Source organism: Molothrus ater, chromosome 1 (assembly GCF_012460135.2).
Source record: "Molothrus ater isolate BHLD 08-10-18 breed brown headed cowbird chromosome 1, BPBGC_Mater_1.1, whole genome shotgun sequence".
Classification (NCBI taxonomy): domain Eukaryota; kingdom Metazoa; phylum Chordata; class Aves; order Passeriformes; family Icteridae; genus Molothrus; species Molothrus ater.
The window spans coordinates 84,080,783-84,224,961 of NC_050478.2; the positions used below are offsets into that span (position 1 = coordinate 84,080,783).

The following is a 144,179-nucleotide window of genomic DNA, read 5'->3' on the forward strand; positions in this document are numbered from 1 at the left end:
AAAGCAAGGAGATTTTTTTCATTAAAAATGTGATTTTGTTGAAAACTTTTGCCACCTTTCAGAGACAATGGTGTCAACGGAAAGAACTGCTTTGACAATACACCATACTTTGTACTCAATATAAAACATTTTGTTTCACCGCTTCATTAATTTTACACTAGTTTGAACTCCACAGGACATGCAACTGTGGAGTTACAAATAGGGTGCAAATAGAGCAATGAGAATGGGTAAATTAGGTTCTTAATCTTCACATTGTGAACACCTACTTTTTTTTTTTTTTGAGAGAAGGCTTACAATTAAACCATTGTCCTGTCTTAAGAAGGTATTACAAAGTACCTGGCAGCTCAGAAAGTTCAAATCCACTCCACTTTTATTAGAAGACCCTTAGGGTACTAAGTATACTTTCTAAAGAATCATTTAAAGCTTACTAACTACATGTCATATTTGTATTAAAAACTGTCAAAGCCCACTTTAGTCATATTTCATATTATCTGTAGGAATGCTTTGCTTTCTTATTCTCCATTTTGCCTACCTGGAAAGGATTCAAGATTAACATGATTATTTGCTTGAGGGTAAAACAATAATTTTTCATCATTTAAATTAGAGTTATGTATTGCAAGTCACTCATTTAAATAACATTAATGTCTTAAAGCACAGTACATGTGAGGTCAGAATAGTTCTGGGTGTGTGCACCATTACATTACAACTCATAAAGCCTATGTTTGTAGCTCAGGATTATTAAAAATACATGTCTTATGGGTCGTTCTCATGAAGAATTTCCTTTAGCACAAAGAAGTTTTTGCTAAATACAAACCTAGAGAAGATATTTTAATTAGAACTCACTGACTATTCCTAGTACGAGTGCAAAAAGGAGACTTGTAGAACGAGATGTATCTTCAGCAAACAGTGTTTGAGTCTTTTGTTACAGAAATAGAACACACACCTCGATTTCCACAGCATGTCTTCAGCATCAAGATAAAATTACTCATATTAAGCATCAGGATGAAAGCATAAGTAAAGAATATGAATCAGTGCATTTGGTATTAGTTTTTGGTATTCCTTTTAAGCCCCTTATAGATGCAACAGATCTTCCTGTTTCTTTTGTCTTGACAGCTTGACTGATAGCCAAGATATAGAAAGAATCTTGCACTTCAACTTGGCTAGGCCACGCCCAGTACTAGTTTTGTTCCAAAGGAACAAAATAGATGCAATAAAAGGAAAATAGAGCAAATAGGCAATACAAAACTTTATATCTAGAGTAACAGGAAGAAAAGCTTAAAGAGTTCTTAGAAACTTTTCATTAAAACCTTAAACAATATGGAAAGTAAGACACCCTGTCCCAAGAACACACTCTTTTGCAACACCAAATCAAAGCAAACCATGGCTAAAAATAAGGAGAATCTTTTGGAAAAGAACGACAGATAATCTTTCTGAGGCTGATATATAGATTTATATAACACACGATTCAGTTCTGGAGCATACATCTCACCAATGAGTATGAACCACAGCCAAAAATAATCAATAGAAATTAAAGAGAATGTGCGAGTTTGAAAAGAAAAGAAGCCAAAATCTCAGTCAAAAAAAAGGGTTTTTTTTCCAGCAGAGGAGGAAGGAAGGCAACAGAAGAATCAGGGTAGCAGAGGCAACAGGAGGTTCAGAAGTATGAAGGTCATAGGAAGAGGCAAGGTCTGTCAGACACGCTTGGAGTATGAAGGGAATGATGCACAACAGTAAACTGTCAGGGGAAAGAGTAAAAGGATAAAATTGTAAGTATTGTGTAGGTCAGCTGGCAGAATGGCTAGCATGCTCAGCAACACTAAAGAATCAGATGCCCAAAGGAGGTGTTGGTGCATGGGCACATGTGTTAAAATTTGGAATTCCACAGTTGCACTAACTGCCTGGGTTCACGTATAAGCTAACTCAATCTTAAGAACAAAATACTTACTGATACACTGTATGTCTGTGAATTCTGCTCTACTTGGTCTGAATTTTAATTTTCCAGAAGGAGCAAGATAGATTATATTGGAGACTCAACTTCATTGTTTAGCCTCAGATTGCCTGAATGAGTGAGAGTAGTGATGGCGATAAAAACCTCCTAAACCACATCTGCAGGCATACTTGCTTTAAAGACCACCTCTGAGAAAGAAAAGGCTGGGTCACTTGACACATGCCTTATGAAGCAGTGTACCATGACAAGCCAGCAAAACTCCCTGCACAGCAGCCCTCAGTTCTCAGTTGATATAGAGCCACATGTAAAAGAGTGAAGTTTACTCTGTGTTTCTACCTATTTTTTGCTTCAAGCTAACAAAAATGAACTCTTAGAATCTAGCCTTATGAAAGACTGATATGTCTAAAGTGACTGAAGAAATACGACTGAACTGTTTGTGAAACTGTCATTGCCTTTGTCAGCCAGATTGTATTACCTTTTCATATATCAGTGATATAATGAAAAAAATTAAAAATTACATCTATAGACAAGGCTCTTGGTTTTATTCATCAACCACTAGTACACGTCATCTACAGAAAATAAAAGAGTGTGCCCATTCCTTCACCCCTTAAAGACCTTCTAATTAAGGGATGTTTGACTATTTTGATCTACAGTTAAAAACAATGACAGGTTCAAATCATTATTTAATTTCTTCAAAGAAATAGCACTTTCTGAAATTTACAAATAAATCAGTTGTCAAGTCCTCACCCAGTGTGAGCCCTGAGTTCACTAGTACTTCATCCAGTGCCAGAGTGAAAAACTTAATCTCAGCATCTCACTCTACAGGAAGGCAGAGTATATTGTATATTCTTTCCCATAGAGCATTTAATTTCTTACTGCATATCTTAATGATAGTTCATAACTAGCCAAATAAAGGGCTAATGTGGAGTTTCACAGGAATACTGAATTTATTCTAAAGTGCTGGCTGACATTTCAAGGCAGCAGGTTTCAGTTCTTGTCTAGGTGCAGCAGTCTTTCACTACAAGCATTCTTTACCTCAGGTAAGTAGCACAGAGCTTACCACCAACTCACACATTTGGAACTTCACAAGCAATGTGACATAACCAAACACCATGCAACAATCTCCATCTCTGCATTCCCAAAGTACAGTCAATCTTAGAATCAGGCCGTGAATAATCTGATTAGTATGGTAAGGAAGGAGAAAGGATCACATAAACACATCAGTTTAAATGTGCACACAACATGCAGCTAAGATTCTGCCACACCAAATGTTAGAGAAAAGGTCATGGAACCAGGATAAAAAGATTTAAAAGACAAACTGTGAGGATCTTCTGCACCCTTGTTTGTGGAAGAGATTCTAAAATGTATTAAATGGTATTTAATAAAGAAAAGCTCGAGTATCCTAATAAAGGCCATACTCATTAATTACTTACACTCCACATTAAATTTGGAAAACTCAATGAACACTGATAGCTGTGTCTTGGGAGGGAGGGAGGGAGGACAGTCCTTCACAGACAGTGGCAGATCATAAGAAGTGAGAATTTAAACTCCACATGATCACAGAATTTAACTTCTAAATGGGAATTTTTTCTCATGGAACACATACTGCTGTTGACAGTCACCCACCCACAACTGTTACCAGAGAAAGTGGTTTTGAGAGTGATTTCAGAAAAAAACATGTCTTCTAACAACACCTGGTATCAGCTGCTTATCCTCCTCCCCACCTCATCATTCTATGAGAAAACACATTTACTGAGGTTAGAGTTAGGAAGATTGAAAATTTTGTTCTTTGAATCTACCACCCAAATCTTATTTGCACTGCTTGAGGCATTCTCAGGCAATAAAACACATTGTTGCAAAATGTGTTCTTACAGGGCTCAATCACTCCAGTATCTAAGCACCTTTCAGAATGGCATTAGGCAATGTAATTAGCATCTGTCCTACCTATGCTGCTGTCTCTCATGGGTACATCTATACACACTTCTCTTGTGTAAATCTACACACTTATCTTTATCTAGGTAGGACAAGCATAATTACAGAGCTAAAACTTGTCCCTCTCCAACACTGATGCTTTAAGTCTAAAATAAGTACCCACTAAGCTCTTGCTCTCAGTAAATTGAGGACAATAAAAATTCATGTTATGTTTCTATGTACAAGCTTAATCAAATCCTTTTGGCTGAGATACTGTGTTTGTTTAGGAGCAAATGATGACACTGATTACATCAGTGCTGCATTGATTAAAGGGTATTTGATCAGCAAGGTAGATCAGGAAAGTATTGCAAAATAACAGTGATAGAAACTCAAATGAAGCAGAAATATTAATGCAAAGAAGGCCACAATGGATTTTTAATAAAGAAAACATCACAGGAAAGCTGATACTATCTAGAACAAAAAGAAGATTTTAAGTATGATTTCTGTGCATAAGCTGGTTAAGATGTCTTAGGGTTATTCCTCAATAAGATTCAGGTTTTCTGTTAGTATGATCTCCTTAATTTCCATCATTAGCTCCAACAAAACTTAACAATTTGTATTTTTGATTTGAGAAATAGTGCTTTAGATTTAGCTGGTAATCAACAGCAAACACACCCACATTAATGTATCAGAGTAACTGCTACTTGCAGAGTACTTTTGGTAAACATAAGGTCCTGGAAAGAGACCTTTTGTCAAATTAGTAGCTAATGGAGACATTTCTCTATGCCATGGTTAGGAGACACCCTCCTAGTCTTCAAAGGAAATGCATCCATGAGATGTCATAATGTGCAGAGCTTTGCTGCTTTTACCGGCTCTACATGGGTGTGCAGGGCAAGCCCACAGGGAACATAATACATGATCAAAGACTTGGATTGTGTACAAAGATTTAAAGGCAGTCAATGGATAAGCACGAAAAGCAGCATGAAAACATGCTTTTCACAAGTACACAGGCATGTGAAAATATTGTACTTCTTTGTCTGATAACTGTTACGCCCCAAGGTGAAGAGCACACAAAGAACTACCCAGAGATGCCAAGAAAGATGTACCCATTAGGACAGGAAGGCCTTTACAATATACAGAGCCTGTAAATGGTTTAATTTTCTTAAGGAAGACACTGTAGTTTTCAACCTAGACTGATAGACCCATCGAGTCTCAAAGGAACTCATCTCTGGGGCGACAAAAAAATTGTTAGTACAGGAAAACAAACTTGGAGAATTGATAAAAGACAAATTTTTTTTTTTTTTCAGTTGAACAAAGCAAAAAATCTTGATGGTTATTTTAAAATGCTTCTGTACAATGACCAGGTATCACATGCAAAACTCTCTCCAAGCAAGTGTTTTTCTCACTTTATATTAGTTAGTTACACTGCATTGGGCATTTTGAAAGATAGCAGGCTGGAAAAAGGGGGAAAAACAGACACGGATGTCTAAAGAGCAGAGAGGAAAGTCTGGAAAAGCTACCCCTGAGAGTAATCATCAAAAGAATGGAAATGCAAATACATATATTTTCAAACATACGTTTAGGTACCAGCTCTGTTGGTGCTGTAACATCTGCTTCTCTGTAACACACTGTTGGATCCACAATGTCAGTGCCAGGAGGAGGGTAAGGTGGGGGTGGGGGGATCACTAACTGGGGGGGACCACGAGTGGTGCCCCTAGGAGGCTTTTGTGGCACCTGCCGTCCAACACCTACAGGGGGATCAATTGACTTGTTACTTCATTGCAAGATAATGATCACTCTGTTCATTGTTGTTTTTTAAAAACACATTGATTTTTCCCTTACCCACATCCAAAGGCTCTCTGGGTATAGTTCTGCTCTTATTTACATCCAAATAATTAAGGGAGAAGGAAAAGGTGTGTCTTAAACCAACAGCAGTGGGACCAGAATTGAGCCCAGCACATAGACATACATTACAACTACCAGTTAAAATCACTGGCTTTGGCAGGCATAAGGATGAAGAAAAATAGTTAAGCAAACTAAAAAAAAATTGAAACAAGCTGTGTAAGAAAATGTGAAAAATGTGTTTTATTTTATCTTCTGAAGTGTCAAACTGCCTGAATTTGTTGACCTCTCAGATACTTTATGTGACTATTTTCCTGACTCTGAGAGAAACAGGAAGATGCCTTGGGTCAATATTTTGAAGTAGGTATCTTACAGACTTTTCTGCTCTTCTTTTTGAGTCAGTTTTCATTATTTTCACATTTTAGAAGCAGATGATTAAACTGTATTTTGCAAAATAGTGTTTGAAGCTATCAAAGGAAATGCCCATAACTTTTTCTGGGGGATTATTTCAACACTATGTGCAATAACTAAAGAAATACATGTGTCTTTGCACTGTACTCTGCGAACCACTTTCAATGCAAAAAAGCTGCTGCCAGTTTGTAGTGTACAGAACTTGAGCTACTGTTATTTGGAAAGTCCTTAGAGGTTGAAAGTGCACTGAGGAACCACGACTACCTGCTTGTTCTGCTTTCATACCCTGCCTGAAGCATGTGCTGTGGTCATTGCTGAAGATGGATGCTTGCAGAGACAGATGTTTGGTCTGATCCCTTCCTACACTCTCTGGCTTGTGCTTTGGGGCTGCTGAGAAGGGAAGCAGAACCAAGGCAAAGAAAAAAGATTAAACCATTATGATTTTTTTACTTAGCAGTCACTAGCTTCCAGAAGAGTATCTTCCAGAGACACAATTTAATGCTGGCAAATGTGCAAGCCCTTTTTTACTGCTTTTGAGGAAATTTGGCGCAATTCTTTGGTGTCATAATAACATAGTATTGAACACTATGGGGAATTTGCCAGTTTGAGAATATTTTTTGATAGGATCTTTTGCTTTGATTCACGTGGCTAACTTGAGAGGTACACAGGTATCTTTAATACTTTTGTTCCATCATGTGGCTCACTATTTCTTGCAGCACGTTTTTTCCCCTCACAAGAGTCTTGCTTTTTTCACAGCTTTTCTCTCATGCTTTCAGTGCCATCTGTGCTTTCTCATTGTTTTCCTGCAAGGGCCCTGAAGAGAGGCTGTTTTACCAACCCTCTCTGGCTCTAACATTTTTTCTTGTTAATGAACACATTCATTCAAGAAAGTAGCAGAAAACAAAAAGCACTGAAGACAGGGCTACTGTGGGATGAGTTCTTTGTTAGTGTAAAATAATAAGGCTCCATTAAAGCAAACGATACTACAGAATCCTACATGAGCAGAGCACTCCAACAAGCACTTATGTACACAGTACTGAACAGACTAGAAGTAGCTCTGCTCTGCTATATCTCATCTGCAACATTTGAGCACCAATACAAAAGAAATAGAACACTTATAAAAAGTTAAAGCAACAAATATCATCAAAAAGTGACCAGTAGTAGGGCAAAGTGTGAGAAGTGCTAGTGTGACCTCTGTAGTGATTAAAAGTAAGCCAATTTGCTGAAAACTCCTGTGTTATATGGTCCAGCAATAACACTGCCCTTAGAAAGTTTAAATAAGAGATGTCAATGGAGTTGAATATGTCACATGAGAATGGACTCCTGCTGCTACATAAATGCTGAGGCATTAAATGTGAAGCATTTACTGAAAATAAATGTTGGAACAAAGCCAAGAGGTTTCTTACTAAACTGTGAGGCATTTGTAATGTAAGCAATTATGTATGACAGAATGTCATATCTGTATGTCTTAGGCATTTTATGAAACATGAGGTCAAAGGCATGAACTGAAGTGCACTGAGTGCATTACGGCACTTGAAGAATGATTCTCTTAATGCACTGAAAAATGAGTTCCAATATGTGGGGTCATTATCTCATAACTTGACCCATTATAAAATCACTTTACTTGCTAGAAGCATAATCCTGGTGTCCTCACTCAAGCAAAGCTCTGACCAATCTGAACAAGCTACCAGGCAGATAACAACAGAGGTTTGGGAGAATGTTTTTCAGTTTTCCTGTGTGAGTAAATGTGGTGCCACATGCAGCTGAAGCTACAGTTTCTTTTGTTGATTCTAGGTACGTATGGCATTCCTTTGAGAGCTTCAGTTCTTTTCTTCTATGGATTAGCTAAAGAATCATCAGATATTGATTTATAATAAAAGTGAGAATGAAATTAAAAAAAACCCTTTACTTTATATGGGCAGTTGATGTCAGACTGTTGGAGGACTACATGAAAATCTAATGTCTTCAGGGTTTAGAAATGTGAGGAAACACTGAACCAAGCTGACTGCACTTTGGTCCTAGCAGAACTTTATGGCTTCAGATTCATTCCATTTTGCCTGGCCTATCTCCATTTATTAGCATTTCCATTTACTATTTCTGTATTTCCATTTACTAGCAAACCAATCATGACCTTCAAGGCACAGAATAGGCCCAGGGCTAGTGCTTTTGGATATAAAGTTTGTGCCAAATATTCAAATCATCTGATGAGTGTTATCTACATTTTACTACCCTGTGATACACTGAATGGTGCCATTGAAAAAAAGAAGAGGCAATATAAAACCACTTATTTCCAGACTTTCATTCTGCAGAGAAATGTAGTTTTGCCCCAAGTTACAAAAGTTTTCAAACTCACAGCATAACAGAATTAAGGCAACTTCAAACAGTGAGCATTGAAAACACATGAATAGGGTTATTCAGGAGAAAAGAACACTTCTCACCCATTGTGCTCTTCCTCTTGTCTTCCCTGTCTTCTGTCCTGTTTGGTATGGCAGGAGTGGGTGGAGCAGATGCAGCTGGTGGAAGAGGGGCACGCCTCTTCTTTTTCCTTAAATCATTCAAGGATGCTCCTTGTGATATCTAACAAAGTTGAAAAATAAGCACAGTAAAGGATATATTTTGTTGATGTTGAAAATTTTCAGTAACTAAAAAAAAAAGTGTTTGCCATATGACCTAATTTTTCAGCACAGTATATTTATAATGAGCAATTATAGTGACAACCAGAGATTAAAGAATTACAGAATTATTGCACTCAGAAAAGGAAAGAGACGAGAACTGCTGATGAGTGTCACAGCAGAAACACCGCTCTGGTAGGTTTTGGAAAAAGTGAACTAGGGAGCCCAACACTCAGCAGAGCAAAGTATGTGTGTTGTTACGCTTGAGCCATAACAAGATCTTTTTCCATTGGTTTCCTCAAACCTTACATTATGGTTAAATACTCCAATTGGCATGTATAGTGAATAAAGTCTTTCTCATTTCTTTTATTTCCATCTGAAATTCTTGTTAAATGATTTTTGAGAGAAGAATCTGAATTGCATGTTTGCTTGCATGATGATATGAGATCAGACTGTACTCTATTCATGCCTACTGGACTTCACAGACCTGCTTTTGAAGATCTGTAACACCTTGGCTTCCAATAATTGCAACATGCTGGTTGCTATGCCAAGACTTCATTACTGTGTATGCTCCTTTTAAAAATACGAAAAGGGTTATTACAAATGACTTGGGTTCATTGGGCTGCATAATATTTTCTGTAGCTTGCTGGAACTTAGCTCTACTTCCTTTTTCTGGAAAAATAATAATAATAAAACCATGTAGGGAAATCTGTGGAATTTTTATATTTGAAAGGTACTGACAACACCAGTTAGTACCAGGCTTTGATGAGGTAGAGAGTAATGGTGGCTGCCCACATATAACATGCTGCTACTATTCCACCAAAGAAGTCTTCAGTTCTTTGATTTAACTGCTGTCTATCCCGATACTTCTGTACCTAATATACAAAACTGCAGTGGTTTTCTACTATTTCAAAGGCCTAACTAATAAAAATAAGAACAATCATATTCATGATATTTCCTCTAATCCAGAGGATTTATGGACCCTTAAAATACAATTGTTGTGGGAGATTTCATTAAACAATTAGTAGCTTCACACTACTTAAATCTACCACCAGACTTCAGAGGAAAGGCACTCATTTACAGGTTTCCTTCCTACGTTGAGCAAAAACATCTGAGAATGAATGAATTTTACAAAGATTAGGATATGAAAAGAGTGTCCATCACTTAGCCTTTCTTTTTAAAAGACCAGGAGGGTCTTAAATTTTAAAAAAAGAACCCTTTTGTTCCTACCTTTGAGTATTATGCTTTAACCACCATGCCACATGACAATTGGATACTCTCCACCCCTTGGGGAACCTGCATCCTACATGGGAGAAACTTGGTAGTAACTTACATTGGACATGAAGCACAGCAACCAGGAAGAGCTGCAGCTTCACACTGAACAAGGGTCAGAAAGGAAGGTGTCCTGGCCCTAATTCCTACTATGATGGATTATGTCACCATTTTATATTAAATTTCCACCAGATACAGTACATGACTAAAGCCAGTGAGGCAAATCTAGACAAAGTTAGGCATGGTAAATGAGCAATAATGTTAGGAGTAACTAGCAACTTTGTGGACTTAAATTTTGGTCACCAAATTTAATAGAATTTAAAAAACATTGGACTTATACCCAGAAAAGAGCACCACACCAAGTTGTTGAAATAGATACAGCAAAATTTCAGAGCTCCACTGAAAAACTTCTGCCCAATGTTATAGTGTTGCTCCATATTAAGATGGGACATTCACCTGATAAAGGAACTGCTTGTATTGATTAGGAGCTAACCACAATTGACTGAAGTTGAAACAGAATGCTCAATATTGAGCTGAACACGGGAAACTCCAGTCAGTGAAATAGACTCATCAGGCTTTTTGAGGGGAATAACACCAAGGACAGCCACCTAATGCTGCATTCTTCTCCATTGAAGAAATTAGCAAAGACACACTTTGAAAAAAAAAAAATCCCATTCTTTGCCCCTGCATTTAAAAAAGCTAACAGCATGTAGGCACTTAATACTGTATCTTGGTTCTGCAGGATACACTCCCTTACAGGAAAAAAAGAGAAAGAAAATTACTAAAGTGGTGATTTTGATTACTACAAAGACTGCAAAATTCAGTAACTATGGAGAAATCGAATCATCTGGGAGACAGGCACCATCTGAACTTTCCCAAAACTTCAAAACTTCACAAGTACAAGCTTGACTTTTGCAGCTGTTTAGCAGCATTTTGCAGCTTCCACCTTCACTCCTCCCTCTCCAGACAGAAAAGTCATTTTATTTTAGGACAAAAACTGGTTGGAAATGATAAAGCTAGGAAATCTTGACAATCAAGGCAGAAAGTAAGGAAATGTGTCTTCCCACTTAAAATGTTAGAGATCACTAATCACCCTTCTCCAAGTACCGGAGGAGTGAAGGATGTTAGCTTGGTATATTCAAATCCCACAAAGACACATAATTGCTTTCCTATGAAGAAAGGATCCTTGTTAGAAGTCTGATTATCCTTTTCAGCTCAATGTATTCTTACTTAGTCACATCTTCTGAGGAACATTAGATACATGTATGGATGATCATGCTGCTGCAGTTAAAGAATAGGCTAGGAAAGCGCTAGTGCATGACTGCAATAATGAAAGTTTGGTGAAATACACACACAAAGATGCTTTTATTATACTGTCAGCTAAGTGCAGTATTCTTCACAAACACCATAAAGAAGATGAAAAGCTTGTTTAAAGCCAGTCATGCTACAAAGTATATAAGAAGTATCTAGTTCATGACCAGGTCACAAAAATTGTAAAAAGTATCTTTTCTTTAATCCCAATTTCGGTAAACCTATGAGGCAAAACATAAATGGAAGAAACACAAAGAACATTCTGTTTCTTTCTTCCAATTGTATCTACAAAACCAATAGAACTCGAAAATAATTTGTTATGGCTGGCTGCTTCTTTTATAAAGAAATCAAGCCTTAGCAACATTATTTGCAGTAATTTCCCATTGAAACTTTGTAAGAGGAGCCCCTCTCTGAGCCTAACAGAATATTTCCTAGTCTTAGCACTTGTGTTTCGCCTATATTTATCAACAAGAAATTATTAGATCAGCCCCTGTCACAAAAAAACATAATTTGAAAAGATGTTAATTAAATTCTGACTATAATTAATACCATGAACTGAGCTAGAATAAAAGAGGTCAAAAGGACCCAAATCTGAAAAATAGCCCAGTTTCTCTTCCCCTATTGACAAGATAACATAGAATAATTAAAATAAAACAAAACCAAAACAAAACAAAATCATCACATTCAGGGCTCACATGCTCTTTGAAAAATACTTCCAACATTGCGCACAAAATATCTGAGTAACATGCTGAATGTGTTTTCCTACTGTGAAAGCTCAACATACTTAACAAAATTTGAGGGCTCTAGATAAGACTTGAGAATATATTTAGAGCAAAACAACAACATCGTGGGGAGGTTAATTGTCAAAATTGTGTAGAAAAGAATCCTACAAGGCCAATACTTGAAATTTTCAATCAGTAGCATTTCAGTCACCCCACTTGCAAACAATCTGTGGACACTGTAAGAGTGCATGTGTAAACTGAATTAAAGATTCTTTATGTGTAACAGCCCAGTACTTTCTTTGGGTCAGGTTGCAATGAATATGAAATAATGAAACTTATTAAAGGAGGGCCCAAGGTAACAAAAGTCACCACTATTGAAAATTCATCTTAGCATTCAAAGACAAGGAGGTTCTCAGATAGAATTCCAGTGTGAGCTCCACTCCTTTGCCTTGCCTGTCCTCTATTTACAGGCCAGACACTGGTTTTGTATTTGTCAGCCCTTCCCTTTTAAACTTTCTAACAGAAATGTTGATTTATAAAAGTACTAAGTCATCTGGTCAATGCCAACTTTCTGTAATCCACAGACACAACTAGGCCCAAATTCACTGAAGGTTTATGGCTCCTAAAACCGAGCCTCCTTCTGTAAGCCAGAAAGTGCACCATTAATTTGCATAGTTTGTGTTTCAAAATCCAAGCCAGTCTTTCCAGTATTTTTTATAAACATTGCAAGAAACATTTGTCTTATGGCAACAGATTTTTCCTTTTACTATCACTCCTATCATTTTGCCATAGAAAGGGAAAATTCTTGAAAACCTAAGCATTGTCCAGTCTCGATATTTAATAAAATTCTCCTTAAAGCAATTTTCTTCCTGATCAAAAAAACATAGCTACAGATTATGCAGAGGTATCAGCAGTAGAATCATGTCAGGAATAAGGATTGCTTTTAAGGGACGTTAGATTATTGTTGAGCAAATAAGTAATTCTATAGCATGAGATATAAACTGTGTAAAGAAAGTCCCTGTTACTCTCTTGCCTCTTTCTCCTTTGTATGCAATGTTACACATCAGGACCTTTTATCGTTTTAATGAGGAATTGGCTAATTTGTATACAAATTGTCTGAATCATGGAAACAGTGAATGACTGCAGAAGTTATTTTTAGAAGTAAAGAAAAAGAACTGGAAAAAGGACACATGGATTCAATCATCAGCATACTCTCATTACAAAGTGGTTCCATCATCCACACTGACCAGACACACACGCTGATTTAAGTGAGCCAGATTCTGATACACCTGCTGGCCATGGTATTGTGTGGGGTCAGAGTGCCTATTGAATTTCAAAAATGTTTAAATGCAACCCAAAGAGAACAAAAAAAACCCCAGAGCTAAGCTGTAAATGAACAAACGACAGTATCATCCCAAATCGTGTGGGACCATCTCAAACCTCTTTCCCTGCAAAAAAATTTAGGAAATCTTCAAATAGTTAAGAGCCATTTTACAAGAATTCTAAAAGAAAAAAATAGATGCATGTTTCATTAATTGGCTTTAAACTCTTTATATAACTGCACTAATCCTTTATAATATTCTATGAAAGACAAGTGGTAGATTGGTATGTAAGATTTTGGGTTTAGATTGAAAGACATATTACTATGACATAACTTTAAGGAGTTGAGAAGAAAATATTTTGATCCAAGAAGAGTTGCTCTAGGAAAATGAGACAGATAAATCTTTCAGCGGCAGAATGGAGACATAAATCTGTCCACTAAACTTGATGATATAAAAGCTCTCCTCCACAGCTGATTCTGCATTTTCACAGGGCAACAGATGCTTCAACATGCCTAGAACTAGAAACCACAAGAAGTCCCAATTGAACATTAATGTGTCTTATACAACATTTACTCATGTGCCTAATATTCCTTGGACAGGTCATACATCATTAGGCTTTTCATTGGAATACACTGACAAAGGAAAATTCAGTGAGCTCTCAAAACTGGGCAACTGAGCTAATGAGGCTGACCACTTTAAGCTTCATTGAATAAAATAGTCTATTCAGCACTGAACTTCTGTACCTTCTTTCCTTGTTGGGTAGCATCCTGTTTCATTTGATTAAAAGCTGAATGTTTAATCTGTAAGTACACAAGTGCACTAAAACACAAGTGTATTAGAAACTGCACTCAAAGGCAGCAGCTTGATGTCTCCCCAGAAGCATGCCCTTACTGTGCAGAATGCATTTGTGTGCGTTATTTAAAATACTTACTAGGATACCATGCAATACAAAACACATTACCAAAACAACAGACAAAGAGATAATAAAAAATCTAGCACACAGAAACACTTTTAAAGAGGGTATCATTTGGAAAACTTGCAATTTGGTAAAATGCATAGGAGTAACTACATTTCAGGAATTAGCAAAGAGTTTCTCTGCATTGGTCATTTTACTTACATTCATGTTGATGTGTTGGATCTCAAAGCCTGGCAATAGAATGAATAAAAATAGGCTTAGCTTTAAGTAAGCCATATGAGTTAGTATGCTGGGATAGCAGGACTGATAATTGGACCAACCAGACCTGACAGCTTGAGTAACTCTGGACACATCACTCTCCTGGGGAGCAGATTTAGATGGGAGACTCCCAAGCTACTGCCAACTTAAGTCCACAAGAACAGCAAGCAACTCAAGGAACAGGATAACCATATTTCAGTCCTGACAACACCACTTGCTATTAGGGGGCTTCCTCCTGACTTTGAAACTCTGCACTGTGCTTCCTTGTGCTGTGCAGGTGTCTGTCTCACCTGATGGCTGCATCCCAGCTGTGCTCCTGTACCAGCAGCTGTACTCCCTGCCTCAGCCTCTGAGCTGCTTTGCTGCTGGAAGGGCTCAGGCACTTTGGGAAATCTGTCTTAGAACTAGAGTGCAAACTGTATCTGCCTACTGAAAAGAACCCTCTCATTAATATTTTAATCAATATCACTCTATTTTCATCACGTATCACGCTATTTTGCATAATTTTGCCCATAATGCCTAATTTCAGATTATTTTTTAAAATTATATAACTTTGGTGTTAAACAGAATTTTATAACAGAATTTAATATTGATTATCACAAATCAAGCTCTGACTGCAAAAACACCTCAGCCTGACTAACAGATAAAAGCTTACTACTGGATTTTATAGAAATTTCGATGTTCTTGTGCTATTTTATTCACAAAATGAAGAAGACAAAAGGCAAGTATGTCCTTGAATACTTGGCTGATTGGTGACAGAAAGCTAAATCAGTTAACACAAGAAAGCCAGTACAAGGTGAAGGGGCAAGCTCATTTTTCCATCTGTTTTTATAGAACACACCCTTTGTGAAATGTCACTGTCAAGGACAGTTAAAAATTAATGCCATTCTAATCTTTAAACCCTTTAACTTGTTCAGTTAAATGTGTCAGACAGGAAACTATCCATAAACAAATCTGAGATGTTGAATTACTAAGATAGCTGTGATTTCCTTCTTTGTAAAATCTCATTTCTAGCTGCAGCATTATTTCCACTCAGGGAAATCACTCTACAACACCAAATATTTTCACATGCATTGAAACATGTAGACTACACAAGTCTGCGGATGTTTGCTTTGGCAAAGAATTGAACTTCCTCTGTTTCTCAGAATACAATGTAATTTTCCTCATTTATGTCTTCATTTAGGGGGGAAAAAAACCAACAAGAACCCCTCAAACACTTAAAAATCACATTTTAAAACCACCACAAACCAATGTTCATTTCTCCTCTACAGAAGTTTACAAAAAGGCAAAATTGACCTCCAGATTTTAATCTCATATTTGCGCATATCTTTTTAGTTAGAACCATACAATTAACATCTTAAACTCTTAATAATGTTCATTTGTTTTGTTAATTGTCAATTTCCTTGTGTAGAGATAGCCAAATTAAATTTCTAGTGCTTAGCACTAAGTCCTAGGCAATCACCTTGGCAGTCTTCTCAATTTAGAGAAAACAATATCTGATTATTTCCAGTGTTCTAACCCCTTCTATCAGCCTTCTCCTTCTGCAGGCACATAGAAAACCTGGGAAACATGGTTTAGGCAGCAAGTTCAGTGATAGTTTCTGATTCCTTTCCCATTCGATAGGTCCATGGAATGGCTTGGGTTAGAAGGGACCCTTAGCAATCATCTTGTTTGTGCCATGCCTTCCCACTGCCCCCTTCAAATTCCCACTCAAGGCAAGCTCTCTTCAGCACTTATGAACACCAGCCAAAAGCCCCTGAATTTCCACAACCTAAAGGCAGGAAGGGGGGGAAGAACAAAGTGGTACCCCAGTGTCAATTAGATCTATTACTAGGACTGTAGCATAACATGGTTCTACATCAAGTTATTGACCACAAATGTCAAATTTTATTATCCAAAATTACAAATAGATTCTGCTATGAAGACTTGTTTGAGGAACCCATCATGGCACACTGATTGTTAGCCACACCTGGAAGTGTCAGCAACATAGAGCTGAGCAGGGCTCAGGGGTTGTCTACTGGGTGTCGGTGTCAGGAGGCGAGAAATCATATTCTCATTAAGGCAGGCATACTGCAAAAAAAAAAAAAAGAGATGCCTATTTCTCCAAGTGACCTATGACAACTTTAAAGAGGATGGTGCCAGACTCTTTTCAGTGGTGCCCTGCAACAGGATGAGGAGCAATGGCCACAAACTGAAACACACAAAGTTGCACCTTAACATGAGGAAGAACTTCTTTACCTTGAGAATGGCAGAGCACTAGAACTCCTTGTCCAGGGAGGTTGTGGAGCCTCCCTGTCTGGGACAAAACCCCTCTGGATGTGTTCCTGTGTAACCTGCTCTAGGGGATCCTGCCTTGGCAGACGGGTTGACTGGATGATCTCAAGCTGTCCCGTCCATCCCTAAGAATTCCATGATTCTGTGAAAAATAGCTTGAAATAGCAGAGAACTTTTTTTTTTTTTAATTATTATACCCGTGACGTTTTCCCTTATTTTCTTATTTGGCTAAACAATGACTATACTATTAAGCCATAGAATTAGACCTGATTAACACAGCACATACTTTGTTAATTTTTCAATTTTTACCTTTTTAATTTAGGATCTGTGTAAGGTGGAGTTAGAAACAAAGTTTGAAAAGTGATGCAAACCCAGTTTCTAAATTAAGCACAGTGCTAGGGTCATTTTTCATCGCTCATTGAATGCCAGCTCTTCAGAAGTCTTGCTGCTCAAAATGATCTTTGTCTATTAACTTCCCCTAAATACCATGCCCAACAAAGCCTCATAATTACTTGACACATACTTTCTTCTTTAATGAGAGTCAAAGCTTACGATGACATCAGCCTGTTCTATTTGTCTGAGACTTGCAAGCCAGATGAAGTTTACTTACTGAGCATTGCAATCCTGCCAAAATTCAGGGCTGCATAGAACAGTATGTTCCGGCCCCAATGTCTTGCCAGTTTTCAATGAAGTGCTTGACAGAGACCACATGTGGAGGTCAATCGATGCTATCATGATCTCACCAGATGGTAAGTTGTGGTATCATTCCCAAGGCAGGTAGTATAGTCTGTTCAGAAACAGTTGGCAACTGAACCATGAACTCACAGCCAGAAGCAACTGGATTATTGCAAAAGATCAAGAATGCTATTGATGCTGGATAAAAGACTATTCCAGGAATTCTTCTTGCACATAATTCAAGGATTCAACTCTCAAGACATATGTTTTCTTGAAAAAAAAAATGGAAGTACTCCTGCCAAACAAATCTTGCATTTTTGCATGATTATTATGTTAAATTGTAATGTAAAGACACTGTAAGCTTACTTTGCTTGTGTTCTTGCATATATATTAAACATCACCAGGTAACTCCAACTTTGATGTCAATTCAGAGGTAACAGCTACACAGGTTAGAGTGTAAGACTGAAATACTTTTCACAAAACAACAGGAAAGTAGACCATGGAGGAACCTTACAAATTTTTATAATTACATTCTCCAATCCCTCTAAAATAACAGTCATCCAAGTCAAATTGTGAAGCACTCACCACTTCACAAAGTCCAGCCTTCAGTTAAAGCAGGTAAGCAATTTAAATCACCACTGAACTGACATTACTTCTATTTCCTGGACAAAGTTGCAAAAAACCTGTTTCTGAAACTGCAAAAAAACCCCACACAGTGGATTTCTCTTACAATGTAAAAATATATAATTTTAAATTCTTCTGGTGCAAAACCTGCTAATTGACTGTGAACATTATCTGAGTAAAGATTTTCTCAAAGGGTTGCTGCAAAATGAGTCTTATCTCCAACTGCACTTCTGAGAGGCTGTACCTTCTCACTAACGCAAAAACCTCTACTGAAATTCTGAGCTAGTTCCTAGTTCATACTGGCCAAGCTTCAGGAAAAAATATAATCAATTGTAGTTAATTGCTTCTTGACTGAGAAAGCTTAGACTCCTTTTAAATAGTTCATCACACTGTGACACCTTACTCTATTTAAAATTACAGGAAAAAAGAGTTGAAAGAAAAGGAGGGACAAAAAAGCAGCTGGAAAATAAGTTGCTGCCTAAAAAAAAGGGTTGCCATTTTATTAAAATGCTTTCTGCCACTCTCTTTTTTTAATGAGACACATGGTGTTAGTAAATAAATGTGCAGCAACACGAAGTTGAGCGTTAGGACCAATAAAGAGGATGGGTAGCAATTTGGACTGAAACAAGAGAATTTCTTTAGAGGTTTACAGAAGAAAATTCTGTAATACATTATTAAAATACAGCATACCTTTAACAGATACTCTTTGGAGATATTGAGAAAGTAGTCACTACACTGCATGTATCATTTAAGCTGTAGTTTTTAATAACTACATTAAAAGAATTAATGTGTTTAAGTGCGCATACACCAGAATTAATTTTTGGAGCTGTTTCTATCATAAAAAGAAGTACAAATTACTCCCTTTCTCTAGCAGCTTTTTTTAGCCTTCCTAAATTTCATGCTTTACATGACAGCAAGATAAGCCTTCAGCCATCATTGCACTTTACTCCTTTCTTTTAATTTGGGCCTGCATCATTTATCCAAACTAAAGTGCAGCTGTTAGCTAAATTAAGCATCCAAACTGCACAGCAAACATTATCTGATGTGCTGTCAGCTGGCTTCATCTTTGCTATCTGATTGTTGTTTTGTAAAACATGGACAAGTCTGGATATTTCTCATTCAGATAACTGAATGTCATGTTTAAAGTTCTTTAAAAAATGAACAAAACACCTTCAAATTGGAAATGAATTGTTGAGGTTTAATTTCTTAGTCATTTACCATGGTATAGGGCATTTTAAAGACCACAGCTTTTTTTACTACTCACTCTTGTTTCTACTAATTGGTTCTGTACACCTTGATAATGGTCTCTATAATAGGATAGCACTAACCAGGTTCAGCTCCAGTGGAAATATGAAATACATAAAGCCTTTCAGGTTTATGATTGTTTACAGAGACAATTGTTTCTATAAAACTTAATGTGCGTCATCACAAAATTTTATGTCTGTGAAGGGCAACAGTTTGAACAGGGCTTTTTTTGACAAGGCCATTAAGTGAAAGTCATTAAGAAAAGCTCCACCCTTATACACTCTTAAAAAAAGTGGATAGATGGAGGGAACACCAAAAGTGGATAGATGGAGAGAACACCCAAGATATTGACTTTCTATCTCCTGAAGGGTAGAAATATCATCATTTTCTAAGTAAAACAATAGCCCTGTCACTGCACAAGACAGAAGTGTCTCAACAGTTTCTTCCTCAGAGGATCTGCAACCTAGAGAGTGTATCTGACATGCACCTGGATCAGATACTGATTTGAAATGCAAAGGGATCACATCTTTCATGCTGCTTTTTATTTTGTCAATAAAAGGCACACATCTTGTAGAGTCCACTGGACATCACCCATACAGCTCCCAGTCACCTGTAATATGAGCTGTATAAGCCCATTTCAGAATATTGAGGAGCAGCCCAAGGGGCCTGCAAGTATGACCCTCAGAGTCCTGTGGGGCTCTGATCCTACAGTCACACTACGAAGTCATAAAATACATACCAGGCAAGTTGCTTTAGGGTTCATGGTGCAAAATTCTTATTGGTCCTATGATTTACTGGCAAAACTTCCAGCCCCATTCTGCAAATGCAGCTTTGTACTTAGGAACACAAAGACTGATGACTGGGAATAGCAATCAGAGGCAGCTGTTTCTGTTTTTAATGAGAAACATGTTTTTCTGGTCATCAAATTACCACTGATAAGAAGACCTAGTGAAGTCATCGTGTATGCTGCCAGTGACTTTTCTGGAGTGATATCAGATTATATGAGACAATCATTTGGGTATGGCTCTCTTCAGTATTCTCCAAAAATAGCTGCCTGTGTTAGATCAAGGGTTCTGCTCAGGCTTCTTTGTTAGACTGTGGCAGGTACCTACAGGAGCCAAAGAAGAGGAAAGGTATGTTTAATACTACCTTCTCCCAAATACTTTGTGGCCACCAACCAACTTCCTTTTATGGACTTCCTGATGTGATTTATCTTTCAAAATTCATAATAGATTTGTCATTCTTGCAGCATTTGTCCAGTCTCCTCTTAAGCCCATGTAAACTTTTAGTGTCCATAACAACCTTGGTGGACCAAGTCAATGAAGACCCATGTGCTTTGACTTTGGGAGTTTGCCTGTTTCCTATTAGCTCCAAATGCTCTTATAACAGCTGGCTGAAAAGTCAAATCTTTGTCCATAGTCTTCAGTGACTTTTTCAAGATGAAGAATCATGGTTTACTTAAGTTGCACCATTGACCCTGTACTAAACTACTCCACACCTTTGATCACCCTTGATGTTTTTCCATGAGTCTCATCCTATTCTGTAATATCCTTCTGAAGCAAGGAGAACACTGTTGTAGTATTTAAGATGGCATAAAAAAAGCTCACAATGTAGAGGTGTAATAAAACAATCTTTGTTACCCATTTTTCCTCTCCTAAATGCTAATCCTAATTTGATTTCCTTTTTTGATTGCTATTGAGCTTGTAGATGACTTTTTTAAAATAAAAATCCTAATCTGATCCTAAGATCTTCCTAATCAGTTACTGCCAGCAGAGAGATCAGTATCTTACAAGGTTTTAGGAAAAACTAAGAGTGGTATTTTCTCATGTATACCACTTCACCCTTCCCCACACTGAATTTAACTACTTCCATCTGCAAGTGCTCCCAGTGCACAGTCTCATAAGGTCTTCTAACTGTTGCTCTTCGTACTCAGTTTGGTCCTTGCTATCCAGATAACTCAAGTAGAAGCAACAAAATTTCTCACTGTTTCTGTTTCAGGTCATTTCTTAATATGATTGACATGGATGGTCAAATACTCCAAGGCTTCTGCAACATTTCACCACTAGATGAGCAGATCATTTAGTCCTAACCTGCAATCTCTCTCATATTTTCTTTTGTATCTGTTATTTAAGAGTTAGATGATCTTATTTATTGTGGAACTGAGACTTGGTTTCCTTATGAAATTCTTGATGAGGGAACCTGGAAGCTTTGTGGAAACCCAGACAGACTGTATCAACCAGATCACACCCATCTGCTTGCTGAATGCATCAAGAGCACTCTAAGGGAAAAAGCCCTGTAAAGCAGGGTTTCTCTTTTACTAAAGCTACATTTACCCTGTTCACTATCTTTATAAAGATGACAACTGGTTAAATTCTCTATTATATTTCCAGTAATTTTGCCAGTACATAAACCAACTAAGGAGGTTTGGTTTGTTTGGTTTTTTTTTTTTTTTTTTTAATTTCTCTTACTTTCCAAACAGCAACTATATCTTTCACCTATTTTTTCTGAACTTCTTCATGCCAGAATGTGGCATTGGCAGCATTTAGCAGTATTATTCAGTAATTTTTTTTTCTCTATTTCTTTGCTTTTCATAGTGGAGACTTACTACAGACACAGTTATTTTATACAATCTTTCCTACTGCAGATAGCAGTATGGTCTCTAGTGCATCATCTTGAGAATATTTCACACACCTGCTGCTCAGACAAAGGAACTACAATGTACTCCTCAGACAAAGAACTGAAGTGCACTCCTTATCTCTGTAATTGGACAAGCTTGATGGTCATTATCTGTCTGTGCCAGACCACTTAACCTGTGAAAAATGTCAAGCCAAGTTTAACTGTTTTACCATCCCAGACTAACAGGCTAAAGACTCTGGCCAAAGTGTACGACAAATTATTTCGATATGGCTCTATGAACAGAGGCAAAAGACCCCATGATACCCATAAACTCTCAACATCTACAGGAATGCATAAATGAAGTAAATTAGCTTCTAACTAAAATTCCAGGCAGAATGACTGGAAGAAAAGCACAAAAAAACCATAGATACTAAAAGCCTAATGGAAAATTTTTACCATGCAGTATTTACAGCCTTGTACATCCAAAATAAGCAACTGCTACGTGAATTTGGTGTGAAACACAGAAACAAATAAAAAAAAATATTATCTCCATTCTTAATTTGTTTATCAATAATTATTTGTTAATCTGTATTAACAGAGACACATAGCTACTCTTTGACCTTATCAAAACATTGCCCCATGTCAATCACATAAGAAGTCCTCAGCCTCTTAATTTGGCATCATACAGCAGTAAAAAGTGCACTCCAGCACCCAATATCCAAACTCTAATACAAAAAACTAGCTTCCTTCTTTAAGGCTTACATAACTTGGGTATTTGAACAGTGTTCCAGAGAAAGAGCATCTTTATTAAAGATTCAATATCTCTGCCTCATCAGAAAAATGCTGTTGAGAGATATCACATACTGCCTGAGAATTCTAACAAGTCTGCCACAAAGACTGGAGAAGATCACAGCTAACACTCATGACATCCTCAGTTAATGAACAAAGGCAAAGACACTTCTAAAAATAACATGCAGTATTCACATTTCAGGCCTCTGTGCACAAAAAGAAAATTTAAATCAGAACAATTGAAAAGGCATATAAACTCAGTCATTAGTTAACTTTAAATCAACATTTTAAACAAATTAAAAAGTCAGTCAAGTGTTCTTCCTCCTTGTTCTGAATAAATCCTGCTTTCATGTTCTCAGGGAACTTATAAAAACCTGAGAAGTGACCTAGAAGATACAATAGGTTGTAGAAATAAAAGACACATTTTGAAAAACAGCTTTTTCCTACAGCAAAATCTGATTCATTGCATCCTTCCTCAGAATGTGAAAAAATGTATCTGTTATTCTCAAAGGAGACTTCTGGATGCTCCACAGAAAAAAAAAAACCCACAAAGCAAAATGAAAATACATTCACAGAACACTTAAGGGAGAAAGGAAATGTGTCATAAGAAAAAGGTTGAGAAGACCTCACCCAGAAGACCTTTGAGTCAAGAGAAACCTCCCTTCCTCTCTAAAAGATGATAAAAAAAGCATGCATTCATATCTTGTTGACTTCTAGTAGACATTTCTGGTTTAGGTGTAACCTATGAAAGGGAGATAAGTAATCTGAAGCCATCCACCCTTTTGTTGGATTCTGGGCTTCTTATTAAAACAGAATACATCTGTCACATGTCCCCCACAAACTGCCCATTATCTTTTACAGAAGAAGTGAAATAAAGTATGAGGCAGAAGAGAAGAAAATACCTATAGCATAAACGTATCCTGCTGCAGTAAGTACAAAACCAAACCCCTCCAAGTATGACTGCAATACTTTCTATTAAAAATAGGGTCTACTAACCAGGTAAATCTAAACTAATTTGAAACTGTTCCTCTTGGGACACAGAACTCTGATCAGAGTGAAATTTAGACAATAATAAATTGCAGCAGATGCACAAAAGAAGAAGTAGATGAAAAGAAGCTGGTATGAGTACTGTGCTTCTATAGGTGATGTTAATTTAGACAGCTGGCTACAATAAATCTCAGTTCTGTAAGAAGCCATGGTAGGTGTTGTCATTCAGCTGTGACTTTTCTGTCCCTCAACTTCCCACAACTGCAGTGACTGTTGTTATCATGCTTCTCTTAAAAAATGTCAAATCTCATAGTTCAAGAAAATTTATGAGGAAAAAAGCTGCCATCCAGACAAACACAGGTTCTTCCTAAAGACTTGGCTGTTTCTCAGAGGGAAAGCCAACTGCAGGAGTATTATTATTTCAAATATCAGATTTATTAGAAATACCCAGGGACAAGGCAGATTCAAGACTCACAGGACACACAGAGAGCTCTACTGGTGGCATCCATACTGATACAGATGTACATGGCAAGAACTTACTCTACACTGTTCTACAGGATGCTTTGTGCTCATGGCTTTAAGGCTCAATTTGCAGCCACAGGGGAATATGTCATTTGGAAAACCTGAGGAGAACAACAGTGACAGTGTGATTTCATATCAATCAAGATTATCCCTGCAGCCAGCTAACCACAAATCTGTGGAATTAAGATTATACAGAAGCAAGGTGGATGAGTGGTTATCACTTTGTGCAAAAATGCATGAAAGATGACTGTGCAAAAAAACCCTGCTGTGCTGGGGGGAACATTACTGGAAGTAATTCTTGCTTTGCTCAGATTTTTGTATTAACAACCTCAATTTAAATTCCTTTGGTGACAGAAGGTGGCACATTGGAAAATAATATGATATTAAAATCACAGTGGCCAGATACTGAGTTGCTGAGCAACCAGACGTAGCTTCTGACATCTTAAAAGTTCAGAAAACATCAAGCTCCAGAATCAGCTTCCTAATTATGGACAGCTGAACTAACCATTTCTAAAAATCTTGGCCACCATTTAAAAATACATCTTAATTCTAAGGAAGATTATGAGTCACAGTTCCAAGAAGCTTCCAAGTCCATACCTGTAGCATACACACATACAAAAGGGGAATTAAAGAACTGAAAATTCAGGGACTGATTCTAAAAATTTGCACGAGTCTACAGTTTAATAACACTGAAAAAATTTAGTATGTTAATTATGATCCCAATATTAAATTATTCATACATTTCCTTTACTGCCTCTCCTTTATTTTTACTGATTGAAGATTATTCTGTGATTCTTGCTGGCAGAATTAATTCCAGGTATGTTCTCACTATATGCTGTGCTCATCTGCAGTGTCATTTCAAGTGTTTCAGGGGTGCCTGTAGATAGGTAAAAATTCAATGGCTTCCAGAAAGGACATTTCACTGGAGTATATTTTTCCTCCTTGCTAATATGCTCGACCACATAGGGAGGACCTAAGTTTTCAATCCCTGGTGTATTCTATTTATCTTGGTTTAAATATTAAAGGACAGTAAATATTACTGTAACATGAATTCTGCTGTGAGAAAAGCAACCCTACCAAAAGCACGAAAATGCTGCTAAATAGATAGGATGCCTAAGCCAGAGTCCTGCCACCTCTCCAACACTCCTGTCCATGACTGCCAGCAGAATCATCACTCTTTCAAGTGCAATATGCACTGGCAGCATACTTTGCAGGAGGCTGCTATGTCCAGCATAGAGGGAGACAGAGATGAGCACCCTATTTGGTGGTCAGTATAAGAGATCATCAATGAAGATGGCAGAAACATAGCAATTACTGAAAATATCTTCTACATAAGCAAGACATTTGGCAAATTTTTGTCTTGGGTATCTTATTTTCTCCAGGAAAGATATGAAAATCTCATTTACATTTTTTCCACATTATAATAATTATCTTAAAGCCAAACTTTTCATTTAGGCATAGAATTGGTTTATTTTAACTATGGACAATGGGAAAGAAAACTGTCAGAAATTATGAGAGTGGCTGTAGCTCTCTTTTGTCTCTCTTGCCTTTTTGTTCAAGTGAGTAAGACTCTTCAATGAGTCAGTTATAATTGGTGAGAAAATATCAGCCTTGATCAAACACTGGGTGCAAGCATTCTGCTCTAAAATATGGTCTTGACCAGTAATTCAAAGTCAACAACCATCCTCAGCAATCCAACATTGAGATCTAAATGGAGAAGAGAGGAATGTAAAAAGTAGGGCAAAAAACCCACAGTATACTATACATTAGTTTGTCAATAGCTACATACAGAAAACAACACAAATAAATAAATAAATCTGAAATAAATATATCTGAAAAATTTGTTGATTTTTAATACAACCTTCTAAAAGTGCAGCTTAAGAAAGGAGAGGACCTCCTTGCTTCATAAGCATCAAACCTCCTGGATTTTGTCCAGGAATTGTTATATACCCTAGCATTTTGAAGATTATTTTTTCAAGTGACTTCTCATTATTCTAAATAGCATCATTTGGAATATGTTTAAGAAAAACAGGGGTGAAGTCTCCAGGGAAGAAATCTGTAGACTCCTTTCTTTGACCCTGCAAACTCATTTGCGAACTACTTAGTGCATGTTCAGCACACTCTGAACAGACATTAATATTTTCTAGGGTAGATTTAAAATGGTTGCAGAGGGAACCCTACCTTTAAATAGATATGGAAAACTAATGTTGTTTCACTAAAAAGTAAATAAATTTACTGCAGGGGCCTTATCCACAAGGAGATAAATTACCCTAAGCCCTACAGGAACAAAAGCTGTAAGACAGTAAAATTATATTGCAATAAGTCCCCTATGCAGAAAAATGAGTGCAGAAAATCTAAATGTACATCATAAACTAAAACACCCCAGTCTTCATACATATGGAAATTTTTGTTTGGGACCACTAGGCAGGGAGATGACATATATGTAACCCTAAAGAATAATTTATACCTGGAACATAACAATGGCTTAAAAATAACAGGCTTATTGGTTTGGAAAGTTAAAGGTGTTCATAACAGCTACAGTACTTTATTTCCTATACAATTTTATGGAACCAGACAGATAAAAAAGAAAAAACCTTCTGAAAGTTCAGAATATCACCTTTTTCATTTTCTATTAGTGTGCTAGCTTCACTGGAAACAAACATGTTCCCCTTTTGCAGGATCTTCCTGTTAGTAACAGTTGCACATAAATAAAGTTTTCTAAACAAACATCTTATCTTTTTATGGAAGGAAGTCCATTAATAAGGAATTGACGTCCTTCCTTGAAAAAAAAGATCATTGCTAATTCTTTCCCATAAACTAAAGAAATAAACTTACACCCTGAGATTTTTTACTCTATTTTCACAGAAAACTGGCTTGTCTGCACGTAGATAAAATGGAACTATTTGGGTTTTCTTATAAACAATATCTCCGTTGCTACTTTGCCCCATAATACTGAATAATGAATTTCTTCCCTCAGTTTTTGATTGCTTTATGGAACTTGTGCCTTATTTCCATTCTACTCCATTCCTGTTAAAAGTATATGGCAGCCTTTGAGCAACTTTCAGCCTGGGAGCTTCAGAAAAACACCATAACTTTCTAACATTTTGACCTAGGCCATTATTTCCAGAAAGATATCCTTTACTTAACAAATGCAGCCAAATACACTCTAGCACCTTTACTGTGGTCTTCACTGACTTTGTCAGCTACAAAGGACATTTCTTTTGCCCAAAATGAACTCTGTTATGGAAAATCCTCTGACACAACCTTCATCTTCTTCCCTTCTTCACCATAACTTTTCCTTCAGACTAAGAGAATTTGAAGTTGATACTGTACTGTATACTACTTGCAAAATATAAACCACAGACTTTTCTACCCATGGCTTCAGAAAACCAGCATTTTAACCTATTTAACCTAATGCTGAAAATAGAAATGTTAGTATGTTTAAGGAGAGTTGAGATTTACAGTGTAATTGTACATCCCAATTTAGAATCTCAATGCCATACTGCAAGGAGTTCAGCCAAAGAGAATGGCAGAATAATGTAGTCTGTGATTATCCTGTGAGTATAAACTCAGGAGTCAGAATGCCACAATAAAAATTTTTGCATGAAAAAATGTATTTACCTTAAACACATTAACTCTGGGGGACAAAAGGAACCTCATAAAAATATTTACATAGGAATTTCAAAAGGAAATTTTAAGAAAAAAATTGCACAAGTTAATAGAAAAATGCTATTATTTCTCTTGCATAAATGCTTATTTCTCTTCAGCTGTATCTATAAATAAGTGCTATTTCAAGGCATCTATCCCAATTTTGAAAGATGAAACACTACTATGTTCCAGCAATCACACTTAGATAACCTAAGAATGGGAAAATAAAAAACCACAATCCTTTACCAAGAGTGTGCATCAACTTTTCTTACGGAATGCTTCACTTGAGAAGGTGTTTAACATATGTCTTAATGTAGATAAATAAGAGAGTGACAGGGAGTGAGACTGAGCACCAGGCTCCTCTCCTCTTCTTCTGTAGTGAACTCAAAGATTCCTTTCTGACTCCATTTTGTACTAGAACAGTTTGCTTTCCAAAGATCAGTCTGCTGTAGAGGTGACAAGTCCTGAGCAGGTAAGAGCCAGTCCACATTACACAGCTTTGGTGATATTGGTTCCTTGCATTCTTTGGCCTCCCTATATAACTTTACATGCTGATTTCTACAGTTTATCTTTAGACTACAGTTCTATTGCTGGTGGAACCAGAAGACTTTGCAAGTTTAGTAACACACACCTGAGTGTCACTATAAAAGCAAGAGCAATTTCTTCTTCTGTTAGCTCTATTCTTTTCAAAGACTTAGGTTCTCAGAAAGGTTTCCCCCCATTTCTGTTTAATTCTCAATAATGTACTGCGGAACAATGACCTTTTATAAAAACAAAACCAGAGCATTGCTTTAAAAGGTCACATAGTCACTCAGAAAACAGAGTAGATATTCTGGTATCCCATGGCAGAACTGGAAACAGGGATACAGGTGATAGCTTGAAAAGTATCCGGACAAAACAGTATGCTGAAGGTTTTTGTCACTTGTTAGAACTTTCACCTGTTCTCCAGGACTGCCCTGGATTCAGTAAGGATACCTTATAAAATTTACAGCTTTTCTGCCTTACTTTTTCTTTACCCTCCTTCTCTTAGCATATTGCTTCATAAACCTTTTCTGATTTAGAATGGTTCTTGACAGGGCAGAAAGCTTGGGGCAGTCTCAAGAGAGCTCAGTAAATGTGTACAAAACACTAAGACCTTTGATAATTTTATCTTGTAAGATGGGAGTTTTGGTCAGCTGTAGCTAACAGCTGACCGAAATACCTGTGAATGGCTTTAGGACTGCTGAATGGATGGATGGTACCCAGCACAGCAAAGAAAGGAGCCCATCCAGCAGTGTCACTGTTACCTGTGCTGCTGTCCTCTCTTGTCCCTTCACCTCCACGTTCGGCAATACCGGCGTTGCAACTGGTGGAGGAGGTGCTCTGCGCTTTTTCACTTCTGGGTTTGCTGTCATTCCAGAGATGTTACCAAGGGACAGTGATGAACCCAGGCTACTGGAACGAGAATTCACCGAAGGGGAATTTGGTGCTGTGGAAAAACCCTGTAAATGGATTAACATCTTGTATTAAACTCACTCTTTAAAAACAAAGGGAAAGAAAGAAGAAAAACAAGACACATCTGGTTACCGTTTAAACAATGATATGAATAATCATGTATGTTCCTCTGCCAAACCTGCTGAATTGCAAACTCTAACTTTTGGAAACTTCCAAAGGTCGACTGGAACAAAGCTTACAGGCAGTATTAATAAGACAGGAGGCATGATAAGCACCTACTGTGGTTTAACAGTAGTATTGATGGGAACACTGCTGCTGCTTGCTATTTAAAATTTAAAGTTCACATCAAGACTCGTAATTACAGTTATCCAAATGCATTTGCAGTTGCATTTAAATTACAAGTGTTACACATTTCTGGAAGCAAGATTTACTCTTAAATGAGAACACTGTATTAATAAAATGCTGTCAGTGTCTCAGGCTTGTCTATTTTGTTCTCAATCTCCCTGATACACCTGAGTCTTCTCCGCAGATTTACATAAGAGAAATTCTGCTGCCATTAAACTATTTCCAATTTATATGCACAATCACGCATAATCACTTACAACTTACTGAAAACAACCATTTAACTTGGTGAAAAGAAGTCCTACTGACAGACACCACTCTGGATTCTAACAGGCCCAGATGAGAGGAGAAACAGAAAATTCAGAATTTCCTTACTGTTAAAAATTACTTTAGTTCTCATTGAAAACTTAACAAAATCATTGGAAAAAGTTTAATGCATTTCAGAATCTTAATACATTTGTATATTAATATGCAAACAGAAACATATGCAGTCACATAGTAGCAAATCTACAAATACGAAAGATTAGAACTAGGATTCCTTGAAAATGTGCATTTTAACTTTAGTCTTTACTCTTAAATTCGATACCTATTTTTTACTCTGCTAATAAAAATCTTGCAAAAAGATTTTTTTTTCCCCTCAAAATCTGAGTCACCTTCTCCTTTTTTTAATTAAGAGAACCTTCTATATTAAACTGAAGATTTTACTTTTTAATTAAGTTATTTGACTGTAACTTCTTCCCAGAAATATCTTCTGTGGAATCACCACTGATACCACCTCACCATGACCTGGAGCTGAATAGCTCTTCTGGAAACATAGGCTGATGAGCATGGTTGATAATGCTGTTCTTATCACAACAAAACATGCTACCACAATTTCAAAACTCTCCAATCAAGGACATATAGCTCTCTGGTGGAATTTTGTCCAAAACCACAGAATACATACTGGCAGGAAACTTAAAGGCCACCCCAAATGCCATTACTTTCAAAAAAAGAAAGATAATTTCTTTCCACAAGTGCCAAGTGCAAGCTTTGGTAAAAAATGGAAAACACAGGCCAGCAAGATGAAAACCACAATTCATTTAGTTTTAGGACCATTGAGGAAGCACTGATAAAGCATAAAGAGCTAAAAAAAAAGAGCAGTGCAAAAATATGTATAATACAGGCTCCTTTACTTCCTGGGAAAGTTCCATGCTCCATAGATTGCTGTGAAAGCAACTGAGATGCAAACAGATTTGTGCCTTGTCCTGCATTTACTGTGTGTGTGATGTGAATTACTGACCTAGATGCTTTTGTTAACTTTTATGTTGCACACTACACAGCACACTTCATCTTGGAATAATGTATTTAGCACAAGTGGAGTATGCTACCAGTCTTCTCTGACTGAAAGCAGTGTTTGCTGCATCTTTTTCATCACTAATTTCTCTGAATTGAGTGGCATCAATAGTATCTTTACCCTTCTAGGAAAGGAAGAAAAAAAGGTTGAAGTAGAAGGTATTGTTTAAAAGATTAAGTATAAAATTATAGAGAAGTAGTCTTGGCCCTGTATCTTGGGCAGTGGAAAAAATAATGATCACATCTGTAGGCTAAAAGTTTTAAATCATTATCAGTGCATACTGTACAAGGTCCTATCAAATAAAGTTTATTTACTCCTACAGAAACAACGGGTTCATGAAGGGAAATAGAGTCTCCTCTTTTCGCACATTTACAAAACAACTGAACAAAACAATTTCAAAGTGGGTTCTGCAGGTATGCTTTGACTCTATTAATCCTTTAACCTTCTAGATAAAAGGGTGGAGAAATTTTAGACAAAGATGTATGAAAATAATAAAAAAACCCCAAGACTTCCCTCTTAGCACTAAAAATACAGAGTGCTAGTAAGACGATAGGCTGTAACCAGTTTAAAATGAATATTCAATCTTATTTCAAGATCTTGCGGCAGTAGAGCTATCAAAATCCTTTTCCAAGTTACAGGTCATTGGGAAGGAACACAGTGATGAACAACTAAACAAGTTAAAGCTGCTTTGTCCTGTTTTTAAGCTTGGATTTCCTAACAGAAGATACAAGGGGAAAAAAAGGTAATACTTCCATGAAACTATAAGTACTTTTTAATAAAAAGACTTGAATGATAGAAAAAAACCCCAACTTTGCAAGTTTATCTATTTTTTCTTTTCCAAGTCCAACCTTTATATCAAGCCTATTATTCCATTACTGAGCATTTCAAGAATGCTCATGTAAATAGCCTTGCCCTAAAACAAAAACTTGCCACAGCTTCCAGAGGAAGGGAATGAGGACAGTTTTGAACTAGTTTGGAAAGCCCTCTCATGCAGCAACAAGAGCTTTGCCTAACTGGAGTCAGACCTTCAAATTCTCCCATGTGTGTAGTCATTTTCATTAGCTTTAAGAGAAAAAACAAAACCCCGGACACAAAACACTGACACAAGCGATTATGGTATGACTTGTCCTTTGTTGTAAAACTAATACCAATAGACAACACCTAACCCAGCTTTTATATTTTACCTTGGGTTAGATGCAATGTAGTTCATTTCCAAATCACAGGATTTTGGAGGTTTGTTTTTCAGGCAGTTTAGCAAGGCAAAGGCAACTATTAAGAGCATACAACATTAATCAAGCAAAATTGCAGGGACATGATATCTACATGCCAAATACTCTAACCATCTCTCATTTCTTGTTTTTCTAATTTGTTATCAAAGAAACAATTGAATTTCTGAAATGACAGCAGTGTAAGTGAGGAAAGTCAAGCTCAGGAATTGAAGCCAATGTTGCTGGCTAAAAAAAAGTTAGCCCCATTTCATTTGACAAACAGTTTAGCACGAATACTCTGCTTAGATTCCAAATCAGATTCCAAATCAGTACACAGAATCCATGTGCTTCACAAGGGGGAAAAAAAAAGAAAAAAGGAAAAAAGAAAAAATAAATTAATAAGAGAAAAGTCATGGAAACCAATTATATAAAGAGCTTTCAAAACTGTCTCAACTTGCAAAATCACAGTCTAAGACACTAGTGTCAGAGCACTTTGTTACCAGTTCAAACAGCAATTAATTAATGTGAACTAGAAAGAAAAAGAAGCAGTTTGATTTGGGGTTGTTTTTTCCCCCGAATTAAAGCAAACCCAGTACAAAACCAGACAGACCAGCATAGGTCAGCAGTCAGGTTAGACACTAGCTGAGCATAGGTTTGGAATATGTACTGAAGCACAACCATGGATTAGAGCCCATTTCAATTCCATGAAGATATCAGAAGGAGGCAAGAAACAACTGCTGTACCAACCTATGGTGCCATCACGAGTCATCACCATTTCATGTTAAACTTGCCAGCTAGGTTTTTCCCCCTCTTATTAAACTTCTGAAAGCCAAGGAACATCCTGTTCTTTCCTAATGTACCAGGTGTTTTCTTGGGGGTTCAGCAATTTAATGTTAAGATTTATTTCCTACTAGTTCTTCTATTTGAAATTTAGCTATCAAAGACATTTTTGCAGGGCAAATAAGGACTGCTAAAAACACAGAATTATGAAGGCTAAGAGTACTCTGGTGAGGTATGCATACCACTCTCATTTTCAGAAGACACCAAGCAGTCAGCTTTCTACAAGACTCCTAAAGTCCCATACCTGCTGAACTCAACACAAGATATATTAAGAGCCTAAAGCTGAGGCCAGTCTCTGTTCCAAGGTCATCAACCCAGAATGCAATCGTAAATTATCTTTTTCAAACTACCTCCTTTTCAAGATAAACAGAAGTTCTGGTATCTTATGGATACTTGGAAAATTTTGAAGTCATATATAAATAAAGGTAAGTGTAATCTATTAAAAATATAGCTGTACTGCTGTGAGAATTCAGCTTTACAAAAGCAGATGTGTATAAAAATGGAAATCAGCTTATGATTGTTTTTAAAGTATGTTCCTTATATATAACTTTCTTACCTCAAGCCCTGTTATTAGCATTTCCTTGACTTTCTGATGACACTAAGTGGCATTTAAAGGTCAGCAAGGAAGAGGCTGCAGATCGCCTGTGAGAGTGATTTGACTTCCTGTTCCCTGTCCACACCGGTCAATAAAAATTTTTAAAAATGTCAAGTTCTTTTCTTGCAAGGTTGCTACAGACAAGCCTTTCTTCCGCAGCTCTTTGCCAAAACTCACATATTTGAGCTCCCAGTGTTGTTGTGCAACTTCCTTCTCAGAATTTTTTAAATCAGAAGTAATCAACTGAGCTGTTTTAATGCACTCAAAGTACCAGCTGTATTAGCAAAAAGTAAGGGTTTTATTTTTTCCAAAATAGAGACAAAAAATAAAAGTATCATAAAGAATATAGTTTTTTTTTTTTGCAAGTATATTATGGGTAGATATGAAAGGTAAGATTTACAGCAGGCAAACAAATTCATCTATTCAGTGACAGCAAGAATATTTATGCCTGTTAGATAGTTAAACTCCATTAATGCAAACCTTTATTGATTAGCTGAATGATACCACAACTGATTACAACTGGCCATTTAAAGTGCCAGACAGACCTACCGCAGAAAGTGAACTAGAAGCTGCTTTCCATTACATGACACTGATATTACACTAAATTTGCACTAAAATTAACAACACAGAAACTGAATTAATCCAAGATCCTGCTTCAAAACTAAAGCATTATACTACAGTCATGACATTGCTGGGAGACACAGTTTAAAAAACCCAACAAAACAAAACAAAAAAAAATATGACTACTCAGGTTTTCCTTTCTAACCAGCCACACTGAATATAGTTTGTTTTTTTGTATTCCCTGAAGCACTTGTGCTAACAGTCTGCAGTCAGAAGGAAAAAAAAGTTAATTTTTTCCTGTTCTGAACTGAAAAAAAAAACAAAACCATTTTTATGCAATTTACTTTAGGCAGCTTTATTATCTTGCTGCATTTTGCTATTGGTAGGAAATTATCTGGTCACACACCACAACAATAAAAGAGAAGCAACTATTTCATCCCACAACAGTTTTTTTACACATGCTGCACTGTGTTGATTTTATATGCCTGGCAATCAAGTTCTTACTGTAAAAGTTTTGAGTAATACTTTGAAGTCTGTACAGCCAGTGCTACCTTACACTTGTATGAGTCTATCAGAGCATCTAGACAGCAGTTCCAGATCTTGTGGTCAGGGCCCATTTGGTAGACCAGTACTTACACAACCAGAACCAGAGATGTCTGAGAACATTCTGTCTCCTGTGCCCCTGCCAGCTCTCCCCTCAGTGTGGCTGACCACATTCCTCTAGTTTTAATACAGAGTTTTTAGATCAGAAATCCTAGCAGTGCCAGGTGCAAGGCAGCCACCTCCCATACAAAATCATCCATTTTGTCTTTCAGTGCTAAAGTGACCAATCTACCTATATGTCACTGTGGAGGTTACTACAATTCTCCTATGACCCAGGTCCACACCATCTGCAATTATGCTGTTTTTCTTCTTGCCTTGACCATTATTATTTTCCTTGTACCATAACCATAACTTCCCTTCCTAGAAGCTTATCTGATTACTTCTTGTCTTCACCTAGGTTAGCTCATGTGATGGAATGTGTCTCCACAACTAAGAGTACAACTTTCATTTCCAGCTCCCACTGATTTATGTTCACTTTGACACTCCTGTGGTGTCCAACTTCTTATCCAGTAGAAAAGCTGAAAAAACAAACACCCAAGGAAAGGAACTAGAAAAATGGAAGCCTCTGGGAAAAAAGTTTTCAAAACACAACAAGGGACTTAGATTCACTGTGAATTTCTCAGTAGGGAACAAGTATGGGTATTAACTCTGGCCCCTTCCACTACACTGAGGACAACAATGGTGCACAACTGAGAGAGTTTCCAAGAACCTTCTTTAGTTTTTGTTATACTTCTTGTGCCTTGTATATATAAAAGAAGTGAAGCAATATTCAAAACTCGGTTTCCATTTGAAAATCACATGGATACTGAATGAATATGGCAAAACCCACAGGTAAGTTGATTGGTTTTTTTTAATGAGCTGTCAAATACTATATTTTGAAGTTAAGGAATATAAACATTTTACTCAAATCATTAGGAGATCAGAAAACATGGATTAGGAATACATGAATTCCAGCTAAATGTAAACATGTCTGTAAACTCTTGCAAATATAAAGAAGCAGATGCAGTATCACCCACTACTATCACCTCCCTCAGTATTCTGCCAGTTTGAGATCACAAATTTAATCTGAGTACTCTAAAACTAAAGTATGTACCATGGCACATATAAAGCAGTGGAATACAAGTCTAGGAATTCAACAATCTGTATTAATCAAGCAACTCAGAGGTTGTCAGGTCAGTTATATTTTTTCAAGATTTTATGACAGATCAGTGCTTTGAGAATTCCTCAATACTTTGAGAATCAAAGCTTTTAAATCACTTCTGTGATTTAAAATTCAATGTATTTTCTCCAAATAAATTGTCCTGTTTCCTGTTTTACTTTTCAGATTTTCTCAAGTCAGAATACCCTTCATGCTTAATAAAACCTATGTCTATTACTGCTACCCCAATTCATTCATGTCAATCTGAAGAAGTCAACCAGTATCAAGAGAAATGGACACAATAATTTTTTTCCACTGCAGCAATAGATGCAAAAAAGGGAAGACAAGCTAACTTGATTTACATTTTTGCCTTTGTATCATCTCTTCTGTAAGTGACAGTGTGTTTCAAACAAATTCATTTCTTAAAAAAAAGCAGCATCCCAACAATTAGCAAAAAATAATCTTTCCTTGACAGAAGAGGGTAGCCACATCTCCACAATTCAGAAGATGGGAGCAGGCAGAATGCTGCCTGATACTAGTGGGAAGATCCAATTGTATAAATGGATGTCTGGAAGGCACACACACATAAATCCTTTGTGTTCTCTCCTATTGGTCTGGACACTGAACTCATTGCTGTAACCACCAAGCTCATATCCTGTGCACCTTGTGAATCACAGCTCAGGAACTTGTTAGAAAGACGAGAAACACAATTTCTTTGATTCAGAGCTGTTACCATTGACAAGTCACTCTCAACTCTATGTAGTGAATACACACTTGCTATAAATCTTTGTAATGTATAATTAATTTAATTTCTATTACTGTGTGCTCTGTGAAGGAACAAAAAATTATTTTGCTAAAATCTGAAGATATTTAGACACAAATGAAAGAAACTTAGACTGCTAAACAATCTTTTCTGAACAAATGCGATCAGCAAAGCAAGGAACAGTATGTCCAAAACAGCAAACCTCAGCTGAACAACACACAAACTGACATGTTTTACACTTAATATTCCACTACTCCCCAGATTCTCAATTTGCAAAAATGCAGCTAAAGATGATGAGACACCAAACTAATGAGATATACTTCAACATTGGTATAAATCCAATGACATCCACAAAACAGGCTTCAGCACATGTGTGTCAGGTCCCTTAAAATGTCATTCTATAGGGCCATACATGTTCAGAGAAAACATGAACATATATGCACAAGCTTCCAAAATGTGCCAACCTCCTTTATGCCCTTATGGTGCTCTGCAGCTGAGACCATCAGGCTGAGTGACAGCACACAAAGCATCTGGGTTCTTTTTTAACTTTCTAGATGCCAGATGTATTTAAAAAAACCCTTAAAACGCAAATACTTTTGCTTTTGTTTTGTGAATGTAAACCCTAGTGAGGAAAAGCCATCATTAACATGGCACGGAAAACATCTTGGGATCAAATGTTCCTTTGCTCCTTGGCAATTTAAAGGAAATATTGCTACCCATCACTCAGGTAGGAGGTAGGGAGTGCAGGCAGCAGGCACAATCTGAAGTGAATTCCAAAATCAAGATGAACTGCAGGTGACAGTCTGATTCATCTTGACTTTCAGAAGTGTGTGGACAACTTTGTGTCTCATTTGATGGAATGTTCTCTTTTTTCTTTTCCCTCTTTCCTTTAATATAATTTTGGGAAAGTACCAGAATCAATTGGCATCTAAAATGCACCCTCTTGGGCTGATTTACATCTTTCTGGCTAGACTGGTAAAAACTTATTTTCCAGAAGTCCAACACTTTTTGTAACAATGGACTCTCAAAATTTGTCAGCCTATAAAAAAATCATCGTATTTGAAAATAGATTTTTCATAACTGCCAAAAATACCAGTATGTAAAGCCACTATGGGAAGAAATAATAATTTCAAATGAGTCCCAGAAAGGAATATCCAATAAAAGATAGAGAGTCTGTAAATTCAGCTACTCTTTTCTTTCAATAGCTTTTATTTTTTTTGATAGCTACGTGCTTGTAATGAGAGATGTGCAGGGAAATATAAAAGAATTGGTGAATAAGAAAAGGAAATAAGAAAAAATGTGGAAAACATTACAAGTCTCTTTTTGGCTATTTGTCCAAGTGGAATAAAAGCAGACATGAAAGAAGTAGAAAAGAATACATGAAGTGAGGATGGGAATTAAAACAGTAATTGTGGCAAAAAATGAAATGAACATGTTCATGAGATTTGACAAGAAACTAAGTCCTTGAGGAAATCCAGACATGAAAGTCTGGAAAAGGAGAGGAACACTGCAAAAAGCAGAAGAGTTCAGTGAATGTGATAATAAAAGTACTGCCTTGCATCCTGGGGAAGGAACAATGAACTAAGGAGGCTGTGTAGGACAGAAATCATGTTTTGTAAGAAAACTCCACGACTGTCCATGTACTGGCCCAGAAAGATGGTGATGTTCACGTTCGCTTGTCACGAAGGCAGTGGGAGAAAAGTCAAACAAAACTCAGACCAGAACAGATTTAGCACTGAAGGAGAAGGGGATTGATATAGAGAGATTTGTGAATGTGTGCTAAATATTTCTGTGGTAGGGATTTGATACATAGTAAAACATGGAAATGCAGCCGAATGGAAGAAAATAACGAAAGAAACATTTTGAAACCTACTAACAAAAGTCCAAAAGCCAATGAGAGACACAAATAGAAAAACACATTTTAAAGAAACCTGAAGAAAGAACTACAGAGGAAAATCCGCATGGACTCCAAAATTCAGTTCAATCCCAGTACAGAAAGAAGATAGGAAAATATTAAGCTGGAAGCAAAACAAGCAAGAACATTAGAAAAGAGGCTATTTAAACTTTGCCTTGGAAGGGCATTAGCAGATAGAGTGAGAGCACTCTTGGAAGACTGAGGATGGAAAAATCCACATTTTTGCAAGCTTGAAAAAGTTGGTTTCTCCTTTCACTTATACTTTTGCACTACATGAAAATAGATTAGCTGAATCCAATAGTGTTGAACAACCAAGCCAAAAATCAAAATCTGTCTTTACTAATGGTCTGGCAACACACTTCAGGAAACAGGGAGTTCAAAAGGTCAAAGACTGACAACAGAAAAAAAAAAAAATTTCCACTGGTGTTAAGCATTCATCAATCATAAATAACAAAAAAGTGAATCAAAAGTCTTGAGCAAAATTAATTCATCATTGCAATATGAATTGATTTTCTCTAGAATTACTAATTCTTTTAAATCAATCAGCCAATGTTTTTAGTTCATGGAAGAGAGGAGTTGCTAAATCTGCAATATATGTCCTCCTGAATTCAAAATACTTAAAAACTATTGCAGAAGAAGTTCTTCTCTGCAAATTCTTTTAACATATAGAAAGTATTAAACCACTAGACTTGATAATCTTCAATATATTTTCATTGTAGATATGCCAATTTATGCTGGAGGAGAAAATGGAAACTTTACATAAAACATAATATTTAAAAATATCTGCTTTAATGTCTGCATAGTCAATTTTAATGGTAGCCAGAATTATGAATGGAATAGTTCCTGGCATGAGGTTTCTGGGTGTGGATTTCTTTGGTTTTGGAGAAATAATTTCTGTGTTTTACTGAAAGTATGTTTATTCCATTCGAATTAGAAAGTGTTTTCTCCACATTTTAATGAAAGTGTTGTCGGAAGAAAGAAACATGAATGATCAATCCTCAAATCTTTCAGTGTCTGCTGAAATTCTGACAACACATGACTATTGGCCTCTGAAAAATCTCTACTTATTATAGCTGTGGATGAGTGAAGAAAATCTACTGAGATTCAAAGGCAAATTTTCATCACAATCTGCAGAACTTCTCTGAAGTCAAAGCTCTGATCTATTCAAGGTCAGGGATCTGGCTTCCAGCTCCAGTCCTTATAATCCAACTCTGACACAAATGCTTTACTAACTTAGAATGCATTCCTGCAACAACTTTTCCCTTTGAAGCATGTGGTGACTGTAGCTGGTTAGCTAGAGGGAGACAATCATCCAAATGTCAAAGCAAATTTTCAAAAAGGAAACTTTACACTTGTAATGATAAAACACTGCCAAAGATATTACTGAAAAGCAATATAACCTCTGAAGACTTTAAAACCTAAATTAGAAGAACAAATAAGCTTTTGAACTCTAAAATTAGTGCAAATCTTAAAGCAAATCCTAATTACAGAGTCACTAAGAAGATTCTAGCAACAATGAATCAGAAGTCTGCAGCCAGGAACTTTATAGTTTCAATTAGCTCTTTCAGAAGTCTGGATGTGCAGGTGTGCATGTACATAATCTTGGTGCACACATACATGGATCTACATGCAAACACAGGGATGCATGCACACACAGCTTATCACTTTGGTTAGCTCTTCCTGATATCTGCATGTGTGTTTGCGCCTCAATGCACATACCTTCTACACACTGAGTACAACATGCTGATCCTGAAGCCCAAAGGGCTGGCCTAAGCAAGCTCCCTAGCTCTCTGCATCTTTCATGCTTTTCAGGAGTTTCATGACAACTTCTGACTGCAAACTACAGCACTGGAGCAGACCAATCCTTTAACAAGATATGACAGCTTTCTGCAGAAGACAAAATCAAAAGACAAACTCACATGCTTACAGCTTGATCGTTAGGAACTGATGCCAACAAACCACTTTGAATTATAATAGTTGAATATTTAGTCCCAGATCAGCATCAGTGGTCAGAAGTGAAGAGAAGGAGTCAGGAGGACATCATGCTAGAGTACAGGGGTGGGGAGAAGGTTTAAAGACAACACCCTTCTGGTGGACAATGGATAGAGCACATCCAGGTGTGGTACACAGCCACCTTCTGTTTCATAACACCTACAGATTGATACCTGCAGAAATTAAGTTTGTCTCATCAAAGGAGGTGATTGATTTGGATAGAAAAATACATATGCTTCTACTTTGAAGAAGTCAAGTGAATTAATTTCAGGATTTGAATCTTCCAGGACCATGAAATTCAAATCCAAGCTTCCTCTCCATCTCGAAGGATGCTCCAAAGACTATCCTCTTCAGAGAAAAATCAGTACCCTGATCATGCCAGCAAAAATCATGCAAGTTCATTAATTGGGTTCAGAGGAACAGGCTAAGAATAAAGAAGATGACCCTCCCTTTGAATTTTTTTAAGTAAAGCTTGAACACTATTTTAATACCCTTGGCCTTTAAGTCTTTTCCTACTGTGAGCATTTTTTGCTATTCTTTCAACTCTAACTTTGTCTAAACCACTCCATCTTCTAAATAAATGTGAAGTGATATTATAGGATAATATGGGATAATGCCACAAAGGGAATGGAAGTACAGATGTGCTGGAGACCAGGCTACTTCACCCTTTCCCCACTTTTTTGTTTACATATATATAAATTCATAATTTTACCTTCCTTTGCAGTATACTGTAGCCTGCAAGGTTTCTCCGAGTCAAAAAAAAAAAAAGCGATATATCCTTAGGAAACCAGAGCTTGACTTGTTAATGTTTATTATTCCCAAGAAAGTAATTTTTCTACTGTGTATAGCCTTGTTTCTTTGTGAATTTAGTGTGAAGTACTAAAAAATCACATCTCTCCAATCTATTTTCAGACTGGTGTACTCCAGTTCACTGGAGGGAACCCCCCACTGCTCAGTTTTGGCATAAACTTTTCAAGAACAGCCCCAAATTTAACTGACACAGAAGTTAAAAACCTATGGAAATAGATACAACATATACTGACACTTGGAGTTCAGCTGGCACAACTACAGCCTAAATAGGGCAACCAGTGCTGGGAATTCTGCTCACTTGTGGGTACACACTGCTTCAGATAACAAAGAAAAACCTGCTTTTGCAACAAATTATTGGTTGGTGAAAGCCACTCCCTTCCTTTGCCACTGTTTGCAATTCATCTTCTACAAGACTTAACATGTTTACTTTGGGGTTTTCTCCTTCCCCAGTGAGAAAAAGCTCTATAAATTAAGCAACTTCAAGGGGTTTATCTGTGCTGGCTGTCCATCAAAAAGGAATGAAGGTCTTACAGTTTAGAGATTACAGTGAAAGTGTCAGAAGACTTTTGAGAACCTGAAGTAGGACAAGAAGGAACGATTCTAAAATGGACTAGTGTAGGTAATGGCTAGCAACTCTTAAAGGACCTAGTCCAAAGCCAGTTAAAACCAGAAGGAATTTTTCTATTGGCTCTAGTGAGTTCTGCATTGAGTCTCCAAAGGTCAATCTAACTGTATGATGCCAACAGAAAGTAATAGTCTAAATTATGATGCCACTATCATTTCTCCAGAAAATCTTTTTCTTCAGTATACTTTCAAGCTCAATGAAAATCATAACAATGTCAGGTAAGAAAGCATAGCTCTGATTTTTTAAACATAAAATTTGGCTCCAGATAGCCATACTTCAATCTCTTCTGTTAAAGAAATGAAGAAAGTAAAGGACCTTCAACAAAACACATATGAACTGGATCCCAACAAATAGCAAGGAGTTTTTTTAAAAGCATGATCAAAACAGATTAAAAACCAAAATCCATAGAGAACCCAATGCATGATCATATACCCTACACTGATATATAATTAGTTCTCTAACTAATTAGCATGGGTTTAAAAAACCAAAACACATATTAAACAACATATGAACATGTCTAAGAAGCTAAAAGACCTCTACTTTCACCCTTAGCACGATTCTTTCTTTGATGTAATTTTCAGCCACAGGAAATTAAAAGTAGAACAATACATTAAGTTCACAATCAAAACAAAAACTTTAAGAAGTCCCAAAGTATTGCCTTTCCATAGACAGAGGATGAAGTGTTTTTTTTTCTTCCTAACTCAAAGAAGTTGCACAGGATATATTTTCCCAGCTCCCTTTCCCCCCCGCTTTTGGGGTGAGGGGGGAAGAAGGTGTCAGAACTTTGGATAGACAAGTTACTTTTAATTAAATACTAGTTAATAACTTGGTCTGACTTGTACAACTGCCAGTATTTTTAGTCGATATTGTCTTTCTGACCTGTAGCCCTTAAACTAGAACAAGGACCTTGTTTAACATTTGTTAAATGTAGACAGCACCACTATCCACTACTATCCCCCTCCCACTGCTGGTGCACTAATCTCCCATGCCAGCTGCTCAAATGTTTACATCTGAAGGGCTTTCTCTGTTTGTGCAGAAACAGCCTCTGCACAATATCTCTCATCTGTACATTTGCCAGAATCAAGCAAGAAAAGCCTCCCTGCTGGAATTCTTGATTAATAAATAGTCTTAAATGTTTCTTCTTCCCTCCCCCCTTCTGTCAAATCCATTGCCATTAGGTTTTTACAAGGCAAACCTCCACAGTGCACTTTACTGGCCTGACTCTTGTCCTGTGCAAACAACTGTAAATCAGAACAAGCTCCATTTAGAGTCAATGAAATCACACCATCTCTGTACTGAAACTGGGAGAGACTCAAGTCAAAATGATACCTGATCATTTGCTGGGATGGAAAGAAGAAAATGTTGCCATCAGAGAAGGGGGGTGTGGGGAATTTCACACTAACAACACAAATCTACTGCCAACCTCTCCATCTCACTATGTCAGTGTACTTCAGAGACCACCTACACAATTTATAAACTACACACTAGTCACACCTGGCTCACAGCAGGTCACCAAGATTCTGAACCAGCAAAACAACACCTCAGCAGATGCTTGGGATGCACTGAAAAAGTCAGTGGGGTGAATGCCTACAGCTAATTTCCTATTTAAGACTTCTGTAGGGCTATGTCTTGCTACCTGCCTTGATCTTCTTTCTCTTCTGCCCTTCCAGCTGACCACCTACAAAATCAGAAATATTTTCCTTTTTGCCCAAGTTTTTAAATCTGCTTAAAAGTGCAATGACATTGAAAAAATGATTCAAGAAAGTTGAACTGACTACTTCATAATGTTGAAAAGCCTTTAAAAAGATTGATCACTATTTGCCACACTCTCTCTGCTTCAGTTCTCATCCCAATATGTTTCTTAGAATTAAAATGAAGTATTATATTCTTGAAACATAGTAAGGGAAAAAGCAATGGCTGAAATTATTTGTAGTCCTTTCTGCTAAGCTCCAAGGGGAGGAACAGTATTGCAACTGCATGTAAAAGACTTACAAAACCTAATTCAACAGTTGTCTATTTAAAAAAAGGAAGAAAAGAAGAAAGCATACAAAACAGGCTACAGGTGTTAGATGATCTCTTTTTGTAGTGATGAACAACTACGAAGCACACACTGAGAAGCACATTCAGTGCTACACAGTCTTTGCTTCATACAGATAACTCTTTGACTTAAAGGAAGACCTGTAAGAGCCACTAAGTCTTATGTAGGTCTGACTTTGCATGAGAGAACTAAGCCATAAAGTTGACTTAGGAAAACTTCCCCATCAAAGTAAAATGCATTGTGTCCTGTCAGCAAGTGTTTTGCAAATCCTCCCTTACCTGCCATAAGAAGTTATTGAGACATATGGTTTCACACGCTACCAAGCAGCTCAGTTTTGCCAACTAACAATAATGCACAGAACAAATATGTGTGGAAATCATGAGATCATCTAATTAAAAGAAATGTTATTGTATGCCACTACTTTTAATGAAATCGAGTCTTCGCTGTCCACAGAAGAGGCTGGAAAGAAACCAAATCCTATTAGCGCTCATGCCTCAGAAATTATTTGCAAAAGAAAAGAAATTATACCTTAACTGGTGCTGAAAATTTTTGCTGTATCTAAAATCTACATATGCTAATAGGATATTTTAGACTAATATAATGAATCCACGGTTACATGGGATTCAGATTATGCCACTACAAAACAGGTTTTACTGCCTAAAAAAATTTCCATTGTATATTAGAAATATGGAATCAATGACAGACTATTAGCCATTTCTGATTTCATCTAGTAAAGGGCACTGGCATAAACACACATTAATCCTTTCACTACAGCAGTTACCACTGGAAAGCCTGACAAGAAATTCCAATTGTGAAAAGCCTGATCCTGGTATAAACTTTTGTTTAAAGGTGGTATTTTCCAGACCACTGCATGCTCGCCACTAAGAACAATATGCTGAATGTGTTATGACCAAATGTGAATTACAAGGCTATTACAGACTATTAAGGGGTTCTGGTAATATTAATTACCAAGAAAGCAAAGCCTGAGTGGTTGAAATGTCACTAGAAAAATTTCAAGTGGAATTTTAAGTTTGTCTTTGGGTATTTTTTAATGTGCTTTTATTAATGCAAATTAAAAGCCATTGGTCTTATTAGCTGCTGCTTTATTCTACTTTTTTTTTTCAGTGAGTTAACTTCAGAACTTTTCAGTGAAATCAGTAACAAAAGATGAATCAGACATAAAAGGATTTGGGTGGTTAAGGGTGTGTCACCAGGTCTTAATTAAACATCCCAGAGAGATATCTGAGCCAACTTACGCCAGACTGGCTGGGTACATCACCGTGCAGAGAATGATGCCATACAGCCCAGGTCTGAAATTGCCACACACAAGCCTAACTTAGTGTGTTAGATTATGCCTCCCTAAATCACAATGGTTTGTGCTTTCCCATCAAAAAGCCTGACACATATCCCTCTGATGTGCTTGCTTCCATTTTGGTGCCTGAATTCTGCTTCTGGGCATGTTGAGCATATAAACTGTGGAGAAGCCATACTTCTAACTGACTGCCTAAATTCCAACAGGATCCATAAAATGTACAAATCTCCTTCTTTGTCAGCCAAGGGGCCTGATCCAATAGATAAGTTTAAAGCACAACTAAGCAAATGGGCTTCACAAAAATGGAACTGCCTGAAAAGGTAGCTATGGTATTTACCTCTTGTCCTGTCTAAACCCCTGCCACAAGTTCAATGATTCAGTAAGAGTATGGTAAATCCAGGTCCAAAACCATTGTTTAGGTGAGAAATTACAAACTCTCCCCTCTTGTGAGGAGAGCAAAACTATTCTCTGTTGAAGGACATGAACATGAGTTTAGCTAAAAAGAGACTGAGATTAGGGTATTCATCTGGGCAGGAAGCCATTTGGCTCCTCCAGTTCTAGCTTTAGTGACTACTTACTTGCTGGATGTAACATCTGCTCAGCATAAAACACAGAAAAACATCGCTGGCACTGGAAGCCAGAGCTGCCACCGCACTTAAGTTAGTTCATTACTGGTCTGAATAGTTAAGCTTGCTCTTGCTCTCTGAGTCACTGAATATTTGGGTATTTTTACAAAAGGATGCTTCCCACATCAAGAATACCTCACAGCTTTGTTCCAGGCAGTCTACAGCCCAGTAAGTATTTTGGTTTTCTTTTTTGCAAAGGAGGAAATAATTCCCTGATGTTGATATCTTTAAAGGCAAAAAAGAGAACTTAGGTCACTCACATTTTGGATAACAGTGGTAGGTGGTAATGCTTTAGAGTAAAAGCTTTAAATACCTGAATCTAACAGCTGATTTGAGATTTGAATCTTGGGCAGAGGCAGGTAACAGACATAGACGGGCAGAGTTTAACAAGCAACTCCTCCTTTGAAGATTTTAGTGGATTCAAAACTTGGGAAATCTGACTCTCAGCTGCTGAGATTCAGAGTCCAGACATCCACACTGTCAGGTATTTAAAACAGGCACTGCCAGGCATAGTCATTGCCAATTCCTTTTGTAGATATAACACTACTCAAGTTCTTTCGATTTGACTTAATCCATTTCTCTGTGTTCATATCAGAATGTTTCTTGACAATATTTCCTTCAAAATCTCCAGCTAATACCACTGCAGGACCTGAAGATTATGACCTATCTTTTCAAAAGCAGCAACATGAATACCAAGAGTTGTGATGATTTAACTCTGAACCATGCATTTTGAAATAAACACACAGGTTCTGGTAACTACTGACTACCTAATAATATTTTAATTAAAAAATAAAAAAACCTTCATGGTCACAAAAAGGAGCTTAAATCCAACTTCTACAAACTTAAGACTCAGAAGTCAAATGGAGGGAAGTCCACCCTTAATGATTTCTTTTCAAATCTCATTATCTTAAGCCACTTTTGTGTGGTGAGGACAAGAGCTGACAAGTGATTTTTGAATGCATGAAGTTGGCAAGTACAGCTAAGCAGCACAGACAGAACAGGGGTCAGCTGACATGTCTCTTCACCAGATACTGTTTTTAATAGCTTGTAACTTCACCATGCTTTAACCATGGATGCTGAGACTTTCCATTCCAGGTGTCTGCCTCGGGCTATTTTTTTTCAATTTTTTTTAGCCAGAGTAGTTTGGCTGGTTCTGAGATTACTTTTTTTACACAAACTCCAAGGACCTTTTCTTTGAAGAGGTCTAGTAACACCACATTGTGGAGGAAAAACTTGAAGTCTGGTGGTGGCAGGCAGCCACTGTTTCAAGGTCTTGCCTTCTGCTATCACATACTGTAAGGAAAATCTAAAGATACTATAATATGCAAAACCATCTATGATTCACAGGAGTGAAGACAGTTAATATCCTGTAAGTGCACACCACAAAAGGAGGTGGGTACATCTGTATCTCTCCAGCAGCCATAGCCTGGCTGAAAGGTACCTTCATGGTCTGCCAAATCTATAACTCTGCTCTGAGACAGAATAAAGTACATGTAGCTCATCCTCTAGCCATTTTTTGACGTTTTGTAGATTAAGGGATGATAAGGATTTCAAATAATTTTAATAGCATGCTCTCCAGTGAAATTTCCATGCAGTCAAATTTTTCTCCCTCTTGTATTCAAGTTAAATTTCTATTGCTATATATAAAGCAGATTGCTTCCTGTCCCTCAGTAGATAAGGAGAACTCAAGTTGGTCATTGGCATCTTTACTATTGAAATTCTCTCAATGCCAGCTTAAGCCTTGGGCAAACCTTTTTTCTTACCAAGGCAAGTTAACAGTAATGAGTTTTTCTTTTTTTTTCCCCACAGTGTATCACAGGCTAACAAAATAAAACTAACTCTACTGTGATGGTTAACCTTATGCTGAGATATACAGTATTTATTAGATCTCTTTTTCTTCTAATCATGTCAACAGCTGCACAAATGAAAATATTTATAACTGTATCTTCCCTAGCGTCATCCTCTGGCATCTACCTACCAGCTTACAGGCACCCTTTAACAAAAGACTGGGGCTAACAGCCCTGATTGCTGCAGCATTTAGACAACTTTCCATACTCAATTTGTTGAGTTTCATATTTTGCAAACAAAATTACACTAGGAAACATTGCTTCAAGGGCAGATCACAACCTACATCTTGGACAGAGCATAGACAGCTTTAACTCTACAAAATGCAACATAACTATCCCAGGATTTGTCGCTGCTAATAAGAAATAAACTCACTCTAAGTGTTGTCAGGAGACCAAGCAGGGAGAACATGAAACCAGGAATTTAAAGCAAAGGTGATTGCCAAACACAAGGAAATATTACAAGTGGATGGCTGTTAACTTCCACCTAGATGACATGGCCAGTACTCTCTTTCCTATTGCCTTGAACAGTACCTGCCTGTGTGACATGAAATCCTTGACAGGAAAGGATATTACCTGATCACCTGGGACCTGACATGGTTGAAGAGAAATAACATTCACCTAACTGTATCTGATTCTTCTTTTCACCCATTCTAAACTGACAAAGCGTACCATGAATGGTGCAACTCCTGCCATCAAAGAGGGCACAGAAGTCACAGCTAGAGTACAAGGCTCTGAAAAGGTAAATCATAAATATTTTTAAAGCCCTTATGTGGAAAAGAGTTGCTGCTACCACTTAAAGAAGTGATTGGCAGGATTACTAATGCACCAAAATTCTTGATGATTTTCTTCTGAAGAACAGAACAGAACTTTTCTTCTGGAGAACAATCTTGCAATTATTCAGGTACATTTGTTTTATGAAATAAAAACAAACCAAAAATCCCCCACACATAGCCTCAAAATATCTGATAACTGGTATTTTAAATTACATGTTTCCTTTTTCCTCTTGTAGTTTTGCATATGAACATATATAACCATAGCATGACAGACTCATCAAGCAGAGAACTACTGGACTATTTGCTTCATTTAATTAATTGATTCTATAATGGGTAAAACTTACATGCTGAAATACACTGAAAACTAGTTATTTTTAAAATGGTGCTGATGAAGTGCTCATGAAGATCCTCCGACATTGCACTGCTGCAGCCCTGTTTGAACTAGAGAAACCCTGTGTGATAAGACTTTGTGCTGAAGTTTCAAAACCTCAGATAAGTGTTCCTGGCTGTACTTCTAAATATTTGTTCCCAAGCTGATATATTACATAAACAAAGTCCACATCAGAGCTACACATCGTTCAGCACTTGGGACGTGTTTTTTTCACTCTTGATTTATGAAAACACGAAGGCCCCAAAAATAAAACCGTCTAATTTTAGTACCGTGTTCCAATACCGTGTTTTATCTTGATCAACTGTTTATATGAGGACAGCGACACCAAGCGGCAGAGAGAACTCAAGTTCCTTTTATTTTCCCCCACTGTTCAGAACTTGAGCTCTGACAGTCTGCCTTGGGCACAGGAAAAGCTGCATACACTTGACTGTGCTGCAACTTCCAACTGCTTTACCTGAATGTTGTGTATTTCAATAGCATTTTTTTTGTGAAAAGTTAGCCTGGATATAAAACTGATCTGCTTAGCACAAAACTGATTTGTTTTTCTTCCCAGATCAAGGGAAAGGATTTCTGCTTCATTTACAATACACGGTTGGGTTTTGTGTCCTTTACTGATGTGTGGTGTAATGAAGTGCTGCACTTTGAGGATTTTCATGGAGAAAATTTTGTACATTTCTTTACTCCCTCTCTAAGATAGCAAATACTTTTCACCTTTACTTTTGCTGATACTGTGAAAAAGTGTCCCTTCACCTCAAGCATAAATGTTGACTTTGCCATCTTGACTTTGAAAATTTGCTTCTTCATCAACAACTCAAAGTATTTTTAGAGTCATTAGTAATTCAAATAATAATTAGATAAATATGCCACTGAGAATGGTTTGGTGATTAAAAAAGGAATATAACTTGTGTTTGAATAAACACCTAAGCATCTATTATTTCTTATACTTTTATTCCATTTCTTCATATTGCCCAGTTTAAACAAAGAAAAAAACCAACTCCAAATCAATCAACTCCAGAAAAGAATAATCAAATTTTCTTTCCTACAATTCAGTATGCATCCCCACCACATAATAGTGAGAAAAGGATTTAAACTGGGCATATGAAAGTTCATGCCTTTACCTTGGTAGTACTTCACAAGTTAGCTATTTCTCTATAGGCAAGAAAAATTTGCTTGATCCAGTCAATGTAATTCCTGGTACTGTACCAAAAGCAATGGCAAGATATTTTTCTTTCAGAAATAAAAGTGAAACTGCCTTTGGTTCCCACACAGCAAAACCAAAATACTTTCAAGATGACCCAAAACAGTACTAGAGAGCAGACCTGAGGTAACCACAAAAGAGGAATCCTCTACTGGATGACATTTTGCCAACAATCCTATCTCAGAAATTAAACTTTTATATAATGATCTCTAAATACATATTTCACATATATGTCCATATAAGATACCACTTAGTTGGAATTGGGATACTTAGTTCCACTGAAGCAAATGAGGTATCTTTTGAACAAGCAGAATAACAAATTACTCAGAATGATTGAGGGTATCAAATCTAGTCCACAAGGAACTGCTAAGCTAAAGTTTTAAAATTATGAAGTGTTTTTGCTGGTATTTCCATTTGAATTTATCTTAATAAGAATTATCTATGGCAACTACCTGTATCAAGTTTGCAACATTTTTTAATTTTTCTCCTAAGGAATCACAATTGTTGAACTTTTTCTTGAAGCCTATCTAGCCTCTTGAAAACATGGACTTTCTGTGCTGCTGAGTGAATCTGTTAGACTTATTTAAGACACCTTCTACAAGCTTGAACAGAATACTGCCAAATTCAATACAATAAGGTCAACACATTTCTTCATGTGCTCATGTATTAGCAGGATTGGTGCTCATACAAATACAGGTGTCAAACCAGAAGTGAAAGACAAACACTGAACAAGGGCTACATTGTTCTTTAAGATTAATTCCTCTTATGAAGAAAGTGGGAAAAATTTAAATCCCTGACATGCTCATTTAACTGAATGAAAAGAAAACCTTTTTGCCTCTTCAAGAGCCCTTTCCTCCTTATAAACCGGCACCCTTAGAAGACATTTACATGTTCAAAATGGTTTTGAAATCTTTCTTCATCAATGTCAGAGGAGGAAAAAAAAAGATTACAATTTTCTCTGTAAAAGTTCCAAGAAAAATAAGGTGATGTCTCTCTTCTGGGGAAAGCACCACACATCTTTACCATCATATTCTTACTTGTAATTCCTACTCTTTCTCCTCGCTCTTTTCTAGTAGTTGGGTATCAAGGTATTGAGATTAATTCATAATGGCAGTGAATACAAACCACAAAATTATTTTATTTTGGCAGAGTTTGTGATGCTTTTTCTATGCTTTTAATTAGTCTATTTCAATTACACATGATCACCCTCTTCTAGGACTTTCCTTTAGTAACAAAGGCCTATTAATCTATTCATCTTTATAGTGTTGCCCAAATTTTTAGTATCACAAGCAGCTTTTCCATCTCAGTAATCTTTTCTCATGAAGTCTTCAGATTTGCAGTTTGGTGTTTTTACACTCATAGCAAATCAATTTTCTATCTATTCCTCCTTTTGTACTCCTCTCATATTATTCTTGATTTGGGATTTGTTCTCTTATTCCTTCATTTTTTCCACAATTCCCTGTCATCCTCTGTGGCTAGTGAGTTCTTTATTTTGCAGATCCACACTCCTTTTAGAAAGACCTGTGTATGAAAGGGGGATTCAAAGCTGAACCTCACATTTCAAACTTCTATCACATTATCACTCTTCTCTAGGTTTTGAAAATATGATAACAAAAAGTCAAGTAATTTAAAAAAGTAATAAAAAGATGTGCCATTTATTATAATTACTATACCACCAAAACCATCTGAGAAAATATTTAGGATTCACACTTCCTAATCTGATACCTTCCTATTTGGATCCTCATAAATTGGTATGCTGCCTCTCACTTAATGTTTCTAAATGTGGTTCACAGGGTTTTAGTACCCCAAACCCTACTGACATATTTAACAAAAATCCTATTTGTTTTTTTCCAGTGTTTGCTCTTCACCGCTAAGCTCCTTATGAAACAAATATAATGCTGCCATGCTGTGCAAGTCAGATACAGGGATGAAAAGGAAAGGTGGGGTTTTATAAGAAAATCCCTTTTAAATAGCATTGGCAAGGCAAAAATTATCTTGCATCACACAGGACTGTCACTGATGTCACAACACCCATGTTCTTCTTTCTCACAACTGCTTGGAATTTAATACTGAATGAAGCTTTATTCATAGTGAAGCTAGCAAGTTTTATTTGAAGACAATGCATTACAGTTTAACTTCATTAAGATATGCAAACTGTGCACTCATGTAATGAAGCCTGCTAAAACTTCAGCTATTTCTACTTCTACTTGGCTAAGCATCAGGAACAGCAGTGGTTTCTGGTTAATTCAAACTGTAGGAGCTAATAAGGACACAATAGCATCTACAAGCGGTGTTAGTACTTACATCCAAGCTTCCTTCACTTGCAGATGCAGAACTAAAACCATCCTCCTCACCATAATCTCTGTTTGTCCTCAAGTATTCTTCTGTCTGCAATACAAACAAGTGTCCTACACAGCAGTAGCAAAGGAAACAAAACTGCAAAAACATGCCAGAGCAAAACACCAAACCCCATCACTGAAGCAAGACAAACTGTCTCAGTAGTGCTGGACCTGATTGCTGAGAAACTCTGAAGTAGTCTGCAGAATTCCCTGATGTAGGCAAGGAGCTAAGAAAGCCATTGGGAAAAATATTTAAGAATACAAAGACAAAATTCTTAGGCAATTATAAAAATAGGGAGTAACTAATTCTGGTAATATCAGGGACCAGACCGCTAATCTCTGCTACACCCACAGACACAATGGAACAAGCAGGGAGCTCCTTCCTTGTCAATTCCGTATGAAGGAACTGTTTCTGTGTGCTAGCATGCACTTTACTTAAGCCTAGATCCCATGATTATCTGCATAGCACCTCTGCTCTACTGATTGTTTAGCAATGCCAATTTTATCTGGATTTAGCCTCAGGCAAACGACTACATTTAACATAGAAAAGAAATGGAGTTCATGCCACCTATATGTTTTTTATGCCAGCTGCAGGAGAAAGAGGGTAACTGATCCAGCATAAAATTAGAATGGAAGAGAACAAGATGATACCTGATCTGGCATTAAGCCTGCCAGTACAAAGTTAACCAAAGAAATACTTTTAACAAATTTGTACCAGCCATGAGAGTAGGAATTGGCTTTCATTCTATGTCACAGTGTTTTCAATATAATGGAAAGGTTTTTTTAGTAAAGTTAGGTCTGGTGTATTGTCATACCACAATTACTGCTCTCAGTGAGCCAGTTGAGAAAGAAAGCATGTGCATGGGCATGGAAATCTGAGCATAGGCCTGTAGTGTGCAGTGACATCTGATCCAGGACAGTTTGCAACACAGGCTAACACTCTTCTTCCCTTGCAAAAGAAATCGCCTTCCCCTTACAAATGCCTGCAAGTCTGCAGTCCTACTGCTGTGCAGAACTTTGAACAATTCTTCCTGTTAAATAGTTCTAATATGCATGACTACATACACACACACACACATCACCACTGCAAATCATAATGCAAACAAACAAAAAATACACAGAACCAACTTAAGCCTTGTGGGAGAGTAATGTAAAAAACCCATAAAGAGCAGAGTTTAGGTACCCTGGGCTTTTGATTCTAGGTCCCTGAAATCACAAGGCATCCCATCATAGTCCCTTCATAAACCTACCAAAACTTTCATTAAAAGAGCTTTATTAGTTTGTCCTCATCCTGCTAAGTCTGTTCAGCAGTTTCCCTGCTGTTTTGGTTAGAAAGCTTTCAGAATAGAAAGTCAGATATATAATGTCGAATTAACACCTGATTGCTCCTGTGTGCTGTGTTATTCTTCAGTTTTCAGTAATTCTTCCATCTATCACGTTTTATATTCCCAGAGGTTTGTGAAGGCAACAGTGACTTTTTCTTGCTCAACTAAACAAAATTACTGACTTAGTTTATTTTCCTACAGAGTAACTGTCATTTGAAAGTAAGTGTCCAATAAAGAAATGACCAAGAAAAATCAATTAACTTGTCAGAACTACCAGCAAGAAAGCCTTAGAATTTTTTCTCAGATTTAGAAGCTGTTTCTCATACTTATTTGTGCAGCTCCTACTTTTTGCCAGGTCAAATAGAATTTTGAATTTAATTCACCCACAATGTCCTTAGCACTTTTTCAAATTTACTATTTTGAAAAACTCAAGAGTATCACCTCCTTTGCTTTCATAAGCAAGAGAAAGAGAACAGAAAAAAAGAGAGGAGCTTACAATCTTTGAACACATTTCCAACTCAGTTGTGAGAAATCCATTGCAGTAACCATTGAATTAGGATGCTTCATAGCAACTTTGCTAAGATTATGAGCATTAATACTTTAGAAGTTAAAACTGATCTGCTTCAGGAGTTAGAACTGCCAGGACACAGATTTCACACCCAAGTTCAGTAAAATGGAATGAGAGGACAAAGTACAATGCAGAAACTGCATTCTGTAATGTGTTTGTTTCTTCCAGAGGAATTGCAGGCCCACAGCGTGCTCTAGAGGCTCAGGTTGAGATCCTTTGTTTACTTGATTCTTCTGAGCAGATACAGTATTATCACTCCCGTTATAATTTTTCCCTTCTATACAGGAAGTATTTTCTTACAGTGGAAAAACACTTTGAAAGTGACTGACTTCTTATCTCATAAAATAGTTCTCATGTGTCCCTTATAAGATATTAAGAATAATTTAGTATCTATGACAGAAATAAGTAATTCAAAATGTCCATAAAGGGTTCTATTCCCTAGCAAAAGCACCACAAATTCAATCATGAATAAAAAGGCAGACAATTGTGAGAGATTTTGAAAAGCCTTCACAGTTTTGCAAATGTGAGAGATTTTGAAAAACCTTCAAAATTTTGCAAATGTGACTGAGATGACTGGATAAGTAAAACACCGGTCCATTAACAAGCAAATGTTTCTTTTTGCCAGTTAATCAGATACACATTTTGTAATTCCACTCCAAAAGCCTTGGAGGGTTTAAACTAGAGAAAAGAAAGCTCCATTTTTCCTCTGACATCCTAGAGCATTAAACACTTTATGTCCAAAATCATTTAACATCAATATTTTTAGTAAAGAATGCAAAAAAGTATGAAGTTAAAGCCCACTATTTTTTCTATGTTGTCAGAAAGTTCTTCTGTATTTAATTCCTGTGGTACATGAAATATTCTTCAAAAATGCATCTCAATGGAATCATTTAATACAAAATTTCTTTCCTAAATTTTTCAGTTCAAGAATATAAAGTTTAAAATGGCTAATATGTACCGCAACAGACACTGATCCTTCAGTTCAGTATTGGGAGTTATTTCTTCTATACCTGATTCATCATCTTTAAAGACTTGGAGAAGGCAATGGAGTGACTGCACAGAGCTTCCAAGAGGTCTGAATGCTTTAAAAGAGATCATCACCCATGCACAGAAGAAGACATAGGACACATCTACTTGGTAATTAAATTGTTCTGTATTACATCAGTCCTTTCATAAATGCATTTTTTAATGTGAGTACTACTAATAAACAGACACAGGTTGCTTGAAACTAGTGCCCTTCTTTAACACCTACTGAACTCACAACATTGAAAAGAAATAAAGAAGAAAGTAAATGGTCAACACGCTTGACTCCTTCAATAGGCAGGTGATATCTCCATCAGGCTGCACTGATCACATATAGTTTATACTCCTGTTAACACATTACTCTCTGGAAGGAAAAGGAAAGCAGGCCAAACAAATGCCACCACCTACAGACATAACAGATCTGGAAAGAAAGTGAGCAGTACACTGCTGGACACTTACCTGGCTGCTTCTTTGATCAGCATTAAACAATCCCAAAAGTCTTGTCTTTTCTTTCTCTATTGCATCACTGCTTACTGAAGCCTTTCGATTTGGTTCTGAAAAAATTTTAATGGAATACTTGTTATTTTTTTGAAATAAAGATTCACAAGATGAGTACTTTAAAATGTCCTGGGTTAATGCTGGATTTTTATGAGTTGAAGATGTTATGGACTGGATTATCTAAGTAAAAGCCAGGTCATGCACTTTGTCATCAAACTTTCATGTGTTCTGAGTATATTCCAAAATCTAATGGAATAATTTAATATAGTGCATTAAGTTTTCAATCATAATCCAGTAACCCTTATTAAAAGGCAAAACGTGAGCAAATTGCTTATGACTTCAGAAATGCTTGTTAGATGTATCACTTAAATCTCATACAGTACCATAATACTAAAAAAACCCCAAACACCTAAAAAAAGATATACTGGTGAGTGTCTTTAAAAATTCATAGGTCTGACTTAATACTTTGAACTTAAACAAGAGATTCTAAATGTGTAATTTGGATAAAACTCTTCCCCCTGTTTCCAAAGAGAAGGAAGAAGACCCTCCTCTTGGAAACAGGGCACTCTGTAGAATTTGGATTAGCTGGTTGTGGTCGTCTTTCTTATCTTGGTGCTTTTACTTTAGGTGGGAAAAGAGGGGATTTTATAGGTATTTCAGGCTGTGAGAACTCATATATGTCTTCCTTGAACCTGCTTAAGAAATTGTATGAGTTCTCATGCCATTTAGTATCCCTACAATCTCCCCCTTCAGTTTCTCATCCACAAAGCTGGATGAGCAAAATGACACACTCATGCATTGCAGGAAACAACATTGCCCATTTAATACACAGATAATGAAGCCCTCTCACTTTTTTAAATTGACCCTGCATAATGTTATAAATCTTTCCTCCTGATTCCAAGCACATCAGATTATCCACTAGTACTTAAAAAGTTTAGTTCACAGGGAAAAAAAAAAAACACTTTCTCTTGTAAATATTTGCTTGATAACAATTAAAACTCAAATTCAAAATTACTTGTTGACACAAAATAAAGTTTTACTTCACTGAAAAAGCCTCATCCCAAAACCCTTGTAAACTTATTTGCATAAAATATGAAGTGATTTTCACACAGATCACTTTTGCATATAAACAATCCCATGTGTCAGAAGGTGTTAAACATAAACCATGAACACAAAGGACAAAAAGGAGAAACTATCCTTAAGAAAGGCTACAACTGCACTGCAAAGAATACAGTAATGAATTAATGATTTTCTTAAATAATAAGCACTAGCTATGCTGGTTTCTTGCTTGGGGCTGGGCTGTGTCTAGATATGGATTATGATTCATTTATTTGCGTAGTCTTCAACTATAAACAATGCTGTGGAAAGGCTAACGTAGCAGCTGATCACCAACACTGTCATTGAGCACTGTGTAATCCAAATAAATTAGGACTTAAGTAATGCATATAATATCAAAATAATTAGACTTTATTAATCTGTATAACTTTTTCTTAAATAAATACAGCAGATATTTCATCTAGCATTGATCTCCATGTGAGAGGAAGCCACAGCAAGTAATGACAGATGATTAGGGGGAATAGTGCTGCCATTAGTGAAGCCAAGAGGCCGTGAGCTAAGATTTGCTTGATGGCTGCCACCTACTGGAGGTGGACTTTCTTCATAAAAATTTAAACAAGTTATCCAGTTTTACTGTGCTTGTGTTGTGTCTACTAGCAATGAAGTAAAGCTTATTAGAAATCATCCATACCTTTCTTGAGGATAATTAATTTATGCAATGTATAAATTAAATGTATAAAATGTATAAAACAGACAATGTATAAAACAGACTCAGTAGGGAAAAGGACATGCTAAATACACACATTTTCTACTTGACTGGAAGCAGAAGTACCAATATAATGTAATTCAAGCCCAACTACTGTAACAACTCAGAAGTCAGTATCTATTCAGTTACAAAATGCCTATGTATACATTTGATAATTAAGTGCTTTGCTGCACGGAAATTGAAATCAGTGGAAGATCTCACAGACATCAAAATTTTCTGCCTTTGCTACTAAATAAATTTTGAACCCAACAGACTGCGGAAATGTTAGTAAATTTACCTAATCATGATTGAGATAAACTGAACAGGCTTGAAATCTACAGAGATACACCACAAAACAGTTAAATAGCAAAATTTGCTACTTGCTGGTGTTCTAATGGCTATTGCTGAAGAGACAGTACACACAGAATGTGTTTGTTCTTAGCAGAAGCACAAGACATGTAAGCAACACTTTGGAAAGACAAAACAAATAAGAATAGCTTGTTTCTCTATGGCACTTCACATTTTTAAGGATCTACCTACAAAACCCACATTAAACATAGAGTGAAGTGAAAGAGTTAAACACAGAGTGAAGCTTCCCCCTCAGCAGCATTGTACAGTACCTCTATAGTTCAGAGAAGGCTCAGACTGAGTTTTTGATGGAGGAACTGGAAAAATCAGGCAATGAAAGGATAAGAGAAAACACATTAAAGTTCTAATATACCCCTGTAAAGCACAATATTCATTAATTAGTCCTAGCACCCTTTTTCCTAAGCATTACAGAAAAAATGTTGGCTGACAACACACATGCAGAGTTGCTACTGAAGCAGTTTCGCTGCATTTGTATTAATTCCTAATTCAGTCATGAAGCTGCTTCAACTGCTAAGTAGAATTAAGTAAGCAGGTGGCAGCAGAGCTTCTCTTTTAATAATCCTTCAGCTCTTGGTGTTTTCTGTTTCAGGAAAGGGAAGACCAAGTAAGAATCTGCTCTTACAAACACAGCCTATGGCTTTCAGCACCTGTGATATCTTACTTGTTAGTGAGAATATGTTTTAAAAACCTATTTTCTGTTAAGTAAACAGGCTAGATACCCACTCAATGCACAAGTCACAGACCAACTGCTACTGAAACCAATAGGTTTATTCCTCTTGGATATTACAAATAAGAACATTGAAGAAGAAAATTGCTGAAACAAAGGAAAAATTCTTGCAAATTTTATGTGCATTTACTATTTTTGTCAGACACCGTGGTGGTAAGAGGAAAGCACAAAAGATTGACTTATACTCAGGATCAGGGGGATTTTATCAAAATGAAAGGAAAGGAATACCAAAAGGTTAGAAAGGAATAGAATAGAAAAAAAGAAAAGCTGATGTAGAGAGCAGCACATTATGATGTGTAGATCTTTGTGGGTTCTTTCAACTCAATATATTCAGTGATAATTTGCTGGTATAATCCCAGCCTTGTAGTAAAGTCCTGGTTTTGACTGTACAACCAAATTTGAGAACCAACACTGTACCAGCATACATACCACCACTTTCATTTGAAAGGAAAGACTTTACTGAAGGCTTATGATAATTACTCTCTACATTGTCCCTGAAGTGTGTTGAATGAATCCTGTTGAAAATGCCCCACGTTCAATATGTTGCTCTAAAATGGTTAGCTTAATTACAGTAAACATGTCTTGAAAAAACAAACAGGCAATTGAGTTATGATATGTTGTCAGCCTCTTTTTGGAACATCCCAGCAATTCAAAATAAAAAAAGATATTTAGTTTACTTAGAAGTCTAAACTCACTGAAATTTGACTCGCACAGAGGTAGAACTGTCACTTCTCAAAGAGTTGGAAAGAAGAGAATGTCAACATAAATAAATAATTTTATAAATAAAAAATAAGCCTACAGCTCAGTACCTACAAGAATGACGTTATCTAAACAATAAATAAGGATATTTACCATGCTGGAAGTGGTAGCGATTGAGAAAAACTGCAGGAGACAATTTTAATGAATATCACAATCTGACCTCAAAGGAAGTAGCGCTTGTCAATGTGTATTTTAAAAGCAGGTATATTTTAAAGCACATCACGGAATTATGTTATTTGAATGCATAATCAGGCTGATAAAACTCAACTCCAAAAAGCTGCTATTACAATTTTGTCTATGAGAACAGAAAGTGAGAAGAGGTAAATATAAGAACAAAATTTTAAACACAAATACCTCTTAGCTCCTCTTCACTAAACCGTCAATAACTGTGCTCTTTGCAGGAACTGTCTCTGATCCTGTCCAGTCTGTTTCTCATAAGCCCTGGTCTGTTGCCTCTGCCTCTCAGCTTTCACAGCTGCCATGACTATGGCATGTCTCTTCTTTCCTTCTCTCCAGCCCACAGCACAGGCAGGTGACAGACTCTGCCTGGATGAAGCCCCTTGTATTATGCGCACCTCTACGAACAGCAGCTCTGGGACACAGCAAAGCTCCTCCTTTTGCCCTGCCCTAGGCCAACCTGCACCCTGCCAGAGTCCAGCCCAGCCTGGCACAAGGCCCAAGAGCATCCAAGGACAGCTGGGCACATTGCTGACCTGGCTGCTGCTCTGGGCACAGCTCACTGAACAAACCCATGCTGCTCTCCAGACTGAGATCTCACTCTGCTGTTTCAGCTGGACCCCAAAAGAATGGCAGCACAAATGCTTTTAATTGCCCATAATATTGTTGTCACATCATATAACCCTGCAGAGACTGCTTTGAGTCTTGGCTCACCTTTTTTTCTGTCCCAGGCATACAGCTCCTTTATTCCTAGCTCCTCCAAGGACTTGGTAAGCTCCAGCTCTTCCCCAGTTATGCCATCCCGCAGAAGAACAATGTGCTCTTGGCTGACTTCACACTTCTCACAAATAGCCGGGATGATGCTGTGGAGAGGCACCTCTGGACTAACTCGAACCACAGCCTTCTGTGTCTTCAGGTAGTTCACTACCAGCCTCACAGATTTCTGCAGAAACAAACACAAACTCTCAGTCCCCCTTCTCTGGCAGATAGGCCATCTCACAATGAGAAAAGCACTGGGGATTTCCATGTTGCCTTGACTATTCCTAGGCAAACTTACCCCACCTTGCAAAAAATAATATTTGAAAGAATAACACCTCAGACCTCGCTTCCCACTAAGAAGTCATCCACAAGAACACATGCAGAAGGAAAAGGAATCAGAGGCAGATGTAATGTAAAAGTTTACAAGTCCCACTTTGAAAGGTGGGAGAGTATAATTAGATATAGTTATTAGAACAATAAAAAAAATTTCAGCAAACATTTGGAAAATAGCTACTCCTTAATCTTCACTTTATCTTGAAATACATTTATTAATGATGAGCCTTCTCCCATATCTTCAATGAAGCTGTTGCACAGAATATCACCAAAACACTATCTCCACACAACCCCACTCCCATTTCAGCCATTACTGCAATTTTGAATTGCCCTAATCTTCAGATTTCCATCTATCCAACCACATGCAACATACCATTTTGTCTAAATGTCTAGACTAGCCTCTACTAATCTACATGCAAAACATTATTAGTTAAGCTAGTAAAGCAGGTTATAATCAATCCCAAGTCTTTCCCATCTGGTTCAAAGATGGAAAGATTGGAAGAACTGAAATCATAGGAATGGAATGATGTTCCACAGCATCATTTTAGCCCTCCAGAGTACTGACCTCAGGGACCCTTGGCAGAGGTCTCTTTGCCTTCTCTTCAGGAATCTTCTCTTTCAGAAGTACTGTCTGTACATCCAGTGCTCCTATCAAAGTGTTTGGCTTGTAACTCAGAACTTGTTGAGTTCCCGAAGACTTTAGTTCAAGACTATGTTGAGATGGATTTAAGCGATACTGGCTGCATAAATCAACCAATACATCCATCACAGCTTTACTACAAGGAAGAAGAATTCACTGTTAGCATGAGAAAAAAAAACATAGCCAGAAAATTTACCTCAGTTTTAAGATGGGGGATAAAAGACAACACCAGCTGTGGATGTGCCTCAACTTACCATCTTTGGGAGAGAACAGTCTAGTGCTTTGAAATGTTAAACAGATCAGATAAAATGATAGGAATTAAATATATTCACACTTCAGTGTCTGTTTATGAGCTCACAACTAACTGTTCAGTATCAAGCAGACAGCAGAGCCAATCATAGCACTTACAAACATCAGCCAAGTGCAGACAAAGTGCATCTTATTTACTTCCAGACCACAGACGACAGAATATTCTGAGTTAGAAGTGATTCTTAAGGATCCAACAAGTCCAACTCTTAAGTGAATGGTCCATATGGGAATTGAACCCACAATCTTGGTGTTATTAAGCACCATGCTCTAACTGAGGGTCATAATGTACTAAATCCATACATTAAATGCTCCAGTTCAAATTCCGTTCATTAATGTGAAGACAAGATATGAGTAGATGATGAACTCACAGTCTGGTAAACTCCACCTAGATCTGAACAATCACATAACCCAAAATGGAGTACTTAAATTTGGAACAAATGGTAGATAGGGTTTATTTTTCTACATGACTTCCCCACATCCATTAGACACCAGCTATATTTTCCAGTACAAGAGATCCTGTCCATATTTATTTTGGTGACAATATTAAACCTGTACAAAACCATCTAGTTTTGAGTGTCCCCATTATCAGCAAGTTTACTGCAGTATGATTCTTAAAACATGAAGTTTTAAGAGAGTCAGCAACTGTCCCTCTCATTTCGTGCCTCTCCACAGAAGTACTCTATTCTGTATCAAGAACTCAGTATTCACTGGAGCTTGATACTGCCTAATGCAGCAGATTTGAACTGTGCTCCCCCACACTCCAGAAATTCTCCTCTGTAACAGTAAGGAAGGGTTCTTTCATTTTCATAGCCTTCCCCTCAAAAACTCTGTACAGAATCAGAGAAAATAGGCTTATTAAAACTGGTCATTTTTCTCAAAAGTTTTGGTTTCACAAACCAGTCTGTCACCAATAAAAGAATGTAAGCTAAAAAAAATTTACCAGCTGTAGCTGGAACCTGCCACATACAGTGGGATATCTGTCTTGTAGCAGAAGAGAAAAAAAAATGCACAGACAGCAAATTTGCCAAAATAACTGGCACTCCTTTTAATGTTTAAACTGGAAAAACTGTATACAGATTCAAAATTCAAGCAAATTCAAAGAAAATAAAATCTTCCACAGGTTGTTAGCTAGCACCGTTACATCTGTAGCTCAAGAATTACCCTTTAAACTGCAAGCTGTTGGCATCTGGGAAACTACTCCGTGGAGGGCCAACAATCTTCTTTCTATAGGTATGTTGCTGTCCAGCAACTGCTCAAGAAGTTGGTGAAGAATGTTGGAGGGCTAATGGCAAAGACAACAAAAATGGAAAACTAGAGCAATTCCTTATTACCTGGTAGGTGACAGCTCCTCTCATGCAAGAGAAGAGGAAGGACCTCCATTACAGTAACCTTTTCCAAGTTTAACTGAGTTACACAGTGTGACCTGGGAAAGTGGCAAGCGTGGGAAATTTGAAATAACATGATCTCACTGAAAAGGGAAGAACTCAGAATATGATAACTGAAGATCACATAAGGAAAACAGATGCCATTAATATGTATATGATGCTTCAGAACAGAGTGCACTGTGGCAACTGCTAACATACAGAGCACAAATACAAATGTGTAGCATCCAAATCAAAACTGTATCAGCTCATTTCATAATGACTTATTCTGACACAATCTACAAGTTGAAAACATCTGTGTTTCACAAGTATGTTTAATTCATATGCTCCACACCACAAACCAACAGACATTTACAGCTACTCAGTACAAACTACAGAAGAATCCCACCTACACCAGTATTTACATGAATACTCATTAAACTGTGCAGTGCACACTTTTTTAAAGTGCTTATCAGGCCTCCTGATACAGATCTCAACTTGTCTGTTTACAGACATATTTTTTTAAACTAAAATTTGCATGTGTTTGCTTTCCCTCAGCATTCTTACTATTGTTTCAGAGAAAATGAAATAACCTGGCAGAATCATAGTACACAGTGTCCTATGTGCTTGAAATTTATATTTGAAGTGGAACAGTACTATATTTCTGCAGTACATAATACTGTGATAATTCATTCAGATTTGGATAGTTATCTTGCCTCTTGAAAAAGTATTTGTAAAGAGAAGATAGTTCATCAAAATAACAATTTATGATTTCACACATACACCACTGAAATTATAAAATATATTCAGTAGCAACAGTACCACAACTATAATATGATCAGAATCCACACCAGCCATCAGAGAAAATAAATTACAGACAATCGTGCAACTTGAACAAATTTGTCTGGACAATAGAAAATACAAAAATCCAGCCAAATCTAAGGTTTCACCTTATTGCTGATAATGAACAGGCATGCATTAAACATAACATTTAAGGAAGTCTACAACATGCCACCCTGTGCCATGCTGCTCAGAATACACAATTGTTCCATGAAAAGCATCCTTCATCGGCACCTTTTGAAAGTACAGCTGAAGTTTTTGAAAAAGCTTCAAAGCAAATTGCATGCTCTTTAAAAAATGTAAAGTCAGGGAAAATTTTTCACAAAACTTCTGAAGTGTAAAGAACAAAAATAAGAAGCAGGGAGAGAGAAAAGGAGGAAAGCAGAGGAATTCCACAAAGTTCAAAATCCTTGTGTTTCAATCGAAGTAAGAGAGCTGGGAAACCCTTGCAATGAAGTTATTCTTATATCAGATTTCCATGGCATCAACTTGAAAAAATTTCCTTCTAAACCATAATACAGTTCAGCTTGATTTTAAATGAGAGTTTTATTTCAAGTACGTCCATGTATATTCTACACACATAAGAGAGTCACTAAACACAGCAAGAGAATAGTAATTGACTAATCTAAACCAACTTTTCTTTCTAACCTTGGGCTGAATATGGCTCTTGGAAGATGAAAAGATTCAATCCTTCCTTTGCTTCCATCTTGTTCCACACAGATCTCCACTTTTTATTAACCTGCTTGGACATCTAGTAGAGAACATACTCTGCTTTGAAATTCAGGCAGGTCTTAAATCTAAACCTGAAAAGAAGTTAAATACGTCCTGCCTTTCTAACTACTCAGCTAAGAAATACCTTACTTTTTCATTTTAGCATGATGTTGCTGAAATTTTTGGTGGAGTGACCAAACACTACATAATAGACACACCAAAGGTTTATGACTGACAAGCAAATACTAGAGCACAGAAACAAAACTGGAGAGAGAACACAATTTAAGACTCGTACAAGAAGGTTGGTATGACTATTCTTACAAAGGAAAATACTTTGTCTCTATTTTGATATTTCATTACTAAGCTGTTTGACATTTAATGCCAATTCTGAACAGTAAAGGATAACTACTTTGTCAGCAATACTTATCATGCTGATCCAGTTCGACCAGACTGCTTGTTTCCTGCTGTTCTCCAGTAAAATGCAGCAGATGCTTATGGTTTTTAGGAAGTATAAAACAACTGAGATGTTTTGGGTATGGTTTGGCTTGACCTCCTTGGATCACACAGAGAAATACATTTTAAAACATACCCTTGTCCAGCTAAAAATAAATGTGCAGGGTAAAGTTGTATTCTCTCAAACAATTTTCTTTTTTATCTTCTACTTTCATGTTACAAATGGTGTCCAGTACCTAAACAGGTCTAGGAGAAAGCTGGAGAGGGACTTGTCACAAGAGCATGTGGTGACAGAACAAGGGCTAAAAGTTTAAAACTAAGAGTAGGCTTAGATTAGATATTAGGAAGAAATTCTTGACTGTGAGAGTGGTGAAGCACAGGAACTGGTCCAGAGAAGCTGTGGATGCCCCATCCCTGGAAGCATGGGAGACCAGGTTGGATGTGGCTCTGAGCAAGTCCCTGGTGCATGGCAGGGAGAGTAGAATTAGATGGTCTTTAAGGTTCTTCTAACCCAAACTATTCTGTGATTCCATGGTTTAAAAAAAATTAAAAATAGTCTTAAACTGGAGGAAAGGATCTTCTTTATTTAGGTCAATGTCAAATATGCATTAAGAATCTGCATTAGCAATTGACTGGAAAAGAAAGTAATACTGTAAAGGGAATGGATGACCCAAAATCTTTAATTCTTTCACTATTCTCATTTAAACTAGAAAATAGCATCAGTCTTTATCTTTGCATGCTCCAAAGTACAGCAGGCACTTAATGAAAAGATTACCACTTTTTCTACACAAACAAAATGTACACACTAAGTACTAATCTGTATCCAAAAAAGTTCAGGAAATGTGATAAATAAGACACTTATAAATGTTTTCTATTTCTTTTCTTAACTTGCTCCTGTATATTTGGCTCTTATTTTCCACAACTGAGCAAATCCACAGAAGGAACATCAAGATGATACATGAGACAGAGGACTGGATTTTTTGAGTCTTAGAACAAGAAAGGTGAAGAAAGACCTTGCTACTGTCTGTAAGTAGGAACTATAGGGTTACAGAGACAGACTCTTCTTGACTGTGAAGAGCAAGAGACAAGTGCTGAATAGGAAATTCCATTTAGATACAAGTAAACATATTGTCTCCAAAAAGATGGTTCCAGCCCTGGAAAAGAGGTGCAGAAAAATCCAGAAACCTCCTCTCTGAAGTATTAAAACTTCCAACTTGCCTAGAGACTGTGTGTTCCAGGGGCCCCTTTCAACACAAATTCTAGTACAACTTTCTCCCCCTCCCCCTTAGCCTACACTGAACAACTGTACTATAGACCTGACTCTTATTCAGTATTTAGTTAAACTATTTTTTAAGCCTTTTGCCATGTGCCCTGTTTATCTTCTTCTGACAACACCTCTTGAATGTTTTATCAACCTGACTGATTTCATACATTGAATCTTTCCTGAAACACTGTTCTGTACGTTGAGCTATAAGCCTACAATAAAGAGACTGAAAATATGTGAGAATATTCTTTCTGAATATTCTGATATTACTCTGTACTGAACTCTGTCCTCCAATATTTGCAGAATCAGACTACAGCTTTGGCTAGTTTACTACTACTTCCAGTGTCCTGCTCTATGTTCATCATATGTATGAGAGAATTTGTGTAACATGTAAGATGCAGGAGCAACAACTTTCCAGTTTACTTTTCAGCATATTGGTCATCCATGTGTTGACAACTTCAAAACAAACCTCACTTAGCTTCAAACATCCCCATTTTTCTACAGTGCTTTTCAAATACTACTGAGTTCCAAGCTGCTGTGTTAATGAATTTATCTGTGTTAATCAGGAAGTCCTCCTCAGTGCCACCAAGTGTGAACAGAGATGCATTACCCCTTTATTTATGGGTTACCCATTGAAAATATTACCTCTGAGAATCATGAAGAGAACACTGATAACTTGGGAGCTTTTCCAGTTGTTTTCCATCTAAATGTCTACCCACCACCTCTCTCAGACCTGTTAACTGTTTGTGTGGATGTGCTACAGATCTACATGCATAAAATGTGTAAGTGGCCAATGCTTTACCTATCCTTTCAGAACATCAGTCAGTGCTCATACCCAAGTACAAACACAGAATAGTGTTTCCCTCCTTTTCAAAGGGAAGTAGGCTAACAGTTTTTCATGAATAGTTCTACATGTCTTATAGCAGAGTTCCCAGGGATCAAGTCCTTCAAAAAGAAAACTGTTTATACTATTTTATCGCTGCACACACTCCCTAATGATTCAGCTTTGTACTAAAATCTGTGCTACACATTTTCAAATTCCCAAACAAATTGTGTGTTACAAGATGGCAATAAACCGTTAGAGAGACTGTCAGCTTGAGTTAACTTTTATAAATAAAACAATTTCAAGGTTCCAGATTGCAATAAAATATCTTTAAATAGTTCAAACTTTTTTTCTTAACATGTCTTCAAGAAACCTTAATGAGAACATTCTGCCCTTCTGCTGATATTTGCAGGAACTTTTTACATAGAGAACAAAGTTAAATTACAACATGTTGCTTTGCCTACATACAATGAACAAATTGAAAGGCGTAATTTTTACTTTTAGTTCACTTATAACAATCTTAAGTGATACTAATTATCTACAGTATTTATATTTTCAAATATAATCCAGTGTACTTCATTGTTCTGTGGACTGCTTTCCAAAAATTACAGAATAATTTTTCATTATGAACATGCCCAGGGCAAAGATTTGCAAATTTTTTTGAAACAGAAAAGTTATTTCCCCAGGGTAGCCAAATGGAGATTCTGCAGAAAACAGTTTTAATGATGGCAACAAAAATAATGAAGATTTAAAGCAGTATAAACAACAGCAGATTTTTCTGAAATGTCCTTCCATGATATCATCACAGATAAAGAGTGAGCAGGGAAAATAATTCATTACCTGTACTGGCTCTTACTCTTGCCACAAACTTAAAAAAAAAAAAAAAAAGGCAAAAAACCACCACATTTTATAAGATCCAGTAACTTCATAATTTAATGTTTACCCCCTAAGTATCATTGTATTTCATAGCTGTTTAGATTCCAATACCAAAACAATGCAAGAAGTTGAAAAAACCTGGGCTTTCCCCCAAACCTGGAGACTTCAGACAGTTCATCCCCTAAAAGTTTCAGATAATCTTGACATTTTTCATTATTCTACATACCTAAAAACAAAGCCAGGGCTAATGTACAGAAAATGCATCTTCCAGTGATTAGAAAGAACAGCAGCACACATGAGGTCTGTTCATAGACTGATGCCACTGTAATACAGGGCTTATTACAGAATATTCTTTTCTCATTTCATAGCTTGTTAGGGGAATTAATCTTCCTTTCTCAGTTTCTGTCATCTTCCACTTCCCACAGCTGGCTATCAGTGTCACTAACTTCTCCACTTCAAGTCTTGAAGACAGCATGCAGGGGGAACAGCCACAGCCTAGGTTAGGCACCAGTGATGTGCAGATTTGCACATTAACACAGGCAGGAATTTAATTGCCACCTAAATCAGAGGCCTATACCTATCACGCAGACCCTGAGAGAAATTAGCACCTTCACAGACAAAGAGAACATTTTAGTTGCTTAGAATGCTTAATGCAGATGATATAAATAACTTCACAGAAATGCGGGAAGTTTCATATTTGCCATTTCTTTCAGGTTTTTGTCCATAGACTAAAGACTCTAATAAACAAAACAGTCTCAGTGTATGGGACACGTAATGATAAACACTTGTGTGAGACATAGAATATTTACTGTACAGGGACTTTCTACTTGCTCTTTGCTCCTGTAGCTTTTACATTCTTCAAAAAGTCACAATAAAACGCCACTCATAGCACTCTTGGACTGCTTGCTTTGGAGAGGAAAAATGTTTCTAACCTTATGGCAATTATCTATGTCTCAGTACAAAATGCTGCATGAATATTAATGTCTTGTCAGCTCCCAGATGGCTTGCATTTGCCAATGAAATACCACCTTTCTTTGGGCTCTAATGGCCAGTGAGTTTCATGTCCTGTTCCACTTACCAGGCCTGCTCTCTTCTTTCTCTGATTAAGTCCAAATCTCCCTATAAGAACTCTATCACTACACGTATTATCTGAGAGCTCTGGTAAGTGCTGCTTTCCTTTCAAACCTTTAACATCACTCTGGCTTTGGGGTAGACACCCACAAGTTGCACTATCTTCCAAGAGTAGATAAATGTATGTTAGTTTCTATAAGAAAAGTAGGGGGAAGAAAGAAGTCCCAGACACCAAATAGCAGTTTACACATCCTCCTCAGCCACCGAAATATACTATGAGGGAAACAGTCAACACAGACTAGCATATGAGACAGAAAGTAGTTCTGCTGGAATGCAGACTAACTACTGAAAGCATTAATTTTAAAATAAACACAGAATCTGATTTACCAATAGGCAGCTACATTTCACAGTTGAGACGGCCACGATATACAAAGCGTCATCATACAATATCACAAAGCATCAGCCCAAACAGAATAACACCACTTCAGAAATGTTCAAGAATCTGCTCTTTTTTTGCTTTTCAGCCCAATCTTTTATACCCTTCATTTTACATGCCTTACACCTGTGAGCCCTCTGCACACTTTGTGGTTGGTCAGTGCACCTCAGCACTCCATGTCCCATTACCTTCAATGCTGCTCACCTGTCCTGCACAGCTGTAGCCCATTGGGGATGAGGCTCCACTGCAGCCCCACTCCCAATTACCACAAACTGTGTGCCTACACCTATACACCTTTTGAATGTGGTCTTACACTTCCTACAGTTTCCTGACTACTCCTGACCACAACATTGTTTGCTATGGTTTCATCAGAGTCTTGTTTGTATTTTTGAAACTTCTCTGTACTATTTCCTAAAGTAATATCTTTTTCTTTCAAAACAATTTACACAAAAAGAACGAGGATAAAGAAGAGCTCCCACAGTGAAGAGAATTATCTCAAAATTACCTTTCCAATAAAATTTGCTCTTGATTGTACCCAGTAAGTAACACAGAAAATCCCTGTCTCTTTCCATGGGAAAAAGAATACACTTTTATATATAAAAAGCTTCCTAAATACGAGCAGATGCTTTTCTGTCTACACAACTGCACTGTAATTGTGAAGGCGGGTTCTCTGAATGCGATGAATCATCCATCTTCCGAGCCTGCTTCCTGGCATGCCTCCAGGCACTCATACTGTCAGGACTGTTTGCCAGCAGCACCTAGTTTCACTGCAGCAAGCCCACTCTGGATTATGAGATGTGATGCAACCTAAGCACAGTGACACTACATGAAAGGGATAGATCCATAGACGTACTGATCCATGGGGAAAAGAGGGACACAATAGCTGCTAAATCCTTCTTGCCCCAGAAGAGAGGATCCTTTATAATTGGTTCTCAGGACTCTGGTGCAACAGCTGCTTAAAATGCAGAGAAAAGCATGACAGAGAAGCCCCATAAACTCAGAAGAACAGCACCACCAAGCATCCCATGGGGAACAAAAGGCTTCAAAAAGTGAGAGCTAATCAAAGCCTTACCTTCCTTGCACTGTGCACTTCTGCTCCACTCCACTGGGTAAAACAACTGTGAAGTCCACCAGCCTGTTTATCATGTTCTCCTTCATGCTCACAAGGTTCTGATCCGAAATTACAGATGTCTCTGCAGGTGACTTGGGCTCACTTTGAATTCTACTTGCTGCAGAAGGTTGATTTGGTGGAGGGGGAGCACGAGCTTTCATTCTTTTCCTTGAGAAAGAAAGGTAAGAAGAAAATTAATAATTTCTTCCAAGAAAATCCACACACATTACTAAGAAATATATGTTCATTTGCCCATAATCTCAGACTGTTTTAAAAAGTTCCTTTAATGCAAGTAATTTTTTTCTTCATCATTAACTTTTTCAGTGGAGTTGCACTTTTATTTTTACCTCCTCTCTAAAAATACGCTAATTTTTTAATGATGCACTCACTCCTACTGTTTGCTTTCCATGCCCCAGGGGATGAATCAGTTCCATAATTAGGATATGATATAATCGTTTTTCTGTCGAGTACGAAGCATACTCCTATGAAGTGAGAAACAGAAATGTTGGGTCCAGTCCAGACCTGACTCAAGAAAGAGTTGTATTTACGTACATGAATGTTTCCTCCAAGTCAGAATGGCAGCAGTGGAAGCAGGGTGAGGTTTCATTCAGCTATATTTGGGTTCCACAATATTACTCTACTTGAAACATTGTCTCTTCCTCTGCTCTAAGTTAGTAGTATTAAATCTGGCTCATCATACTTCATAGGGAAGCACCATGAAAAGGTCAACTGTGAATGATATCACTTCTTATCATGTAACACCAAAACTATAGCTCTTTGAAAAGCACCCTGAAAGGAACTCATTCTTCAGTAGCAGGCTATGCACCATGTGTGATATACAGAAAAGCTGCATCACCTTGCACCAAGCAAGCAGCGTGCTTTACAGAGATATAAACCCACCACAGACTTGAAGTTTACTTCTTTGGCAAGCTGCCAGACAGATAAGCAACATATGTGTGCTGTTAAACTTCTGAATAGCTGGCCTCATACCAAACACGTCTAAGAGGATTAACTCTGATGATTAATACTCCAGTGACCTCTTCTGACTAGATTTACGCTTAGTTTAAGTCAGATTTTAGTGTAACAGATGGAAAAAGCAGTAAAATATTTACTCAGAAATTATTGTGGAGGCCTACCGCCTGCATTTTGTTAATCTGCCTGTTTTTAGGGTGCAGGAAGAGATTATGATTCTTCACACGATTTTCGCCCTGCAAACAATATGAACTGAGGTCCAGATAGGAAAAGTACAGAAAAAGCACTCTAATTCTTAAAAGCCGGAAAAGCTTAGTGGTCAAATCAGCCAAGGGCAAAACTGTGTATAGGGGGAAAAAAAAACAAAACCTGACTGAAATAGCAAATCAAACTCTTCTTTAATAAGAGATAACCCCTATTCTCACAGATAAAAAGGCTAAACAGAGTTTGGATAATCAGTGTAAGCTCCTGGCAGAATCAAAAAGTAACAGCTTTATCACATTAACAAAAATACCCAAACCAAACCAACCAACCAACCAACAAGAAAAAAAGGGTTCAGAGGTAGTCCAAACCCTCCATACTTTGTAATCAGTATTTGCATTTGACCAACAATTTCTGTGACACGTCTCAACTTGCAAAAATTCTTTATACTTTCTTGAAAATTCTCATTTCAGTGAGACCTCAACAAGGCAGTGGTAAATCAGCAGTGATGAAGATACTGCCTTTCCTTCCCTGTGGGCATAACAAATAGCATTCTCTTCAGATATGCAGGGAGAGGTACTGCCTTATTTACTAGTATAGAGAAATTTCTCTTTCATCAGAAATTTTCTTGAACATTCCATTTTTATTCTATATACACTGAGTGAGGCATGAAGTCATCAGTCACTAACTTGCAGCTCCTATGCTCCTCCCCGGTGATAAGTTCAGAGCATTGACAAGTAATTAACTAGCTTGGTTCTCCATGAACCAAACTCAATTTATTTGTCTATTGAAGAAAAAAAAAATTTGGATTCATCTTCTCCTCAGGTCCTTTTATATTTAGCTACAGTTGTTATTTGTAAGCAGGTGGTGAGAGACGGGAATTTTGCATACATCCAGACTCATGGCAAAACCGCCTTACAATCATACAGTTTAAGAACTTCACATCGATTTACAAGTCACGTAACTCTTGCCTTTCATAATACCAACTACTTCAACAGAAGTAGCTATAGAGCTACTATAAACTATAACTTGTTTCTTAAAACAAGCTTTTATTTTTTGTTCTTGTGGCTTGTTCTATAATGCGGGAGCTAATTCCAACACATTGCATCTGACAAAGTACCAAAGGGGGTAGAAAGAAAAGAAGCAGGCAAGTGTTCTGAGCCTGGCAGAACTAGTTTTAATTATGATTTACCTCATAAATTCCAGATCTCACAGTGAAAAAAGGTAGAAGAAATAAAGCAATGGTAATAAAATAATCATGAAAATGAAATTAGCTGAAGCTGTAGACACTTGAAACTTCAGAGAAAAAGTGAAGAAGGACTGAGTTTTGAAGCTAGTGAAGGAGCTGGAAGTAAATTGGGACTATGCTACACAAGGCGTCTGTTCCCTGGTGATAACATAAACCTGCCTGAGGTTTTCTATGGGAACAGAAAAACAAGGTCAGACACTTTATTGAGAGTGTGATTTTTATCTTTTTAATATATTTTAAAAAACTTTTAAGTACTCCTCAGCCAATCCTGCAGTTACAGACCTTGTATGAAACCGCTTGAGGCTGGGGGTGAGAGTAGGGCAGTGTGTGCAGTGTGTCAGCAAATCAGGCATCACACCAAAAAAAGCATCAGCCATACATTGACCAGCAATACTCACTTTAACTCCACATAACATCTAACAATGCTACTCTTTTTGGCATTATGCAGACAAGGCCTTTCAGATACTACAATCCTCCTTTTCTTTTGTGCAGAAAGGACAGGGCAGGTCTGCTTCCTTCAGGGACATCAGAGAAAGGAAAAGGAAAAACATTCCCACTGCAGTCTCTCTAACCTAGCAACAGTTCAGGTGACCTCATACGAACTTTTCCACAATAGTGATTTACATATTCTCACTGTGACTGCTTGAAATTCCTGGTTTTCAACATTTTCCAAATGACAGATCTCAAACTATTTCAGTGGAAGCAGATCCCTTTGCAGTTCACATGTGTGGAGTGATATGTCACACAGATTTGCATTTTCTAGCCAACTTTCTGAAACATCTCTGTAGGATAATGTAGCTACATGAATCAGAGACTGAAATCCACAGATCTAGCTCTACCTTGGATCTGACATGAGCAGCTGCTTTTTCTGACATGCTCCAGCAACTGCAGTCAGAAGCTGCCTAGAAGCCTGTTAATACTATTGAATGTGAGTGAGAAAAAGAATTACTCTTTCTTTGTCAGAGCAACAATGGTTATAGACAACAACACAAAAGCACTCCATAATAAAAGCCTTATTGTGACCCCACAAAAATAATGCACAAAGAAAGTGAGTGATTTAAAAGCCTGTTTTAAGCAAGGGAAGAAAGGGTACTTTCCATGCTATAACCACAACATACTATAAAAAAGTTGCATGCCATTCTTCAGTGTCAGATAAATTCAACCTAAATTTAGTTCAACAGCCATCTTCTCTCCACAAACATCTTTCACTACTGAGATACCTGTTAAGATCCTGTACCTGCTCCTCATCTGCAGGAGAAGTTACAAGTGGGAACACTTCAGATCTGGTTTAACTCATGGTTACATGAGTTACATCCTTCCATCCAGTCCTTGAGACTGAGACAGAAAACAAGCAGCTGATTCTAATACCCAAATGTACAGTGGCTTTTACTGAGGCTTGAACTATTTATTTTCACTTAACTGTAAATGGGAAAAAATGCATATAGCCGTGAAATAGCTAGGCAGAATATATAAATCACCTACCAGCACTGTTCTGAGTAAAAGCACAGGTTTCTCAAGAAGATGGAAAAGGAAAAACAAGGAAACTGACCTGTTACGGTTGCAGCTACCACTGACTAATAAGATCAGTGTTTCTTCTTCAGCACAGAAGAAACACAAGAGAAATGAAAAGAAGTTTCATCGGATTATGAACTTCAAGACAAGGTAACACAAGCCCTTTGGACCTATAATTTATTAATATATAACTACCAAGCAACAGGATGTAACCTGGACTTTACAATCCTATCCAAGAAAAACGTGATCTCTCTTTTGAGCAACAGTGGTCCTGGGACTTCTATGCCCAGGGCAAAGCTATGCAGAGCCTGCCTTTCTTCAGACAAGGTCTAACACACACACACACACACACACAAAGAAAAAAAACTGAAAGTGAAAGAGTGAAATGCTACCCATTTCCACCATTCCCAATAAATAATCTTCTCTGCCCTGTAAAACAAAGGCAACTTAACAGGTACAGAACAGACTTCATTCCATGCATGTCAGCAGGACTTTGGCAAGTGCTCCATAATTCACCAGTTTGTAGAATCTGATCCTTTCTATGCAGTGTCTCTCTCTGACCATTAATTTTAAACAAGCGAGAACAACAAAAAAAGCACAAAAACACACATACACACACACACACACACACACACACACTGCAAGAAAAAAGGAAGAACATAAAAAAAAAAAAAAAGGAGAGAAAAGACCCGACCAAGAAACCTTAAAAACCCCACCCAACAAAACCAAGAAAAATCCAATACAAAACAAAACAAAAAAAAACCACTCAACCATCCCTTATCATAGCAGAACTATGGGAAATTCATTTTTTATCTAATGGCCAACTAGCACAATGTGGTCAAGTCAATTTGCAGTCTGGTCAAAAGGCTCAAACAGGTGCAAAGGTTTTTCTGTTATAGTTATATACACCCCATCTCATAATTAGGAGAAACAAACCAACATGGGGGTGCTCAGTGATGAGAAAATATAGGCACAGCATCTCTTGGACGAAAACCAGGAAACATGGGAATAAACATTCTTGATTTTCAGGTGATTGGACTCCTACAGTCTTTTGAGGGGAAATCTGTGTACATAGGCAAGGAAAAAAAATGCAGACAAATCTGTTCACTTTCTCCCTTTCCCCTGGCAACTTGCACAGCAAAGTCAGAAGCCCAGCCCTTAGGCACACACCTCATACTCCAAACCACCAAGACACAGCAGCATAGAAGTCATTCATGCTCAGTGATCTAACTTGTGAAGGAGGTATCTTTCAGAAAACACTTCCTTGTCATTCTTTGCTAGTTGCTTATGGCAAAGCAAAGAAAACCCAGATCATTGGCTAGGAAAGGGACAACCACTTTATCAGAATAAACAGCACGCTAAGTTTCCTCTTTGTAAGTAAAATCCTTTCAGCTTCTGATGCAGCAGCTCAGAAAAACTGTAACAGATGCTACAAAATATAAAGGAAATACAAATAGATCAGCAGCAAGATCAATTCACCTCAACAATTCTGAAAATGGAAACCAAAAGTCAAACAAATCTCAGAGAGATTAAGAACAGACACCAGGAGCATGATAATGTCCATAACTACTAAAGAGGCACAAATTCATCCAGATGGCCTTACAGCATAAACTAGAACTCCATTCCACTTTGCCATCTCTAACACTTAAATTAACCAATTAAATTAAAAGCAATACAAAAATACCAAAGAACATTCTCAAGTTTACTTTGTCTATCATAGGCTAAATATACCAATTCATTACAATTGTGTGCAACACAGGTAATGTAAACCTTTAAATGTCTCATACAGGTTACAGGTCTAAAATGCATTACTATTGTAGTAACCTGTTTCCAATATTATTTTACAATATTTTGGTAAAATTAATAGTATTACACAAATTTCACACTTTCTAAAGAGCTGAAATCTTCAGCAGACACTAAGATGGAATGAACTAGATTACTAGTGGATATGGCTCAGGCAACAATGGGGGTTCTCTACTTAATTTTTTTAATAAGTTGCTGCTTTGTTTCAGCAGTTTTTACTCTGAATTCCATGGCTACTATAGTATATAATTATTTTATTCTTTTCTCTTTTCAAACATTTATTGGAATTTCATATTACTTGTAAAAGATCGTTCCATTTTTAAGGCAGGATCACAATAACAGACACAATGAAAATTATTTCCTTGTGGGCATGATAAAGTCACCCAAAATAGACAAGAAAAAATAATTTGTTTCTGGCAAAGAAATGAAAGTCATTTAATTATATTTTTGATCTTCCATTTGATTCTACTGATGAGAAACCCTACAGCTTTATGCATTTTAAAAATAAAGTTACTATGCCAGAAGAAAAGAAAAGGAAATAAAGAACAGAAGCAAATAGAATGAGCAGATCTGTAGAAGAGGAAGAAGGGATGGAAGTATACAATCATGGTTGCCCAAGGGTGAAGTTGAAAAAAATAAACAGAAGTCAAGGTGAGATGATACAGTTTAATGGAAGTAGTTCCTAATATCATCTCTCTGATTTAAAATTTTTCACCAACTTCACCAATTAATCATTTCCTGGTCCTGGATGTGACAGTGAATAACTTATAAAATTTGCTACCACAGGCGTATCTCCATAAATGACCCATTTCATGAGAGGCTGAAACATCACAACACACAGCAGAGACCTGGCTACTCTGGTCCTTGTGAAACATTGCATAGCTGCCAAAGAAGAGAAAGCAGGCTTCTGCCCAGCCAGGACTCAGACTCCTGCACTGACAAAAAATAGCTGAACTACTGTGGGCTCACTCTCTGACAGGAAGGCTAAATGATTTGTTAGCCTGTGGCTGGTATCCTCAAATAATTGTGTTTTTATACATCACCCACAATTTTCATTAAGAATCATAGTGTACTATCTTCCAACAAAAGCCTAATTCTCATTCCAGTCACTAAGGCATTCCCTCAAGATCTGGTACAGAGCAGCTGACATACCAATTTCTCAACAGTCATTTTTAGGGCCAGAAGAAGCCAGAAGCACTCTAACCTGACCTCCTGTAGTGCATGGGCCAGGCAGTGCTCCCCACTGCTACCTCAGAAAGCCCTCTCTCAGCGTGAAAGCAGGGATGGACCTGTACACGGGTGGGCTTTAACGGATCAAGGAATAACACTGGAGCCTACCAATGCTTTTACACTTAGTAACCACAGCCATGCCAGGGAGCCCAATAGATCTACCTGTATCAGTTCCCAAAACAAAGTAGAAGGCAAGCCCTAAAAAAATTCTTTTAAAAGGCAGCCAAATCCCCAGATTTGGGTTCATGCCCGCTGCAGTTAATGAAAACATTGCCTGAATAAGCACTGTATAATAAGTCTGTATCACTAATAGCTGTATCATAGGACTTTTGAGATACCACCCACACATTCAGTGTGTGGCAAAGACCACACTACAAGTTGGTGCCATGCTGTACAACTCCACTGGGTTGCACATCAGTAAATAGGAATGAAATGGGGGAGCAGTTAACGTTATTTAATTATTTACCTAATCTGCCAAATCACATGCTGAAAAAACCCAGAAGTCTCAGGTGGTTAAAGGCAAGAAAGCACAGGTAAGTTCTATTTCGGAAAGGTAAGATTCTGCAATCTAAAATACAGCAATATCACATCTCTCAGTCAGAGATACACAAATAGTTTTAACTCTTTGGCTTGGGAGATGTGATACAAACAAAATGCCACCAACAATTCATGCTGGAGGATAGGTAAGAAGCTTCACCTTCAAAAAAATGTGATCTGGAAAAGCAAAGTTGAAAAACAGCAGTCTAGGTAGGGATGTTGAAGCCTTGCTCTTTTCACAATGGCACTTGCCAGAAGAGAAGCTGCAGATGAACCAAAACATGAATATAGGCAATAAACATTTAGGCTGTAGGACTCAAACATGTTTAACCATCACCACCTCAACTAAAACTGTCTGCCAATTTCACGCTGACCAAAATCAAAATTGCTGTTAAACTGACTTTCAGAGAAAACAGTAATGCAGTAGTGCAATGCATTCAGTGAACAGTATCCCTACCAGTATTTTTGACATTTTCCTTCATTATCCACAAACTCACAATGTTTTTTCCCCATTTATCAAGTATTGATCTATTAGTCTCATTCCATTCCAAGCAATGATAATACTAAAATAAACAAAACACTTAAGGAAAACAACACATTGCTTGTGCTCAGCTGAAATATCATCCAGTTCCTTAATCTGTGACTAAATCAGGCTGCTTTGCATGGTATGCTTCAGTGGGAAAAGAGAACTCTATTTTTATGCTATTGATACGTAAGCATAATGGCATTGGTTAGTTAAAAAACCAAACCAAACCAGCAAAATGCCAAAGCCATCCATGCTAACATCCTAAATGCACCTAAGAGAGAAAACCAGAGTACTGATGCTTACACTGTAAAATGCCAAAGCTCTGTCACCAGAGGACTCTGTTCTGTTCTCTGCACTCTCAAATCATCACTGAGCTGTTAAAGACACAGTTAAACCGATAGCAGGCTACAACCATGCAGACAAGACACTTGCACACTGAATTCTCTGCAGAGGGCAAATGCTATGGCTGAAGTGTGAAAAACATAAGGTTAAAATCTCTGTCAAGACAACTAATGAGATTTGTCAGCATTATTAATGAGATTATAGTCAGGTTCATGTTGGTTAACTGGACCCTTACTAACCATGTTCACCTGTGGAAAACACTGTCATGAGACAAAGCAAGAGTATTTCCAAGCATGCTGGAAGCACTGCCGGCCTTCTGCATGTTGTGGGCAAATGGGGATCATTCAGATGCACTCACTCTGCTACCTGTCAGCTGTGGTTTTGTGAGGATGCCACAACTCCATGACAAGCTCTCTAGGTCTGGAAAGGTACTTTGCCAGTTTTAATAGGCTTTATTAACATACAATAGTCTTTATCATGTTTTTTAACAGTGAATCATGTCAGCAATGAGCAGATGATTTGTTTCTAGAGGGGTCAAAAGGCTAAAGGTATGGTTTCTCAAGCCTGAGGCTATCTCAGAAACACTTGTACTGCATGCTATCCCTGAAGTGATAGATGTTGTTCAGATTTCAGGGTGGCTGTCCTTAATCTCTTATCAACAATCACCTTCAATAAAAGTTTATTGCTTAGCAACACTGATTTATAAACTCTCCTGTAGTGACTTGCACTTTCAACTAACATGCAAATTCAAGGTGCATTTGCACTGTATTGTTGAGCAAAGGTATCCCAGCTTGCATTCTATTTTTGTACCCACAGACTTTTAACCTCACTACCACTTACTGAGAATCACTCTCTAGAGGCCTGAATACCATAAATTAGTGCTCCTTGCAGTAAAGTGCTTGCCTTATTCCCACAGAAGATGGAATAGTTTTGAAAGAATCAAGGAAAAACAATATATATGGTTAATGAAATTCTGATGTGATTTACTGTGCTGGCTAATTCCTAAGTTTTATAATATGCTTGGAAGCCAGTGAGCAATTCAGTGAAAACCACTAACTAATTACTACAGAATATTATTCATAGTAATACCTTTTTCAACTAGAAACAGCCTTAAAAGAGTGTCCATCTGAGGTGCAGATGGGGAAGAATTATTTAGCATGATTACCTGCTTAAATAGGTACATGTGTGGTGAACGCTAACCCCTGCTACTGTGAGCTGACAGATCATAATGCCTCATCCAGGGACAACACTCTAGGAATACACCCCTGAAGCTCATTTCATCTATTCACCCTGACATAAACAGATCCTACAAAAACAGGCAGACAATGGTCATTAAGGGAGAATTTTCAGAATTACACCAATTGTGGTGGTGTGTGATGTAACGTTGTTTGATTTGGTCTGGTTCATCCTGAATAGTTTCCCCCTCTTTCCCTGGAAATCCCCAATTTCTTATCGTTATTTGTCTATCATGTTTCCCCTCCCCTATCCATCAGATGTGTCTTGTTGTCCCCACCCCTGGCCTTTGTCCATCACTTGGCAGCCCTGCCTTTCCTTCTAGAACCTTCTCCCCAGGGTGTCAAGTGATTGGGCAAGGGCAGGGACCCCTCCCCAGTTTTTTGCTGATTTGTTAGCCTCATACGTTCATCAAACTATGTATCAGTTTTTTCATACCCTCATTTGCCGTCGTGTTGCCCCTCCCAGGCCCTCCCCCTCCCCTTATAAGCTGTCATTTGCCCTCAGTTCGGTGCTCAGTCCTTCTTCCTTCACCCCGCTCAGTCCTTCTCCCTCCACCCTGCTTTTTCTCCCCCTTCGACCTTCCTCCAATAAACCTGCCAACCCTTCCTGAAGGCTGAGTCCTCCTTTCCTTGCCTGCGCCTCCCTGCGTCTGCCGCCCTCCTTGCTCTCGCATCGTGGATCTCACCGGGACCCATAGGCGCGATAGGAGCTCCGGGCTCCTCAAGCGCCCCTTCGCCGCTGATCGGGGCTGAACGTGAGCCGGGCAAACTCATCACCCCAGCACCGCAGCAGTTTGGCGCCCAACGCGTGGCGTGAAGACCCCTGCATCTGAGGCAGTCTGCGATCCTGAACACCGTTCGGAGGACTGCATCTCGGAGCAGGAGTCCCGCGACGCGCGGGTTGGATTGCTCTAATCCTTTGGGCGACTCACCGCTCTCCGTGTAGCACGCCCTCGTTTCGGGAGGTGCGGTGCTCCGGAGAGAAGAAGGCGACACCCTCTCAGCGCACCCTAAAGAGGCCGCCTTCGGCGCAGGCAGCTCCCGCTAGCAGCAGCCTTGGTTCGTCCCCCTGACGGGTGAGTCTCTTGGCTGTGTTGTACAGCCCACCACCTGACCTCACGGAAAACCTGGCATAGGCATCCCGGTCCTCTCCTCGGCCAGTGGGAGGGGGAGGTCAGGGTCAGTGGGGACCCCGTTTAGTTTTATTTTAGATTCCTTTTGATTTTCCTGTTGCTAGCGGTAGAGCGAGTGGCTGACCCCTGCGTATTCCATCTGCAAATATGGGTGCTAAACTGTCAGCCACTCAGAAAGGGGTTTTTTACCAAGTTGTGGGTACCCTGGGGGGTGGGAATTATAAGTTCAATAAAAGGGAAGTTAAAAGTTTAGTCCGCTGGCTGACCCATACCTACCCCGATTTAAATGCCGAGTCAGTCCGGGATCCCAAATTCCTGAGGCGAGTCCAATCCCGCCTTCAGAGAGAGATCCAAGCTGGCGGCAAATCCTTTCAGAGCCATTTTTGTTTAATATCCCTTTTGATTTCTGCCCTCACTGTTAAACCCTCCTCCCGGACTCAGCCAGCGGACCCCCAGTTATACCCCAGTTCTCCCCGTCCCCATGCGCCTGCCCTTCGTTCCTCGCGCCCTCCTTCCCGAACCGAGTCCCTGCGGGGAGCAGCCCGCGACAGCCCCGCGCCAGGGAGACACCCGTCCCTAAGTTCCTCGCGGGCGACCCGGTCCCCGAGCCTCCGAAGGTCTGGCCAACCTCCGGAGGAGACTGTTCCTGCTCCCTCTTTCCGCACCCCCTCGACCCCAGTTGTTAAACCCAAGGTTCGTTTCAGTTCTCCGCGGTCCTCTCGCCAAGATGGCGTCAAATCATCCCGAAATGGAGGGGACCGCGTGTTCAATCCTAAAAAACCCCCTTCTCCTTCCCAGAGTTCCCCCACTCCTTCCCGGGCCCCCCCCCAAATCCCTCCCCTTCCCCCCTCGCGGGTTCCTCCCACGTCCCCTCCCCTTCCCCCTCCCCCTTCTCCCCCCCCTCCTCCTCCGCCCCCTGCTCCCGAAACTCCTCCCCCTCCTCCCCCGCCTTCACCCCCTGCAACTCCTCCCCCTTCCCCTCCTCTCCCACCACCCCCCGCCTCCGCAACGACGTCATGGGGCCCCTCCCACAAGGGGAGGCACTTTGCTGCAGAACCCTCCCTCCAGTTCCCACGCCGGGACCCTCCCTCCCCCGCTCCCGGTTCCCACGCCCTCCCTTCCGGTTCCCACGCTCTGGGGGCTAGCGGGGGGGGGGTCCCGAGCCGGGGACCGGAGCTGTCTGCAGTCCCATCAGCAGCCCCGGTCGTTTTTCATCCCGCGGGAGATGGGACAACCCTGGCTCAATGGGTCCCCTTCTCTCACTCGTCCATGAAGGAGCTGTGCAAAGCACAGAAAGAGTTCGGGAGAGACTCCGAATATTTTCGGGGACTCCTTCAGGCCGTCCTGGCGGAGTCGGTCATTACACCTGCCGACCTCCGCCGAGTCTTCCGCTGCCTCCTCAATTCGACCGAGCAAGTGCTCTGGGAGGCAGCGTGGAGAAAGGAAGCCTTGAAGGTGCTCCCGTCCCTATGGGATTCCCCGAACTCCCGGACGAGTGTAGATGGGGATGTCATTTCCATTGACCATATGCTTGGGACGGGGAACTGGAGTGACGGAGCAACCCAAGCCAGAGCCATACCCGTGGAGGTTCTGCAGCAAACTGCCCGGGCGGCTGAGAAAGCTTTCTTGGGGTTGCGAGCGGCCACACCCCAGGTCCCATATGCCAAAGTCCTGCAGGGTGCCGAGGAACCATTCCTCGAGTTTGTGGAGCGGCTCCGAAAGTCCATTAACTATCAGGTTGAAGGAGAACACTTGCAAGCCGAGCTGTTAAAAGAGATGGCATTCCTCAATGCCAACTCGGCTTGCAAAGATGCAATCAACAGCCTCCCTCTGGAGCCAGCTCCCACCCTGCGGGACATGCTTTTGGTGTGTGGGAAAAAGGTATTAGTTCCATCAGGTACCGGACCACCACCTGCCGCAGCCTCCCGTCTGAAGACACCTTTTCGTCCTGCCGCCGCCGCCGTCGAGGAGCCCCCATTTACCACCGACGTCTGTCCCACTACCGCGCAGCCACTGCCACCAACATCAGCCCCGGTGCCCAAGCCTCCAGCCACACCGTGCCATCTGTGTGGGAAGCTGGGGCACTGGATGCCCGCATGTCCCCTCAAACAACAATTTTATGAGTTTAAAAAGTCCGTGCAGGGGACCCACGGGCAAACTGTTCAAAAAAACTAATTAAACAGCGCAGCGGCCCCCTGCGCCAGGACACAAATGCGGAGGCCTGTTCACACCATCCGTCCTGGCGGGAGAAGAGGGAGAACAGTGAGATAATGCCTCCAACTGGACTTGACCTTCATGCCGGACTGACACAAACACCACCTACTAATACTCATGCTCTTTCATCCTGTGTTTCCTCCCGTAGGTTGCAGCTTGCGGAACCATTACATCTCCGTTCCGCCGGTTTCCACCACGTTGCTGTCCTCCCGGAGGGTCTAACAAACTGGGAACGTCAAAGCCACAGTCTCCTCGTCCTAGGCGACACAAAGGCGACCCCACCAGAAGTGAGTATTGTCCCGAGCCTGCTTCCCGCTGGCTCGGAACAAATCTCACTCATGCTGCATTGTGTCCACCCCCCGCTCTTCCTACCGAAGGGGCAGATAATAGCCCAATTCTTCGTCGTGCCACGACCATCCACTGTTTCCACTTTACCATCTATAAAACCTCAATCAGCGGCCCAGGCCTCAAACATACCTACAGTAGCCTGGGCTCAAGCCCTTGGGCATGAAAAGCCCAAACTTATTTGTAAATTAAAAAAGGGGGGAGAGCAAGTCGCACTACGCGGCTTGCTGGACACAGGGGCAGACGTCACGGTTATTCCCTCTCGGGATTGGCCGTCGCGTTGGGAACTGCAAAGCGTCCCTGGCCACATCAGAGGTGTAGGAGGGCTTCAATTGGCGAGGCAATCGAAAGGCATCGTACAAATTACGGGGCCCGACGGACAATTGGCTTCTGTTCGTCCGTTTGTATTAGATTATACGGAACCCCTGTGGGGGAGGGATCTCTTGGCCCAGTGGGGAGCCCGAATTGACCTACCAGTGGCTCCCCAGGTTTTTCGGGCAGCGACCACTGCTGAGCGCCCCACCTGGAAGCTGGATTGGCTTTCGGATGAACCAGTACAGGTGGCGCAGTGGCCGCTAAACAAACAAAAATTAGCGGCGCTCAACGAGCTCGTGCAGGAACAACTACAGAAAGGGCATTTAGTAGAGTCCATGTCGCCTTGGAACTCTCCCATCTTTGTCATTAAAAAGCCCAACAAAGACAAATGGCGACTCCTGCATGACCTCCGTCAAATTAATGCAGTTATTAAAGATATGGGACCCCTCCAACCAGGGATGCCGTCCCCTGCGATGCTCCCTAAAGATTGGAATTTGGCAGTTGTTGACATAAAAGATTGTTTTTTCCAAATTCCTCTACACCCTGATGATGCGCCGCGCTTCGCCTTCACGGTTCCATCCATCAACCGTGAAGCCCCAGGCAAGCGCTACCATTGGACAGTATTGCCACAAGGCTTAAAGTGCAGCCCGGTGATCTGCCAATGGTACGTCGCTTCCCTGCTGACCCCTGTTCGTGCAGCTGTGGAGTCAGCCGTCATCCATCATTATATGGATGACATTTTGATTTGTGCGCCAGACGACGACCTGTTGGCTCATGCGCTTGACCTAACAACCACTGCGTTGGTTGCTGCAGGGTTTGAGCTGGCGCAGGAAAAGATTCAAAGGATGCCACCCTGGCGGTACCTTGGCCTTGAAATTACCAAGCGGACCATTGTTCCGCAAAAATTGGCAATAAAAAGCAATATCCGAAGCCTAGCAGATGCCCACCAACTGTGTGGTTCTTTAAATTGGGTGAGACCTTGGTTGGGTATTCCCACGGAAGACCTAACCCCTCTCTTCAATTTGTTGAAGGGGGGAGAGGAGCTGAGTTCTCCCAGGACCCTCACCCCGGAGGCCAAAACCGCTCTGGAGAAAATTCAGAGTTTAATCTCGGCCAGGCAGGCCCACCGGTACCAACCGGGCCTGCCATTCCGTTTTATTGTTTTGGGAAAACTGCCACACCTTCACGGCATGCTCTTCCAGTGGGACGGAGTCATCGGGAAGAGCAAGGACCGCGGGGCGAAGGACCCTCTCTTGATTATAGAGTGGGTATTCCTGAGCCACCACAGGTCCAAGAGAATGACATCGCCACTGGAGCTGGTGGCTGACCTGATCCGGAAAGCGAGATCACGGATCAGGGAGCTGGCAGGTGAGGACTTGACGTGCATTCATCTTCCCATTAAATTTGGCACGGGCCACCTCAAATTAACAATGTTTGAGAACGTCCTTCAGACGAACGAACTTTTACAACTAGCTTTGGACAGCTACACGGGCCAAATTACGATAGATCGGCCGGCCCATAAATTGTTTAATCAAGAATTTATTTTTACCATCAAGTCAGTACAGAGCAAGAGACCCCTCGATGCCCTGACCGTTTTCACTGACGCATCTGGAGCATCCCACAAGTCAGTGATGACTTGGCGGGATCCTCAAACTCAGCGGTGGGAGGCAGACATCACTGTGGTGGAAGGATCGCCACAAGTGGCTGAGTTAGATGCAGTCGTCCGGGCTTTTGAGAGGTTCTCTGAGCCATTCAATTTGGTAACTGATTCGGCATATGTAGCCGGTGTAGTGTCCAGAGCGGAGGGAGCAATCCTCCAGGACGTCTCGAATGTTCGTCTTTTCGAGCTACTCTCCAAAATTGTAAATTTAGTCTCCCACCGAGAGCAGCCCTTCTACGTAATGCACGTAAAGTCGCACACCGACTTGCCGGGGTTCATTGCGGAGGGCAACAGGCGCGCTGATGCCCTTGCCGCTCCTGTTCAGGTGGCCCCGCTCCCTGATCGCTTCGGTCAGGCCAAACTAAGCCACCAGCTGTTCCACCAAAACGCGCCTGGCCTTGTTCGCCAGTTCAATCTGACGCGCGAACAGGCCAAAGCTATCGTGGCGACATGTCCCCAGTGCCAGTCCCACCAGCTTCCATCATTGGGCCTGGGGGCAAATCCCAGAGGACTTTCGAGCTGTGAAGTGTGGCAAACAGATGTCACTCAGGTTCCCTCCTTTGGCCGGTTGAGCTTTGTTCATGTCTCGATAGACACTTTCTCCGGCGCGGTATTCGCCTCCGCCCACACGGGGGAAAGGGCAGCAGATGTCGAAAAACACCTACTTCAGGCATTTGCTGTTCTGGGCATCCCTAGGCTGCTCAAAACTGATAATGGGCCTGCGTACAAGTCCAGGGAACTGCGCCAGTTCCTGCAGCAATGGGGAATAGAACATCGAACAGGCATCCCCTATTCCCCGACAGGCCAAGCCATGATAGAGAGGGCTCACCAAAGCCTTAAGAAAACTTTAGAACACCAGAAATCCACCACAAAGGTAGAGCCCCCTCACATCAGACTCTCAAGGGCGATGTTCACTTTGAATTTTTTGAACTGTTCCTTTGAGAGCCTGAACCCGCCCATGGTTAGACACTTCAGGAGCCACAACGCGCTGCAACCTACAGCCAAGCCTCCGGTCCTCATCAAGGACCCGGAGACTTGGCAGACCCAGGGGCCCTTTGACTTGGTGACCTGGGGGAGAGGGTACGCTTGCGTCCTCACTCCTTCTGGTCCCAAGTGGGTGCCCTCAAAGTGGGTTCGGCCTTTTGTGCCCAGGGAAGCGAAACACCGGGCGAAAGAGCAACAAGTCCGTGTCGCCAGTTGGAGGCGCCGAAGAAAGCCCCCTGACCCCCTTCTTCCGCCTATCTGTTTTTTATTCAGTGATGAGCCAGAACCATTCGAATATTTAGTTCACGTTTCTTAAAACCCAGTTCTCCTTCCCTGAATAAGTTAGTCCCCCCCGTCCCCCCTTTCCTTTTTTTTGTTGTTTGCGAAAGGGGGAGATGTGGTGGTGTGTGATGTAACGTTGTTTGATTTGGTCTGGTTCATCCTGAATAGTTTCCCCCTCTTTCCCTGGAAATCCCCAATTTCTTATCGTTATTTGTCTATCATGTTTCCCCTCCCCTATCCATCAGATGTGTCTTGTTGTCCCCACCCCTGGCCTTTGTCCATCACTTGGCAGCCCTGCCTTTCCTTCTAGAACCTTCTCCCCAGGGTGTCAAGTGATTGGGCAAGGGCAGGGACCCCTCCCCAGTTTTTTGCTGATTTGTTAGCCTCATACGTTCATCAAACTATGTATCAGTTTTTTCATACCCTCATTTGCCGTCGTGTTGCCCCTCCCAGGCCCTCCCCCTCCCCTTATAAGCTGTCATTTGCCCTCAGTTCGGTGCTCAGTCCTTCTTCCTTCACCCCGCTCAGTCCTTCTCCCTCCACCCTGCTTTTTCTCCCCCTTCGACCTTCCTCCAATAAACCTGCCAACCCTTCCTGAAGGCTGAGTCCTCCTTTCCTTGCCTGCGCCTCCCTGCGTCTGCCGCCCTCCTTGCTCTCGCATCGTGGATCTCATCGGGACCCATAGGCGCGATAGGAGCTCCGGGCTCCTCAAGCGCCCCTTCGCCGCTGATCGGGGCTGAACGTGAGCCGGGCAAACTCATCACCCCAGCACCGCAGCAACCAATGTTATTCCACCTGCCTCCACTCAACTGTCTGCAAACGGTGACAAGATCACAGATACTTCAGAAAACCTTGACATACCAAAGAAAAGGACACAGACAAAAAGTTAAAGGCTCTAACCAGAGTAAAGAGGAGGCATCCTTGCCCAGTTCCAAAGCACCCCTTGGACCCAAAAGGCTTCTCAAAACATTAGAAACATGTACTTCTAGGCAGGAATTAAATTAATAATTAGCAACTCCCCCAAAGTCTTTACAGGCTGCTAGAAGGTATCTCTGCTTCTGAAACCTGGTAAGATTCTTCAGCTACAAGGATCTGGGCAGGAGAGACACAAAACACAGCAGGCCGGACTACAAAAGCCATTTATTTTCCAGCTGCACTGCACTCTCCTAAAAGGGGAAGACCCTCTGCGCTTCCTCTCAAGTTCACTTCCCTTGGAGAAACATTTGTGATCTTATCATGGCTGACCTTACATCAAATTTCCTGGGGCAGAGAAGGGAAAGCTTTGTCCAAGTCCAGTGCCCACTGTTCCCCGTACATTCAAAAGTCCACATCTGCTGAAATATTGGAAGATAAACAAGAAGACAACTTACTTTGGATTTCCTGATCTAAAAGACAAAATGCATTAATCTACCCCGTTTTTTTTCATCTACAGTTATTCTGTAAATTCTAACTGTAGAAAACTACATGACAAACAAGAATCCAGCACCTGAACTACAGGGCTGATAAACTTCTCTTTGGAACTAGAAAAAAAATCCCATAAAAGATCTAACAATGCATTTTTTTGTGAGATATAGTTTACATTCAATCACAAAGAAAAAGAATCAGAAGTGCCAGGACATTCCTTACCCTCCCTAATCACCTTAATTTGCATTTATAATTCAGTCTTAATACATACTCCATCACACAGCAAGGAATAACTTACAGCAGTATATTAAATGAAGGTTAATGAGGCAAAAATGTAGTATCAATGAGATAAAGAAATATCCAACTTTGACACAATAGTCTAAACTCTTGTCTGACCTTGTACTTCTCAGATGCCACATGTGCTTTTATGAGGAAATCTCACAGCTTCAGCTGACTTTCGGTTTATCTTTCTGGTGCTGATTTGCTTAATTAAATTTCTTATTAGAACCACAAGTATTTTGCTTTCATTTTCTATGATATTCTCGTCTTTTGAAATGACACAGGAATCAAGTACTTCTTTATTTAAACTAAAATTCAAGTATTTTGGTTTATTAAAAGCAAATCATAAAATTAAGTAAGAAACCCCACTTCAACTCTAGTATGAAGGTGGGAGACCTACATTAATATAGAAACCAGAAAGTCTGACCAAAAAGAATACTGCAGATGTTAGCACATAAATACACTTACAACACCAAACGGGAGGACTCTGAAGTGTGATCCTGATTTATCAAGTAAGAAAAGAAGTGCTTTAATGATTTTTATATGCCAGCAAACCCCATTTTTTTTTAGTTTGTTTCCATTTAAAATTCTGATTACTGTATCCTGTAGGCATACACGTTACTTAATGGATTTTAAATCTCTCAAAACCGAAAATGATATAGGCCTCATGCAGTGCAAACTAGAGCACATTATGAAGAAAATCTTGATAAATCAGGCATGTCAACACACCCAGACAGTATTAAATGAGAGAGGAAGGAGCCAAATACCCTCCCTCTTTATCACACACATTCAAATCAGGGATGATTATTGTGTGCATTTTACTGATGTATGGCACTGGCTCAGGACACAGGAAACAGGCAGGAGTCAGGACCATTATGGACTTTACAAAGTAAAACCAAGACTTTTTCTGTCAGCAGCCTGGAATTCAGAGGAATGGTGTTACATGTTATCCATGAGAAAACACCACCAAGAAACTGAAGGCATCTGCTGCTGAGGAGCTTTAAATGCTGCTCAAGAGATAACTGAATGCAAACATGCTTGAGGCTGCCCTGTAACTACTGAAGGGGCATCACAGCAGTGATTGCAAGATTTTGTAGACATGTCTGAGCCAGCTGCACACTCAGCAGAACCTACAGCACACACACAGGAAGAAACAGATATATTAGACTACCTTATAACACGAACTGCCACAGTTATACTAGAAGTGGCAAGAGGCACAAATACTTCAAATGCAAGCAACAAAAAATGGTGATTTAGAGCTGGACTTTTAACCAAGAGACTTCCATCTCCTTGTCAAAAACAAAGAAACAGCAGCATTAATGACATCCAATTTCCTCCAGGTTCCTTGTCTTGTCTGAACTACTTTTCATATCAAAAAGGGTGACAAGTCTCACAAGTTCTTTTCAGTGCTGGAGCACTTAATGACTGTCTTCAGCTCTGGACCTTATCCTGCAGCTGTCACCCCACTGGTTACAAGGTGGTTACAAGGCCTCCTCTCACTACCAGCCACCAACTTTCCAGACACTTATGAAAAGCTAGTACATTAGTTTTTCTTTCTCTCTTGTCAATTAAACTGAAACCAAACTAACCAGTGAAAAAAACAATATTTTTTAAAAAAATACAGGCAAAGAGGATAATGAAATAAACTTCATCTTTTATTTAGGACTGCATGGCCACACAAGCTGTTGGCACGCTCTGCTGCAATAAGAGTGTCTGTCCCATCTGAAAGCCCCTACCTCATAACAGTGAATGAAAGCACGAGTTAGGAAGTGTTTGACTACAGAGTTTCCTCCTCACAACTGATGAAAACCAGAACAAAGATATCCTGGACCCAGTTAAGTCAGTAGGACTTCTGCACTGATGTTGCAGAAAGCCAAGTTTTCATTCTGGCAGAAGCTCAGCAGAGCTCAGTTTCACCTCTGTGCTGACAGCCCCACTTGCTGGCTCCCCCAGTGAGAATGCAACTTCCAGGTACCAGGAGAACGTGGAGCATCAGCAGCATGGCACTTAGAGAAGCCTGGGGAAGTGGAGAGCAACTGCATGGTACTGCCCTGGGCATCCAACCAGCTGCCTTTAGCTATGCAAAGGCACAGTTCTCTTAGATGCTCTTACTACATCTTACAGAAAACCAGAAGAACACAACTAAGGCATTAAAAAATAAGAAGGGGAGAGAGGAAAGGAAAATCAATTAAAAAAGCAAGCAAAGCTATCTTCATGTGTTACCACCCTGACTTTTTACCATTTCCAATTCTAAAATGAGTCAGAGAGGTCAAGGAAATCTGAGGACACCAGATAAAGTCAGACCTGCCACACCACAATTTCTCTGGTCACCTCCTCTGAAATAGGAAGGCCAGTGGCATAGTGATAATTGGTGAAATTACCAGCATAGAGAGAGCACTCCCTGAGCCAGCGCCTAACAGTTGCTCACTTGACACACGTTGGCACTCTGCTTCCCAAAGAGACATGAGAGCACTCGACTGCTAGCAAGCAGACCTAGCATCCCCTCTTGCTTATTTGACTTCCCAGACAGGAAAATCCTGAATGCAGCTTGCAGAGCCATGTTCCTCCAAATAAATCCCTTCTGAGCCCAACATAAACTGCAGAGCAACAAGCAAAGCAACAATGTAGAAGAAACCCAGAATTACATCTACCAAAACAAAAGTGAAGGAGCTTGTTTCCCTTGTGTTCTAATTCTAGCCCTGAAGGAACAACAGTGGTGCAATCCAAGTTATTCCTGCAAGCTCAACTGACCCCTGTACTTCAGGATAAATGCTGCTGAATTAGCATGGGCTACTTACAACAGTGTGGGAAGGAAGGGTGCACTCTCCTGACAGGAACACAAAACCATTTCCATGGCCACAGCTGCTGCACATCATAATTGACAAAAGCACAGGCCTGCTTCACACCTTCACATGACACACAGCATGTAAAGGCTGTTCTCCACTTACCCAAATGCGTATCATGCATACATATCTGATGTAGAAAGAATGCTATCAGGGTATATGCTATCATTTCTGCTTCTGAGGCAGTAATGTATGAAAAGTAGGACGAAACAACATACAAATTATATTCACTGTTTAGATTCAGCTGCTTCTGCACAGTATTTCTTTATCTTCTATCAACTTTCTCTACAACAATATGAATAAAGAAATTATTATGGACATCTACTAACACAGACACAAGTAGATCCTGTTGATCACTCCTTGTTGCTCTACAAAAGGATGCCACCAAATGCTGACTTGAAAGCAAGTACATTTCCAGCTCAGATTGCAGTTGCCCCAGGCCTCCTAGCAAGCTAAATTCAATCTCACAGCATCTGGGAACAGATGAGCCAGCAGAAGATGAATGATTTTCGGAAACAGCTTGACCAAAAGTTTTTTTTCCCCACCCTGAATAGGGAGTGACAAAATTATATGACAGAAATATTCCCATGCAATAATGGAAGACATCAGAGATTGTAACCAATTGTGAATCATCACTACCCATGTTCAGAGCCAGAGAAACAGACATGGATGCATTCATGCACCCAGACATGTAGGCATTTGTGCACCATGGTCTTAAGCTGCATCAGGGGAAGTTCAGGCTACACATTAGAAAAAAATTCTTCATAGGAAGAGAAGCCCTTTCCAATTACTGAGCATTAGAATGGGCTGCCCAGGGAGGTGGTAGAGTCACCATCCCTGGAGGTGTTTAAAAAAAGACTGGATGTGGCACTCAGTGCCATGGTTTAGTTGATAAGGTGGTGTCAGGCCTTAGGTTGGACTTGATGATCTCTAAGGTATTTTCCAGCCTAGCTCATTCTGTGATTCTGATGGTGTCATTTGTTGGCTATAATGTAAATATCACATTCTCACAAGAGGATGCACTAGATTTGACAGAGCAGTTGATCTGTTACGTCCAGAAGCACAGTAACAGAGTACACTGAAGGTTTTGCCTGGCATGCAAGTGTCAAAAATCATGTTCACTGATATCAAAAATCACATATCCTTTGTGCTTATTATGAAGCAGCAAATGAATGCCCAGAAGCAGGTGCCTCCTGACATATGCTTGACATCAGCAGCAAAAAGTCCACCTTGAGTGAATCAAACACTTCCATGTACTCAAGCCATGCATACAGGCATTAGCTAAAGTACTACTTGCACACAGCCCCATTTCCTTGTTAATATCTAAAGACTTACTAATGCATCAACCTTATACAAAGTATCCTGGCCATGCTGTTGTTAAAAGCAAGCTATGCTTTATCACACGTCCTTGACCACATGATTAGGTCCAGAAAGACAGGCTAGGAAGAGTGAGAATTTAATTTCACTACTGCTTTTCTCTCAAAGCAAATAATGACTTAAAAGTTTAATCTTTGACGGAATGAATACCTGGCATGTTGATAATCTTGGCAAATGACAGCTAAATTAAACATATATGAATGGTATCACATAACAAGTTTAACTGCTTATTTTTAAACTTGAAAGAGTCTGGACAATTGAAAATATCTGGGTTGGGTTTATGAATTCCACACACCCTTTTTTTTTGTGCACTCAGTCTGCATAGCTGGTAGAAGTAGGTGGCATGAAATGATGAAAAGAAATCTGAAGACTCAGAAGAAATTTGAAACAGAAACAAAAAAAAGCCAAAGGAAAAAAGGAAAAACTTCCTATACTAGCGATATTAATGAGAAAATAAAATGTAGCATAATATTGCTTTTCATTTCTGCTGCAGAGTAGTACGGAACAGCCTTAGGACAGAGAAAAAAAACCCTTTACATATGATATTAATATTGAAGAATTAGTGGTAGCATGAATAGAAAAAAAACACATAATAAAAATTAAATAGCCTAACCCTAACCTCACTCAACTGTTTCTCCCTTGAATCAGCAAACTTAAGCCCACAAAGAATTGCTGTCAAGTAGACAAGCAATGTGGTTTGTTGCATTTCATTATGTGTATATACAAAAGCAAATTTCTGTCAATCCCTAAACATCTTCATTGTTGACAGAAGAAACAAGTGATATTAAAAGAAGTCTTATTCTGACTTCATTGGTGTTAACAAGCAACTTTTACAAGTAATTATTTCTATCACTTTGCAGTCTCTTCTTCAGGTAGTCTGAAGAAAAACCACAGACATACAGAGCCTAAATACAGCTATGTACCTCCAAGTATTTTCCTAAACAGTCTCTTGATGTAAACTGGGGAAGGGGGGAGGGAGATGAGGCAAGAGAAAGACTATTTAAAGGACAGGTTTACAGGTTTGCAGCACATCTAACAAAAGAGGTGGATGTTCCTCCCAGTGCCCAACTGGCAGCTGCCAGCTGGGTTCATCCCAGTCCTGTACAGGGGCTCAGTCATGCCCTGCTGTGGAGCCAGCTGGAAAGGCTGTGTCACTCCTCACTGGGGCTGCCCCACCACCCTGCCAGTGATGCACAATACAGTTAAAAATCAAAAACACCAGCAGAAGTGGAGATGCTGAGAACTTCACATTTGACTTCTCCATTTTGGGAACACTGCCTGGGAGTCCACAGCTGAGGCACAAGGAAGGTTCTATTGATTCCTCTGCTGCAGGCAGATCTGTCTACAACCCAGACAGATCCTTCCACCTCTTCAAGCTCATCCAGTTTGTCCCTCTCTGGCAATGTGCATACTACAGCAAAGTGCTCAGACACCACGGAAGAGGAGAAGTGTCTTGACAACATGCCCAGTGACCTGAGCTGTCCAAGACCCAAAAATGACTTAAGCATCAGGCTGAGTGCAAGAAGCCTTGTGTGAGAAAAGACAGCCTCTACAGAAGAACACCAACTAACAGGGTATGGAAGCCAACACTGGCAGATCTCACTAAACTCCAAGTTCATGCCAGACCCAGAAAGGCTACGAAGTAAAAACGAAACAAAACTCTCAGGCCAATACACCTCTCCCTACCCTGAGCCACCCAGGTCACTTTCACCCCATGTCAAACACAGAATGGGCCTTATGAAACTACCCAAGAAAACTAAGAAGGCCAATGAGAAGCTTTACCTGCAGCACAGAGATGGCAGAATTCCTTGTCATAAGGACAGCAACAGGGGATCACGTGCTGCCTCAGGTTTTGGCAAGAGGGCTTCAGTCTTACCTTTGTCCTGCAGCTTTGGCTGGCTGTTCGCCAGAAGAAACTTCAATCACACATCGAAAGGCTACCATTTAAACAAGCTAGACCTCTTCTTTAATTAAAATGAACTCACAAAAATTCCATGAAATAGAAAGATAAAATAAACCCCAAAAGTACCCAGTAAAATCAAGTATTTAAAGAAATAAACAGCAGTTTCTTAAATGCAGTTCAGGGAATGCTCCTTCAATGTCAAGTGCTGAAGCAAAGCAACCACAGCTTCCTCTTACAGTATCACCACACAGGGATGCAGCAACACATATGGATGGTGGCAGACAAGCTCTGTGTAGTGTCTGAAACACAAAACCCCATCCCTGCATTTTTATTTCAGGTTTTCAATTGCCTTGTTACTCAATACATGCCAGTAAGGCCAAGGACTGCAATCATTAAAATACTAACTTTTCACACAGATTACATTAGCAGCAACTGTCTTAAAAACAAAGAGACAAATTAACCAAATTCTGATAGTCCTAGTAAATATAGGATTTTCAAAAACATAACGCTTATGAAAAAAACCAAAAAAAGCAACTCATTTCATAGAGATACCCGTCACTGTTAGTAAGGCATGTGAACTGTTGCAGACTTTCTTCTGCTCACACCTTGACACTCTTTTTTCAGAACTACAGTGGTGTGAACACAACTTTGAGTTCAAGAGCTTCCTAGTCATTTGCTGTGGCCACTTGTTGGTAAAATGGGTGTGTAAAATAAATTATAATAATTAATTATAATAAATTATAATAAATAGGTGTGCAGAATGGGTATGTAAAATAAGAAATATGGATCTCTTTAAATTATTCACATGTAGAAAGATAGGATGGTTTAGAGTTGGAAGGGACCTTAAAGATAGTCTTCACGTCTTCTGCCGTGACTACAGAAAAAAGAAAAGAGGAAACGGCCTTAAAATGAGACAGAAGAGATTAAAATTAAAGATTCACTGTTAGAGTGGTCAGGCATTGGAATAGGTTGCCCAGGGAGGTGGTGGAGTCCCTGTCCCTGCAGGTGTTCAAGAAGTGTCTGGATCTGGGTAATGTGGTTTAGGGGTTACAGTGATAGGACTGAGTGGACAGCTGGATTGACTGAGCTTGAAGGTCTCTTCCAAACCTGATGATTCTACGATTCTTCCAACGCTTCTGCTATGGGCAAGGACACCTTCCACTAAACCAGGTTGGTCGGAGCTCCATCCAACCTTGCCTTGAACACTTTCCGGGATGGGGCATTCATAACTTTGGGCAACCTGTTCCAGTGCCTCACCACCCCCACAGCAAAGAATTTTTCCTAATATCCAATCTAAACCTACTCTTTTTCAGTTTGAATCTATTCCTCCTTGCACTATAACCACATGACATTGTAAAAAGCCCCTCTCCAGATCTCCTGTAAACCCTCTTTAGGTACTGAAGGCGCTATAAGGTCTCCCTGGAGCCATCTCTTCCCTATGCTAAGCAACCCCAACTCGTCTCTGCCTGGTCTTCACGGAGGAGGAGCTCCATCCCTCTTTAATGCTCAGTTTACACCACCGCTTCTGTTTTCGAATCTTTAAAACCTGTTATGTTTCTCTTAGGAGGGGGAAAAAAAATGAAAGGTCCCTTTTACATCGATACCAAACGTTTGTTTGCTGATGCCGGTATTTTTAAGGAAGGAACAAAGTCGGGTGCTGGCCCGCAGCGCTCAGCGAGGGAGCAGAGCGGGGCAGAGAGGCCCAGGCGCCGCCCGGGGGAGCTCTGCTGCCCGCGGCTGCCGGAGCCTCCCTCCTCCTCCTCCTCCTCCTCCTCCTCCTCCTCCCTTCCCTCAACCTGAGCCCAGCCCGGCCGCAGCTGCCCGCGCCCCGCGCTATTCCGGCGTGTCAGAGGGGACGCTCCGACTACCTTTTAAATAGTGCTTTTAAACACTATTTTTAGCTCTTGCCTTCTTATTGTTCCCGGTGGAAAACAAATACAGGAGCCAAAAGAGAAATCCCCTTTCCTCTGGCAAAACTGCGCTAATTACGCCATCATTAGAGAATGAACTTAATCGAATCACAAAAGCGTCTGGGCTAACCGTGGGCCTGGGGGAACAACTGTCTGGCTGATTTTGTAACAATCCTTAGAGAAATAAAACTGATAAATGTTTAATTCCCTTGCTGTGCGAATCAGCATTGTCCATTACATTAAAGGGATAACCCTTCCTTAACCAATGAAATAACCTGCTTCCAAGATGTCTTTAACATACATATCCTATTACCAAAGTTTGTTTCTGAGCAACATCTGTTTGGCAAACTATCAGTGAAACTGAGAACTTTTATATTTTTCTATTAAAAAAACACACAAAATTTATGAAAGAAAACATGGACAAGGCATGGAGATTTTAAACTCTTTTCACTTATCATTACACCAATAGAGCTAAAAGTGTCCATCATTTAAAAATGTATGCAAATACTTACTTATAGTGCTTTATTTTAACTTAGAAAATGGAAAGGAGTAGATGATTTCTCATGACCATTTCCTGATTTTACAGTAAATCCAAGAAACAACAGCAATAATGTTACTCTTATAAAATCTAGCCTGGGGCAGAATAGTAGCACATTAAGTGCATCTTCAGGGTGGAAGGCATCAGGAGAAATAGAACGAATGTGAAAGCCATATTTGTACAAACTGAGAAAAAAAAGAGAAAAAATTAACTTGCAGAAACAAAGAAAATGAAAATAAAAGAAAGAAATAAACAAAAGAAGAAGGACGTGGCCTGCCAGATTGATCCTATCTTGGCAACTGTTGGCAAGAAGGTATGCTGAAAAATTGGAGTACTACAAAGCTAAAACACTGATAAAAGGATGAAAAAGCCTAAATCCAGTAGGGAAACAAGAAAGAGGATATACGCCCCTTCTTCTGAAAAAGGTCATTTTTTTACACTATTCATTTCTCCTGAACCACTCTTATCACACTTCTATTAATTACCTGTGTCATAATAAGGAGAAACATTTTACATTTTCAGCAAAATTCATGACTGTTAATAACATGTAAGGAAGTTGTTTAGAAATTGAGAAGAGCAGGGAGCAAATGTCTACTCTCTCAAAAAAGCAACAGCGGGGCTGCCAGAAGAATTAGACGTATGAACTATTAGAGTTGCTGCTGTGTGCACACAGGGGGATTCAGAGTTGGGGTTTTCTGTACCTAACCTACAGGTACTTTCCATTAGTTAATACTCAGAAATCTGTCATTCTGCAATTCAGCCCTCAGTTTAAAACAACTCACTAATGTTTTTAGTTACTTTTTAAGACTGCCAGTAACATTCTACGCAGACTTATCCAAAGGCTGTCTAAAGGGCCATGCTTTCCAGCTGAAAAGGGTCTGCAGGGAAATTCAGTACTGCCAGATACCCAGTGTATCTGTTCTTTTTTTCAGTAATCTGTTGAAAGCTAATCTTCATTGAAAGCTAATCTTCAGTATCACAAGTAAGGCATTGTCTGCCACAGGAAAAAAAAAAAAGACCACTGTCTCTACTCCTGTTGCATATACTATAAATATTCTACAGTATCCCATTTTGGAGCAAGAAAGAAAAGTGGAAGCAGGTTTTTTACAGTCACTGTAGAGGGATTATGCATTATGTTGCAGAAAATAATAAACTGATGGAATAAAACCAGATGCCTTAGGCGTATTCAACTTCCTGACAGAAAAGTGCTTACTATTACATCAGTCATTCTACAGCTTGATTCAGAGATCCCAAAGCAGTGGCTGTTTTCCTCACATCCGTTTTTCCTCACATCAATTGAATTAAGCTGCAATTTGGAGTGATTTCACACAAACCCCTCCCTAGGTAGATCGCATGGTGTACTATATCTATCTGAAAATAAAAATACTTTTATAGTATAAATGTCATAAATGTACAACTTCATATAGGTTGTTTTAGAAAAGAATTTTTTTTTGGTCACATCAATTTACTCATCTCTTTTTAATTCTTGACTAGATATCCTGAACTCCTTTTCTGTTCTGTTCTAGATGAGCAGAACATCCTGGCATTGCCAGTGGTTGACCTGAAGTCAATCAGTATCATATTCCATGATTTCTCACAATCTCTTTATCTGATGCCAACTACTATGACAAAAAACTAAGTGAATACTCAAGTTTGAATATGAGGTTCAAAGAAGGGGAAAAAAATCATGCACATTAACATTTTCTGCACTCAGGAATATCCTAAAACAAACTACTCTTTCCTATTCTATTGCTATATCTTGCATTTAAGAAACCTTAGACATTGCACTATCAGAGGGGCTGAAATACTGACTAATGGAAGGGGTCTGACATCTGTCCAGCATGAGACAATGTTCTTGAAAACTCAAGAATAATGTTGCAGTATTCATTAAAAATAAAAGGCAGTAATTGCTTTTTCATAGTAACAGCTGTTGGATTGTGAATTCACGAATAAAACACACAGCAAGTGAAGGAAATGCCGGTACCTAAGGACACCATATGCTAAAAGGAGGATTCCCAGATCATAATGAGGTAATGAATGAGCTATTGCTGAGACCCAAAAAGGAATCCCACTGAAGTATGCTTTCAATATATATTATATCATTATAATTTTACAACAGAATAGATACTGATATTCTGGTATTGAAAGCTAAGGACAAAGTAACCTTCCTCCTATTAGTCTGATTTAATCCTTGGAAATGAGCTCCACGTTCCATCCCATTATCAGTTTGGTCTCAAGACTAAATAGAGAAAACAGCCACTTTAGAAATGCTCCCAAAGTTTGTGTTTCTGTATAAAGTTTATGGTCCCCAGCTGTCATAATCTCAAAGATAATCTGTACTTTGGTATTTCATGACGAAAATTTGGCATTAAGGACAGTCAACTCAATATCATATATTACTAATTACAAAGAACATATACTTGTTTTTTTGAAGTGAAAACAGTTCATATGTTAAAAAGGCTAAAGAAAAGCTATTTATGTTGCCTCATAAAAAGATTCAAAAAATAAAATCCCTAGCTTTTCATAGCAGTGTCACCAAGAGACATTGGGCAAAAATTACTGCTCTGTTTCGTTATAGTGTATAGTCTCTAGTGCAAGCTATCCATCTCCTTTCACATCCCTTCAAATCAAAACTGTCAAGTGAAACCACCTGTAAAATCTCTGCTTTTAACTATCCTTTCCAGTCAGAGGATCAAATCAAAATTCCACATACTTCGAGGATCTAAGATGTTCAAGGCACATGTGTTGTTACAAGCAGCAGCCTGCTTTTGAACCCCTCCCTTCATGCCTTCACCACTTTATTTCAACACAAACCTGCAAGTCAGCATCTTTACCCACCTATCTGCCACAGAAACTGGCACAAAAAGCAGTAGAAATCTGAAAGCTGAAAATCACAACTGAACTGTGAGTGAAAAAGTAGAAAGACAGATTTCCTTCTCATGTTACCTTGGGTGTATCACTACACGTTTCTTCAAATATAAAATCCAGACATGTGTGCCACCTTTATTTTCTAAAATAACCTATATGAAGTTGTATATTTATGATACTCACTCTGTAATAGTATTTTCATTTTCAGATAGATATAGCACACCACGTGATCTGCCTAGGGAGGGTTTTGTGTAAAATCACTCCAAACAGCAGCTTAATTCAAACTGCTAAGTGTCTCGCCTCCTTCATTTATCCTCCCAGGGCAATGAAGGAGAAACAATTTCCGTAGAGGGACCAGAGCTCTGTTTTGCTTTTCTTGATCTTGGATTTATATTTACAGCAGATCATTAGCGAGTCCTGGTAACTAAATTACAACAGCTCCTCTGTATGCAGTCAGCAAGGACATGAAAGGAAAATGCCCCCACTGCTACCATCCCCCACCCTGAGGAAAAAAAAAAAAAAAAGCAAAAAAGGAAAAAAGAATTCCCTCTCAGAGCCAAACCTCAGCTTACACAACATGAATCAATGCATCTCTTTTGGTCAGGTTTCATGGGATCCCAATGCCACAGAAATGCACAGGATTTGCCTTGCTTATGCCCTGTTTCTTTTAAACCCGCTCACGCCCTCCCCTCTGAAGTGGGTTTATAAGAGGGAACATCTGTGTTATCTTTGAAACACTTTGGCCAAGAATAATCCAGCGCATAGAATGAGGCTCTTTTTACACCTGCCTGCTCAGCACAGACACACGTGTAACCTGGCTGAGCGGTCAGAGCCAGCAGCCATGGGCCTTCCGATAAGGCAGCCGAGTCATAGCTGTGGCTTGGCAGGGTGCAGGGTGCAGCCAGACAGACACAGCTCGGCACGAGCGGACAGAGGCTTGAGAGGTAGGTGGAGGCAGCAGGAGGAGCACAGTGGAAAAGGCACCCTGGACAGGGTATGAAATGCATTGATGGGAGCAGGCGAGGAGGAGAAAGGCTCCATGGCACCTGACCTGTGTTAAAGCGTGCAGTGGAACAGTTAAGGAGGAGCTATCTGCAGGGCCTCCTGTACAGATAGAAGGCTTACAACACCTTTTAACAAGCATTTCTTTATATCACTCCTCCTCACCAAGGCTCTTTGTCCTATGCCATGAAAACCCAAACAGATCTCAAACTCAGAGATAACATAAACCCTCCAGTTTTTTACTTCAGTCTTCAATACCTCCATTCATGTGAGTTAAAAAAACAAAAGGATTTTGTCTGAATGCTTAAACCATATTTCCCAACGGCTAGATCTGTTGGAAAAATCGACTGTCAATGTCAAAAAACATCAACTTTGCTCATCTGTTACCAATGCCTACTGTGTGGTCAGGGTCCAGAACAACACTATGATGAAAGGAATACATAAACCAAGAGACATGCAGTGAGAAACTGTTTCTCCTTTCTTTGTAGCAGGGCTGGACTGGACTGAATTTTGCTTGGTATTGTTGTATTTTAATTTAGCGTTGCAGTCACAGAACTGTATGACTGCATCATCCGTGCCCTTTCCACAACCAGCAAGATGCAACACAGACACTGGAAGGTATTCTCTGTACAGCACCTGACTTCACACACTTGGGACACCTGCAGTTACACCCTCATTTGTAGAATTTGCCTGTCACAGGGATATGAATTCACTGCACTTCTGAGTCTAGTAATTCTGATCTGCAAGGAAGTTTTATAAAGTATGTTAGGCCATACACTAAGGGAAGATAATTCTCACTGCAAATCCAACACAAATGGTTTGCTGAAAAACACTAAAAAAAGAAGATTGATATATATCAAGTTTGGATGTACAAATAAAGTTTTTCAAGGGGTTCCTCTTACTTGTACCTGAGGTATTTTAGGTTCAGAGCAGCAAAGGAACTAGAATAAGGATATGAGAGGCATTAAACTACACATGTGCAATGATTTCTGGGCTACCTCTCTCCCAGAAGACGCTGCACTGAAGCAGCCTCCAGGTCTTTACACAGAAGTCCAAAGAGATAGTTTACTTCAATCAGCCACTTCAGAGGTGGAGTCTGTTTTAACCACAGTTTCCAAGGACGTAAAATTTGACAGAATATGCATACACCTAAGTAAACAATTTAATCCCAAATGCTGTTTAAGGTCATGCGTACATGATCTTATAAAGTTTGTTCTGCAGACTCCTTAACTGACCTCACTGGCTCTTGTACACTATGCCAGCTCAGGGTTGGAGACCAAAGCCTCAGACAGGTTATCCCTTCCAGACTAGTTTCCACAATCCCCAGATATTAAGTTATCATAAATTATAAATATTTTCTCTGTCTTAATCGGCCTTTTAAAAATTACTATACAATTTATGTTAAAATACTGTAGGAAAGGTTCACATCTCACAAAAAGTGTCTCAAAACCCACCAATTTAGACTGAAATACTCCTGATTTACAATTGCATAAATTAGTGAAGAGCGAAGCTTATGGTTGCTTTCTTCCTTATACATGCTATGGACAGGACTCTGCCTCAAAATTACAGGAGAGTTATCTGAAGCTTTGCAGATCATTCATGTTGTAATTACAACATCACCCAGGCTATCAGGAAGCACTAGAAAATGAGGCACACTGGTACAAACAAGTTGAGGAGAACTAGACCAAATAGGTCCCGAATATCTAAGTCCTGTTTATAAAGAGATCATAATTGTTAGACAAGTTAGAGACTTTGCTAGTGACAAAGGCTCACAGTAAACTGCTGTATGGGAGAGATGCTAATTTCTTTTAAGAATGTGTTACATTAAGTAACAGATTTTTTAAAAATTAAAAAATATTCCAAACACCAAACTTGTAGCTGCTCTTTGCCTGGTGATCACAAAGAACTGCCTAACTCTCTTCCATCCCAGCTGCTACACAACAGCAATCTCAACCAACACATCAGCTATGCAGCAGAACATTTTTAAATCCCTACTAGAATGGGATGTACTGTCTGGAGGATTTACACCAAACTACTCTGTTTTTCCATTAATGATAAATTACAGTTGTGTACAAAGATGGAAAAGCAATTCCTTGCCAAAAGGCAACTAAAGAATCATACTCCTTAATTTCCTTGGAAAAAAGCTACCAGAGGGTAACCTCTGTTTTTCCTTTTCCCAAAATAAACCCACCCCCATGCTTGTACTTGGAACTGGGTAACATTATATGGTCTTCACACATATGCACTATTCTACCAAGGCACTAACATGTCAATTAAAACTTGATAATGTAACATCTCTATACATACACACATGCAAATACAAGCAATATATCTGTTTTTTTTCTGAGAAGTTATATGAATTCAATATTTTTCCATATTTAGACTAATATAGACAGCCACTATGCAATCCAAAACTAGCTATGCTTTTTGGGGGGCTGGGGGAAGGCACTTCATTACTCACATAAAACTGTACTGACTGTAACTTGTTCCCTGTCTTTCACACAGATGCTTAACTCTTCAGAAAAAAACAGGAGGAAAGATCTAGTCTAGTTGCTGGGCCATTGAGCAGAAAAGGATTCTCAAATGAAAACAGTTGTTTGAATGTTTCTTCTTTATCCTTTCCCAGAAAAAGAAAGTCAAAGCTTAGACCTATCCTGCGCATCCCTCACCGAAAGAGCCAAGGAGTTTGTGTCTAGAGAGGACCTTCAATGAGAATCGTCTTTCCGACCCTTCCTACACCTAACTGAAAACCTCGCTGCCAGCCCCAAAGCCTTAACTTTTGACTGACCTTCAGTCAGACCTGGTACTGGAGTGGAATTACCAGAGGAGGATAACTGAGTAGGATACAGCACATTCATACGTTAAATCACTGCTGCGTGGGCGTCCAGACATGAGTCTGGAAGGGGTCCATCTGGGGATTTTTTTGTTTAGTTTTTATTGGGAGATTAGATCATAGTCACTGCCTCAAAACACCGCAAACTCACTTTGTGCCCGTGATAAGGCTGTGACTAGCAAGCAGACTCACACTTGTCAGTTGGAAGGCTTGTTTCCCTTCCATAATAAGGCTTTTTCCCCCGATGAACAACAACAACCAAAAAAAATCACAAAACATTTCAGTGACATTAGGACGGTGGTATGCATATATTATGTTTCTACCTATCTGTATAATTTTGCATCTGTTTATACTACAAAATTGAATCATCCTCACCAAATTGATAAGCTTATAAAAAACTAACTTAAACATGCTCTTCAACATGGAGAAATGGTGACTTACAAAGCACATTTTCACATAATCATTAGCTTAAAATATAACGAAATACATTGATTTTCAATATGAAGTAAAGCCAGACTCCTCAGCACTTTTCTTACAGCTCTCTTACCTTTTTTTCTCATGATCTTTTATTTGGATTTTCCTGCTTGGCTACCACTTAAATCACATCATCTCATAGTCCTTGGTCACATTCTAGAGTCCCATCCAGCTGTAATCTCAACTACTTCTGACAACAGTCAATGGTTGATACCTGTTTATATTAAAGGTGAAAATGAACGTAACTCTGGGTTTATTAATGATGCCCTTATAATGTTATTTGCTTTTCCACAGATTTTTGTGGTTTTCACTTTGTAACTAAATACTGCCAGCAATCTCCTTGTCTTTTCAATACTTTTCGAATTGCATGTCCTAGTAGCAAATGGCACGCAATAATGACAATTTATAGATGCAGCCTGTACTTTCAATAAAAAACAAGTTGCCAGTCGCTTCAAAAATAAAAATCCTCATGGCTCCATGACTTTCCTTTGAGTCACGGGTAAAGAGCAACTAGATGCTAGAAACTCTGAATAGCCCACACACCCACGCTACATGCGCCCAAAGAAGATCATTTCCCAGCAGACACTTGTGGACTCATTACTAACGATCCAGCTGCTAATTTAGCATCTGCTCTTGCTCTCGGGTTACCAGCAGGTCCCTCCCTACCCTACAACCCCGCTCTGAATGGGTCGTACTCACGCACAGCTTTGCTTCTTTAAAATACATGGGTATATTTAGCAACAGTAAGCGACTTTACACGATAAGGAAGAAGCATGGTTCAGATTAAGTAGGTAAATAAAACCCAATCAACTTAATCAAAAGCAGGTTTCATAAAACAAAAGTCTTTTTGATTTGGTCATTTCAGGGAAAATCTGAAAGAGGGATAAAAGCTATAAAGCTTTATCTGTAAGAAAAAAAATATTTTTGTTACCCTCCCCCTTCCCTAAAAGACAACTTCCTGCAGTTTATTTAAACTAGAATTTTTTCATTAAGAAGTAAAAACTGTAGAGATATGAGAGGTATTTTTGTTGTATAAAGTGAAAAATCTCATATTTTCACACGGGTACTTTTTTTCAAAACTGAATTCAGTCATTAAAACATTAATTTTCCAGCAAAGCTGAAAGCAAACTGCCAGCAGTAAAGTTCTGAACTTTCACTCAAGACTAAGTTGGTTTTGTAGATAAAAAAGTCCCTGCTGTTTGCATATGGCATTTAATTTCATTATTAAAACTGAACTTCCTGACTTATATAACCATATCATAAAGTTACACAATATTCACTTGTTTTGATTATTTGGAAGTTATGAGTTGGGGTGAAAAAGATAATATACTTAGTATATTATTATGAAGTACTACAGCTACAGAACTCTGTCTATTCAATCTGTACATACATATTTTGTCACATTTTGACAATGTACATGCAAATTTCACTTTGTGATAGAAAAAAATAAGGGAATGAAGTATTAAATGCTATTAGGAAGGGAAAACATTTTCATGGTAAAAAATAAGTACATTATCACATACTCAGTTCTCTCATTTAAGTGTTCATTGATGTACTGTTCTATTATATTTCTTTATGTAAAAAGTAATAAAGATGGCACATTGTGAATTACAGACTGATCTAAGCACAGGGACATATTCAGACATAATAAATCAATTGATAGTAATATTTAGATCTGTATGCAGAGGTCATATGGCTTGTTATCAGTTTTATGTAATTACAAAGGTATAAAGTAGGCAATACACTGGTATTGTCTGAGCTTGAAAATAGCTGGCATTAGATTAAGTGAGAAAAAAATGCTAATTTTATTCCTGCCTATATCATATCTATAAGCATAAATCAGTAGGGGGTAGCTGTTTCTTATAACACACTGGTTGTAAAATTTATATCTAATCATGTAAAACTTTATGACTATTACTATGCCTACACAATTTAACTTGCTATTTCATGAATAAATTTTTTTCCCTTTTTTCTTCTGCAGGACAGTAATTCTCAGTGAAGGAAGACAGCAGAGAGAACTGAAAGGTGTCAGGGAAAAAAAAATAAAAACAAACAAGCAGCTTGAGGAAAGCAATTTATGCAGCTATGGACTTCGAAAACTTCATTCAAAAACTTTCCTTTATAAATGCCCTGCTGTGGAAAGTCAGTTTGTGACTTTCTGGCCCACTGTCATTGTAAGGATAATTTTAAAAGACCAAAGTGCTGCTTCAAGTGTGGGGAATCAGAGCTTTGCTGAGAGATACAGGCTTGCAGACGAGACCTGAAAGGACCAAGGAGCACAAGACCAAGCAGAACGTGGCTGTCAGATGACAAGCCGTGGCAAAGAAAACTCCTTCCAATGCTTGTATAATGCAGCCCCCAAGCAATTATAACTTTACTCCAGATACAAATTCAAGGATGCAGTTCTCCTCTTCTATCATGCCACAAAATTAGAAACTTGCTAGAAAGAATTAATAAAAAAGGCCAGGAAGAATAGTCTTCACTAACAAGGGACAGTTTCATTTTTTCCAAGTGTTTTTCCAAGTGAGGTCTATTTACCCTGAGCTCCCAGGAACATACATGTACTTTCTGACAATTAAAAAACAAAAAAGAACCCATGAAGATCGAACTCCACCGCTTGTGAAATCTGCAGGTAACAATGCCAAGCCACAGAAACATGCTGACTGTGCTATACAAGCCAATAGAGAATTTTAGGGCAATTTTCAGTCTGCATCAGGTGTCAACACGCCTGCACCCTACTGTGCAGCAATAAAAATTATTTTCTTCACCTCTTATCTTCCACATGTATTCTGAGGAGCACAGCAGTACCATTCCTCTCTATATAAGGAGAGTTTAATTGGTGAACACGTGGTTTCCCCTGTGTACAGAAAATTTTAAAATCTATAAGCTTGAATGGTCTGTCAGATCATTATCCCCATAAAGCCATCCATGACTGCAACATTTGTTTGAAGTAAATAGATTGCAGAACAATTCTGGAAAGACTGGCACAGCTGTGCGACTCAGTGGACATGCTGGCTCCAGAAGCAAGGTCCCACAGGGTAGCATTTATTTCCAGTATTAATCAACATATGTTGCCCAAATCACAGTTTTCCATCTGCAACTCAGTGAGAAATACGAACACATTAATTCAGAGATATGCTGCCATTTTCAAAGATTCCTAAAATAATCACACATTTCCTTTTAAATGCCAAGAGAGCCTACCAAACCAGCAGGATAAAAGAAAAATCTGTTTCTTTCTACAAGCAGTAAGCTTGCTCTCCCTTGTGCTACTGATCAGAAGAAGGCTTGCTGCCCAAACCACCTGCATGGGTGCAAGACTAGAGCTGAGCAGGAGCATCTGCAGCCTAATCCTTCCTCACATCACTCCCAAGCAGTTCTACAGGTACTCTTCACAAACATCATACAAAGAAGCCTCCAAAACAGCTTCCTGTTTCGGAAGAAACAACTTCCTGTTTTGGAGGACCTCTCTACACCCACAAAATTTAATTCCCAAAAATTGAGGTATTTTCTGATAAGCATTCTGAGAAGCATGGAATAAATCACAGGTACCTCAGCAGGCACAAAAGTAACATGAAGTCTCCAATTCACTTAGTTCTTGAAATTTTGTAAGAAAAACTATCTCATTGCTGAAAGATAAAGCAATACATTTTTAGTCTCTTAAGTGCATCCCTATAGTACAGCCAAATGCCACTGAACTTCCTTATTTTTTTCCTACACACAGCAATGCTATCCTGCAAAAGAGAAACAAGGGAATATATTTCCCCTCATCAGTTGTCTGGATGATTTGCTTGAAGGGTTGATCTCTACTGCAGGCTGACGTGCATGTCCTCTCAAATGTTGGGGCAGAACAGAGCTCTCTGCTCCCAGACATTTTATGTAGCCTCCTACTCACATCTGGCACCAAAGTTTTGCACACAGACACTGCTTATACAACAACAGCCTAATCTTCTATATAACTCTACACTGAGTTGTTTGTCCTCCAACAATACAGGTGAATGGTAATTTACATTTAAAAAACCCTCAAAACTCTTTTCATATACACCACTTTAATTAAAAGATAAACTCATGCCCTTAAAAAAGAAATAAGATAAATTTTTTAAAAATGATAAATCAATATTGTCAATTTCTTTCCAAGTAAGTTTAAGCTAAACTGTAAAATATGAAGTAGTTTCAGACATTTTTTTCCTCTCTATCACTTCAATACCAAACTGAATTTAAAAATCTGAAATTATTCTCAGGTAGCAAATTAGTATATAAATAATTGGCAACTCACCACAAGCAATATTTCTTTTCAAGTAACTCCTTATGAAAATGAAGCAGCACGGGGAATTTACGGTGCTTTTTATGGCAAGAAATCCATGGTATCTGTATAAACAGGTTTTATACTTCAGGCAGTTTTATATGTGTAAAATATTTTCCAGTAGACCTGGATCTCATTTTTAATAGGAGAAAGTGTGGTATTTAACCACTTGAATGCAAAGAGATTTCATTCCAAAATAACTATGGCTAATTTGAGAATACTCAATAATAAACAACAACTATATACTTGAGCAGAACTCCTAAGTAAGACTGGTGCAATGGAAAGACAAGCTGTAGGCTTTATAAAAAAAAAATAAAAAATATAAGCAATATCTAATCTTGCAAAAAGAATAAGTGAGAACAGAAACAAGTGACCTCTGTATCCTCAATCAGTATGAACAATGTCCAAATGTCCAAGAGGTCTTTAGCTGTAGAATACTGGTGAAAAGATGGCATTTTGAAGTTTACCATCACATGAAGAAAATCAACTACAGAAGGAACACACAGAGGAATGTACAGACTGCAGTCACCCATCTTTACCTAAACAACCCCCTCCTTTTATAAATAAGATACCAAATTTTTGTTACTTTAATATGAAACATAAACCCGAACCCCTGTAAAGCACCAAGATCCGTGTGCATCCACAAGTATTTTCCTGATCTGCCCAACTGAAGACCACGTTGGTCCCTCTCATACTTGTCTGATGCAGGAGCAGACCCAGAGATTTTAGCCTAGCTGCTTGGGATTTGCAGACCTCAGCCTGGCAAATTAAGCAGAGCAACACCAAACCTAAAGGGCTCTTCAGCTCAAAACGTAAATATTAAAGCAATGGGAGCATAGCCATGCCCAGTCTCCTCCGTGCTGAACAGGTCAAATAAATTCATGCTGCTTCAGAGCAGCTGATCAAAGTCCCATTTTCAATTTTGCATTAAACAATTAGCAAGTGCTTTTGCTGCTCTTCATTCTCTGGTAAGTACAAGCAGACTCTTCGACTCTGTCTCAAGAGAGTCCAGTAGACTGTGGGGACAGACAGACTCCGAGTCTGCTCAGTCCTTAGCAGTCATTTTGTACAATACTACACTAACAGCCTTAACAAGAATTTAAAGTGGGAAAATGAAAAAACAGAAGTGCTTCTAAGAAAAAATTAAAGTCCTTGTTTCCTTATATGGGGCTGGAAAATAGCAAATGTTACAAAAAATAGAAAGAAATACTACATCTGAGTCAGGAGAGGGAAGGCCCTGTATTTTGATCCTGGTATCATGTACTAAAATCACCAGAGATATTATTATTTGTGAAATAGAACTACTAAAACAAAGAAATCAAAGAACAGCTTGCACCCACTGATAGCAAATAGCTCCAAAATTCACAATTTGTCTTCTTCAGAAAGAATTCTACACCACAACTATAATCAGTCTTCTCTAGAAGAATAAATATTTGTTGCAGAATAACTAATTGCTCTTTCAGGAAGGTATTCTCTTCCTTCTTACAAATCCATATAAAAGCTGGAAGGGGAATTCAAGTATTTGATAGGAAGTTAGGAAGAAAAGCATCTTTACTGTTGTCACTTTACTGTCAGCAACTTTACTGACCCCATGTCATGACATTGTTTAATCATCAATAGAGCTGTGCTAAGGTAGTCTTTTCTGAATTGTTTTATAAAGTTAGTGCAATCTATAGGAAGGGGAAGGAAAAAAACAGCCAATTAAATTTGTTATTTAAAACTGCAATGTAAATTTTTATCCTTCTCCTACCTACACAGGTAATTTGGAAAATCCACAAATCTCTGAAATTAAGATAAAATTCTGTTAGGTAATGACTCATGTAAAAGGTGATTTCTTTCAATTTAAGTTTGATCCTGGGCCCTCTGTTCATCACATATGGATATGTCTGTGTTTGTCTCACAACAGAAAAGCTGGGTTTAATAAGAAGAAACAATTCTGCACTAACACATTATATTTCAGAACAACAGACTTGATCAGAAAACAGCAATCCTTGACTTGCTAGTGTAAGAGAGGGAATAAAAATAGCTTCTGGTTTGCAAAAGACATGAAGGAGTTGGAGAACAATTTCCTGCCACACTCTGGTTGCTCCCTATCATGCCTATGTCAGTTTGGCTCAGGTAAATCTACTCCCACACATGGCCTAGTGTTGGACAATTTGCATCTTGCCTGGATAAATGAAGGGTTGGGGACTCACAAAGTGGACAATGGTCCCAATTTGTCCCCCTCAGAACAAGTCACTACCCAGGGACTGAAGCTGCAAAACAGACCTTAAGCCATATAAAATAAGACAGCAAAAAGACTGCATGTCCCAGAAAACACAGAGTAATGCACATCTGGCAATGTAACATTATTTTAGCATGGGATGCTGCTCTGTGTTGCTGTGACATGACCGAGTGACTCTCCAGTTCAGCAGAGGAAAAGAAACAGGTAATTAAAAGCAAAAAAAAACCCCAAAACTGTGTTAATTACAACACTGTCAGTTTAGAAACATGGTCTGACCTAACTGTAGCTGTATTTAATGAATTGAGAGAGTCAGTCTTAGGAGTGAGCACCTGAAGGTGTCACAGTACCAAGATTTTAATCATGGCACAAGCCAAAGATTTGAATTGAGAGAGTCAGTCTTAGGAGTGAGCACCTGAAGGTGTCACAGTACCAAGATTTTAATCATGGCACTGGCCTCCTTCCCAAGAAAGCCCTGTCCTAGCAGTAAGCGTTCCTCAGAACGACCACAAGCAACACGACCAGCCCCCTTAGAGCAGAGAAAGCTGTGTTGACACTGAAATGTGAGCTGTACCCCTAGGGAAAGCAGCAGTAATTTATTTATTATCCATAAAAGAGTAGGCTTGGTTCCAAAAGTGCCATGAGAAGTTATTCAAAAGGGAAAAAAAAAATAAAACCAAACTCAATACCACAAAAAGAAACAGAAGGAATCTGGATTTGTACCAAGATACTGCCTCCTCAACACCCTGAACCACTGGTGAGACGTTCAGAAATAAAGCACTGCCACAGGAGCAGATATTGAAGAAAAGCACAGAAAACGTTTTTCTTCCCATTTGTCTGAAACTGTTTATTGATTTTGGAGACTCCCCTCCTGGCAAACTCAGACAAAAACAGGGGGGAAAATACACATTCTCTGCACAGTAAGAGCAGACATGCCATGCTTGCTGTATTTATCTAGGAGGTATTCTTGCTGTCTATGCAAGACAATGACCTCACACACAAAAAGTGCAGAAAAGAAAATCATCTAAGCACAGGAGTAAGAAAAAATTTAAACAATATGTTTTTTCTATAAAGTAAATTGGAGTTTTTATTTATCTTTTGGAACTTACTAATGCAGGGAAAAAATTGTTATCATAAACAAAATAACTCTACACAACAAAAGATGAGTGTTTTAAAGGGTTTGAGTAGAATTTACTAGTCTATTTTCTCTTACATCAGAAAACTGCTGTCATAGCACCCAAAAAATCTCCAGGGTGAGCACTGAAGAATGCCCTCTGTGGAATGCATGGGGCAAGAAGGAAGAAATGAACTTTTAAAACAAGTCATCTAGATAATCTAAAATAGAACTTTCTTCTTGTGTCCCTGGAGATGTTGGCCGTGACTGAGATTATTCTGTAACTGGTGGATTTACATATACTACAGCATGGGGACCTCCATGCAACTTCAGAGGACAAACTCCTGCTCAAGGCACCACCACACCATCTCCTGGCATCACGTAACACAAATACAAAGGAGAAACATTTCTCCCCTCCCCTGCAAAAAAACCAAGGACCATGCTTTTTCAGAGAAAAAAGGACCAGCAGACTAACAGGAATGACTGTCAGACTTTGGAGATGGCAACAGCTGATCATCAATGGTGTGTTTGTACTCAGGCACTTGAATTTTACTGTTCTTTAGTCTAACCAAGGCACTGAAATGTTACCAAAAATCAGTAATATAAAGAGGTTTTATATCATCTTACTATGAATGGTAACAAGAATGTTTATTGAAACAACATTTAAAAATTCAGAAAGCATCTCATCAACCATTGTTATCCATTTTAAATCTGTTTGTGTGGGCTTCAAAAAACAATGTCATTAACCCCTGTTTACTGAAAACCAACAGTTTTAGTTCCACTTCACAATCACACCCCAGTAACAGTCAATGAGATCAGCATACATTTATATAAATAGAGCCTAACACACAGGAAAGGAAAGTAGGCATGGCAAACAGAGAATCACACTGATTGTTAGTCACTCTTGGTGAAAACGTAAAGTAACACTTATCTGATTAAGTACTTTCGGATCGGTACTTGCTGTTGGAACCTTACAGTATGGCTATATTTAGAACACTGATAATATAAAATGTAATTTTCTTGCTCAAGCTCCATGTCAGAGGGATGATTTTGCATGTTACCTGTTTATTCTTTTGAACAAAGGAAGTTTTCACCGTTAGCACCACAACACCAGTGTAGCTGAGGAAGACCATATTTTCTCTAGCCTTTGAGTCACTAGTAAGAGCTTGCTACAGAAACACCAACTACAACACAATGGCTTCAGGAATACTGAGGCTGACATCTGTCTGGCTTTTCACGCAAAGGAAAAAGGAGGACTCCAAGCTGTGGGGTGGTCCTAGCAGTCTGGTGTAGTAAAAGCTACTGCAAGTTTAACCCTCAGCCCTTCCTTTGTCAAGTAGATCCTTGAACATGGGTTTCCTGTAAGAGAGTTCCCTAATTACCTGGTTGATGATTACTTAAGTGAGGGATTCTCCACCACACTTTACTGAGCTGTTCCACTTTGCATACACCACAGCAACACTGAGAGAGGAAGAGGCAGAAGATCTCACAGACCAGCCTTGAATACTTATGCACAGGTCAGCCACATTTAATAAAAACAAGACACTAGAGAACACAGAACCAGACCTGAAAATGCAGTCTATCTACTGCACATCTGCAAGTACCTCTGGCCAAACTGCACCACGTCATTTCCACCTTTCCTACCTGCTTTAATGATGCATGCCAAAAAAATACTATACCCAGGCTGCATCATTTTTTGACTACTAGAGAAAGCTTTGTAACTCATGTTTCATCACTGAAACCGTAAAGGAGACTGAGAACTCTTTTCCATACAACACATGCCAAGGAACACACAAAACACAGCATATTATACAATTATCATGTTGCATTTACAGGAATAAGAAATTAATTTTATGGTCTCATAGACACTCTGAATCTGGAAGCTATAGTGAGAACAAAAGAACATAGAAAAATCCCATCCCAAATCCATTTTTTTCCCTTTCTCTGGTTATTACAACTCTGCACAAATGCAGAGCACCTGAGGCAAGCTTATTAGCCGAGTTTAACAAAACTGAAAAGTCATGGTTTCTGGTATGAGGGGACAAAAGTGGGTATGAGATGCTGTGCTTCAGTGCCCTCAGAGCACAGCCATGCCACACAGCTTTGTGACTTGCTCCTTAGCACAGGTGCAGTCCCTGCCTCATCCCTGAGACTCTCATGCTGAAACTATAACAACAATATACTATTCCCATCAGTTATTTAATGATAAGCAGCCTGGCTCACTGGGCAACTCACAGCTCTGGAAACACTCTCTATATTAAGAGGATTCATACGTTAATACGAGTTGTAATTTCCATGACCTGGAAATGCAGCCATTTCTAAACGATCCTTAAATCATAATTTTAGCTGGAAACATGGATTGTAAGTCTTTTCCATTTCACAGTTTCTCATGCATAAACTGGCTTAACCCACTATGGAAAAAACAATTTCTAAAGGCCCATCATTCTCTTAGAAGCAGCATTAAAGTGTGAAAACTGTCAATTTTCATGGAAATCACAATGCCAGAGCAACACAAAAAGCTGCAGTATACAGAACACAGTCGTTGCCAGAAAATCAAGTGTTTGCTGATGCTAACAGAGTAGCTAAAGCCCATACACAGGGGAGCACTTGTTAAGGCACTGAATTGCGATTCAGGAGAAGTGAGGTACTTCCCTAACTCTGTCACAGGCCTCCTGGCTGCTTTTGGAGCTGGTCGTGTAAATGTGTTCACACTTCTGCCTATATAAAAAATATGGAGTCTTCTACATGTATATCTTTAAGCCAAATGAATATTGTTAAGAAGTCTTCATAAATGCTTGTGAGATAATTCAAGTCCGTGACAACACAAGTCTACTTGAGGACAGATGATTAAGAATAAATGCACGTATTCAAGAGAACTCTCATTCCTTTGAAGGGAAAAAACAAATTCTTTTATTCTGGCCATAAGCATGCATTGGGTTCTGAATTACTTGGCAAAAAGAAATTTACCACACAGTAACTACACGCAAAGCAGCCATGTATTTTTTGAACTGACTTCAATATAAATATTTAGGAAGTTGTTTTCCTTTAAGGGCCTTAAGCATCTTCTCAAAGTGTACCCAGGAGAGCACTTGAAACTGTAACTAACTCCCCTTCCTCCAGTGCAACCTCCTGAAATTGACTGTTAATGGTGTAGCCAGCCCAGATGGGGTGGTAAGTAAAATCTGTCCTATCAAAATATTCCTGCATAGCACAGAAATGATTCCATGAAGACTAGCAATTTGACCAAGATGTAAATTTACAGGAGCAAAACCTGAAGAAAAATGAACCTGAAATTGCAAGGGAAAGAACATGAACGGCAACTAAGACAGGTGACAGTAAGAAAGAGAAGGTTCAGTTTCATCTAATGGTGGCAGGGGTGGCATAAAATGGCAAGATGAAAAAATATGAAAGATTCCATAGGAACAAAATAATGAGAGACAACTGGGAGATGGGGAAATCAAAACAAATCCTGAATATTCTGGACAGTACTGAAACAAAAGAAATTTTAGAAATGAAAGAGATTTTATAACACCTTCATTTTCTACTCTGGCAGATTCTGAAAGAAAGGAAAAGGGGAAAAAAAGGAAAAATAAGATATGAGAAATAGGAATTTGGACTTCAGAAAGAACAGCTGTCAGGACTGGATTGCATTGCATTTATCTCGCCATTTGGCTTACCCTTACAATTAGTATCCTTATCTTCGGCAATCCTGAGATATTAGTCATGACTGAAAATACAAATCTGTTACAGTATATTAGCTCAACAGTTACATTCATTTGGAGGTGCCAAACACAGAAAAAAATTACCCTGTTTCATTCTATGCAGTAGCAAGAACAATTTTTCTGTCATTACTTCCAGAGTTTTATTTAACGTGATGTATGTCCATTGACACAGAAAGAAATACTTTGGGCCCAGACTGAGAGGAAGACACGGTTAATGTTGACTGTGGTGCCAGGAAAATGCATCACAGGGAAGCTCCCTGTCTCAGGTGGACACGTAAGAAGTGCATTGAAGTGAATCAACTGAATTCTGCAGGAGTGGTCCAGATACAAATAATGAAACAATGTGAAGGCCAATGCCAAAAGCACAAGTGTCAGTTTTGCAACTGTTCAAGGCAGCAATCTTGAAAGTTGCTACCATGCAGGGATAGAACAAGGGGGAATGGCTTTAAGCTAAAAGAAAGGAGGTTTAGATGAGATATTAGGAAGAAATTTTTTACTATGTGGTAAGACAGTAGAACAGGTTGCCCAGAGAAGCTGTGCATGTCCCATCCCTGTCAGTGTTCAAGGCCAAACTGGATGGGACTTTGAGCAACCTGGTCTAGTGGAAGGTGTCCCTGCCTTCAGCAGGAGAGCTGGAATGAGATGATCTTTATGGTCCTTTCAAGCCAAACCACTCTGCGATTTTACCATACTGATACTGAACATTTATGGTTGCAGTCATTGCCCTTTGCCAGCCACCACTTTGCACATTACACAGAAATCTCATATAAATACAAAACATAGAAAATATATACAAATTGCTCAGTTTTCCAATTAAAAACTAATTACATGTTGCTTCTTTTTACCCTAAATCGTGCAACATCTGGAGATGAGCTAGAGTATGATATAACTGGTGTTACACACACTAAGAGATGTTCTGTGCACAACAGTGCTCTCCAGGCTTTCCTAGACAAGAAAATAAAACCCTAACACAATATTAATTTCTTTAAGCTGGTTGTGCAGTTTTACAAAGTAACATGCTTAACTATGTGTAGTAGTTATAAAATAGTAAGAAAAACTTTCAACAAGTTGAGATGTGCAACTTGCTCTGTAGCTGGGGGTTTTCTTTCCCCAGTTCTGCATGTAAACATTACTAATGCTTTACATCCATATCTGACTTCTATCCAGCAGGGAAGGCACTCTAAAGTAGGTGTGCTAAGATGTGCCTGTATTTTTTAGTACCATAAGGCCCTGTGATATAGCAAAGGAAGTTGATGCACAGAAAATAAAGGTCCTACTTAAAGAAAGCACTCATACATCCGGTTGAATACAGAGGCTTTCCTCACATTTGCCAGACTCCAGAGGAAGCTTTTCTGTGCTCAGACACAGGCATGAAGATGGATCCATAAACTGCTGGCTTTTATGGGAGATGGAGATGACTTCAGTGGCCAGGGAAGATGCTCTGCTCTTTGCAGGGCTCCTAACAGAGCAGAACAGAATGGATCCTTGAGCTTGCAGCGCCATTTATGACCAGTGTATGTCTGTCATGCCAAATTATGGTCAAAAAAGAAATCAACTGAAACATCCAGAGAAAGTTCTCTCTGTTCTCCCTAATGAAACAAGGGCAGATACTAACAGAAAGATACTAAAGAAGTGTATTTGTCTTTCAGTATCCATTGCATAATCACAGAGTAAATTGTCATTTCTACTTTTTCTACTGGTTGTCTTAAATTCACTTTCATAAATCAAAATAAATATTCATTAAATAAAGCATTATGTACTTGATAAAGCTTCTAAAAAACTTATGTCTAGCAATCAGTAATAATAAAATTATTGGTTCTGAAATGTGCAATTTTTTTTTTGAAACTGAAAAATTGGAAAAAACCCTGCAACGCCAGCACAAATTGCAGTTTTTCCTGTGCTATTTAAAATAAACAAACAAACAAAACCAAAAAACAAAAGCCCAACAGTATCATCTTCATTTAAATGTGTAAATCTCAAGGAACTGTGCCGTGGAACACACACAATCAATTTATCTGTATAAGCACACAGCAGAGCGCCTCTACCCTGCACAAAATGATACATTAAATTTGCTCACTGTTTAACAAGGGAGAGTCACAATGTTGCTGTTAATGATTTACATAGAGACAAAACAGTTCTGCCTAAATTTTGTTAAAAATTTTGAAGCTACGGTCATTTTAACCTCCCTTTCATAACTGCAAGCTAAGCCAATCAATAAGCTGGAAATGTGTATAGCACGTCTTCTGCCATGAAAGGAAGGTATTTCTGTCACAATGGCCTTAACAGCCAGAGGTCCTCAGCCACACTCCACAGATGCAGTCCATGTCTGGATTCACATCCAGAAAACCAAAAAGGACAAAGCTGTGCACTTTCCTGACCCTAAGAGATTTCATCACTGAGTGAGCAAAATCTGATTAGGGATCAAACATCCACCAGTGTCCAATATGGATGATAGCAACTGAGGGAATTATGAATCATTCAGTGAAGTCCCCTGCTAACAGCACAGACACATCCAGGCTGGGAAGGTCTGACTTGCAAGAAAAGGCAGCAAAGAGTAATTCAAGGCTGAAATGAGCTCAGATAAAACAGGCAGTCACCTCTTGGTGCACATGACAGTGTTGCCATCAGCTTCCACATGAGCAGATTAGCACCCACACACTTTGTTATACAATATCACAAGTGCATCCGTACCCTACCATTGGCTTCATCTTCTTGAGCCATGTCAGGAGCAATATGACTGAAGTTAATGCAGTTACTATAACTTCTGTTCATGCATGTGATTTCTGAATCTGGCTGCTGACAAGTTTACACAGATGAAACTGTTTACAAAAGGATTCAGGAGTTTTATTCAGAAATGCCCCCAGACCCCAGTGGTCCTCTCTGAGATGCATCAATGACATGGGTTCCAATTGCACATTAATTTTTTTAAATGAATCTTTGGATTCATTAAAATGCTGGATACTCAGCAATCAAGACAAATTTTTAGTCAGCACTGCATCTGAATTACTCTTCAAAGCACACGTGTAAATTGGCACCATAAATCTCCTCTCCATCAGGATTTTAGAAAGCAGCTATACTGTTACATCAACTAAATACAGAGAGGGGAGGCACCTTACGTCTACCACTCTTCCTTTAGGTTAGCCTAAAAGGTCACGATCAAACAGGCTCAATTTCATCTGGAAGTAAGCATTTTATTTACAAAAAGAGTAGCAAGCTATGTCCTACTCTGCAAGTCAAAGAACATGGCACACACTGTTTCATTACCACAGCACTAGCAATGCCATCTTATCTTCACTCCCTGCTCCCTGTACTACTTTCTGTGTATACTGCAAGGTTCCCTATTAAATACAAACTAAGGAAATGAAACTGAACAAAACTACTGTAGCCCACTAGCACGTACTTTAGATCTATTTCCTACTTTGTTGAAAATAAATTTATGATATAAACATTAGAACTAAAAATAAAAAAGCTGCTGAAGCAATCACAGTCTCTTTCAGCCTGTACAGTGTGAAGTAGAGCAGTAAATTGCAGCGAGCAGACAGCACAGCTCTTAAAACTTGCCCAGCTTTTGCTCTCACAAAAGAGATCACTTAGGACCTCATCGTGCTGCTGCTCTCGTCGTTTAATTAACGGACTAATAAATTCCACTGCTGGCATATCGTCTACTTGTCTGTTCTCTTGAAAAATCCCTAACTCTCCCGCGGTCTGCACTCGGGCTGACCGCTACTTAGCAATAGTGCTGCCAGAGCGGTGCTTGTCACCAAAGGCAGGAGGTACTGGGAGTAGTCACCGCGGTCTCCCACCAACCTCGGACAATTTTGGGCACTTTTAATTCGCGGTTGGCAATGCTCTTCCTTCCCCTGCCGCGGCCGTGCGGTGGGGCTGAGACCTACGTCTGGGACGGCTGAATAAACCTTTCAAAGGCTTTTGGCAGCTGCGTCCTAGCGCTGGGGCAGAGGGGCGTATGGATGAGAACATCTGCGGCCGCGGGGGCTCCCCGGACCCTCCGCCGGACGGGTCTGCCCCGAGCCCCGCCGCGGCCCCGCCAGTGTCCCTTGCAGCCCCGGTGGCCCGGGTCGGGAGCTACAAGCAGCGGCTGCCCTTCGTCCCGCAGGGCCGCTCCGAACCACCCCCTAAAGGGAGCAAGCCCCGAACCGAACCGGCTCTCCTGTCTCGCAGCCGGAGGGGCAGCGCCGGCAGCCGGCCCGGGGCGCCCCTCCCGTGGGGCAAAGGCGAAACAGGCACTTTCTCCTGCTGCTGACCTTTTTGCGCCCGAGCTCACCGCCCTGCCGCCCCCGGCTCCCCGCCGTGCCCCCTCCGTCCCAGGGCTGTGCTCTGAGCGGCCCGGCCGCCAACACCTGCGCGCCGCTCCGAGCTCGGCGCCCAGAGGGAAGCGAGACAGGCGGGACGGAGGGAAGGCACCGCGGCCCGCCGGCCAGCACGGCCGCTGTCGCCGACCGGAGCCGCTCCCGCCCGTGGAGAGGAGCGGCGGCCGGTCCGGCCCGGGTCCCGGCGAGAGCTTACCCGGTGGGGGGTTTGCTGGCCCCGGGGCGCACGAGGGTCTCCATGGCCGGGCCCCCTCGCCGCTTCTCAGAGGACGGGCTGGTGCAAGACGCGATCCCGGCAGCGGCGAAGGTCGGAGGCGGGGGTGCCGAGAGGGAGGGAAGAGCGGAGAGTTCAGGAGTGAGAGCCGCCCTCGCCCCCTCCCTCGCCCCCACCTCCCCCGCTCCCCGCCCCGCTGCCGGGCGGCACTGCCCGGGCCGCCGCCGCCCACGGCTGCCCTGCCCGGCCGGGCCGCGGGTGCGGGCGGGGATGCGCTGCCGGGGCGGCCCCCGCCCGCCTTACCCGGCCGGCAGGGAAGCCACGCCGCGCAGCGGGCCCTGACAGCCGGGCTGCCCGGCCAGACCGCAGCCGGGCACGGCGGGGCGAGAGCCAGGCGGCGGAGCTCCCGGCGCGGCGGGGCTCGGCCGGCCGCTGCCCGGGCAGCGCGGGAGTGCGGGGGCGCTGCGAGCCGGTTTCCATGAGACTGCCCGGCACAAACGCAAACACGGCCGTCGCCCCCGCGGGCACTGCCAGGGCGGCCGCCCCACGCCACGGCGTGGGAGAGGAGCGGATGGGGTAACAGGCGGGGGAGAGGAGCGACAAGCCGAGAAACCCCCCGCCGGCGCCAGCTCCCAGGACCCTCCTCTGTCTTTTCTGCCACGAACTTGGCAAACCCAGTGCTTGTCAGGCGAGTGTGCCCGAGACTGAGCCCCGCGGGGAGCAGAGGCTTTTCCTCAGCCTCACACCCTGACCAGCCTTGGCTCTGCCACCTAAGGCCTGTTTCTCGCTACCTCTGTTCATACCGGGACATGTTTTTCTTCTCTCGGAGGCGGCACAAACAACTTTTAAAATTAGCAGCGGCTGTGGTCAGGAAGAGGGGCTGGAGGGCCGTGGAACGGCAAGGCAGGATTCTCCTCGGGTTTTCCTCCTGCGGAACAAGCCCAGCACGGAAAAGGCAGCCCCAGTTCCCGGGCGGTGCGGGGCGCACAACGGCACTGTCTTCGTGGAAACGCGGGCATCGCGTAAAAATCTGTGTGTGCTGTTTCAGGAACATCCCCCCTCACGCCTTTTCCCCATAATATCGACTGCTACACCTGCGTGCAAAAGCAAAACCCGGCTGGAGGCGGGGAAGTCTGGCTGGCACTACTGTTGTGTGTGTCCTGAGCCCGGCACACCCGGCTCTGGGCAGCCTGGCTTCTCCAGGTATTTCAAGAGTTTTTCTGCTCCTCTCCATTTGTGTCATCTTGCTTTCCCAGCCACGGTGGGAGGCTGGCAGAGACAGCAGTCCAGCAGCCAACACTGGGACCAGGAGATAGGAGCAAGCAGGCTGACTGAAGTTACGGTTAGAGACTCCAATGAGGAACTGAGCTGCTGCCTTACCTGGCTTTTACCTGGCTGCCTTGGTGATAGTCGCACAGGTTCTGCTTAATGGCCACCCCTTCCCCAAACCCTTCCATCCCTTCAGTTTTGAGCTCATATTTCTGCATACTCTGCCCATCAGAAAGTATCTTGCCCAGCTCAGTAACCCCACAGAGTAGATGCAAGCAGCTTCTCTGGCTCCAAAAGTGAGAGTTGCTTCCTCAGTAAGCAAGACTTGGCAAATAGGGGTCAAAAGCTGCATGTGGCTGATGGCATTGCCATATGCAAAAAACCCCGTCCCAGGCAGACTGAAAATGCTTTGAAACATTCAGACATTGGATTAATTTGCAAGTAACAGAGGAGTGAAAGACATGTTCATCTTTTCTGTACTACATGACTGGAAGATCACAGTAAATGCCCACCTTTGTCTACCAAGGCTTTTGCATTATGATCAAAATACCAATTTCTATGTATTTACCCCAATGTATAACATAACACTTCTTGTTCTATAGTTGTCCTTAACTTTATCTTCTCTCACTTTGACAGCCTCAAGTCTCCACTTAATTCCCATCTCCTCAGCAGACATTTAAGAATGCTGGCTTCCATTCCTTTTTCTCCAAGCCCTCGTGTGCAGGTACCTATGGGAGGCAGCTGCCTGTCCTAGCTGTATGTAGAGAAACAAACCCACAAATTTGCAGAAACAAAACATTGATCTCTAATTTCCCTGTTACCATGGGTAGAAGTTGACTGAGTCACCCCAGTTTAGTAATTACCCCGGTCATCTGAGCCACATGCCGCAGTAATGAGCCACATGCATGATCCTAATTTGCACCTTTATGAAAATAAATAGGCTAGGCTGTATACTTTATTTTGCATGTGGATGGGTTCAGTCACTGCGTGCTGTCAGTTTCCATAGCTCCAGGAATGAATGGTCATCTATTAAATCATGGGAGCTTGATTTCACAGCTCTGTTCATCATCTGTTCAGTCATTTTTCATCTCCTGTTTTTACTCCTAAATCATAATGAACTCCTCCCTATTCTAGAACAGTTGCTAAAGCTGCACAGGCACAAAAACCTCTGCAGAAACACCCAAATGTTTTCCCAACTGCATCATTAGCAAACTACACCAAAAGGACTTCCCTTGCCTCAGCTGTAACTTCTAACTTTTTATACCTGAGCAGGGGTGTAACATACAAAACATCAAACTAGTATTTGCTTTTTATGTTCCCTTCATTTAGTACAGCATATCAAAAGAGTGAAAGCCTATTAATTACCAAAGTCATGATCTTGCATCTCCAGAACACCAGTGGGGCCAAGTGCCCATGTCCCCCATTCTTTAGTCACAAATATCTGATGGAAAAGCTGAGTGAAATGTGAGGAGTACACTGTGTGATGCAACATGGGAATCTGTTTTTCTCTAGGCTGCTTGGCACTGTGTCCCTCTTAAAAAGGGCAAAGGGGCTATTTCTAGTGTGCATTGTAATCCCCACAATCGGGGTGCTGTGCTCCTTTGTTTAGGCAAAGGGCATTAGTTTGGAGAGGGGCTATATGAATATTTGCCAATGTCATAAAATTCTGAGATTGGCATGTTCAGCTCTCCCAGTCTGTTTAACCCTTTTCTGTTTGTAGATAGGCCTCTTCAATATGTTTCCTAAGCAAATCAATTCACTTACATGACAAAATCCTTGTTGTAAATAGTTTAGGCCTTTACAAATAAAAAATAGAAATCAATTATTCACCAGAGCAATTTCACATTATGCTTTGTAGAGTTTTCAAAATCTTATTCTTATTTTTCTTCAGCTTCACTGCTGGTAGTATTACAGAATCAACCCTTTAAGGCTACATTTTTTTTCTACTGAAACTGGCCTGCAATATTTCAGGAATTTGAGTTTGTAGTATAAACGTAGCTGAACAGGTAAGGAATCTAGTAAGACAAGTCTAATACCAAAGAATTTGTTTGTATAGCAAAAAGAGCTTAAAATTAAATCAGCATTAGCTAGTATGCACCAGTTAACCAAGCCTTCTCTCTAGTCCAACACATAATCTCTTTTTATGATTTAGCTGTTTGAGGACCATCATAGAATCAGAAAACAGGTCTGAGCCTAAAAATGAAAGCAAAAAATAACAACCCCAAATTTATAGCAGGAAGAAATTGCGAATAGAAGTTAGTTATTGTGGTTAGGTTCAGTTAATAGCAAACTTTTTTAACTGCATAAGTCTTTTTCCCATTTTAAGCAATCTAGAATTTGCAATTTAAGAATTAGTCCCTGTAAGAGAGTTGACTTACAGTACAATTGTAAAATTCCTGGCTATGTAATTATAGCAATTGGAGTTGTGTAGCCTCAAGCTCACAAAACTCTTTTATTTTGCTACCCATAGTGAAAAGGAAAAAAGAGACAGGAATTTAGATTTTCAGGGCTTGCTTGGCCTTTTCCTTAAGTCCCAGAGCACCCATTCTTCAGAAATTTGTTCTGGGAGTTGGCCCTACATGTCCTGTTGTTTTTGTTAGGAACCTTAAATAGCTGAGAGCACATTATATGCATTTTAGATGAAGGAGTCAAAATAATAAATAAAAACTTTTTACTAGTTTTGAACAAATATTGTGTCATTGGTCCATAACAGCCTAACACACTATCAAATACCACTGAAGAGGCTGAATTTGCTTCAGAAAGGCACCATGGCTTGATAAGTGGGGCACTCAAGGGGGAACAAAAAACAAAGGTGCTTGGATCTGCCCTGAGTCACATAGCAAATTGCCAGTAAGTTTCTGCTTCATCTTTTGTTCTTCTTACTTGTCTTGTGTGGTGCTGAGAAGCCTCCTTTGAGACTCAGTGCCAAACTGCACTTGCATGGCATCTGCAAGAGAGCAAAGACAGTTCCTGCCCTGGACAACCTTGGAGTTTTGGAACAGCAATTTTGGTTTTCTTCATCTTTTAGAAACTTACATGTAAAATGTCTGTGATGTCACAAAGATACTAATCATACGAAAACATGACAAGACATCTGAAAGAGCACATGGATATAGATACAGATAAGGGTTTTTGTAGCTTTTGCTGAGGTAGTTTATGATATTTCTGAATTATTGGGTAATTGTCTTCTGCGTTTGTAGAAATACCGAAGCTTGTCCTTTGTCTTGCTATCTCTCAACCCATTCTGTTTTGAAAGACGGATCCCTTCAGAGATTTTTTTCCTTTTATCTCCCAAAACTTACTGAAGTCAGTGAAGAGTTTAGTGGGTTAATGGCATTAAGACCTACAAAAGGTATCATAGGTGTGGTGAATAAAACTAGAGGCTCTTGCCCACCCCCTGCATGGAAAAGGCTGCTGAAAAAAACCCTGTTTGACCATTCACTCATGTCTTAAAACTGTGGTGTGATCTGGAAAGTGGTGGAGGGAGGGATGAAGCAGCACTGGAGACAAGAGGGTGTGTGATGCAGTCCTGGCCCAGCACCAACAATCAGGAGCTGCAGGGCAGATTGAGCACCATCATGCCATGCAAAAATACTCTGGAAAGGGAGGGTCCTTTTGCCTAAGAGAGTATTTCAGAACACAAATGCAGGGTGGGAACGTGATGTACATTAAAAGAGATGGGAAAATGGTTTAAACACATGATGTGAATAGAGCAAGTGAAATTTCTGTGAACAATGCATTAAAGGACATTAAACAGCCATCAGGACATAAAAACTGGGTTATTTTAAATGTGACTAAAAGTGGACACAGCAGACAACCACATAAGCTGGACTGAAGCTGATCTCTATAATACACTGATGCAGTCTTGAGTGTAAGAACCATAGAACTTTGGGGATTTTGTTTTAAGATCTGGTATTGATTTCATGCTTATTCTTCCATGTATTCTTTTTTCCCCCCAACATTTTTTTCCCTACTATTTTGTTTTATATGTTTTGGGCAAGTAGCCTTCAATTTTCTCTCTTTTCTACTATTCCTCTTATTTGAACTTTTATTCAAGATTTGAATAAAAGGCCTACAAATGAGCTGACATTAATGAAAGTCTATTTACTGGGACAGACCCAGTGGGCCAAAGCTCATGTTATTGGGCCCAGCTGGGGTGAGAACCTTCCTAGGCAACATAATAATATAAGATGCTTCATAAAATAGTTGCATGACCTGTACTTATCTGTACAGTGAGAACATACTTCTCCAAAGTGTCAGAGAAGGCAATAGTACTATCCAGAGAAAATCCAAAATCAATTTTCAACACCATGTCATATTGTATGACTGAAAAAAGCCTTTGGGAAATCTTGGCTACCTAATAAAACAAACTTGAATCAAAATGCTGGGTAATTTATGTAAAATTATCTTCACTGTACTGAGGTGGGTAATCTTGCTAGGCCTGCTGGTCAGTGACCCACATACAGCCATTCCTCTCTGGGAGGTTTTTAGTTCTTGGAAGTTGTGAAAGTATCATTTCAGAGATGCGACTCACTGCCTTACTTTAGTGGCTTGTGCCACTAAAATTCACTTAATCTTTACCTCTGCCTCTAATGCAAGTAATTTGTACTATTAGAATTACCCTGTCATTCAGAATTTTTGTGAAACTGAAGTAAAGGTCTTGGGCCACCCAGCCCAGCAGAACTATCAAAAAGGGAAGCTTTATGAGCCCCCTGCATAAATAACTTTCCACAGATCTGAAACAGTTCATTTGGAAGTGGTGTGAAGTTGTAGCACATCACTTGACTGATGCTTTTCCAGTTAGTGGGGCACAGGCTGAGCTTTTGTAGAGTCAGGCAGGATTGAGAAGAAGACTGCAGAAGGGACACTCCATGCATGGTCTAGTGACACAATAAAACAGAAAACTCCTCTCTATAAGCTGTGGATGTGGCACATTCCCAGTGTTTCCTGTGCAGTACACTGCATACACAGCATGTGTTCTCCCCTGCAAGCAGCCCATTCCCCTCCCACGCATCACACCCAGTCCTCCAGGTTGGAGCTGGGAGTGATGACAGTGAGGAGCACCTGCTGCCTTTGAAACCCTGACTGTCAGCTGGGGCTACAGCTACTAACTCCTGAAGTCATTCTTGGAGTAAATTAATCCCCAATGCCCTTAGAAGACAATTCTCATGAACCATGTCTGTAGTGAATACTTGAATACTCAGTACCAGGGTTTCTAGTTCAAGAAGGCCATTACCATTTTGATATTAAAAAATATAGTCATGCTATAATCAGAAGAATTATATAAACTCACAGTCCTCTATATAAATATTTAACACTGTATGGGAGAAGCTTTATTAACATTGTCCACAACTATCTTTTAGCTCACAGACTGGGTTAAACTTCTATTACATTTAAATATTTTTTTTTCAGGAAAATAATTCACTGAAATTTAGAAATTTTCCATGGTTAGGGGGTAGTGGTATCTGAAGCTTTCATTTTCAAGTTTCAGAATGGATAAATTGCAGCACAGATTTTATAGAATTTCATAGTTACATACATAATTCTCATTTCACACTTGCATCCTCTGATGCACTTTTCAGTAAACCCTGATTGATAGCAACATAAATTAAAACAGGTTTTGGTTCTGTGTTTAAGTCGCAACTAACACACAACAGAAAAAGACAAATACATACTTACTTATGCAAAGTTACAAAAGTAGCAGCCTTGGTGCTACTGCTGTTTCTACTGAGTTACCTAATTTGTGATTGCCTTATTTCAGCAATTAAAAGCACACAAAGATTTAAAAAGAAAGATCACTAATATTATATCACCATATTCTTTAATTCTTTAGGAAAAAAATATATTTGACATATCATATAATCTCTACAATTCTCCATAAATTGAACAGAACTTGAATAGCTGCATCCTGTTAAATTACTACATGCACTCCCAAAGGCCTACCTTTTACTCATTGCTACCCCAAATACAGATCTCATGAACCTGCTAAAATCACTAAATTGTATTAATATGAGACTCATAGCCGTGAAAGAATGATGCACCTTAACAAATGCTATTGTCAAAAAAGCATCTGAAGCAGGCAGATGAACTCTGACATACATAAAGCCTTATTCAGACTTAGGTTACAAGCATGCGGGGGTAAATGAAAAAATAACTTACCTCCTTACCTCCTTACCTTGAGGAATTCACTGTGAGCTTATTAGATTGACATCATGTACAACACCATTTTTCTAGATTTGGCACCATCGTGTCATGATATGATCAGTGGTGCCAAGGGTGACTTTTACATCACCCGATCCTCTGAGGCCACAAAGGCCTCTTAATTCTCCCATTGTAGATTTAATAAACTTTACACCTTAATACCAATACGTGACAAAATAAGAATACTTTTCTTTTTGCTAACATACCTTGAGAACAATCCTGCTGCTTATGTCTTTTTCCAGAAGATTTGGGTGAGCTAGGTATGGCTAAAGAATAGAAAAGGGTGTCTTCCAAAGATGTCTGGTGGTACAAATCCGGGAGATCTTGGTCTGAGATGAAGTACACTGTTGTTTCACCACAGTGTCACTGAACTGATGTCGTTACGCAGTGACAAGACAGGGTAGAGCTTCTCTTTTTATAAAGGGTTGCAGTCACCTTCCTCACCCTGCTCCTGTGAGCAATACACAGAATTAGAAACCAGAAAAACTGTCCTTGAATTATCAAGGAAGGGATTGGAGAGTCAAAGAGGGGTGGAGGAAGTATGGATTATCTAAACAACATCATTGTAATGATCCAAAGCCGACTGATATTGAGAGGTTTCCTACTGATTCCAACTGCATTTACCAAATCTTTCATATCACTTGCAAGCACAGGCAAGTGTTTGCAAGTGATATGAAAGATAATGACCGTCTGTTCCACAGAACTTTTCTTCTCTCATTTGTTTCCCTCTTTCTTTTGAATGGGAAGTTAATCATGTTGTAATTTTACCTCTGGCCAGTTGTACTGGTGCTTGGTGAATCTTCCCAAGAGTCTGCTGTTTACTGTCCCCTAAAAGACAACATGAAGGTAAAAAGTCTGCCACATTCTTTAAATACCCTTTAAACACCCTGTACCTGACATGATGTGGTTGATGAACCTTTGGAACCTTTTTATTTATCTGTCTTCTCTTGGCTTGGCAGCTCTCCTTATGCTGCAGTCTCAGTCTAGGGGTGTGGTATAAATTATTACATAATTAAAATGAAACTACACTCCATTTTTTTCAGGTGAGTCATCTGCAGGTATCTAGAAAATGTACAGCATGACAATTACCTCAAGTTCAAGGCATTAAGAATACAAAAGTAGCTGATTAAAAGTCCTTAGGAAAAATAAATGTGGAGCACCTCTAACTTAAAAATAGAGAGATTACTGTCTTGATGTTCACAGTTGCAAAATAGGAAAATTTCAAGGCTTGTGAATTTGCTACTCAGGGTGGTGAACTGTGTGCCTTCAGGCACCGCCCAGAAAACAAACTGTGATGACAAGATCTGGTTCCTCCTCTGCCTGCATGGCAAGAGCTCTGCTGGCAGCAGCTAGTGTCTGGATCAGCACTTGCTTGCTGCCCAGCCTGTTGGCACAGTTTACCTTTCCAGCAGAGTGGGCGGTGAGCCAGAGCCCCACCTTTTCTCCACCTTCTCCTCACTCAGCAGAGATGGATGACAAGGGAGGAAAACAACAATCCCACAGAGTCTCATCTTTTCTCTGTCACAGAAAGGCCTTAGTGGTCATGAAGGGTCTAGGATTAAGACTACAAACTCTTCAGTAAATAGGCACATGTTCAGAAAGATTTGAAGGAATTGATTGGTTTTATACCGGTTCATAATCTGATGCAATATCAAAGGAACCCACAGATTTACATTCAATTTTTTCTTTTACTAAAAGGTGACAAATGAAGGTTTAAATCCTCTTAAGATGCATTAGACTAATACCTGTGATAACTGTGGACGTGCTTTCACAGCGCTGGCCTGTTTTTAAAGTCTGTCACAAAAGCCACATTAACTTTCAGGATCAGTACTGAACCAAAATGGAAATATTTACAAACTTTCACTGATAATGTATTTTGAAACCTGTGTACAGCTTACATGGGGAAGCTAAAAGTCAGAGTGACAGTTTAATTGTTCATGTATACTTTGTATTTGACGTGCCAAATCACACCAGTGGTTCAGAGAATCACAGAATATGCTGAATTGAAGGGACCCAAAATGGCCATCAAATCAAGCTCCTGGCTCTGGACATGAAGAATCACATCATGTGTCTGAGAGCATTGTCCAAACACTTCTTGTACTTGAAGTGTCTGCTTGAGTCAGACCGTTTGTGCACACAAGAGCAACCAGCTGGGAGTCTTGCAGCAACCTCTGCAGCCTAAATCATTGCTTACACTAAGGTTTCTCAGGTTGCTTGGTGTGAGCAGCCCCTGCTTGTTCTTGTCCTTGCACGTACAGAAGATACCCTTGTGTCCTACTCCAGTGTGGGAACAGGATTGGGTCCCACCTGAAGAAGCTTCCATGCCCTCCCCCACACAGCCTTTGCTCATGGCTACTGAAACCACCTCTGTCAGGTTGCCTAGTCTCTGCTGAACTGTTACCAAGCTCACAGCACATTTTAAACAACAGGTACAGCTGCCCTGCACAGTCACCCCTGTGCTGGTATAGCCCTCCCCCTCACGGAGATTTCCATGTCAAAACATAGGAGAATATTTATGCAGCTTGAGGGGTGGCGTTTTTAACCCTTTGGAAAAGAGTGGTGTGGGCAAGGGTGACACTGAAAATCAGCAGTACTTTGCTACCATGTTTTCAGTTTTAAGGTGATTCCCTAAAAAATTACAAAATATGGTTCATTTATACATTACAACTGCATTTCCAAACTGTTGTCTAATACAGATCTTGATAATTGCATTTGTTTCCCTACTGGTTTGGGTAACATCCAACATCCTGATAGATGAACCATAAGAATGGCTAAACCTGGAATTTTCAGATAGAAGTAACATAGATTGTAAAACACATATATTTATCCACAGATATATGACTGTATGATTCTAGAGTTTTCTTTCCTCTGTGGTAGGGTATGTTTTGGGGTTTTATTTCTGCATACTGACATACTTGGAAGCTCCAGATGCCTGTGGCTTCTTCTGAGACCCTGCCTAAACAATAGAATCCAACTCCAGGGCCATCACCAGAAGAAAGCCATGGAACTGTTGGGGTGGGTCCAGGGGAGAGCCACAAAAATCATCAGAGGGCTGCAACACACCCCTTATGAAGAAAGGCTGAGAGAATTTGTGTTGTTCAGCCTGGAGAAGTGAAAGTTCCTGCAATCTTTCAATACTTAAATGGGTCATATAAGAAAGATATGGACAGACTTTTTACCAGGCCATGTAGTGACAAAAGAGAGGGGTAACAGTTTTAACACAGTTGAGTAGATTTAGATCAGACGTAAGGAAGAAGTTCTTTACAATGAAAGTGGTGAGAGGCTGGAACAGGCTGCCCAGAGAACTAGTGGATGCCTCATCATTGGGAATGTTCTAGGTTAGATTGGATGGGGGGAAGAGTAACCTGGTTTAGCTAAAGATGTCCTTGCCAATGCTGTGGGGATTGGACTATAGATGATCTTTAAAGGCCCTTCCCAACCCAAACTGCTCTTTGATTCTTGAGTGCCCAAGTGAGGAATCAAGGATCTGTGTTAGTGGACTCAAGTGAGAGTATATATATTCATCACTGACAAGCTAAGGATATTTTAAGTCAACTGAGAATGAAACCCCAGCATTCAGAACCCTACATGGAGTGGTTTTTTGCAGGGAAACAGAATCCAGCAGCTAAGCCAACAAAACAGCTAGTAACTCATTCCTAGTTTATTTTTACTGTAGAAGCTCAAAATTAAATCAGTGGTTCCACAGTGGTCCAACAGTACGATCAGAAAACATGCTGTGGAAAGCTTGGGGAAGGAAATTTCAATGAGCATGATTTCTTCAACAGTCTTGTGACAATCTATTACAAGAAAATTACCAATGAAAGTCATAATAACATTTCAATGATTGGATTAAAGCTTGGAAAAGACTAATGATTAAGAAAGGGGAGAGAGAAATCAGCAGGAAAACAAATCCAAAACAAACCATCAAAACTTCCCCAAGGTCTTATTGCAAAATTAGGCTTTTAAATGTTTGCATCCAGCACCTCTCCACTGGGAGGCCTCTGTCACTGCTCCCTGGGGATTTGAGGCTGATAGTCTCAATATGCATCTCAGGGGGAGGGGTCAATTCCTTTCCTAAGATGGCGAAATAGGGTGTTACTACCTCCTGGAAAAGCAAACAGGATGGCTTTATTTTAGTCATGATATCTGCTTTTGTAATCCCTCTATGCTCTAAGCCAAAGCCAAACAGCTTTTACTTTTTTCTTAAAATGGGAATGAAATGCATGGGCATGAAGGGGGTGCTCTTAGGAGGTCGATGATGAAATATGCTGCTAACATCATCATAAAAGCAAAGCTGCAGCAGGAAGCTGAAAGGACATCCTGGGTAGATTTGTTATCAGAGCTTCCAGTTTTGATGAGAGAGAGGTACAAAAATAAGATAAAGGATTTTGCATTTCTGAGCTGCTCATGGCTGCTCTGAAGAGCTTAAGAGGTCAGGTTGAACCCCCCATCAGTGGGATGATGATTTCAGCCATTTGTGAAAGACTTGTATTTTTGTCTCTTGTATTCCTGGGTATTCTATGTTTAAAAAACAAAAGAAAGACACTTCAGCAAGAGAATGATCTTTAACTCAATCCCTTTGAGTCCTAAAACCTGATGGCTTGCCCCAAAAATTTAAGAACTACTTTCCCCCTAGACACCTCTGGACCCCACCAGAGGAGATTCTTTTTCCCTCTGGAGGGATGAGAGGGAGGTAAATAGAACACCTGAACAGATGTGCCATAAACATTTATTTTGTAAATTGTGTTACTACTCTTGAGAGGTATTGCTGAGAAATGGATTTTAAAAATTGGGGACAAATTTGCAGATATAACAATGATATTTATATATAGTCTTCAAATTTGTTTGAAGTTTTGTGAAATGTATCTGAGCAAGTGGCTGTCCCAGCCTAAGGCAACAGCCAATATTGTGCTTTGAGTGGAAGGTTAGTGGTCATGCTTAGACAGCTTGGGCAGGGAGTTCACAAGATTTCATGCTGCAGACTGTATGTGCATATAAGCAAGAAAAAACCCATTTCCCTGCCTCCTTGAAGATCCATGTTCCAGCTCCTCATTCGGTTCAGTTCAGCCAGCTGTCTGTGGTAGCTTTGAGCATTAAAGCACTGGAGTCCAGCAGCCAAAGGAGTCACACAGGTGGCTGTGCCAGGTTGGGAGCTGCCAGCCAAGAGCAAAGGGCTCTTGCCAAAGCTGCCAAGGCCCATGAATGAAAATGGATCAGCCAGAGGCACAACCATCAGGGAGCCAAGCAGCTACCAGAGCATTGCTTCACACAGCATTTTATTGCCCAACAAATCTTAGCTTTCACTTACTTTCACTTAGATGATAGGAAAAATTCTACCCTGGAAATTGCTTCTTTAGAGAAAAAAGACTATGAACTGTTATAGTTAAAGAATAACTGTGAGTCAGTTACTATCACTGTTTATCTACCTGGTCAGATTTTTGTTCTCTCTTACCAAAAAAAAAACCCCAAAACTCTTTTTGAACTGTTTGATTCATGTTTACTTCTTACTTATGCCTCTGCTTTTGAAATACTAGAGTTCAGTATAATTTTTCCAGTTGTCCAGGTGTGGCCTCAAGTCACCACATTTGGAGCAACTCCCTTCAATTTGAACCCAGACCTTTTCGCTGCCCGTCACATCCTGGCAGGAGGGTTACTTTGGAACAACAGCAGCAGTGTTTCAATGAAATGACTAAACTTTTCTTTTTCCAGAGGATCCCTGCTACCACTGGTATGTAGGATGGAGGATGTGAAGTCTGAGGATATACTAAGGCAGTGTAGTCTATCTCATTAGTTTGAAAATGAAGCAAACAAAGAGATTCTAGTAAGAAAAAAGGACAGTGTATTAAAATAACTAAATACCACCCCAGACTCAACAGACTCCTTGTCTCAGAGCAATTATGAATAAAGCTGGGTACTTGGGATGAAACTTAATTTAGACTACAGTTTCACAGTCACTTCAAGCTAATCTAAATTGGCACAGATTATGAAAGGAGGAATCTCGCCTGCCTGTCTGTCTCTGGCAGAACCATTCCCTCTTTTTCCCCCTCTTCCCACCCCTTCACACACAGAGCAGCTTTATTTGTCTCTGTGTGGCATGGAGTGGGGCAAGCAGCTTGCCCAGAGGGTCAACCCTGCTACTCCCAAACACATTTTCAGTCTCCCCATGCCCCCATCCAAGTTACAGCCATCCTGACTACAACTGGGAAACACTCCATGAATGACAGGGAAAGCATTTGGTATACCAGATAGGTTTCCTGGTTTGGGGTGGGGTGGGAGGGTGGTGCAGGGATGTTTCAAGCTGCAATGACAGTACAGTGACAGTACCTTGAGTACTGTGAAACAGGGCAGTGGTCAAGATACATGGACTTGAAATTCCTAGAGCAAGGACTAATTCCAGCACTTGCTACTTTAACACTGTTTTATATTATTGCTGTGTAACATATTAACTTCTAGAGGTCACAGCCCATCAGCCCTGATATGCTGGTGACTTGTCCAAGTAAATATAGGCAAGCAAAATGCTGTTTATTCTATCCATGGAGGAAAAAAGGCTCTTTTTCCATACATGTTTTTTTTTAATTGTTTATTCCATTAAGATAACAACACCCTTCTATCTCTATTTGTCTTTGAATACTATAATGAGATGCTTGCATCAATTAATGCTTTGGAGTTGTTAATCAACTCCAGGGAGTTGATGTCAGGGAGCCCAAGCTGAACACAGCAAATGTAGCCACGGTATGTGCTTGCATGTGTACACCTAATTCTGCTTTTCCTGAAGTGCAACCTCAATGCCACAGCTGAACCTCTCTGCTCATTTAAAGGTAATTGCACAAGACAAAATACAACTCTAATGCAGCAGCCTTATTCATAATTCTTAAAAACAAATTCCAAATAGGGAAGCAGTGAGCAAAATGTCCCATGGGATAATTTCTGAGGTCATGTGCTCATTTTGCAGGAAGCTGGTTTTTTCCTTCGTTAGAGGAGTTGATAACTGTGAGTCAGTCACTCAGGTGCAAACGTTTTTGAGATCTGCTCTTCACTGGCAGATATGCCAAGGGTTCTCGTATAAACAAGCACTGTTTACAGACACCTTCTCAGCAGTGGCACTGTACTGTTAAACATTAATTCCTATGTGTATGTTGTGCAACATTTACTCATGCTCTTTGGCTGTGTTAGCAATTTGAAAGGACACTTCCAGTAATTTAGGAGCAAACCAGAGGTTTGGGAGAGTTTCCTACACAAAATATAGGAATAAATACCTTAATGAGTAAGCAATTTTTATTGCTTTTCTTTCTTTATTTAGTAAAAGAGATGTGAGGTTTGTTTTACAGACAGTGAATATTTAAAAAGACCTTGACAGCTGGCCCCACCTGGTTTATTTGCTCACTGTGAGTGGAAGAGAACAGGCACACAAGTGGCAAAAATGAGTTGGTAAAAAAGGCTGGGGAAATAATGTCAAGATTTGCAGTCACTTTTGGGGAGACAAACAGGTAAGTGCACTATTTTTACTGAAAGGTTCTGTGGATAACGGCAGTGGTGAGACATCTCCACTCCACTTGTTGGTGGAGAAGAAAAAAGAAAATTCTGCAGAGAGAACACAATATCCCTGTTCGTCAGGGAGTCTGCAGCAATAGTCACAGTTTCACAGGGCTTTCCCTGTGTCTTAGAGGATAAGGAAGTGAATCAGAAACTCCAGAAGGGACTCAAAAACAAAAGAAAAAAGAGGATTTACCTGCTTATCAACAAGCAATTCTGCCTGGCCTACTGTGACAGCTTGGGAGAGATGGTTGAACAAATACACCTCATTGTACACACCATACACAGAGTTTTTGGATGGAGTCTTTTTTGGGGTGGGGGTCATTTTGCGGTTTGATCGAACTATGTTACTTTAGACTGTTTTCATTGAATCATAAAGTAGTTTGGGTTGAAAGTAACCTTTAAAGTTTGTCTGACCCAACCTACCTGCAATAAGCAGGGACATTTTAACTAGACCAGGTTGCACAGAGCTCCATCCAGGCTGGCCTTGAATGTTTCCAGGGATGGGCATCCTGTTCCAGTGTTTCACTGCTGTCATTATAAAACCCATTAGCTGTGAAGTGAGCCCACCAGCCTGTCAATAGAATACAACATCCTCTAGCAGCTTCAAGAATTTACTGCTTGCTATTTTATGGTGTTCTTGCTTGGTATTTTATGATATGTTCTGCTCTTTGCTTAACTGAGGTTGTAACCACTAAGAAAAACTTCTAATTTGCTGTCTTTGGCTATTTGTCAGTGTAATCCTGGGTTGCTCCTTTCCCTATCTAGAGGCTTTCAGGGAAAGTAGAGTTATATTTTAGGAAGCATTACACCTGGTATCATTACCTCTTGGTGAAAGGTTTAATTTTTAATTTTCCAGGAAAATGAGGATACACTTAGATCTTTTCTGTGGGAAGACAAGTCAGTGATCATGAGAAAGCACACATACACACAGAGTGCAGAAATGACACCATGTGTTAAAGTTCTCATTAAGGAGATTCAAGCTGACCCTAGTAGGCAGAGGTATCTAGAATATGCACTTGGAGTATCTCATTTGGTGAAGGACAGCACACAGAGCGGGGAGTTCAGCATGCGTCCTGGAGTCAGAGCTGATCTGTATTTTTAGACTCTAAATCAGAGGGTGCCTGTACAATAGTGTTATTTCAGTATCCAATTAAGAGCCTGGTTTCTCATTGGGGACATTTTTCAAATACCCATGGTAGGGATAAATCACCTACATCTAAAGTCAGGAAGAATTCCTTTGAGAGTCACAGTGACTCAGGAACAGCCAAGCTCTGCCAAATTGGAACAAGTTCAAAGTGAGCACTGCCTATGATCAATTCATTACATAAACCTCAGATAAGGGAGTGGCAAGAAACTTTCCTGCCACCAACCACGAAAATAGTTAAGGGGAAACAGCCATCCACCAACTGGGTTTTAATAATCTACTCCATCTCGGTAGTCTAAGGGCCCCGGTGAGCCTGGTAGTAAACACAGAAGAAATCAGAACCAGAGTAAACTGCTCTTCTGAGCTATAATGCCATTTTTTCTACTATCTCCAGGCACAGACAGCAGCTGCAGTTAAGTAGATAGCCTTAGGAAATAGTTTCTTATACAAGAAAGCAGGAGAAAAGTCACTTTATTTCCTCACATTCTTCTTACAGGCACTGTTGCTCAAGGTACGAAATTCCTATGAAATGTAACAATAAAAAGCAACTCTGTGTAGTAAGGGCCTAAAGAAGTAAAAAAACCCAAAACTGTATCTTCAAGCAAGTCCTACACAGGCTTCCATGAACCAATGACTTTCTTCGGGCATCAAAATACTGGGCACATGAGGACAATCCTGCAGCCTCAGGGCTGGTAGAGCCCCTGAGCACAGGTCTCAGCAGAAACTAAGTGCAAAAAAAAATTTGAAGCTGTTTCTCATACTAAATCTGTTATAATTCAGTACTTGGTCATGTGTATATAATAATATAAAAGACCAGGACCTGCACACAGTTACTTTGCATGTTGTGCAAGAAAATAAACTAAAATCCACGTGGGAGAAGAAAAGAGCTTATGACCATGGTTTAAGCACAAGTCTTGTAACACTTCAGCATGTCCTGCAGAATGGCTGGTTGGAGTATTTAGCAGAAAGCATTTATTTGTTCAAATAAGTTCACATTTGACAAGCTTTTACAGAACACATACCAAAAGGCTCCAAAATTTTTTTTCAACAGCCACAAACATGAGAAAAAAGTAAGGTAACACCTGTCCTGGTCATTGTGTGAAGGGGATAAAAAGAGAAAAAATCATAAAAATGCTTAAGCAGGTATCTTCATAAGACACTTAGTTATGCCTCTGCTGTTGAAATACTAGAGACCAAAACTTCATGAGGATTAAGTGGGAACTTCTGGGATACATCCAGAATTAAGCTATGGAAAGCTAATGAAAGGCAATTTGACAACACCCCCAAAATCTTAAACCTTCCAGAGAAAAACTTTAGCTTCTTTTAGGAATTCATAGAAGAGGTTGGATGGTAGCCATTTCTCCCTCCAAGATGGTAGTTTTTCATGGCAAGAACAATTAAGTACATTTTGCTCAATTTTCTCTAGGGACTGGGTTGTTGCAGAAAGGAACACACCCAGCTCTGGGCAGGAGAGCTCTCCAGGACAAAGGCTGTGCCCAGCAGCTTCCCACGAGGCAGCACCACATAAAATCCACGGCTGTCCTGTTTAGCAACTCAGTAAAAGGAGAATCAGAACTGTTAGAACTTTTTGAGTAAAACTTAATTCTTACAAGTATCTCTTCTCTGACAGGAAAATACCTTTTATTACTTGAATTCAAGTCCTTTTCTCACATGTATCACAAGATGCATGTTTTGCTGAACCACATAAGAAATCCCACCCTAAGGCAGACTCACTTGCATAGGGAACATTCAATTCCATTCAGCATCTGCACTAGGAGAAATATACTGACCTCATCCAGAGGAAAAATAAAGTTTGTGTGTAAACAGAACCTGAAGAGGATTTTCCTAAAGAATTTGGTTGAGAAATCTGAATAACCAACAAAATTTTCCCTTATAGACAAAATGTATTCTGTGTGTGGGAAATGATCCAACAATTTCCCATATTACCATGGTAATTTTTCATTCATCCATATTAACATGTCTTTGCAATCACTTATTGCCATCACATCAAGGGTCAGAAGTGGCACTTAAATGGCAAAACATATTAGATCTTTCTCATAAATCTCTATTAGATACAAAATACTTTAAAAACCAAAACCATGGTTCCTCTCTGCAGTATAAGTTAGACTAGAAGACTGTAGGAATCTCCCATGCCCTAGAACTAATTAATCTGGCAATGTCTTTATTCTGTCTTTGCAATTCCTTCACAGCCAGGTTCAGGCCGGGACAACAGACAGGGCTTAGCCTGACATAGAAGAATTCTCCATTTAAATGCCCTAAGTCAGATCAACAACAACCTAAAGATACAAGCAAACAAAAAACCTCCAAACATACTAAAAACCAACCAATGAACCAAACAAAACCCTCAAGCTCCACAATTTTGTCAGAACAGCCAGATTAGCTCCAACTAAAAATCTACCTACAGTGAGCATCTGGAAAAATAAGATCAGAATGAAAGGTAAAAGAGAATTTCAGGTGCCTTAATAAGTTTTCAGCTAGATAATATTTCATTTGTTTTTAATTGAAGTTTACAGTCTTTACAACTACATGATTTTTCTTAAAGTAAAGGAATAAGTAGAGTGGAGGAAATTTAGCAGCACCATAATTAACTACTTAGGGCAAATCCTCCCATCAGATTCATGAGACAGATTTCAGATAAGCAGCTCAAATGAAGGATTATCCTGCGAGCAATGCGGAAATGTTGATCAGCTTGATATTTCCATTCTGCAGACAAGAGTTCATGCTGCTGCTCACTATTTTCTGCAAGGAGGTAAATCTCCACAGAGGTGGCAAGTCTGATCCAAAGGGGATTTTGTTTTTAAAACCCCTGCACCTGACCATCTTGCACTTGTCTGTTTTCAGGCAGAAATGAGATCTGAATTTAGATGCTGCTCAGCTGCCCCCTTTGAGAAGGGTTACCAGGCAGATGGATGCCCTGATGGTATGATGGATGGGCTGGAGAGCATTGCATATGTGTTAATACGGTGTCTTTACACAAACATTAGCACTTGAGAGCATCACAGAATACTCAAGCATCCTGAAAACATTAAGTTCAATTAAAAATATAATCTCCTGTGACTGATAATATTCTCAGCATATGTTTCATGGCATTTAAAGATAAATTGAACCCATTTAGCCAGGGGATTTAAATTTCAAGGAAAAACATCCTGTCAATCAGATATTCTGAAAAAATTCTGTTTCAGATATTCTGAAAAAAACCCACGCAAAATTTAAAATGGAGTCTTGTCATAATAGTCTTGCATATACCAGTCTTGCCTGGTGTCTGGGCAACCAATGGAACTGAAAAAGTAAGATGCTTGCCTTTTACTATGCACTTTGCAGTTCTTTTGCCTCATTCAAAAGATGCTGAGATGGCTAGAACAAATTCCTTATTTCAGTTTCAGGATCTAGAAGCTGTTTGCTTGATGGGGATGAAGGGTCTCTATTTCTTCATTCTCTACATAGTAGAAAAAGACATAAAAAAAGTAAATTATGCGTTGAACAAGAAAGAGAGAACCAGAAGGAAAAGGGGGGAAAAGCAAAGACAATTCGAAATATTTAGTATTGCTGTACTCACAGAAATAGTACCAATCTCTATGGTTTTGTTACTTGATGGACTGCATATTTCACAGAGTATATATAAGATATTTTATATGTCCAGTGGATATATTTTCATTTCCATTGTTTGACTTATGCAAGCAGATTACATGTTTTGCCCCCTGGCAAAATAAAACATTGACCATTTTGAGAAAATAAAAGGTGCTATGGCCATGCCACATGTTTTCCCCATGTCTTAGGTGTCCGCAAGATAAGTAGCTTTCTTTTATAATTGACATCAGAATTCTTCAGAGAAGCAACTGTTAATTTAAAGTACATTAAAATGCATTTCTTTACATTTTCTAGTAAGTAGAGTAAATCTGTTAAAACATTAAAAAAAATCTGTTTGAAAATTGGAGCCTAGCCCTCTCCCATCCTTATTCAGATAATATCCCACCCCAAAACCCCCCAGACAAAAATATTTTTTGCGGAATGCATGCCTAAACAGATAAGCCTCGCAGTAAGATTTCCTACAAATACTCATGAGACTTAGGTATCAAATTCCCATCAACTGAAAAAAAATCCCCCTTTCTTTCCAAGAGCATTGAGATAACATCATGTGCAGACATCACATCATACTCTGCTCATGTCTGTGTGTTTAGCTCTGAAGTACTCATGTTGTTCCTGAAATTATTCATCCTTGGGTTCCCAGGCATGTTAGCTGAATCCAAGAGTTATGCTCTCTTGGCAACTGCCTTTTCTCCTTCAATTTTTATCTGCATAGGCAAACCCTTAAGTCTGAACTCAAGAACATCAGTAGGGCACTGCCCTCCTAAGCAGGGAGGCTGCCCATACTGTCAGGACAGAATCACTTCAAGCTCTACAACTCAAACCCAGCATTATCGTCTCTCTGCAGGCAGCTTCTGCCTGTTAAGGAGAAGCAGCTTCTTATGCTCATAGATAATAAAACAGCTGTCTTTTTTCTTCCAGTGGGGAAACCCATACTGGGGAATACAGTCAAATAACATAAAAAATCCAGTAAGCTCTCTGTAACACACCCACAGAAGCAATGATCTCTTGTGTGCCTCTAGGCATGTGACCATTTACTGAATGTAGAAGTCACATGTACAGGTAAACTGTTGATCAGCTCCCAGGCACCACAGTGGGATAGTTTTAGGCATTATCACCATAAACCTTGTCTTCAGTGATTAATTATAGATTCACAGAATGGTTTGGGTTGGAAAGGGCCTAAAAGATTGTCTATAGTCCAACCCCTCTGCCATTGGCAGGAGCACTTTGCATTAGACCAGGTTCCTGAAAGTCCCATCCAGCCTGGCTTTGCACACTTTCAGGAACGGGATATTCACAGCTTCTCTGAGCAACCTATTCCAGTGCCTTATCACCCCCACAGTAAAGAATTTCTTCCTAATATCAATTCTAAACCTACTCTGTTTGAAGCCATTCCCCCTTGTCCCATCACTACATGCTCTTTATCTCTCTTGTAACCTAAACCCTGTAACCCAAAAATGCAATAGCAGAAAAGGATTTTTAATAAGTATCCAATAACAGAATAAAGCTCAAAATGTCATTTTTAGGCAAAAGGTACTTTTTTTTAAAAAATGGTTTGCTCACAGGAATAATTTTTATAACAGCTGTAAAATACTGATTTCATTTTCCCTTTCTTGCTGCTACTCTTTCAGGCAGCCCACAAGGCTCAGCTTTGCATATAATCTCATTTTACTCCCATTCCTCCTATGAACAGAAAAATCCTGTAGAAACTGATGTGTAAGATAAAATTTATGATGGACATTAAGAACAGCTTTAAACAGTGAAGTCTGGTGTGTAGCTCATTAAAAATCAATAAACTTTGTAACATCCTTGCAAGAGATCTTTCCACAGTTACTGCATAAGACAGAAGGGAAAAACAGAGAGAAGCAATGCCCTTGGTGACCTTGCCCTCTAACAATACTTCTGGCTTGACAGTGGCTGCAGAGCTGATACTTGGTTGCCTTGGCCTTTGCAATAAATCTAGCTCATGTTGTTCTTATGAAATAAGTTGTGCTTCCCACAGGAAAAAGAACGTATCTGCAAAGCACAAGTGCTCTGAAAGTGAGTCTTGTTTGCTTTGTTTGCTGTAGGGTACTTGCTGGTTATTCAATAGCAGATGGAGCTCTCAAAGACCTGAATGCTTCTTTATTGCTAATTAATACTCTCAGCTGAGATCGTAACCTTCAGGCATTTAACTTGAACTTAACATTTAAGTTCATCTGCTCTTACTTTAGACATTGCCTCCAGGAGAGCTGAGTTCAGAGCACTCCAGTTTCTTGATTTGTAGAGAAATATGAATCCCTCTTTCCTTCTCCTTTAAGTATAAAGGGAAATATTATTCTGATAGCTGAGAAAGTACATGTCAGACAGGGTGGAAACCTGCCCATCAAGACCTCTTTGTAGTTGGTGAATAAAATTTAGTATACATAATAGTGATATGGAGTGTGAAGAGCAAAGAAAAGTTCTTGGCAAGCGACTTGCCAAAAATGCAGCAGTTTCTAATGTCCTTGGAATTGCAATCATATCAAATGGAAAGGAAGGTAATCCAAATAATTCAAGATAAGTGAAGGGCAAAATTTTTAGACCATTAGAAAGAGAAGCAAGTCCCTTCAAGTCTGCAACCTGAATTTTACAGTCTTTTACCTCAACTTTTCATCTAATTCCATTCCTTGCTGTTAGATTGTGGGTTTTCTATACAAAAGACACTCTTCATCAGTTGGCTTGATTTGCAAATAATCACACTTATAAATATGAGAATCATGTTTTAAAACACTTGAAAAAATGGAATTATTAACCAAATCTGCTGTTTAGCAAGTGTCAATGTTCCCTAATGAACTCAACAAGTGCTAATTCAAGGATGACTATCAGAAGTATCGCTATGAAAACAGGGAATACCAAAATATAAATTTGTGCCTCTCCACAAAGTTAACTGGTTATTCTTGAGTTTTAAGGCTCACAGAACATCAGCCCTATCCCACTGGGTACCTATTTAAATCATACAGAAGAAGAAATGTCTGTACAGCAATTGTTGAACATACTCAAGCAGGAAAAAAAAAAAAAGATAAACAAAAGAGAGTTTTCTAATGCAATTCACTCAGGTAGAGCTTCTAGACACCATGTCTAGAATCACAGAATTATTTAGATTTGAAAAGATCCCTGGGATCAAGTCCAACCTTTGACTGTCTACCACCTTGTCAACTAGATTATGGCACTGTGTGCCACATCCAGTTGTTTCTTGAACATCTCCAAGCATGGTGACTCCACCACCTTCTTGGACAGTGCATTCTAATGTTTAACAGTCATTCAGTGAAGAAATTCCTCCTGATGTCCAGCCTGAACCTCCCCTGGTGCAACTTGAGGCCATTTCCTCTTGTTCTGTCACTATTTTCCTGGAAGAGACCAACCTCTACTTTGGTAGAGGTTGGTCTCTCTACCTCTTCCTTTCAGGGAATTGTAGAGAGCAATGAGTTCTCCTCTGGGCCTCCTTTTCTCCAGGTGAAACAACCCCAGCTCCCTCAGTTGCTCCTCATAGGACTTATCCTCTGGACCCTTCACCAGCTCCATTGCCCTTCTCTGGACATGCTCTGGCATCTCAATGTCCTTCTTGTAGTGAGGGGCCCAAAACTGAACACAGTATTTGAGGTGTGGCCATACCCATGCTGAGGACAGAGGGACAATCACTTCACTGGCCACTCTATTTCTGATGCAGACCACAATGCCATTGGACTTCTTGGCCACCTTAGCACATGCTG

The 144,179-nt window shown here is 39.6% G+C and overlaps 1 protein-coding gene across 2 annotated transcripts; it reads right to left on the reverse strand.

The window, feature by feature from the left end:
• Positions 1 to 953: 953 nt before the first annotated feature.
• Positions 954 to 120,834, reverse strand: LOC118701433 (protein cordon-bleu-like). 2 transcript variants are annotated; one of them, XM_036406056.2, is made up of 10 exons: positions 120,675 to 120,834; positions 70,784 to 70,990; positions 61,493 to 61,703; positions 60,550 to 60,778; positions 58,424 to 58,468; positions 55,964 to 56,058; positions 52,554 to 52,637; positions 29,192 to 29,386; positions 8,551 to 8,689; positions 954 to 1,735 (listed from the first exon to the last, which is right to left on the reverse strand). In XM_036406056.2, the coding sequence occupies exons 1-10, from the start codon at positions 120,716 to 120,718 to the stop codon at positions 1,692 to 1,694; spliced, it is 1,293 nt and encodes a 430-aa protein (XP_036261949.1). In that variant the 5' UTR covers positions 120,719 to 120,834; the 3' UTR covers positions 954 to 1,691. The 2 variants fall into 2 exon arrangements, with proteins under 2 accessions (XP_036261949.1, XP_054371047.1); XM_054515072.1 differs by lacking the exon at positions 52,554 to 52,637.
• Between the last annotated feature and the right edge of the window lie 23,345 nt (positions 120,835 to 144,179).

Coding starts and splice junctions, on each gene's coding strand:
- LOC118701433 (XM_036406056.2), bottom strand. CDS start 120,718: ATGGAGACCCTCGTGCGCCCCGGGGCCAGCAAACCCCCCACCGG. Junction 61,704..70,783: donor AAGTGCACAGTGCAAGGAAG/GTAAGGCTTTGA, acceptor TCTTCCTTGTAG/TAAAGCTGTGATGGATGTAT. Junction 29,387..52,553: donor CAAGTGAAGGAAGCTTGGAT/GTAAGTACTAAC, acceptor ATCCATTTACAG/GGTTTTTCCACAGCACCAAA.